The sequence below is a fragment of the Prionailurus viverrinus genome, chromosome B1, assembly GCF_022837055.1.
Source record: "Prionailurus viverrinus isolate Anna chromosome B1, UM_Priviv_1.0, whole genome shotgun sequence".
NCBI classification, from domain to species: Eukaryota; Metazoa; Chordata; class Mammalia; order Carnivora; family Felidae; genus Prionailurus; species Prionailurus viverrinus.
The window spans coordinates 144674449-144795972 of record NC_062564.1 but is presented as its reverse complement, the minus strand read 5'-3'; the positions used below and the strand labels follow the sequence as shown (position 1 = coordinate 144795972).

The window sequence follows — 121524 nt, the reverse complement described above, 5'->3', positions numbered from 1 at the left end:
GAGCCTGGAGCCCACCTCAGATTCTGTGTCTGCACCTCCCCTGCTCATGCTCTGTCTCTCTCTGTCTCAAAAATAAACAAAAAAACATTTAAAATTTTTTTTTCAAAGAAAAAATTATCCGATAAGAATTATTCTATTTGTTACAATCTAGGGTATCTCACTCTGGAGGCCACAGCTCAAGTATTAGAAATCAATGACATCAGGATTATTTCAATAGTCTAAAGAGTACTGTAGGAATTAAAAGTGTAAATAACCAACCTTAGAATCTTTCCAGATTTGGTAGGAATAATTTGAGAACAGGAGATTGTAAATTCCTAGGGCAGGAAGAAAAAAAAAAAAGGACAGGGAACAGGTGGCAAATTCCTATGGCTTCCCAATTTTGCCTGAAATTGTTTTTTCATAAAAATCCTAAACCGTTCAGAAATGATTTAGGAGTTGCACCATTTGATTTTTCTTCTTCTTTTTTTTAACGTTTATTTATTTTTGAGACAGAGACAGAGCATGAACGGGAGAGGGTCAGAGAGAGAGGGAGACACAGAATCTGAAACAGGCTCCAGGCTCTGAACCATCAGCACAGAGCCCAACGCGGGGCTGGAACTCACGGACTGTGAGATCATGACCTGAGCCGAAGTCGGACGCCCAACCGACTGAGCCACCCAGGTGCCCCACCATTTGATTTTTCGGTAAGAGTGAGGAATTGCCTCAGAGTCACAGAGCACGTAACAAAATCACTTTCTCGGGGGCCGTGAAGCTTCCTTCTTGAGGAATTTCACGTCTAGAGGAGTTGGTGATTGAGGTGAATCCCGTAATAGAGCCGGGTTCCCAGGATACATCACAGTGGTGATTGCCTGGGCCCCCAGAGCGTGAACACTTCTCCCGAACGTTGCTCTCCGCACCCAGACAGCAACACAGACAGACGTGGGTCCCCTGCCAAGAGAAGGGGGCACTGCCACATCGGCTTACATATCTCCTCGGGGCTCCTTAGTTGTGGGAGAGGTGGGGACACTGGTGCCGTGAAGGGTTCCGTTTGTGGGGAGACCCGCAGTCGTCAGAACTCGGGGTGTCGGAGGAAACCTGGCTGACACAGCGAAGTGGGTCCCCCGGTTTCTAGGTACAGAGGCCAGTCCCTTTGTCTGTGGTCTCCTGGCCTGGGTGAAAGGTGTGGGGACAGGGCCTCTCAGAGCTGTGCTCCCCAACCAGCGAGGAGCTACCGTGGACGGATTTTGTCTAGGGGTGACGGGCACTGGCCGAAGCCGGACACTTGCCATGGGGCTGACGGCGGGTCTAATTACATCTCTTGCTCCCAAAACACTGGAAGGCCACAGAGCTGGCGGGTCAGCTGCCTTCCTGTCAAAGGCATTCTCTGGTCTCCCCTTCAAGTTTTGAATTGGCTGTAAATAGAAGCACAGAGAGGCCAAGTTAGAGAAGGCACTTCCTGACTGGAATACACAGGTGGCTCCATGTGAATGGACAGCTTTGGCCTGAAAGCTCTGAGGGTGGGGATAGGGGCAGTGCACATGTGACCCCTGCAGCAGGCAAAATAAAGGGGGAAGCTGAGGCTGGGGTGACATATGACAGGTAGCTGTGGTTGAAGCTTAGTTAAACCGGGCAACTGGTTGGGCTTTGGTCTGATTTGCCTCCATTTTGAATGTCCTCTCAGATACAAGCTTAGAGCATGGGGAGACAAGTCATGGGGGTGGGTCCGTATCAGTGTAGCCAGGCCCTAACGTATCCTGAGAGCCCTGCTCTGTCCTAGTCACTACCACCTACCACCTGAGTAGTTCCCATGCTGGTGCTTGGACTGAACCGTTAAGACGGGCTAGATATCTTCTGTCCTGTCCTTTCATTTATTGTTTTCCTTTATTGTCAGTGTGACACAATACTAGGACATTTGCAATCAAGATATGTTTTTGGCACAACTGTGCTGTATTACACATACCCCAGGGCCCATCAATGTCCTTTCATTTGTCCTAGTGTTTTTTTTTAATGTTTATTTATTTTTGAGGGAGAGAGAGAGAGAGAGGCAGACACAGAATCCGAAGCAGGCTCCAGGCTCTGAGCTGTCCTCACAGAGCCCAACGCAGGGCTCAAACTCACGAACCGAGAGATCATGATCTGAGCTGAAGTCAGACGCTTAACTGACTGAGGCACACAGGAGCCCCTGGCCTAGCGTTTTTGTATGTTCTTCTTGTCTCTGTTGACCTATTTCTTGTCATAGGTCACATACCTGGTAGTATAGGTTAAGTGCCACACACAAATATAAGTAAAAATTTTTCTTGAGCCCATGTTCCTTTTGGTGTTGTTTCAAATTTTTATTTAAATTTTAGTTAATTAACATATAGTGTGATATTGGTTTCACGAGTAGAAGTTAGTGAATTTAGCTCTTCACAAGTGCCTCCTTAATGCCCGTCACCCAATTAGCCCATCCTCTTCCCCTCCCCTCCAGCAACCCTCAGTTTGTTCTCTGTATTTAAGATTCTCTTATGGTTTGCTTTTCTCTCTCTTTTTTTTCCTTCCCATATGTTCATCTGGTTTGTTTCTTAAATTCCACATATGAATGAAATCATATGGTGTTTGTCTTTCTCTGATTGACTTTGAGCCCAAGTTCTGTTGGCTGTGCTAAGGAAGTCAGTGAGCTTTTTAGGCAGGAATTAGATCCTACAAACATCCTAGTCATTATGCCCTAAGTGACTAATCTTTTTGTTGGTGGTGGATGTTATTTTAGTCTTAGGATTTCCTTCAGGAGGATATTGGATAAAGTTTCAACTTTATATCTTTACACTTGGCCTAATTCTGAATTTTCCTACTATGACAGAGGTATTTTACATGAAAAAAAAAATCTGTTCTCACTGAATCCAAAACATTTCTATTTGGGTTCAATATACAAGAGGTTCGAAGAATCCAGACACAGTCAAATTTTGCCAGCCCTTCAAAATATTACCACTGAATTAAGTTTCTGAAATTCAAATATGGACTTCTCTTATAAATTATCTGAAGCAAGTGTTTTAAACCAGGAGCAATTTTGCCCTGCAGGGCACATTTGGCAACATCTGGAGACATTGTTGGTTGTCACATGTGGGGAGGCCAGGGATGCTGCTAGACATCCTCTAGGGTACAGGACAATGGTGAAGCATCTGGCCCCAAAGTCAATAGTGTCGCTGTTGCCAAATCCCAATTCAAAGTAACTTAATTCGCTTTTTTAAGGAAAGGGAATATGCTATTGACTTACCAGCATCTGAAATATATAGTAGCTTTTCTTGTATCCACGACTGCTGTCACTGCTCTCCTCCGACAAACCAAGCACCCCTTTCTAGAAACAGAAGAATGCAGTCGTCTTAGAACCTCTTCTTCCTTTCTGTCTGTTGCTTCCTTTCCAAATGGGTGCATATTGCTCAAAACTTGGAGAAGAGCTACTCAAAGTAACGACACTAAGCTAGTGGCTCTGCCAAGGTGTTCAATGTCTTGGATAAAATGGCAACACCCCCAAATAGACTTGGGGCAAGTCAAAGGTCAGAGGCTGTCTCTGTCAGCACCCCTCCTTTCACTATGGCCACGGGCACCTCAGTCTTCTCATCCCAGCTCCCTTCTCTTTGGGGACCTCAGAGATAGTCCCAGGTGGTCTATAAACCTATGTGCAAAATAACCCTAGATGCTCCCCAACACACACATACATGTGCACACACACACACACACACACACCCTGAGGAGCAGCCATGTTTTGATTTGGATTTTTATCTTCTCCCCCCTCAACACAAGCATCTTTTCACCTGTGTATGCATATTGCCAAAGATTTCTTTTTTTGAACTTAACGGATTTCCAATTAAATCTTCAAATTGGAGCCCTTTGTGACATCTTGTAACATTCTACATGTTTTCAGTCCTTTAGATGAATTTAAGTGGATAATGATGCCAAAAGTAGCTCATGAAAACAAACCAATTTATTTATAAATAAAAAGCATTGCTCTGAGTGCACCATTATCGAAGTCAGTGATTAAAACAATATGCTCTCATTTCTGATAGCAACCCTAAAAAGTTGTATAGCACAGTTGTAAGCACAGTTGTCCTTTGTTACTCAAGCCATAACTGAGCTGCTGTGAACTGAGTATTTGCATCCCTCTAAAATTTATATGTTGAAACCCTAATCCCTAGTGTGATAGTATTTGGAAGTGGCACCTTCAGTAGGTAATTAGGTCATGAAGGTGGCGCCCTCATGAATACAACTGATGCCCTCATAGGAAGAGACACACGGGCGCTTGCTTTCTCTCTCTCTCTCTCTCTCTCTCTCTCTCTCTCTCTTTCTGTCTCTTGTCTGCCATGTGAGGATACAGCAAGAAGATTGTCTACAAATCAGGAAGACATTGGCAGGCACCTTGATCTTGGACTTCCCAGGCTCCAGAACTGTTATGAGAAATAAATTCTTGTTTATTAAGCCACCCAGTCTATGGTATTTTGTTATAGCGGCCAGTGCAGACTAATACATGGGCTCAGCAGGAAGAAGCCCCAAGATCACCTAGCAATGTCTATCCTGATCACATAAATGGGCAATAATGGAATATATGTTCATATTTGCCATTAATCCTAGATATATAGTAGACATGTGCCTATACCTCTACCTATCATCTGTTTGGGAAGAGCAAGAATGTTTGTGGGTCGTTTTGGGGTTCTTTGGATCATTATTATGTCCCCATACCATTGATTACCAAATATACATTGAGTAAATCACTTGTACAAATTCTAAATGTCACACACGCCCCTGTATTTTACCACATCTGCCCCAGAACGGGGGAGAACCAGAGAACAATGGTGCTGGGCCCAGATGACTAAGCTGGGTGGTCATCCAGACTGACTAGGTCAGTAATTTGTTTCCACAAAGCAGACTACAGCAACACATGACTGAAATTTCTACCTTGACAAAATAATAAATTCTATATTATAGACCTCTAGGTTGCCTGTAAGTAATAGGCAAATCATGGAAACTGTGATGGTAAGTCCCAAACTTGCGCTCTGAAGCTCCTCATCAGCAAAAGAGTGAATGCTATCCTTCTAGAGGCCTAGCAAGAAACACATTGCCTAGCTCAAAAATATGCTGGAGTCTCACCTTTCATCTTAAAAATTCATGTGAATTTTGTATTTGTGCCACAATATATTTGTTGTAATGTTAACACGTTCCAAATTACCAGTTAAATGTTTCCTCAAAAAGACATCTAGAAAACTGATTGTCTTAGAAGATGTACCATGTTTCTCTTGTGGCTTGGCCCACCTCTGAGCCACCACCCGGTCCTCTGCACACATTATGATACATGAGAAGGGTGAGTCGGTTGAACTGGGGTCCCTAAAAAGATATGTACAAGTTCTTACCCTCGGTATATGTGAATGTAACCTTATTTGGAAATAGGGCCTTTGCAGATATAACTGAGCTGAGGATCCTGAATTGAGTTCATCATATATTTAATCCAATGAGAAGGTTTTCAGACACAGAGAAACATGGAGAAGGCCATGTGAAGATAGAGGCAGAGACGGGGACATGTTGGCACAAGCCAGCCAAGGGACTGTGGGAGCCACCAGTAGCTGGAAAGGAGCAAGGAAGGATTTTCCCTGAAGCCTTAGCAGAGAGCATAGCCCTGCTGATGCCTTGATTTCTCACTCCTGGCCTCTGAGAGAATAAATCTTTATTGTTTTAAGTCACCATCTTTGTAATTAGTTACAGCAGCCCTAGCAAAGTGATACACTCAGGACCTACAAAAATCACAATTCCACAGATACTACCACCAATATTTGAACCTGCTTTGGCCACAGGGTCAGAAGTTAACTTTAACTACTGTTCTCGCACAAAGAGGCAAAGCTGCAATGAATCCTAAATCCAATGTCTGAACAGTTCTGCTAACTACCCTCCCACATACTTTGCAAAGTAGACCTTAATCTTGAGAACATCAGAGATGTTTTTGACCACAGGCAGGCCATACAAGAGTGTACAAATTTGAATGGATACAAGAGTGTACAAATTTGAATATTTGAAAAATATTCTTGCCTATGAAAATTGGATAATTTGTGCTTCAGAGAACTTGGGTGTGATTTCATAACTGGCCTCAGCTGAATATTCAGCCTTGATGCTCTCCTACTGTCTATTGCCACTTTATAAAAGCATCTAGTAGTTTGTTTTAACAGTCGTGGAGATTGCCAGATGATGTATTTTCATATATCTTAAAGTAGTTTAAAATAACTTAAAGGCATAACTCATCTGGTATTGGCAAATGTGACTTGGAAAATCAGTTCAGCATATTTTTAGACCATACTAGTAGACAATTAGGTCACATCCATATGTGTAATTAGAAAAGCAGGAAAATGGGACATTTGCTAGCAGTATATGTTAAAAACTTTGAAAAGTGTTCCACAAAATGCTAGAAAAGGAAAGAACATTTTATATACGGCTGGTGAGAGAGAAGTGATTGGAAAACAAAACCAAAATAAGCAAGTTTACGGTGCTGAAGGTGATATTACCGTTCTGACTTTATGAACATTGAAAACATAATGTTGGGCGCCTGGGTGGCTCAGTCACTTAAGCATCTAACTCTTGATTTTGACTCAGGTCATGATTTCATGGTTCATGAGATCAAGCCCTGCGTTGAGTTCTGTTGTGGAGCCTGCCTGGGATTCTCTCTCTCTCCCTGTCTCTCCTGCGCCACCTCCCGCCCCCCAAAATAAATAAGTAAACTTCAAAAAAGAAAGAAAACATAACGACAATGTCACGGAATGGATTCAGAGGCCAGTTTCCTAGTGAATTTCAGTTAGGTAATCTTTCAAGTTTGGTCAGTGTGTGTGTGAGAGTAAGTAAATCTTCCTTTGAACGGGAGAAGAATGCCATGTGCCTGAAACTATCCCTCTTTCTAAAACTGCAATTAAATCCTTTTTTTTTTTTTAACTTCACTGTCTTTCAGGTATCCTCTGCTATAGTTCCTGTAAAGGTGTTAAGTAGAAAGAAGGAATGAGAATTAAAAGTGGCTCCACCAAGCTGACACTTCTCAAATCACAATGTCTCCTACTTCAGAACATTATTTCAAAGTGGGGAAGAACTTTCACTCTGGTTATTTCTGCACTCTTGGTACACTGTTCTTCAAGCAAAAACTGTGAATTGGTGGCGACAGCCCTTGAATCATTTCATTAGCCCGATGATTTAAATGTACTGAGTGAATAAAATAGAATTTAAGTGATTTGTTCTTGTGATATCCCACGCAACTTCCTAAAGTGCTAGCCCTCGGAGCAGCGCTCGGTGGCTATAGTTTCAGATTAAAATTATATTGCTACAGCCGGGCACCGCTACAAGACTTGCAGAGCAGGGGAGCAGATTCAGTTTATTTAATGATAAAGCTAGAAGCAGCTAAGAATGTGTTCTTCACTGCAGAAGACATTCATTAGGAAAGTTGATGCCATCACCCCCTTTGTTTTCACCAGGCTGTTCTTGAGTGACAAGCGTCTACTAAAATAACTTTAGTGGTGATTTTGGCCTCTAATCATTAAATACAATTACAGTAGTCCCCCGTATCCACATCTTTGCCTGCCACAGTTTTCATTACCTGCGGTCAGCCGTGGTCAGGAAGCAGATGATCCTTCTGAGGAACGGTCAGGGGTCAACAGCCCAACCCTACATGACTCACCTCACTTCGTCTCATCACGTAGACATTTTATCATCTCATCACGTAGACGTGTCATCACAAGAAGAATGGTGAGTGATGTACAGTAAGATATTTTGAGAGACAGAGGAGGCCACATTCACATAACTTTTATTACATATATTGTTATAATTGTCCTCTTTTATTAGGACCCTATATATAGGATTCAGTACCGTTCACAGTGTCAGGCATCCATTGGGGGGGGTCTTGGAAAGAACACCCCACAGACAAGATGGGGGGAGACTACCTCAGTGTTAAAAAATAGGTTATTTAGGGGCACCTGGGTGGCTCAGTTGGTTAAACGTCCGTCTTTGGCTCAGGCCATGATCTCATAATTCATGAGTTTGAGCCCCAAGTAGGGCTCTGTGCTGACAGCTCGGAGCCTGGAGCCTGCTTTGGATTCTGTGTCTTCCTCTCTCTCTGTCCCTCCCCTGCTCACACTCTGTCTCTTTCTGTCTCTCAAAAAATAAATAAAAATGTGTAAAAAAAATTAAAAAATAAGTTAGTTGTTAATAATTAAACTATTAAAAAGTTATGAAGTAAAATCACCCAACTACACTTCTGGCATGCTTGCAGACATAGGATACTGTGGAAGGATCTCTGAGAGAGAGATTTTAAGGATACATGTCAGAATTTAATTTAAATCACAATATTATTTTCTGTTTTCTGAAGAAACACACCACTAAGAGGTAACAAAAATGCATAGATAAAGGTCTGGATGGAAGTGTCCCAACGTATGGTGATATGGATAGTTTTTATCTTCTTTAGACTTTTTTATTTCTGATTTTTCTTTTCTTTAATGTTTATTTTTGAGAGAGAGAATGAGAAAGACAGTGTGAAGGGGGAGGGGCAGAGAGAGAGGGAGACAGAGGGTCTGAAGAGGGAGCAGAGGATCTGGGCTCGAACTCACAAACCGAACCGTGAGATCATGACCTGAGTTGAAGTTGGACGCTTAACAGACTGAGCCACCCAGGCGTCCCTATTTCTGATTTTTCTGCCATAAGTATGTAGAACCTTTATAATCAGGAAAAGTTTTTTATTTTATTTTATTATTTTTAGAAAAAATTACTTCTTAAAAGAGTTTAACTTTAAACACTTTCCTTCTTCCTCTCATTCAATAGGTCAGAGAACAGGTCACATGCACAGATATATATCATGGATATGTATATGTACATATTTATACATATAATTAAATTGTTTAGTAAAGCATCACTACAGTGTGGAATAAAATTAATAATTAGTTCCTCTATAAACCAATTTTAAGGGAAAAAATGAATTAAAATAATGATAGGCGGGGAAGGGGAAGGATTTATAGAGAAAGTAAGTCTCCTTCTCACCCCTTCCCCCAGAACTCTAGTTTTCCAGCAAATCTGTTTTTATTTCTGCTTTGTATACATATATACGTATACATATGTACATATACATATATACATAATATATATGTACATAATAGATGTACATAATAGATGTACATAATATATGTACGTATATACGTATACATATATATGTACATATATTTATATAAATTTCAAACCATTCTTTGTCCTTACTCCTACAGTCTAACATATAATCTTTATTAACATTTTGCTACATATCATTTCAATCTGTTTCTGCATCCATACTATAGATCACAGCATTTTTGGTTTTTTTTAACGCAAATGAGGTTATACTGTAGATATTATTCTGCCACTTACCTTTTCTCGTTTGGCGATGTATCACAGACAGTTTTCCCTGGCGGTATCTACTGTGTGACATTCCACTGTATGCTTGAATCAAAATGTATTGAGATTTCCCTGTTGGTGGATATTTAGACTGTTTTTTGCCATAATAAGTAATTCTCTAGTGAATATCATAATCATTATTTTAAAAATAGAAAAACAAACATAAGAAGTTTGGGGCCGCCTGGGTGGCTCAGTCAGTTGAGCATCTGATTTCGGCTCAGCTCATGACCTAACGGTTCACGAGTTCCAGCCCCACATTGGGCTTGCTGCTGTCCCCCTCCTTTCTGCCCCCCCCCCCGCCCCGCTCACACTCTTTCTCTCAAAAATAAACATTTTTTTAAAAAAGCACCTATCTCTGCACTCAGGAAATGAAGCAATCATAAATGACTTATCTAGATTACAGATTCTTTTTCTAAAAATTTATTTATTTAGGTAATCTCTACACCCAATGTGGGGCTCAAACTCAACCACGAGATCAAGAGTCGCAGGCTCTTCTGACTGAGCCAGCTGAGTGCCCCCAGTTTGTAGGCTCTTATAAGCACCAATATTTAGATTTTTTAATGTGTTTGGAATTGTCTGTAAGGAAGGCACACTTCCAGGCTATCTTAACTAGAGCATATTAAGCACAATTTGCATTTTATTGATAACTCAGGGCCTCTGTAAATACCATCCATACACTGCAATCCTGTGATGGCCCCACGAGGGGGTTCAGGGTTGGGTCCACATTCCCCTGCCCTCGGTGACGTAAAGATGAAGTTCAAAGTCAAACAACGTGTTGGTTTGTGATAGTAGAGGAAGGTGGGGAGAGGGGTTGTCACTGTGCGTCACATTCTGTGTTTTGCGTCTCTTTGGTCTCCTGAGAGTCAGCAGCTCTGGTGAAGGATTGACCCAGAAATTTATGGGACATAATTGATGAACTCCCTAAGGCAAGTCCCAGTGTCCAAACGGAACACGTCCACGAAGGGGATACTTGATTAAGAAGAGTGAAGAAAATGAATATTGGATTTGACAGGCTGTTGGCAGACAGGATTCTTAAAACATCAAAGCTCTGGGAGACAGACAGTTGGTTATAGCTAAAAGGCCAGAAAATCAGTTGCTGGTAGCAGAAAGATGGGAAATATAATTTCCAAGCTCCTTTTGGACTCTAATATTCTATGAGGCTATGATTGCATTTTCACTGAGGGGTCCCAGTTGTGAGCACAGGCAATCAAGACCCCAAAACTGTTTCTTCTAGGAACATAGTGGTGGCTAGAAGCAATTTAAAAGCAGCAAAGAAGGTGCCTGTGTATTGAGGGGAGAAGAAAATGAAGCAAAAGTACAAACCAGGAGAAACCACGTAATTACAATAGCTCTTTTTCTCAGAGGAAATCATGCAACTCGATACTACAAACGCTTCATATTTGGTGCCATAGATTAAAGCAGAATAGGATGCCATTCCAAATAGTTATGAGTTTTAAAAAGGAAAGGAAACAGTACAAGGACATATACAATACATACCAATAATTTATCTTTTACTTCATAAATATAAAGGGCCCATTAGATATAAATGGCAAAAGAATATAGATATTGCAGGCAGCCTGTGTGAAGAACAAGAAAGTGGGAAGACATTTCAACGGAGAACGACATCATTGAAATCTGCTCTTTTCTGAGTTCGCTGACGTTCTAGGAGGGCGAAGGCCACAATATTTAACATATTGTCATTACCCTGATGTCTAGCGTCCCAGGAAAGCCATCAGCAGTGGAGGCTCCATCCCCCTCCCCCCACTGCTGCTTCTCGTTTCTCTCTCCCTCAATTCCTTTCTTTCTCCCTTGCTTCCTTTCTCCCTCTTCCTCACAAGTCAGAATGAGAGAAATCTCATGCAGAAACTCCATCTGCCAGGCTGCTCTAAGATACTCCACTTTTGACATTTAAAGAGAGTGAGGAAGCCAATTTTGCGATGCTACCCAGAATGTTAGCTGGAGGCCAGGAAACCAGCACTTGATCTGTCGTCAGCTGAGACAGTGAGAGGGGTATTGAGATGAACATTTCTGTATGTTTCACGTGTAGGGAAGTGGACAGCAGCCTGGCTTTGCATAGGGCAGCAGTCCTGAATCCCAGAGGTCCGTGGATTTCTAGGGGGTCTGCTTGAGGTTTTATGCAAAATGTACACGTGAAGGGTTTTACAGATTCCCAAAGGGGTACAATGACCAAAAGAGGTAAAGACTGTGGCATGGAGTGTGTCAGATAGCCCTGGTGCCTCACCGCATCCTTAGACCCTATGTGGTGTCCCCAAAGCACTTCCTGTTGACTCTTCTGGTATGACTAGAATGAAGTGCCAGGTTCAGCCTTGACAATAACAAGGGTTTAGCGAGTGAATCCATGAAACAGGAAATACTGAGCTATCCGTTCCAACTTTCCCGCTATTTAACTCTTGTATCTTCATGGATCAGAAACAGGAGAGGGATCTGTGTTTTATTATACTATGTACCATATATATTTTTTTAAAGTTTATTTATTTATTCTGAAAGAGAGAGAATCCATGCGAGCGAGTGGGGGAAGGGCAGAAAGAGAGGGAGAGAGAGAATCCCAAGCAGACCCCATGCTCTCAGTGCAAAGCCTGACTCCGGGGCTCAATCCCATGAACCGGAAATCATGACCTGAGCTGAAATCAAGGGTCAGATTTTTACATGACTGAGCCACTCAGGCACCCCTGTCATATTTCTAAAAAAGAGAATATAATCATGTGTTTTTTTGTACAAACATGGAAGGAACAAGTGTAAAGAATTATATTTAACTCATTAATTAATATGGGAACTGGAAAGATATTACAACAGTTTAAGAAGTCAACACAAAGGACCCAACATCTATACTCAGAAACAGAATGTGGAAATGAATTTACGAATAGTGCAAAGCTGGCAAAACTGGTCAATTTCCACCAGGTGATAACCAGTTGCATCTCACCAGACAAGTGGCACTTAAAAAAATTTTTTTTATGTTTATTTATTTTGAGAGAGAGAGAGAGAGAGAGCAAGCAGGGGGAGGCAGAGAAAGAGAGTTAGAGAAATCCCAAGCTCTGACAGTGTGGAGCCCAATGTGGAGCTCAAACCCACGAACTGCGAGATCATGACCTGAGCTGAAACCAAGAGTCAGACACTCAACCGACTGAGCCACCCAGGCACTCCTGCATTTCTATACATGGGATTTAATTACATTACTATCAGTTTTGTACAAGTTAGCTTCTGTTTTTCCAGAGTGCTCAAATAGTCAAAGACAAAGGTAGAGACAACCACGTCAATGCACTAAGTACCCAGAGAACTCCCAGACTGCAAAGTCTTTCACAATTTTTCTTTATGGTGCCTTTGTTCTTAGGATGTTTTCTTTGAGACGAGCTTTACGTGCTAATGGCTACCAATTCAGTGTGATCTGGGGGCACTGAGAAGACCTTTTTTTTTTTTTTTTAATTTTTTTTTCAACGTTTATTTACTTTTGGGACAGAGAGAGACAGAGCATGAACGGGGGAGGGGCAGAGAGAGAGGGAGACACAGAATCGGAAACAGGCTCCAGGCTCTGGGCCATCAGCCCAGAGCCCGACGCGGGGCTCGAACTCACGGACCGCGAGATCGTGACCTGGCTGAAGTCGGACGCTTAACTGACTGCGCCACCCAGGCGCCCCGAGAAGACCCTTTTTAATCACCCAATTCTTAGCCTACCTGCATGCAAGGTACCTGAAATTCCACCCTGGGAGTTTTGGTCTTTGAATGGGCCTTGATTTATGCTACTCAGAATCCCCACAGAGAGCAATATTTATCAGGGGCCCTGGATGCATTAGAGCACTTTCATGGGTCTTAACATGTTTGACTCTCATAACAACCATTTTATAAGTGATGAGACTTGGAGGCTTATTCAAGGTGACACAGACCTAGTGCGTGATGAGTGACACTTGGGGACTTGCACTCAGTTCTTCTGGTTTCAGAAAATGTCCAATCCTGCTGTGATAATAGGCCTTAAATGGCCAGTGCTTCTGGGAGTGGATCTATTGAGGGCAGACAGAGGCACTGGAAGAGGATTCATACTTGCTCACAAAGTCCTTGGACACAACCATTGAAAATGGAAAGTTCAGTCAGCGTTCATGCCTCCCATATTTGCTGAGCACCTACCTTGTGTCAGGCACTGGGGTCATAGCACTGAACAAGGCAAACAGAGTCCCTGTGCTTGGGAATTAAGCTCTAGTAGGGAAGACAAACATCAAACAGCCAAATGCACTAAGAATTATTCAGTCAGGGCTTCCACAAAGACCTGCAGGAAGTGGCCTGGGCATATCCAGATGCTGTGACTTTAAGTGAGCTTGGGGAAGGAAGGGCAGGGAAGGATTATTTAAATTCTGATGTCAGGAATGACCAGCAATTAAGGGGGGTGGTCCTCTATGGCGGAGAGGAAAAAAATATTTCAGGCAGAGGGAACAACATGTTGAAGACTCTAAATCGGAGTCTCCCTCTGTATGTATGGTCTTTCTCCTCTGCATCTTAACACAAAAATTTAAACTTAAATATCTTCCTAGGTAGAATGTACCGTGGAGACATTCTTGAACAGAAGGGCTTTTTTCCCTCATCCGATTTAGACTCCCTCTCTCCCCACCTTAAGAGGAAGTTAGTAACTTCAACATCATTTCTGAAAATATACTGATTCCTAAGTTATATTTAGTCACCCTCACTTTACCAAAAACAAATGTAGATCCTTTTTTGAAAGAGGGAATGGATGTTGTCAATGCAAAATGAACAAACCCTTTTAGAATCTCTAAAAAGTTAAGAAAGAGACTTTTTTTCAAGTGTGGGGAACACCCCCTTCACAAGGAAGAATGAACGTTTTTTACAGAGGTAACTTTTTTACATCTTGTCGAAGCTCAAAAGATTATAGATTAGCATGTAGGCAGGAATCACAAATTTTATCATAAAGGAATGCAGAGATAGGAGCACTGATCAATATCTCAAGGACGAAATGGTTTCCTTTAGGCTACTCATTCACAAAGCAGATGTATAATGTATAATGCATGTGTGGTGAGCCATCAGTCAGGCTTTTGTTTGAACAACTTGATATACAGTCATGTTGACTTAGAAAGAAATCTAAAATGGCTTCCTTGTATATCAGATCTTCAGAGAGTTTTTCTCTCATCAATATAAAAAGGCATAAGAATGGGGAAAACCATTGCCAAGGTTAATTTTATGTCCAGAGTATCACCCATCTGGATGCCACGTAGACCTAGCCATGCATGACTTTGGATTCCTGTTGGTAAATTTAGAAGCCCTGGAAAGGGAAGAAATGGGAAAACCACAGTGGCTACTCACTGTCTGAAATGCAAGCACTCCATGGAGAAAGACCAGAAGACTCACACACTGGGCCATGGTGAGGCGCTGAAACGCAAGAGGAACTTTTACTCATACAGATAAACACGGGTATGTGCCTACATCGATAATGTCTCACCAGTCTTTATTGAACATCAGCTGTGTACCATGGAAGCAGTAAAGCAAACAGGTCACAGAGCAGGCTGAGTTTCAAATCCGACTTTGACACTTGCTAGCTGTGTGATGTAGGCAAATTATTTGACCTCTTGGTACATTTCCCAGAAAATGGGGGTAACATTAAAAGCTATCTCAAGACTGGTTATGAGGGACACCTGGGTGGCTCAGTCAGTTGAGTGTCCGACTTCCGCTCAGGTCATGATCTCGCTGTCTGTGCGTTCAAGCCCCGAGTCGGGCTCTGTGCTGACAGCTCAGAGCCTGGAGCCTGCTTCGGATTCTGTGTCTCCCTCTCTGCCCCTCCCCCACTCAGGCTCTGTCTGTCTCGCTGTCAAAAATAAATAAGCATTTAAAAAAATTTTTAAAAAAGAGTGGTTATGAAAGGTGAATGAGTGTATATGAAGCACTTAAAATAGTTCATGGAATACTGGTGGCCCTCTATGTTTTTAGCTTTTACTGTTACCACCACGCTATGAGCTGGGCACCAAACAGATACAGAGATAGGTAAAATGAAGACCTGGTTGCCAAGGAATTCATAGTCTATTAAAGAGATTAAATAAAAAGAATAGATTTCTGCTTCCACTGCTTACTGCCTTATTCCTTACTCAGTGGTTACTCATTAAATATTTGCTGAGAGAGGGGTGCCTGAGTGATTAAGTGTCCATCTTTAGCTCAGGTCATGATCTCAGGGTTCATGAGTTTGAGCCCTGCATCGAGGTCTCTGCTGTGAGCACAGAGCCTGCTTCAGATATTCTGTCCCCCTCTCTCTCTGCCCATCCCCTGGCCCCGCCCATGTGTGCACACTCTTTTTCAAAAATAAATCCCTTAAAAATTATATATATATGCTGAGAGAATCCATAAACTGGATACAACTCAGAATGAACTTGATTTGAACAGTGCCTTGCACAATTGTTTAGGTCAGAAGATGGAACTTTCAAAAGCAAAAATATACCTAAAGCAGAAATACCTGTTTGTGTGGGTCTTAGAAAATCAGGTTCTGGTTAACTTGACACCACCAAGATCCTGGCTCCTTCTTGACCTGCACCACCCCAGCCCCACCACAGGCAGGAAGCACATTTCATCTGCCACCCACAGAAGCCCTTCAGGTATTTCCCAGGGATCCTGATTCAGCGGGGCGGTAGGTGACTTTACAGCCTCCCACAGGAACCGCTGGAGACCCACTGAGCCCTGTGAGTCAGCGAGCCTGGTTCCCAGAAGGGGAAGAAAAGGGAGGACAGCTCCCCAGCTGGATTTGTCCTTTTCCTGGGCTTATTTCCTGGTGTGGGGAAGACACTGCGCATCGCTCCTTCGGAAGCGAGAACCATCTGAAGAGCCTTCATGTGCATATTTGCTGACTATTGAAGGGTACCAAAATATGCCGCCCCAAAATATGCTTCTATGGCATCTGAATTATTTTGAGCTAAGGCCATTCATTGAGAACGAGCAGATGCAAGAAAAATTCTAAAACAAGGCGTAAGTTTTCCTTCCGTAAAGGAAATTTCCATTGGTGAAAGAGGCCTCCCTCTCCAGGAAAAGGAGAATTCTTAACAACTCTTACTGACTAGAAGGCACTGACTTGAATCTGCATAATAAATCTTACTAAACAACGCTTATTACCATACTTTCCCTGGTCACCTTCCCATAATTTGCCTCCCCTGGCGAAGCCTCAAAACCCTTTTCCTTTGTTTTAGCCTGAGATACTATATGAGCCCAAATTCTAACCACCTCTTAGTTTGACTCATTGCCGGGGACTCTCCTGTGTGCACGCACAATGCACGTTAATAAACTTGTGTTTGTTCTTCTCTCGCTAATCTCTCTTTGCCAGTCTAATTTATAGGACCTCACCCCTGCACTATCTCTTGCCTACCCATCTCTCCAAATCCTTTATTGAGAGGTCTCTATACTCCAGGCCCTGTGTAGAGTGCTCTCTACACATCATTCCATTTGATCCTCACGGTTACTGTACCGGGTGGGTATTTCATGCCTATTTTATAGATGAGGAAATCGAGGGTTAGAAAGGTTAACCACTTCCTCAGGGTCATACCAAGGTAGGTGGTAGAGCCAGGGTTTGAATGTCTGACTCCATTTGATTCTTTTACAGATATAATTATAATTTTATTTTGCTTATTGATTTTTCTTTTAGAGAGAGCGAGCGAGCACATGAGTGGGTAGGGGGGAAGGGAGAAAGAAAGTGAGAGAATCTTAAGGAGTCTCGGCACCCAGGGCAGAGCTTGATGCAGGGCTCGATCTTCAACCCTGAGATCATGACCTGAGCTGAAATCAAGAGTCAGACACTTAACCAGCTAAGCCACCCAGGCACCCCATCCACTTGATACTTTCTGAGTGACACAGGTCTCCCGGCCTCTGTTTCTAACTCAGTCCTTTGGAGTCAGAAAAGGTCATGGGTATGTGTAAATATTTTACCATTTACATGGTGCTTTCTTGAAATAGCCTGAGCAGTGGTTCTCAGGTACAGCCAGGCCAAATTCGACTTTGATTTATTTGGAACTTTCCCAGGAGTTGTCCACCATTTTGGACCATCATATCAACAATGGCCGCACTTCCCGTCATTTGCATTTGTGCCTGTTGTATTCATGATCTGCCTGGAAGCACAAGGAACTGACAAATACTGTGTCTTCTAACAGAGTCATGCCTGAGCGTCTACATATTGAGATGTCTATTATTCCATAATACCTCACCCTCTCTTTTGTTCTGCTTTATAGTATAGTCAGAGCATTAAATTAGTTTTTTGAAGGTAAGCATATGGACAGATGGTTTTTGTTTATGCATTTCATTACTGGAGACTCACCTGAGCATTATAAAATATTTGTGCTTAAAAGGAGCATAGGATTTGATAAGCCTGGAAGAAAAAGGGAAACCAAGCTAAAGAGAATCTGGGAGCTAAAAAGACTGCAGTGCTGTCTGGACTTTCTGCTCTGGAGGTGGGTCTTTCTTCTAAGCATCTCCTCCTCCAGGGGCATCTCTGCTGATTCCCACTTTAGAGACCGAAGCAGAGGAAGAACCAGGATGGGTATTAGCCCCGTGACAGCAGCGAGTCCTGGGCAAGTGTCCTGAGGAGGGAATATGGCTCTTTGGCCACCAAAGAACGAGAAGGGAGAAAATGAGGAGCAAAGAGACGTGCTGAGAAAAGGCAGCAGTTGAGAGAGGCAGGAAATACCTGGTAGGCCCGGGGGGGGGGGGGGGGGGCAGAGGAAGCCTAATGCTCTGTACAGGGGACTGGATATAATGGGGGCAGAAACACACATAGGCACCTAGGCTGGTTCCAGGTCATTTGCTGCCAAGTCTGAGGCCACTGGTGAATGTTGTCCTGGTTAAGGTCAGTGTGGATCCAAGTGCAGAGCTTGGCTTCCACGAAATAAAGTATCTGTTTGCTCCCACCTCCCTGGTAATAATAGCTAATAAGGGGCACCTGGGTGGCTTAGTCAGTTGAGCGTCAGACCTGGTTTCGGTTCAGGTCATGATCTCACAGTTGTGAGTCTGAGCCCCACATCAGGTTCTGCCCTGACAGTGCAGAGCCTGCTTGGGATTCTCTTTCTCCCTCTCTCTGCGCCTCCCCTGTCTGCTCTTATTCTGTCTCTCAAAATAAATAAACTTGAGATAAATAATAAAAGTAGCTAATACTAAAAATAACTTACACTGTATCTCACACTTGCCATGCTGCAGACACTGTTCCAAGTTCTTTAACTGTATTTGTTCCCTCTTCACAGCAGCGCCCGGAGGTAGGAACTATTTCCATTTCTATTTTACAGATGAGGAAACTGAGGCACAGCGAAGTTAAATAATTTGGCCAAAGTCCTAGCTATGAAATGAAGATCAGGATTCCCACCCAAGTTCTTAGGCTTCTATGGACTGTGTTGTGCTCCCCTAAAATTCATATGTTGAAGCCTTACCCCTCCATGTGATAATATTTACAGGTGGGTCTTTGGGAGATCATTTGATTTTGATGAGGTCTTAAGGGTGGGGTCCTCATGATAAGATTAATGCCTTATAAGAAGAGACTGGAGAGCTTGCTTGCTCTTGCTTTCTCTCTGCCATGTGAAGATACAAGGAAGAGGCACCCTGGTCTCAAATTTCCCAGCCTCCAGACCCGTGAGATAAAAGGCTGCTGTTTAATTTTTTTCAATGTTTATTTTATTTTTTTTTTTTTGAGAGAGGGCGGGGGAAGCGGCTGAGAGAGAGAGAGAGGGAGACACAGAATCTGAAGCAGGCTCAGGGCTCCGAGCTGTCAGCACAGAGCCGGATGCGGGGCTTGAACTCACAAATGGAGAGATGATGTCCTGAGCCGCAGTCAGGCGCTTAAGGGACTGAACCACCCAGGCGCCCCTAAATGGCTATTGTTTAACCCACCCAGCCAATGGTATTGTGCTATAGGAGCCCATGCTAAGACACAGGACCTCCATACTGCTCCCAAGGCTCCCTGAAGGCCCCTTGGTTCTGTGTGTGGCACACAGTTCCAGGTGTTGGGACACCTCCACACTTGGGAGCCAGTGTTCTGTCATGGACAATGACACTACTTTCACTTTCCTATGAGGTCAAGGTTCTTCCTCTTGCACACTCCTGACCAGCACTCCCCATATTGGGCCATTCCCCACCCACCATTCAGTCACCTGTATTGAGGAGGGATAGCTAGACTGACTCTTTATAAACAGATTAAACTACCACTCTGTAGTACTGTCTCAGAAATATTAACCTCCAAAGATTACCTCTCCATCTCTCCCTATTATATAGTGTCTGATATTCCACCTTTTCAGAGTCATTCCTTTGGCTTAAATTACTGCCTCTCCTAATCAATTCAATTCAATAACCATTCATTGAGCACTGTGCAAGATGGCTAGGACAAACAGATGAAAAATATTATCTTTTATAGTGAACGCTTATCAGGCCTGACGATTATACTGGTCCCTCTGAAGAAAAAGCAGCCTGGCTGGTATGGCCACATTATAAGGGACCAGCTCAGAATGCTCTGTATCAGGGGAGAATTAAGCACTCACGTTTGGTCAGGGGCAACAGGAAGTGAAACTAGGTCTGCCTGGAGAGATAACAGAGAGGATATATTCCCTGGGTCCCCAAATCTAGAGAACTACCAGAATTCTAGAGATTTCCCCCAGAAGTCTAGGGAACCACCTAGTTAGGCTAAGTGAGGAGGTATGTCATGATAATACGATTTTTAAAAAATAATAAAATAATAACAATGAAACAAATCCTTAACTCATTACAGACGAAGCAGTGCACGGTCTCATTTGATCCGTGCAACAGTGCTACAAAATAGGTTTTAAAAACCAGTAAATGTTTAAATAAGTAACTGGTAAATGTTTAAATTACCTGTCTTGATTTTTTTAAAAAAGCTTGGCTGGGATGACTTTAGCAACGCTACAGTAAACAATCTGAGTAAGATTTCCTTTCCATCCAATAGATCCTAATTTTTAAAACAGATCTTACAGGCATATGACTGTTTTTGTTTTCTTCAGCTCTCCCATTAAACTACACGTTCCTCTCGAGTCCAACAAAGGGGAAAACATACATTATGACTACAGTCTTATCATTTCAAGTTTGAGACAACAAAGAAACCTAAGGAAAAATCTTTCCTAGCTATAAACATTGCTGATTCTGTCTCTGCTTTTTCCCTTCAGCAAAACTGCTTAGGGGTAGACCATTAGGGAGAAAGCACTAGAAGCCTAGCAGGAATTCATTAACAGAGTTGTTTACCTCAGGTCTCTGGTGATTGTTTGTTTTCCCATACGTATAATGTATAAGAAAAAGTTTTGGGGCACCTGGGTGGCTCAGTCGGTTAAGCGTCCGACTTTGGCTCAGGTCATGATCTCGCGGTTTGTGAGTTCAAGCCCCGTGTCCGGCTCTGGGCTGACAGCTAGGAGCCTGGAGCCTGCTTCGGATTCTGTGTCTCCTTCTCTCTCTGCCCTTCCCCAACTTGTGCTCTGTCTCTCTTTGTCCCTCAAAAAATAAATAAGTGTAAAAAAATTTTTAAAAAGTTTTTAGCATGTCCCGTAGATGCGTATATAAATAACATTTATTTATCATTTAATTATTTATCATTTGTAAGCATGCTCTGCTGCGTTATACTATGGACATTCTAGAACTCACTAAAAACAAGTTTTAAAGTAGTATGGGATTTAAAACGTAAAACTCCTGAAATCTTGTTCTGTTCTAACGGGCTTGTTGTCCACTCCCAGGATGCTAACACCACTTTACCCTAGTGGCCATTTCATGCCACAACCACCAGCAATAGCTTCAGCTGCATCTAATGCCTGAGGGTTCATGATACCCAGCATGAATCAATAAATCAGAGGGTGGACGCTTCCCTGCAGACCCTTCAGGGCTTACCTGCTGCCACCGGAGTGTTCTAAGACAAGCAGAAGATTCGATCGGGGGCGATACCTACGAGGCATGCCCTTAACCCCACGGAATGCTCCTGGTAAGGAATTCTGTGGTTATGTGTGCTTTCTGTGCAGGAGGCCTTATAAAACATGTCAGAGAGGGCACAACAGTCTGTTTTCAGGATGTGTCTGTGAGAGAACCGCTTACCCCTGGCTTTGCAGCCAACCGCATTGCCCTTCGTGGCACATAATTACACAGAGGCTGGAGGGGAGTGTGTACTTCCGGAGCCGGGCGGGGCCAGGGCCTGTGGCATACATATCGGGGGGTGAATTCCTGACTACCAGAGAACCCCTGAAACAACCAGAACCAATCCTGTAGACGAGACAACATTTGAAATGCTGTGTGTGTCAGTTTTAGTTTTCTCAGTCGACTGATTGAAAACTTGTGATTGTTGTCACAGAAAAATATAAGGCAGATGTCTAGTTCTAATTAAGAACCCAAGTGATGCCACATCTTCTGTGCTGGCCTTTGTCTCAGACACTGTTTTGTTATTCCGAGATTTAAAATCTGGATGGTGTTAATTGTAACAATTCTCCCATTTCAGGAAGTAAACAACACTTGCTCCTCACTTCCTATGTTGCTGCCAACAAATGCCAGAAAACACAAAATGTTATGCTTGGTGGGCACCCAGAAATGCACCAGAAAGTGTACACATATCCCTCCTGCAAAGGAAGCTCATACGCCAGAGGCCAGAGCTTTCTAGAGAGCAAATTTGGATCCTGCACGACTATGCAGAAGTACTCTGATTGCTAGCAGAGGAAGCTGGGGAAACTTCTAGCCAGTCTTGCTTTAGCAGATTTTCCAGCACACTCACACACCGTCAAGCCACAACAGACTGTGCCAGTCAGGGGGTCCTGCAGTCACTGTCCCCACCTCCCCCTCCCACAGCTGGAGACCCCCTCCACCCAGCTGTGCTCTGCGGGGTCTGCCAGCTAAGCCAGTCTCTGCAGGAGCAGTGAGAAGAGGCACACAGCTATGCTCCTGAGAACCCACACAGAGCAGTGGTTCTCAAACCTTGCTGCACGTTAGAGCTATCCCAGGCATTTTTAAAATACTGATATCATGGTTCCTCCCACAACCAAAATGTCCAACTCAGTTGGTCTAGGACAAGATTTTCATATATGTTTCTAAAGGTCCCCAGATAATTTCGTGTATTTTTTTTAAAGGTCCCCAGATAATTCTAAGGTGGAGGTGAGGCTGGAAAGTTCTGGGTAGACATTTCCCTCCAGGAACCAGCTGTCGAGATAAATGTAACTGTATCCTTTTTTTATTTTCTTATCAGAGCACTTTTTATTCCAGCATATACTATTACCTTGCCCTTCTATTTTTCTATACTTCACATGAGGAATATTTTCAATTCCTTTAATCCGTGTTGCTTCATTATACGTCAGTATACGAGTCTAATAGTTTCTTTTTTTTTTTTTATTTAAATCCAAGTTATTTAACATACAGTGTAATGATTTCAGGAATAGAATTTAGTGACTCATCCCCTACATATAACACCCAGTGCTCATCCCAACAAGTGTCCTCCTTAATGCCCCTTGTCCATTTAGCCCATCCCCCCACCCCAAACCCCTCCAGCATCCCTCAGTTTGTTCTCTATATTTAAGAGTCTCCTATGGTTTATCTTCCTCTCTGTTTTTATGTTGTTTTTGCTTCCCTTCCCCTATGTTAATTTCTTTTGTATCGTAAATTCCACATATGAGTGAAATCATATGATATTTGTCTTTCTCTGAGTGACTTATCTCGCTTAGCGTAATACACTCTAGCTCCATCCATGTCGTTGCATATGACAAGATTTCATTCTTTTTGATTGCTGAGTAATAGTCCATTGTATATATTTTTATATACCACATCATCTTTCTCCATTCATCAAATGTAACTGTATCTTTAATTAGCCACCTAAATATTTGTTTTATTAAGTACTTTATTTGTTCTCAGTACTTTGGTCATGAAACTGTAATTCATAGCCTTTAAGGTACCTGCTGTACATCCAAATGTATTTTGTTGTTTCTAATAACACCCTCCTAGGTATAGCAAATACTGCTTCGTCAAAGCAGTGAGATCCCATGAGGACAGAGGCCCAAGCTTCTTCTGTTTCCCCAGGGCCTAGAACCCAAGGAGAAACTCAAAAATTATTTGTTGGAGGGGTAGATGAATGAACAGACAAAGCTGAGACCATATATTGGACTACTAAAGTCAAATATATTGAATGATAGAATCTGGTTGAAACCTATCTTTACGTATGAGATGAGATTCGATGTGAGTCTAATCAGATAAGTGATAACAAAGGTACATGTCAGGTCCCGTTCTTCAGCCCAAGGGCACAGGTACGGAAGACACCAAACATGTTTTCAGAAATGCATGAAAGGAACTTAGTGGTTACTCCAAAAGGTAGTTCCAGTCCCAGATCATATTAATAGATGTGGGGTCTAGAATGTTGGAGGCCATCATTCCATTTTTGTCATTTTCCAGATCACATCTGCGGTGTTATGTGCATTTCTGAAATCCAACATCGAGAGTGGGAACAATGTGAAAACTAGAGTATATTTGGAAAAGACTCCTGGGATATGGGGAGAAACTGAACCATGTCATAAGGAGAATGGCTGGAGAACTGGCGCATTTTTGCTTGGAGAAACTTGGGACTATGAGACTTACCTGTTTAAATGAAGAGTTATCATTGGGAAGACAGGCTAGATTTATTGAATGTGACCCCCAAAGAATTGGGCTAGGACCAAATTTTAGCCCCATACAAAGAATAACTTTTCCCAGATCAAAGCTACCCCAAAAAAGGATTATGGGGTGGGCTCTCTTCCTCTGTTGCTGGAAGTATTCTGGCACATGTTTCTATGTCAGTGGTGTTGTGGAGGGCTGCTGAGAGTCTTGTTTAAATGCCGATACTGGTTCAGTTCACCTGGAGTGGAGACTGCTCTCTTCTGCATTTCTAGCAAGCTCCCAGGTAGTGTTGACTCAATGGCTTTCAAGGTCATTTCTAAGCCTGAGACTCTTGTTTTTGTAAAATAGATACATGTTCTCTCCTACATGAACTCCATTTCCTTTGACTTCTAGGTGTGGTCCTGTTGCAACCACTTGTGAAGAGAGACCTTTGGGAAACCTCCCTAATGAAGCCAAAGTCCCCTGGGAATGCCATATAATGATTTTTTTCCACATGGAGGAACAGAAGGGAATAAAAGTCATTGTTCTTAATTAAGAGCTACAAAGGTTACTGTTCTCTTTCCTGAAAAACGAACTACATGTTTGCACAGATGGAGAATATGAGTAACATCTGTAAAATTTTTCGTGTTCCTTTTTGCCCTGTATATCTTTATAGACAGATCAGGGAGAAACTTGTAACTTTGCTTCCCTAATAAGGCAAAAAGAAATTTTATTTTTTTAACATTTATTTATTTTTGAGACAGAGAGAGAACATGAGCAGGGGAGGGTCAGAGAAAGAGGGAGACACAGAATCCGAAACAGGCTCCAGGCTCTGAGCTGTCAGCACAGAGCCCGACGCAGGGCTCGAACCCACAGACTGTGAGATCATGACCTGAGCCGAAGTTGGACACTTAACCGACTGAGCCACCCAGGCGCCCCAAGGCACAAGGAAATTTTAAATGCATTTCACCCTGGCTTCATCGATTTCTGTCCTAATTAAAAGGGTCAGAACACACTCTCTTTTTGCTGGAAACATACCAGTAGCCTCTTCAAGGGCTTGGGTAAAAGCTGAGGACAGAATCCTTCTGTCACCCGCCACCTCCCCACGTCTGGCAGACACAGCAGCCGGCATGCCCCTCCCCAATATTGTTTTTCCTTTTCCCCCTTGTTATAGAGCCTCTGATTCTTAGGTAGGCACGTGACTTCCCAGAGGAAAAAAGATCCTAGTGCCTAAATTCCTTTACTTTTTTTCCTGACCCCTTTTTCAAATGCCAATAATGATAGAAGATAATGTTCCACTTGAGAACTACAGAGTGATATAAACATCTTTAATGAAGCATTGTCATTTTATCCAGGATATTAAAAAGAGTACACTGTGGTACAAGGAACAGCGAGATAGTGCTCTTTGCTCTTCAGCTGTGGTATCAAAGGACTGGGGGAAGAAGAAGCTGTGTTTGCCCCTGGAGTTCCTGCAGAAGTTCATGATCATGAATCTCCCCGTCTATCAGGGGTATAAGGGTTGGGATTCAAAGGAGTGATTGGTGGAAACGGTATCATGGGGACTGGAGTAGTTTGTCTGCTCATTGGTAGCTTCCTCTGATAAAGCAAAAATCAAGACAAAAATGTATTTATAAGAACTCAGTATATTAACATAACATAGCTATTACCTATGTAACAAAAAATATCTTAAAATTTATATAGGTAAGGAGGGAAGCATTTTCAACTAATACCAATGGGTTTTTTCAGTTCCATTAACTTATTACCAACTTTCTTTACTTCTCTGTGTGTGCGGAATTTAAAATGTTTTTCAATCGGTGGAATTTAAAATGTTTTTATTTAACCTTTTTTTAAAAAAATATTTATTTTTGAGAGAATGCAAGCAGGAAAGGGGCAGAGAGAGGGGACAGAGGATCCACAGTGGGCTTTGCACTGACAGCGGAGAGCCTGATGCGGGGCTCGAACTCACAAACTGTGAGATCATGACCTGAGTTGAAGTTGGACACTCAAATGACTGAGCCATGCAGGCGCCCCTTTATTTGATCTTTAAAAAGAAAATCAAGTATTCTCTTTCCAACCGGGTTGTTCCAGCTAATCCCCCTAAGGAGAACAACTAGAAATTGTACTAAGCATTTCTGAAGCTTGCCGATTTCTAAGGAAGGGAGGTTTCATGGACTCAAGATTGGCAAGAATCTCAAGAAGGCATTTTCTCTACTCTTCTCAAGGCAATCAACAATGCCAAAAGTAGTGATAAAGGCTGAGAAGCTGAGAACTTTTGACAGGGATGAGTGATAAAGTTCAGGAGCTGCCAGAGAAAAGGCAACTTAGTAAGCAACCAAGTTTGTGGTTGGAACCCCAGGGACCTCACCCTGGGGGTAAAAGTGAACCAGGGGGACTTGATCTAGTTATCTTAGTCTCCCATTGGAATGAGCTGGTCTGTGAGGGTCATGCCCATAGCTACATGCCCAAGAGAAACAAAAGTAAATCCTCTCTGGAGAAAGACAACTTCAACCAGAACCTCAAGTTGTCTCTACAACTTTTACAAACAATGTTTACTGCTGAATCAAAAATAACCAGGCTTAAAAAAAAAAAAAAAAAGATCCAAAGTCAGTGTTGTGGGGGAACAAGACTCAACTGACAAGGAAAACAAAAAAGTAGATAATAGAAACACCCCCTCAGGAGATCCAAAAAAAGTGAAGTTACTGGACACTGAGCCTGGGTGGCTCAGTGCATTAAGCATCCAACCCTTGATTTTGGCTCAGGTCGTGATCTCATGGTTCATGGGTTTGAGTCCCAGGTCGGGCTCTGTGCTGGTAGCACAGAGCTTGCTTAGGATTCTCTCCCTCCCTCTGTCTCTGCCCCTCCCCCATTTGCAATCTCTTTCTGTCTGTCAAAATAAATAAGTATTTAAAAAAAATAACTATGACTAAAGTACTCAAGGAATTAAAAGTTAAGATGGTGACTTTGGCATCAAATGGACATTTTAGAACTGAAAAATATATAATAGCTGAAATTAAGAATTAAATTGAGGGGCTCCTGGATGGCTCAGTTGATTGAGCATTCCACTCTTGATTTCAGCTCAGGCCATGATGCCAGGGTTGTGGTATCGAGCCCTGCATCGGGCTTCATGCTGAACATGGAGCCTGCTTAAGATTGTCTCTTTCTCTCCCTCTGCTCCTCTCCCTCACTTGCACTTTCTCTAAAAAAAAAAAATAATAATAATAATAATAATAAAATTTTAAAAAAGAATTCAGTTAATATTTTAATATCCAATTAAATACAATTGAAGAACAGAATTAGCGAACAGAAGATAGATTAGAAGAAAATATTCACACTGAGCAAAAGAAAGGGATGGAAAATATAGAAAATAGCATAAGAGACATATGAGAGCCAAGGAAAGGTTGGATGTGTATATGGAGTTTGAGTACAAAGAGAATAGTACAGATGGAAACTTTGATCAGATAATGGCTAATAATTTTGAAAAAACGTTGAAAGATTCAATAAGCACCAAGGAAGATAAATACAAACAAGTACACATTACAGTAAGACTTCTGAAAACCAGAAATGAAAAAGAGAGTTTTAGAGATATTTTAAAAATCAAAGCTATGTGGATTTTAAATGAATGTTTTCTTTCTTAAAACAATTTCTCTCTCAAATATTTTTAGGAGGAAACATGCAATGGCAGGTTGAGAGAACTGTTAGCTTATTATGTTCAACATTTTCAAGAAATTATAACACATTTCAGATTCACAAGTTCTAGTTCTTTCATTAATTAGCAATTCTGTTAGTATTTCTGTAACATTCTTAGTTCCAAAATGATTTAAAGTTTTATTAAAAATAAGATATAAGTGGGAAATTAGCCAGTAGTGTGATGACAAAACTCTCAAATACATTCACATTTCCTAGTTTTTCCCCTTATTTTCCTGAACCTTCACCTTCAGTCTCCTTTCAAGTCTCGATAATGACACAAAAGTCACGAATGAAAACTTACACAGATGTTCAAGAGTTCGTATAAGCTCTGAAGGTACTGCAAGAGAAAACAAAGTTACATGGCATTTCACTGTTAGGCAATTTTGTTTTAGTTCAAATATATTTTTGAAAGTTCTGGGAAAAAATGAGACACTTCTAAGAAGAAATCACAAAATTGCTTGATGGTCTGTGAATAATAAAGGTCTGTGAATAATAAAGAAGCTTGTTGTAATGTAAACTGGACAATCACACAGAAGAGAAGGCAATTAGGAGTTAGCTGAGATGAATAACGGTACAGAAATGTTCCAGATTTTAACTCTGCTGAAAATACGACCAGAGGCCCTAGAGACACCGTGATTTATCTCTGCCTTTCTAGTCAGACTACAAAAGGAAAGGGAGGTTGAAAGCCAAAGTGGGGAGCAGAGAGCTGTGTGCTTTGGCAGTTCTCTCTGAGCAAACACCTGAGCTTTCAAAGATACTCCATGCATCTTTAGGAAGCAAGCGATATACCAAGAGGCCACAATCTATAGACCCAAACCTATGCTAAAGACAATTACTGAAAATAAGTATAAGTTTATCTCTGAACTTGCTTGGCCAAAGTAGAAATTTGTCAGTTGAGATAAAGTCCTCTAAAGGGAATTAATACATGTAACTTTTTATGAGGAATTTTGAATATTATAATGATGTATTTAAATTAGTTGACAGAAGGAAGCAGTAATAGTCTATATAGGATAATTCTCGATGGATCCTCTGAGAAGTAAAGACATGATGTTAAGTTGCAAAACAAGATATTCTGGCAATTTCTGGGTTCTAATTAATCCTATTTTAACCAGATTGTGCTAAATTTGAAAACGTTTCACGATTTATGTTATCCCCTAATTTGCAAAGGAATTTAAACAAGTCGTATATTGAGAAGGGTGTTGTTCACCTGGACAAGAGATGGCTCTTGGCTCATGCTGCTAACTTCCACAGACCTGGAGAAGGTCTATTTCTCCGGAGATGACTCTCCCAGCTGGTAGGGACTGCCTACAGACTGCCTACTCCCAGCTATGACAGTCAGGCTCTTTCCTAGGCTTTCCCTTAGGTTTTTAGTTTTTACCTTGGAGAAAAATCTTACAATCATACTTTAAGTTCCTGAAAACATTACTTCTTGAAAATATCAAATTTTTTCTCCCTATTCATATCTTTGTGGAGACATCAAACATTCCTAATTCATGTGGTTTTGTTTTGTTCTGTTTTGTTTTTTAAAGAGCAATTACCTTCCAGTTTAAGACATGATGATAGGGAATTCCAGAATGAAATTCTCGTACCTGTGAAAATGGAGAGGCAGAGTGTGGAGACTGAAGAAATAGTTACGAGAGCAACAGTAACAAATCAGGACGGTTAGACTCTGAGTTCCCTAAAGGCAGGGACTGTGTTCTGTCATTTATGGCATAGTTGCCCTGTCTTGTGGATATTCAGGAAAATTTTTATAGACTGAGTGAATCTTGCATATGTTAACATCAGTCACTGATCCTTTTCAATACCAGGAATATTATCTTAGATCATCCTCTCAGCCCGCTGACGTCTTTGTTTACAATAACAACATGAGCTGTAGTCTTGCTTAACTGCTTAACTGGCTCGGGGTGGTCTTAGTTTATCAAGGGCTTCCCCAGAGCAACCACAGGTGGATACTGCCCCCAGTGCACTCCGTTGAGCCTTGCTTCCCAAACTTGGCAGCCCCGTGAAATAATCACCTGGGGAGTTTATACTAAGCCTGATGCCTGGGTCATGCCCCAGGCCAATTAAGTCAGGTTTTGGGGGGTGGGACCCAGATATCAGGACTTTTTAAAGTTTCCCAAGCCATTCCAAAGTGCAGCCACCATTGAGAATGACTGCTCTCCTTTGGGGCCAGGAGAGCTTGCCCATTATGCTTGACTGAAGTCTCTTGCTTTTCTAACAGGGTCTCTTAAAATAGGTTGGGGGCGCCAGGGTGGCTCCGTCAGTTAAGCATCCAACTTCGGCTCAGGTCATGATCTCAAGGTTCGTGAGTTTGAGTCCCATGTCGGGCTCTGTGCTGACAGCTCAGAGCCTGCAGACTGGTTCGGATTCTGTGTCCCCCTCTCTCTGCTCCTCCCCTGTTTGCGCTCTCTCTCTCTCAAAAATAAATAAACATTGAAAAAAAAATGTTTTTAATAGGTTAAAAGACCTGCTTTCAGCTCCAAAAAAACTTGAAATGGTGATCGTAGCTTTGACTCCACTGATAGGTTTTTGTTTCGTTGTTTGTTTTTGTTTTAGGATTGAGTATAACCAAAAGTTCAGGATGCCTAAACCAAGGCTGATTTGCAGAATAGACATTAAAAAGTTACTTACTGGTCTACAGTGAGCTGTGGCCAAAAAGAAAGCGATCAGAAACACCACCTTCATCTTTCAGTTCTATCTACAAGTAAAACAAGAGAATTATTTATTTTCTTTTTTTTTTTAAGTTTATTTATTTATATTGAGAGAGAACATGCACAGAAGTGCAGGGGAAGGGCAGAGAGAGAGAGAGAGAGAGAGAGAGAATCCCAAGCAGGCTCCACACTGTCAGTATGGAGCCCGATGTGGGGCTCGAACTCACAGACTGTGAAATCATGACCTGAGCCAAAGTTGGATGCTAAACCAACTGAGCTACCCAGCGCCCTGAGAATTATTTCTTACCTAGAAAATAGGAAGCCCTTTCCTGCTCAGCTAGCATGACACTGGATCAGGAAAGGATACATAGATTAGAGACTCTGGAGAATATTCAACAATTGGAATACAGATTATGATTTAAGCATCTTAAGAATGGTGTGTGCCCCCATTCAGGATCTATATCAGACACAAACACATATCCACAGACACTCACGTATGCATGCAAGTACAGTATATGACATTTAATGCTTAGTAGGAATATTTTCCCATTAAGTTTAAAATAATATTTGTTTATTCTAACAACTGCTTATAAAAACAGGGTTGTGGTTTTTTTTTTTAATTTTAGGGGTTATTCTAGGTTTTTTTTTTTAAGGTTATTTATTTATTTTGAGAGAGAGAGAGAGAGAGAGAGAGCACGGGGGAGGGGCAGAGAGAGAGGAAGAGAGAGATCCCAAGCAGGCTTCTCACTGTCAGCACAGAGCCCCATGGGGGCTTGAACTCTAACAGTGAGATCATGACCTGAGTGGATTGCGTAACCAATTCAGCCACGCAGGCTCATTCTTACAATGACATTTCCTTCTTACAATGACTTTGATAAGTAGATATCATTAGTGTGATACCCATTTTGAAGTGGGTATTTGTCCTGTTCACACCCATATATCACGATGTAGATTGTTCACTTGATACGTTAGTAAATTCCCATAGTAAGTTCTGTTTTCTCCTGTATCATGGCAACTTTTATTTCAATCATTTTCATTTTTTATGAAAACAAGAAAAATTCCAAAGTGTTAGTAATACACCTTTTGGGGCACCTGGATGGCTCAGTCAGTGGAGCGTCCAGCTCTTGATTTCGGCTCAGGTCATGATTCCAGGGTTGTGGGATCAAGCTTCGTGTCAGACTCTATGCTGAGCTTGGAGCCTGCTTAAGATTCTCTCCCTCTGCTCCTCTCCCTTCCCCTCCCCACCCCTCCACTCATGCTCTCTCTCTCTCTCTCTAAAATGAAAAAAAAAAAAAAAAAACCAACCAATAATAGGACTTTCAAAAGCAATACAAAATACCTTCTTTTTATTGTTCTGAGGGAAGAGAAGAGAGATCAGGGATTCAGAAGAGAAATATAATCGCTATATCTCTCCATAAAGCAGAACACTATAATTTTCATCAAGAATATATTAAGTGACGGGGTGCCTGGGTGGTTCAGTCGGTTGAGCGTCCAACTTTGGCTCAGGTCATGATCTCACAGTTTATGAGTTCGAGCCCTGCGTTGGGCTCTGTGCTGACAGCTCAGAGCCTGGAGTCTGCTTCAGATTCTGTGTCTCCCTCTCTCTCTGCCCCTCCCCCGCTCATGCTCTGTCGCTCTCTCTCTCAAAAATAAATAAACATTAAAAAAAGTTAAAAAAAAAAAAAAAAGAAATGTCATTCTTGGTAAATGCTTATTATAAAAATTTTGTCATTTAAAATTCTTTTTACAAAGAAGGCTATAAATGTAATTTGAAAACAAATCAAGACAGAAAATAACCACACCTACCAATAATCTTAGATCAGCAAAATATCATAAGAGAATATACCTTGAACAAAACTGCCAACAGTTGACTAAAAATTCCATCTTCAAGCATTAAACAGTATTTGAAATGGGAACAGAGCCTTCAAGAGGATCATATGAGGACTAAGTTTACGTAAATACTATTGCTTACTAGGAAGACTTGCATCCTTCATGCTCCCCTCTTTTTTTTTTAAATTTTTTTTAACGTTTATTTATTTTTGAGACAGAGAGAGACAGAGCATGAACGGGGGAGGGGCAGAGAGAGAGGGAGACACAAAATCGGAAGCAGGCTCCAGGTTCTGAGCCATCAGCCCAACGCCAGATGCGGGGCTTGAACTTGCGGACCGCGAGATCGTGACCCGAGCTGAAGTCGGACGCTTAACCGACTGAGCCACCCAGGCGCCCCCACGCTCCCCTCTTAAAACTGTTCCCATTTTTCCTTATATACATTGCAAAAAATATTGCAAATGCACATTTGCAAAATGACTTTAAAAAGTTCACTTATGCAGAATTTGTGTCACCGTTCTTTTTCTGCAATGTGTTTTCAGTCACTATTTTAAAATCCTAATATAACCCAGAACAAACATCAGAGTAACATATTTCAAGTAAATATACCACGTGATTATATAAGATATTTACAGAATCAAATAAAAACATACACCATGACTATAAAAGGGAATTAAAATGTTACTGTCAATACATTAAACTGAATTCTTAATTCTCAAATTTTCCAGTCATCCGTAGCTTTTAGAATATAATATAGTTTATAATTAAAAGAGTATTATAGTTTATAATTAAAAGGGTATTACCTTGTACACCAGAAAAAACTGAAATGTCCGATATCACTAAGATGACCTTGAAGCCTCGCTTTCACATGATCTGGGTAACCAGAAGATATTTATATATGTAGATATTAATGACGTGTAATTAATGACGTGAGCACATTAAGAAAGTGAGTTCTGATGATCCTCATTTACATAGGGATAGGACAGGTATTTCCCTTGGAAACAATACCTCATTCTTTATGGGGCTAAGACCCTTGTTTCCGATCATAATATATCCTTGTGGTTATTCATGACACATGAAGAATTCTTTCAGGAGAATCTAGGGTTTTGTTAATGAGCAATGAAGATGAATAATCGCAATGACTAGTAAAGTACCATCATGTATTAGTAGTTTGGTTAGGAGATACACCTTGACGATATCTCCTTAAAAGATTTAAAACAAATCCACTGAAATCCGTATGCATCATGCGTTTGCAGAGGAAGTCTTGTTCCACCATCTCATTCACTGGGGAGACAGAGGCTTTTGACCTGGGTAACCCCTGGGTCGTTGATGTGTTTTCTGTCTGTGTTTTCTGAGTGGATCTAGACCGGTATTATAAACCACTGGATGCTTACTGGCTAAGGCTGGCACACAGGTAAGTTTTCCTGAGCTTAGGAGACATGACTAAGTCAAGAAGCTGTTTTGTAAAAAATGTTATTAAAAAAAAAAAGAAGCTGTTCTGCATTGCTAATCTATGTTTTCTTCAAAATAAAAAGATAAAGGTGTACTTAGTTTCTGAACAAAATTCATTTCATCTCATAAAACCAATGTAGGCCCCTCCGAAAATTTGGACTACATAGAAAAGAGCTCAAATTCAGCATTTTCACTCCTATGTATATTCAAGAGATTTAAAAATTACACATCTATATAAAAACTGGTAAGCAAAGGTTCACAGCAGCATTATTCATAATAACCAAAAAAGCGGAAACAACCCAAATGCCCATCAACTGATGAATAGGTAACAATTTGTGGTATAGCCCCAAAATGGAATATTATTTGGCAAGAAGAAGGAATGGCACAATATAGTCAAAAGGCTGAAAGAAAAACACTTCCAACTAAGAATACTCTACCTGGCAAAGTGATTCAGAATTGAAGGAGAGATAAAGAGGTTTTTAGAGAAGCAAAAGCTAAAAGAGTTTATCACCACAAAATGAGCCTTATGAGAAATGTTTATCCCAAGGTGAAGAGAATTTGCTGAGTAATATTCAGGAGACCACTTTAGAGTAAAGATCATTCTGATGCTGATATTCCAAGGATGACTTTGGATCATGAAATATCCTCCTTCTCTCCACTTCCCAGGTGAATGATGCCAAATTACTACATTTTCTGCTCTTCAATTCCAGATCTCTCATTGCTTTATTATTTATTTATTATTATTATTTATATTATTATTATTTTAATATAAATAATATATTAATATATAATGTAACATATAATATATAAATATTATTACATTTATATTTCTATTATATTATTATTATATACTATATATTTATTACTTATTATTTATCTTTATAAGAAATCCCCACCCCCAACAGCTTACTTGAGTTAATGAGATAGTCCCTTTCAACCAAAAGACCCCAGGCAAAAAGGCTATTTTAAAAATTTGGTAATTCAATTTATTTAAGTTCTTTTTAAAAAAATGCTTATTTATTTGTTTATTTACTTATTTTGTTAGTTACAGGTTTAGAGCGTGAGCAGGGGAGGGGCAGAGAGAGAGGGAGAGAGAGAATCCCAAGCAGTTTCTGCACTGTCAGTGGCCCAACACAGGGCTCAAACCCACAAACCATGAGATCATGACCTGAGCCAAAATCAAGAGTTGGATGCTTCACCGAGTCACCCAGGCGCCCAGCTTATTTAAATTCTTAAACATCCAGACCACTGATATGTTTTCCGACAGAGACTATAGGGAATAAATATACTATTGTATTAACTAATCCCCAGATGGATTATATCTAAAGAGATATTTATTGATTAGAAAGGGCTCATAACTAAATTATTCTCCAGGTAAAATTGGGAAAGTGAAACATAGAGACAATGCACATTTCTGAGAGAATAAACTCAGATCACCTGGAGGTCTTGGTCTCCACTGAGGTGGAGGGTGGAGGTAGGGATAACAATGCACATAGGGGAAAACCATGAGGATTTCAGTAGGACATTGAGGCTGAGACCGAGAAGTGGGATATGGAGAGAGTCTTTGACAACCAACAGTTGTTACCAAGTGATAGTCCAAGGACAAGCTGCCTCAGATTTATCTGGGAAGCTTTCACTAGCTGTCGAGGGGGGCAGAATTATGTTCTCCCCAAAGATCTCCAGACCCTAATCCCTTGAACATGGGAATATGTTTCCTTATGTGGCAAAAGGGAGTTTGCAGCTGTGATTTAGTTGAGGACTTGAGATGTTGAGGTTATCCTGCAGTATCCAGATGGGCTAAATGTCATCATAAAGTGGAGGAGGGAGGCAGAAGAGGAGGTCAGAGTGAAGTGGTGTCAGGAGGGCTCCTCCTGCCATTGCTGCCTCTGCAGCTGAGGAAGGGGCTGTGAGCCAAGGAATGTGAACAGCAAAAGGCATGGAAACCAATTCTCCCCTAGAGCCTCTAGAAAGGAAGGAAGCCCAGCGGAGACTTTGATTTTAGCCCCAGGGATACTTAGGTTGGATTTCTGACCTACAGAACGGGAAGGTAATAAATTCATGTTGTGTTAAGCCACTGAGTGTGGTAGTTTGTTACGGCCGCAATAGGAAATGAACACACCATCTACATCCCATCCTCGGTGATTCTGATTCAGCATTTCTTACAAGACTGATACGTGTCCAGGTTTGGAGGATCTTGCCTCTAAGCTTTAAATATGTCTTTAAATCCACTTAGGAGAATGGATTTAGGGAATGCAACTGGTGTGCTTTGACCTCTTATCTTTTGAGATCTCATTTTTCTAAAGCATGTCCAAACAGTCTTCCTGATGGAGGAGAGTTTGAGCGTGACAAAGAGACCCAGAAATCCAGAAATCAAGTTCTGTGTATTCTCATTTTAAGTGAATTTGGCAAATGCGTTATTGCTTCACGGAGTTCTGTCGTGTTTGCTTTCTACTTCATGCTATGGTTAATTACAAACTTACCTCTCGTCAAGGGTGAAGAGATTAAGTTTTGAAGTTCTCTTTTCCAGTTAAGACCCTTTTTATTTCACCAGTGTCTGGGTGGCCCAGTCGGTTAAGCGTCCAACTTCAGTTCAGGCCATGATCTCGTGGTTCGTGGGTTCAAGTCCCGCATCGGGCTCTCTGCTGTCAGTGGAGAGCCCGCTTCCAAACTTCTCTCTCTCTGCTCTTCCCCTGTTCGTTCATGTGTGTGCTCTCTCTCTCAAAAATAAAAATAAACATTAAAAGAACAAAAAACCCTTTTTATTTCAAAATTCGATGTGTGCCGCCAGTATTTGGTAAGCATTTCCTGTGAGCGAGGCCTACCAAACCCTCCTTCCCTCCAGGTCCTTCCCCTCAGGGACAGGTCAGCAATCCAGGGGTTCCCAAGGTGGCAGTTGGCCCTTGATTCTGTGCTCTTACCTCAGAGCAAATCATCCTCACTATGGGGGTAAACACACTTACAACGTAATTAGTGGTTAAACCTGCTGCTTAGCTCAGACACAAGTGCTCATGTTTTATCGTTACAAAATCTTGGAGTCTTATGTTTTGATGATTATAGTTCCAGCCTCTTTGTCTTCAACTACAATCTTTGCTCTGATTAAAGTAAAAATAAAACAGAAACCCTCTAAGGTAGAGGTTGTCAGCGTGACCACACATTAGACTTACTTTCTTTTTTAATATTAAAAAAATATTTATTTATGAGAGAGAAAGAGTGCAAACAGAGGAGGTGCAGAGAGAGAGGGAGACTCAGAATCCAAAGAAGGCTCCAGGCTCTGAGCTGTCAGCACAAAGTCTGACGTGGGGTTCGAACCGACGAACCGTGAGATCATGACCTGAGCCAAAGTCAGATGCTCAACCGACTGAGCCACCCAGGCACCCCTAGACTTACTTTTTAAATTAATTATTGATGCCCAGGTTCCACCCCCACACATTCTGATTCAGTTGATCTGGGATGGGGCCCAGGCATCAATATGTTGATTTTTCTTTTGCAAACTTCCCTTCACAGATGATTTTAATGTGGAGAACCTCTGTTTTCTAAGGGACTTGAACCCTGGGGTGCTTGTCCTGCCTCCTTTCTTTTGAGATTTGAACACCCCTGAGAATTCCTGCTGCTGGTGGTTGTAAAGGCATCTTATTATTGGAGAAGCCAGCAGCAGGCCCCTTGGGCTCAGCAACATGGTTCCTTCTAGGATTGAGAAAGCTGATGGGCAGCTTCCTCTTTTAAATGGAGTTGAGGATTACTCAGTGATCATGCACTTGTTCCCAGCGGCTCAGGAAATGGTTACGTTACTGCAGGTTCCTCCAACGAAAGATGTACAATAATGGCAGCCCAAAGTTTCAATTTGCATGAACTTCGGACACAGGAAAGAGCTGTTAGCTCATGCACTCATTAGGGCTGTGTTTGTAGCTCTCCCGAGAAGAAGAATCTCCAGCTAGCTTAAGTCGGACACACTTGGAGGCCTGATGTTTTGGGGGTGACACTGATGGTTCAGCTCGCACAGCGTAGCCGGGAGATCCCAGCTCCGGCTTCACTTGCAGATAGGCAGCAGCGACGACTAGACAGAGACAAGAATTCCAGCAAATGCTGTCATGTTCCACACCGACAGATACGACGAAGCTGTTTCCCATGTGTCCTATCGGTAAAATGGTAAATACAGAGAAAATGTTTGAAATGCTTCCTACCAGACTGGGAGAAAGGCAGACACCCAGTGGGTGAAGCCGATGTTCCCTATGTGGGCTGCAGGGCCCATCGTTAGTCTGAAGCACAAACAGAAATGGGGAAGACAAGGCCTAAGTTGATGTGGGAAGCGTTTGCTTGGGAGACTTGGCCTAAAAAAGGCGGCAAAGCAGGAAAAAGTGAAGAGGCCCTCTGGTCAGATCCTGTCTGCCTGTATAGGGAGAAGCCCTGATTTGCTATAGAATTACTACCAAGATCAAGGTGCTGTCTGCAGATGAGGAAAAATTGCATTTGTTCTGCCTATGGTACCATGTGCTGTTACTGTGGGAATCACAGAGGCAAGCGATATAAAAATGCCTTATGTAAACTGTAAAGTGCAGTATGAATCTGATGGCAGTGGTTTATTGCCTAGAGGACGTTTGCTACTCAAAGTGTGGACTTCAAACCAGATCAGCAGCCTGGGAGCTCGCTAGAAATGCCACTGAATGTGTGTGTGTGTGTGTGTGTGTGTGTGTGTTTCTTTAAGTTCTTAAATATTGTCAATGCCAGTAACAATATTCGCCATGCCATCCCATGTTTAAACGCACAGTTCAGTGGCATTAGAGACATTCACATGGTTGTGCAACCTTACCACTCCATTCCAGAACTTTTCCAGCTTCCCAAACTGAAACTTTATATCCTGAATATGCTTTTAAACAAGGTCTCCAGGTGATTCATATGCACATAGAAATATAAGAAGCAGTGGTCTAGTGGACTTCTGGCAGTAGATCCTGTGATAAGCTTAATTATAGTTTACTATTCAGTGGACACTATGCTAAGCCTCCTTTATCTCATTTACGTTGCATCTCTAATCTTCCAGCAACCTTATGAAGTAGGTAGTATCATAAACCCCACTTTACAGATAGGAAAACATTTAAGCATCTTACTCAAGTTTGCACAGCAGGTAAGGGTTGGAGTTGGGATATCACTTAGCATCTGTGATTCCAGAGTGTATATATTTTTTCCCTCTGGGCTTCCTCTGTGCACAGAAAGATCCCTTCTGGGTGCTTGCATTCGAGAATGTGTGTTGAGGAAGAAAGGTGCCTGGACAAGTAGAGAAAAGAAATAAAATAAGATGCCATGCAAGTAAATCTTTATTTCCACGGTTTCACACAATTCCTACATCTACTACAGAGATTTGGAGGATCTGGGACTCTGCTTTTGCAACATTATTTTATCTTATCTCTCCAGAAAGTTTACTTTCTTAACCAAGATTTTCTTCCCTTTCTGAGGCATTTCAACTGATTCTGTTTGTCTCTTCTCAGAAACTTCTGGACGAAACAGGAAGTTGCTGCTGGGATATTCTGTACTGGGTAGAATGGCGTGGCCAGACTCACTGCTCTCCTACCTTAAGCCCCACAGTTTCAGGGCTCAGCATGACTCAGGGGTGTAAACTCTGGAAGGTCTGACCTGGCATGTGACTCAGGAATTCTGATCGCTCTCCCTTGCTCATATCTGAAACTGAGAAGCTTACAAAACCCAAAAGCTTTTATAATCAGAAAAGATAAATTCCCTATAAGGAAGAAAAAGACCATGGAAAATTCCACGGGAAATATCTGAAATTGTCTTATTCTTTGTCAGCAGTAAGGAGGTCAGATGTGGCCAGATAGACCCCATGGCTGTGTAGCTGGACAAAGCCTGTCCCTCCAGGAAGTGAACACTCAGAGGATGCCTCTGGTAATTAAAAGTTGTTCGAGAACCACATAAACTAAGACCCAGCCTTCTTCTTCTTCTTTTTTTTTTTTTTAGTGTTTATTTATTTCTGAGACAGAGAGAGACAGAGCATGAGTGGGGGAGGGGCAGAGAGAGAGGGAGACACAAAATCCGAAGCAGGCTCCAGGTTCTGAGCTGTCAGCACAGAGCCTGATGTGGGGCTTGAACTCACAAACCGTGAGATCATGACCTGAGCCAAAGTCGGTCGCTCAACTGAGCCACCCAGGTGCCCCAAGACCCAGTTTTCTTAATGATTGTTCATCACTATTCTAATTGATCACAGATCAATTAGACAAGTGGTTCTCAACCCTGGATGCACGGTAGAATCAATCACTTGTGAAGTTCAAAAAAATTAAAAATCCCTACACCAGGACCCACACCTAGAGATTCTGACTCAATTGGCCTGGGATAATGTGTATCTAGGCTTAAGAAACATTGAATTAGACGAAGCAGAGCTAATGTTCTATCATCTTTTTTTTAAGTTTATTTATTTTGAGAGAGAGTGAGTGGGGGAGAGGCAGAAAGAGAGAGAAGGAGAGAGAGAATCCCAAGAAGGCTTTGTGCTGTCAGTGCAGAGCCCAACTCTGGGCTCGATCCCACGACCCAGGGATCATGACCTGAGCCAAAACCAAGAGTCGGATTCTTAACCGACTGAGCCACTCAGGTGTCCCAGTGCTATCATCTTTGTATCTGTAGTGCCTAACACAGCATCTGGTACCCCATAAATGTTTACAGAACATGTGCATGAATAAAGGAACTAGTGTTATCACATAAATGACTATTAGTACTTGGTTTAGTATTTTATGGGTTTCAAAACACTCTTTTATATGTGTCTCTTATTTAAGTCTCATGACTCCCTGGAAAATATTGTAGAATGCCCCTTTTATAGATGAGGAAAGTGAGGCTTAATGAGATGAGGTGACTCCCCTTCCCCCAATTCCACAAAACTAATAAATTATGTTTATTTAACTCTTGTCCACTCAGAAGTTTAATGACTATGATGGTTCTTCTCTAGCTCCAATTGTGCCCTAGAAATTCTGCCTGATTGTTTGCTTTGGCAAGTATGTAATCTGTTCCTTCTACCTTAACACTGATGTCTAATTTTAAACAATGCTTCTTAGAGAAAAATTCAAACAAAGTTAAGTAAAGAGAACAGTATAATTAACTCTCATGTAATCATCAACCAGCCTCAATAATGATCAACTCAGGACCGGTGTGATTTCATCCATACTCTCACCTACTGCTTCCTATTTTGAGACATATCCCCGTAAATACTTCAGAATGTTTCCCTAAGGATTTGAAAACAAAATAATCTCAAAATCATCATCAATCCTAAAAAATTAATAGTAATCCCTTAATATCATCACATATCTGGTCAGTATTCACACATCTCAGAGTGTCTCTTTTTATTTATTTTTTTTAGTTTCTTTGATTAGAGATCCAAATAAATTCTATTCATTGCAATTGCTTGATATGGCTCTTAATCCTCTTTTAATCTGAGGGTTTCCCTTTCATCTCTTTTTGTTTTGTCTCCTTGTGATTTATTTGTTGAAGAAACCATGTCATTTGTCCTACAGGGTCCCCATCCTGGATTTTGCTTGACTACAAACTCCTGCTGTCATTTAACACATTCCTCTGGGCCATGTAGTTCCTGTAATTAAAAAAAAAAATTTTAATGTTTATTTTTATTTTTGAGAGAGAGAGACAGACAGACAGACAGATTGTGAGTGGGGGAGGGGCAGAGCGAGAGGGAGACACAGAATCTGAAGCAGGTTCCAGACTCTGAGCTGTCAGCACAGAGCCCAATGTGGGGCTTCATCCTATGACCCATGGATCATAATCTGAGCTGAAATCAAGAGTCCAGGGCTCCACCAACTGAGCCACCCAAGTGCCCCTAGGGCTTGGAGCTCCTGTAATTTAGTAGGTACCAGAAGTTTGATCAAATTCAGGTTGGATTTTTTGTTTTCTCAAAACTCCTTTCTAGGTTCTGGAAGGGTTTTGCCTGAAAGTAAAACCAACTGTCAAGGCTGGGCAGCCAACACACATAAATTCATGGCTCCGAATTATCTGCAGGATGGCGGCCATGGTGGTGTGGGTCCAGGTTTAGCCCAGTCTCCCCCCACCCCATGTCCTGACTTCACCTATCTGCATTCCTGTCTTTCCCTTCCACTTGGCGCCAGGGGTTCTATGGGAGGCTTCCCTTCCTGGAAGTCAGCTTCTTCCTGAGACCAGATTACAGTGCTATTTCTAGCTGGTTGGTGATGAGGGATCAACATTTTCTAGCAGCGACTCAGAACACTTGCTCAGAGTGACATCTAGTGGCTTTAAAAGTATAATTTATTGAGGTGTAGAGGCTCTTTTTTGAAGGGACATTAAACTGTAGGTTAGTTTTTAAATACGTATTTTTATTGTAGTTTTTCCCATTCCAAAAGTATCTTATGAGGATAAGAAAACCTCAAAGGATACCGTAATAATAGCCTTGGGATAAGATTTGTTTCCAAAATTTTACTCACAACTTTCCTGGTGCACTATGTGAACAGAAAGTGAAAGTCCCACATGAACACACACCCCAGGAGTGCCACAGCTAATGGTAAATGGTATTCTCTTTAATGGTTGCATCGTATTTAGTAGAACTGGGTGAGGAGGTGCATAATTTATTTATCCCATCCGTCATTAATAGACTTTGGGGTAGATTTAAAGTTTGGGGTTTTTTTTTATTCTTTTTTTTTTATGTTCATTTATTTATTTTTGAGAGAGAGAGTGTGAATGGTGAAAGAGGGCAGAGAGAGGGAGAGAATCCTAAGCAGGCTCCGCACTGTCAGTGTAGAGCCTGACGTGGGTTTGATCCCACATATCATGAGATCGTGACCTAAGCCGAAATCAAGAGTCTGACGGAAGTGACTGAGCCACCCAGGCACCCCTTTTTTTTCTATTATAAGCAATGTTGCCACCAACATTTCTTCTACTCTTAAGGGTGTTTCTGAAGATAGTCATCCAGAAGTGGAATTATTAGGTCAAAGAGAATGAGCGTTTTTTTCACCAACTTATACCTTTACCAACAGTGTCTGAAGGTGCCTGTTTTCCTACGTGCTCACAACACCGCCATGGTATCATTTAAGTAAAATTCTATGTGTAGCTTGTTTCTTAACTCTTTTCGCTTAAAAAAAAAACTTTTTGTTGCCATGACTAGGTTGGGTTCAGTGTGACCCAGGTTTCTCTGATCTTCCTAGGGACATTTCATGCTGAATTTGTAACCTGATGTGGATTCCAACTTCAAAACAAGGATAGTTTTGGCCCTTATTAATATTCACTAACTCAAATGGTATTTATGGAGTGTCTAGTGTGTGCCTGGCTGTTTGCCAGAGACACAATGGGGACTAGGACATGAAATCTGTTTTGTATTATTGAGGAGCCAATGAAGGCTGGCATGTAAGCCAATCACTGCTGTGAGTGCGTGATTCAGACTCTTCTGTAAGGAACCCAGATTTGAGACTTCAGAGGTGGGCACAGGCTAGATCATAGAGTTTGGACTGATGTTTCTCAAGGCTGATGTTTCTCAAACTCTGGACACTTTAATTTTTTTAAAAGAAATCATTATCAGGGCACCTGGGTGGCTCAGTCAGTTAAGCATCCGACTTCGACTCAGGTCGTGATCTCACGGTTTGTGAGTTTGAGCCCCACGTCGGGTTCTGTGCTGACAGCTCGGAGCCTGGAGCCTGCTTCAGACCCTGTGTCTCCCTCTCTCTCTGCCCCTTCTCTGCTTATGCTCTGTCTCTCTTTCAAAAGTAAGTAAACATTAAAAAAAAATAAAAAAAATAAAATAAATCATTACCTCAATACTCTACTGTAATTGAAAAACCAATATCATTTGCCATGAATATAAGATATCAGAGAGACAAATTTAGTAAAAAGGAAAAAAACCCAAATGAGTATGTTTGAACTGTTTAAAATTTTTTTTAAAAATAGGGGCGCCTGGGTGGCGCAGTCGGTTAAGCGTCCGACTTCGGCCAGGTCACGATCTCGCGGTCCGTGAGTTCGAGCCCCGCGTCAGGCTCTGGGCTGATGGCTCAGAGCCTGGAGCCTGTTTCCGATTCTGTGTCTCCCTCTCTCTCTGCCCCTCCCCCGTTCATGCTCTGTCTCTCTCTGTCCCAAAAATAAATAAACGTTGAAAAAAAATAAAATAAATAAAATAAAATACAATAATCTAATCTGTTTGCAAAAAAAAATGCATGCCTAAGATTATCTGCTTTGGGGAAAAAAATAAAATGGTTTATAATCAGTAGGTAATAAAAAGATTCAGCTCTGTATCCTTTATTTTAAGACTAAGATGATAGTTATGTGAAGATAATTCTGCTCCTGTTTTTGTGCTAATTCACCACCAAAATCTCAGCACACTCTGTAGGTATTTAGGGCTACTCCCTGTCTCCTAAAGAGCAGGATCATGAGGAGCTCAGATGACCTCCCAGGCCCACAGCCAAGAGCTGAAATCCAAATCTTCTGACTCCAGATTCTCAGACTAGGCTGATGTTTGACGCAAGGGAAAACTTCCTAGCACATACATCTCTCCAAAAACAGAAGCAGACAAGCCTCTAGGAGTGAGGACTACCTCCCCAGAACATTCCAGCGGACACCGGCCATGAAGTGTTTTTGAGGTTGTACTCAGCATCTGAAGTCCCTTATAATTCACAAGAGTCTCTGAGTCTATAACTGGGAAACAGTTCAAAACAATAACCCAGAGATTGAGGACTTTAGCCTTTATTTTGATCATTAAAATACAGATAAAAGAAGGTTTTGAGTCCTGTGGAAATAAACACTCAAATTTAAAGCAATGATTGTTAAAGGTTTATGGGACGTTAATTACACCTGCATGTGTGTTCTATGTCCAGCAGCAGTAGTAGTTAAAAAACAACAAACCCCCAAAAGACTTATGAACTGAAGACACATCGAAAATCTCAAAATAGAAAAAGACTTTCCTATTAGTATATTCTTAGAAAACAATGTTTGGGGGGAAGTGTGAGCATTTTCTAAAATTATCCTTCCATATTTTGATTAACATGATGAAATTTTAATTCTTTGGATAGTCAATGTGTTGGGTCATTTGTTGGGTTATTTATTGCAATTATCCCAAAAGTTAGTGGTTTTAAAATACAATAACTATTTATTGTATTTCACAATTCTGGGGGTTAACAGTGCTCAGCAGGGTGATTCTTCTGCTCCATCTGTTATCAGCTGGGGCTGCCATTGGCTGGGCTGGAATATCCAGCAAACCTAACTTTGTTGAGTTATGGGTGTGTCCCTAGTGGTCTTTGGCTATGGTATTGACAGCACAAAACGTTTTTGGATTTGGTTTAAATTACTCATTTCTGCTAACGTTTAAGAACTACAATTTGTCAAGGTGTCTGAGTGGCTCAGTCAGTTAAGAGTCTGGCTTCAGTTCAGCTCGTGATCTCACAGTTTGTGAGTTCAAGCCTCGCATTGGACTCTGTGCTGACAGCTCAGAGCCTGGAGCCTGTTTTGGATTCTGTGTCTCCCTCTCTTTCTGCTCCCCTCCTCCTCATGTTCTCACTCTCAAAAATAAATAAACATTAAAAAAAAATTTTTTTAAAGAACTATCATTTGTCGAATTTTGGTGCAGTATCAAAGAAGATTGTTCGATTACACACAATTATCTGAAAGGGCTATTAAAATACTCCATCCTTTTTCAGTTACATATCTATAGGAGGCTAGATTTTTCTTGCATACTTCAACCAACAAAACACATCACAGCAGATTGCAGAAGCAGGTATGATAATCCAACTGTCTTCTAGTAAGCATACATTGAAAAGATTCTCAAATATGTAAAACAATGCCACTCTTCTCACTATTTTTTTGTTTTGTGATAGTTAATCTTCTTTAAAATGTTATTTCTTATCAATTTATTGGTTTTGATAATTCAGTATAGTTAAGTAAGATTAGAAAGCTGGATGATAGGAACATAGGATCTCCCTGCATTATTTAACTTCTTGTAGTTTATAATTAGTTCAAAATAAAAAGTTTAAAAATATGTTACTTAACATTTAATAGATATATTGTTATTTTTAATAAGTATCTTATTTTTCAGTTTCAGTTTTTAATACAGTAAATGTCAACAGATATAACCCACATAAGGAAAAGCTCTTTGGGATCTTCAATAATTTTTAACAGTGTAAAAGGACCCTGGGATCAAAAACTTTGATAATCACTGCAATATAGGTAACGGAGAAGGTGAGGAGACTGGCAAGAAATAATATCGCTTAGACTAGGGAGATAGCCATGGAGGAGTAAGAGAAGGTTCAATTCTGGATGTGTTTTGAAGGCGGAGTCAACAAGATTTGCTGATGGACTGGATGTGGGAAATAAGAAAAAGAAATCAAGTTTTTGTTTTTGTTGCTTTTTACATAAGGAAATTGGTAGGATGAAACTGACACGTAATCAGATCGCAAAGATCATATAAGAGGAACAGATTTTGGGGGGAATATAAAGAGCTTGTTTTGTAAATGTTAAGTGTTGAATGCCCATTAAACCTCCAAGTGAATTATCTGTTTGGTCTGTCTCCATCAGTCTGTGAATACTACGTGGGGATATTTACAATTTCCTCATCTTAGATCTAAATTGTTAGGTTTCTGAATTGGCCTCTCATACTTACAGTTAATGTAAAAAGCAGGTAAAGTCTTACCAAGTAATCACCCTTCACTATTGCAGGATAAACCAGTTAGTTCAGCAGGACTCAAGCCTGGCTGCAGGTAGAATCACCTGGGGGAACATTTATAACATACCCATAGCATGGCCTCTTAACCCAGAGATTTTGATTTAATCCATCTGGAGCAGGGCCACAGGAATCCTATGTTTTAAAAGCTCCCTAAATGATTTTAATTAGCAGTTAAGGCCACATCACTGGATAAGAGGCATGATTTTGCTATTTCTTCCTAGCACAATTTAAAAATTCCTTTTAAATTGAAACTCCCTTGAAACCAACTCCCTATTAATCCACTATGCTAATCAAGAAAGGAAATTTTTAGCAGCACTATCAACAATAGCCAAAGTATGGAAAGAGCCCAAATGTCCATTGATGGATGAATGGGTAAAGAAGATGTGGTATATATATACAATGGAGTATTACTCAGCAATCAAAAAGAATGAAATCTTGCCATTTGCAACTAGGTGGATGGAATTGGAGGGTATTATGCTAAGTGAAATTAGTCAGAGAAAGACAAAAATCATATGACTTCACTCATATGAGGACTTTAAGAGACAAAACAGATGAACATAAGGGAAAGGAAACAAAAATAATATAAAAACAGGGAGGGGGAGAAAACATAAGAGACTCTTAAATATGGAGAACAAACAGAGGGTTGCTGAAGAGGTTGGGGGAGGGGGAGGATGGGCTAAATGGGTAAGGGGCATTAAGGAATCTACTCCTGAGATCGTTGTTGCACTATATGCTAACTTGGATGTAAATTAAAAAAAACCAAAAAACAGTCGCATCTTAAACTCACTAAGTTGTGCACATTAAATATGTACAGCTTTTTGGGGGCACCTGGGTGGTGCAGTCGGTTAAGCGTCCGACTTCAGCCAGGTCACGATCTCGAAGTCCGTGAGTTCGAGCCCCGCGTCAGGCTCTGGGCTGATGGCTTGGAGCCTGGAGCCTGTTTCCGATTCTGTGTCTCCCTCTCTCTCTGTCCCTCCCCCGTTCATGCTCTGTCTCTCTCTGTCCCAAAAATAAATAAATGTTGAAAAAAAAATTAAAAAAAAATATGTACAGCTTTTTGTATGTCAATCATTCGTCAATAAAGTGGTTTAAAAAAAAAAGAAAGGAAATTTTTTTCTGAGCCTTGAGTGTGCACATAAGACTTGCCAACTGCGGGACAACGCACCAGGAGGGTGTAAGGCAGCAAATAGTGAGCACCCCTGAAGAAGAAGCCAGGGCAACTGCTTCCCAGAAAACTGGTTAGAATGAGCAGAATAGCCTGATAGGACTCTGTGACTGTTATCTATACTCAAGAAAGGACTTTCGGGTTTAGCAATCAACCCATTTTGGATCAACAAGCCAAGGACTTGTCTAAACTGACCCATCACTTGTGAAACTTTTTGGCTTTTGCCTTCATAAGCCCCTTTGTTTGGAGAGTGATCATCTCCATGGGCCATTCTCTGGCATATATCCCTATATACAAGCAAATCCCCAAAGCTCTATTTCATTGTTGCTGAGTTAGTCTTTGCTTCTTTTCTGAGTTATTCTCTTGAAGCCTCAGAATATTTGAAGTGGGGGATGTCATGAAATGACACGAAGATAGCAAACCCTTGATTTGTTGATTCGAACTGTTTGCACAAACGTGTCAGACAGATATAAACATGAATTCACTAGTATGCTGGATCTCTTAGTTACTAATTCACACAAGACAAATGAATGGGTCATATGTATTCACTAAACTATGTTAACTTATCTCTGGATTGGACTCACTAATGGAAATGCAGACTTTTCTAGAGTAGTGGAATAAGAAAATACAAAGTTTTCCAAGAAGCAAGTTATGTTAATTTTCTATGGTGTGCAGCAAATGACCATAAACTTAATGGCTTAAAACAACACACACGTATTATATAATGGTTTTCGTGAGCCAGGAGTCTGGGCGTGGCCTCACTGCATCCTTAGCTCAAGGTCTCACATGCGTGCCGCCAAGGTGTTGGCCAGCTGCATTTCCATCTGGAGGGTCAATTACATTTAGAAGAATCTCCTCCCAAGCTAAAATTTGTTTCCTTAGAGCTCCGTGTTTGAATACCCTGGTTTTTTGTAGTCACTGGTTGGAAGCCACCTGTAGGTCCTATAAGACACACGTAGTTCCTCACCATGCGGGTTCCTTCAATAGAGCCAGTTACTTCATCAGGCCAGCAAGGAGAATCTTTTGTTCCAGTCTACTAACAAAAAGTTTTATAGAATGTACTGTAATCACAGAATCAACCCCCATCATATTTGCCATATTCTCTTGGTTAGAAGCAAGTCACAGGTCCTGCCTGCATTCACTGGGAAGCATTACACAAAGGCATGAACACTAGGAGGCAGGAAATCATTGAGGGCAGGGATCACTGTAGACAGTTTGCTACACACAAAAAAGGACAGGAGAACCAGGACTTGCTTACAGTCAAACCAAACAGACAATATGGTCCTGGGAAAACTGGAAAGAACGCTGGATGGAGCAGGGATCATGGGTTCTAGTCCTGGCTGTGTCATTAACTAGATCATTTATCCAGCTAATCTTTTGGACTCAGTTTCCTTACTTTAAAAATAAAATGAGGTGGGGGAGATACTATATAAGAAATGTAGATTAAAATAGCATTGAAATACCATCATTCGCCTTTAGCAAAAATTACAAATGATCACACTCAAAGCTCGTGAGTTTATGGGTATGCTCAGTCCTAAAAAGCAAGATGCCATTAAAATGTTCACATCTGGGGACACCTGGGTGGCTCAACCAGTTAAGCATCTGACTCTTGATTTTGGCTCAGGTCAAGGATCTCACAGTTCGTGATCCAAGCTGAGCCTGCTCAGGATTCTCGCTCTCCCTCTCTCTCTGCCCCTTCCCTGCTCTCACTTGCTCTCAAAATAAATAAATAAAACTTTAAAAAAAAATGTTCAAACCTGTGTCAGCATGGGGCAACCAGCTATTTGTTTAAACGTTATTTCTCAGTATACCTGATAAGGTTAACATCTGAATTGGTAGACTGAGTAAAGCAGATTGCCCCCCCTAATGTGGGTGGACCTCATCTTACTCATTGTAGGCTTGGATAGAATAAAAGGCTGAATAAAAGAGAATTCTCTCTCTCTGCCTGACTTTTTTTTAAGCTGAGACATCTTTCCTCTCCTGCCTTTGGATTCAGACTCAGACTGTTACTTAAATCATTGGCCCTCCTGGTACTGAGGCCGTTGGACTTGGGCTGGAACCACACCATCAGCTCTCCCGCATCTCCAGCTTGCCGACTGCAGGTCTTGGGATTTGTCAGCCTCCATAATCATGTGAGCCAACTCCTTAGGGTAAATCTAAGACTAATACAATGCCCTTTGACAAAGTAATCCATTCCTGGGATTTTATCTTAAGAAAATGTAGAATTCAAAAGACTTTTGTAAAACAAGCTATACGCGGAAAGTTATTAACCATGGTGTTATTTATAATAATGGAAAACTAAAAACAATGCACATGATTAACAATTGGAAAATGGCTATAGTTCACCCATCTGGAAGAAAATTATGCAGCCATTAAACTAATAATCATGAGTACTATGTAGCAACACAGGTAAGTATTTACAATTAGGTATGAATTTATTTTTAAAAAAAGCAAAACATTAAATTATATAAAAACTATGGTTACAACAAGAAAAAGTAATAATGAAAACAATCCATATGTTTCAGTCATGGGATTGCATAAACAATTTTTCATAATTTTCCTTTATCGATGAGACATTTTTCGGTGGCCTGAGTGGCTCAATCAGTTAAGCATCCAACTCTTGGCTCAGGCAGTGATCATGGTCCCCAGGTTCAGGCCCCACATAGGGTTTCGTGCTGACAGTGCAGAGTCTGCTTAGGATTCTCTCTCCCTTTCTCTCTGCCCCTCTCCCACTCATACTCACTCTCTTTCTCAAAATAAATAAATAAGCATTTAATTAAAAAAAAAATAAGGGGTACCTGGGTGGCTCAGTCAGTTAAACATCTGACTTCAGCTCAGGTCATGATTTCCTGGTTCACGAGTTCAGCCCTGCATCAGGCTCTCTGCTGTCAGCATGGAGCCTGCTTGGGGTCCTCTGTCCCCATCACTCCCTGCTTCTCCCCCACTCTCCCTCTCTCAAAAATAAATAAACATTAAAAAAAATAAGACTTCCTCTTCTTCTTCTTCTTCTTCTTCTTCTTCTTCTTCTTCTTCTTCCTCCTCCTCCTCCTCTTCTTCTTCTTCTTCTCCTCCTCCTCCTCCTCCTCCTCCTCCTCCTTTTCCTTCTTCTTTAAAGTAGGCTTCATGCCCAGCGCATTGCCCAATATGGGACTTGAACTCATGACCCTGAGTTGCTTAACTAACTGAGCCACCCGGGTGTCCCTCAATACAACATTTTAAAAACAATAAGTTAAAGGTATAAAATGAAAACAATCAGGGGGTTGAATTATCAGTGGTTCTTAACTGGGGTAGACTTCAGAATTTAAAAATATTTATACTTGGGTCTTACCTTGTGAAACTTCTGAGACAAGGATGGGTTACCTATATATTTAAACACACACACACACACCCCACACACACCCAAATAGGTGATTCTGATGCACACTGGTAGGCAAATTCTCAGCATAAAATTCCACATATCTATGGAGAATAAAGGAGCTGTTCCAGCGACAAGTGCAGTATTGGTTATGAGGCACCGTGGGCGATGAACACCAGGCTGCTCTTAGTGTGTGCCTGGTTTGCTGCAGCCATTGTCATTAGTGTTTGTGGTTTGTGGGCAATCTGAGGCATTGCCTTCTGAGCAGGATTGCTCCACAAGGCGGAAGGCCTCCAGGAATTCATTGATGTCGATGTGGCCATCCTTGTTGAAGTCAATGCTCCGTGCAAGGTCACAGATGCAGTCATCTGTGATGTTGATGTTCATATGAGAGCTGAACAGCTTCCAAGTATGCCTGAATTCGTCCAGTGAGATGAACCCTTACCAAAGAGAGGAAGTCACTTCAGTGAGTCAGTCTAGTTTTCTTCTTTTTTGCCTATTTTTTTTAAAGTTTACTTATTTTGGGGAGACAGAGACAGAGCGTGGGTGGGGGAGCGGCAGAGAGAGAGGGAGACACAGAATCCAAAGCAGGCTCCAGGCTCTGAGCTGTTAGTGCAGAGCACGATGCGGGGCTCGAACTCACAAATCTTGAGATCATGACCTGAGCTGAAGTCAGAAGTTTAATTGACTGAGCCACTCAGGTGCCTTGCATGAGTCAATTTAGTTTTCAATGTTCATTTCCTCTGACATTCTTACAAGGAAACCTGCTCCTTACTGTTAAACAGGCAAAGATACCCAAGGCCTTGTATCTAGTTTAAATTGCAAGGGAGTGGCATAAAAACCAGTTGATCACCCCTGGGAGCAATTTTGTTTTCCTTCCTCTGGAAACATTTTTGATTGTCATGACTGGGGTGGGGGTGAGTGTTACTGGTATCTAGTAGGTAAATGCCAGGGATGCTGGTAAATATCCTACAGTAGTCAGGATGGACCCCAAAACAAAGAATTACTCAGGTTAACATGTCAGTAGTGCCATTGCTGAGAAACCATGCATTAAATCATCCCAAACAATTTATTTTGCTTATAAAAAGCTTTTGGACCCATACACCTATGGTCAATTGACTTTTTTTTTACAAGGGTTCCAAGATCATTCAGTGGAGAAAGAATTGTTTTTTCAATATCCTCATGTAAAGGAATGAAGCTAGACCCCCTATCTCACACTGCCAGCAAGAATTAACTCAAAAAAGGGGCGGCTGGGTGGCTCAGTTGGTTAAACATCCTACTTTGGCTCAGGTCATGATCTCATGGTTCGTGAGTTCGAGCCCCATGTTGGGCTCTGTGCTGACAGCTCAGAGCCTGGAGCCTGCTTCGGATTCTGTGTCTCCCTCTCTCTGCCCCCGCCCCCCCACTCACACTCTGTCTCTCTCTTAAAAATAAATGAACAATAAAAAAATTTTTCTTTAAATTAACTCAAAATGGATAAAAGACTTAACTGGAAGAGCTAAAACTTTAAAACTCTTAGAAAAAACCATAGGTGTAAATCTTTGTGACTTTGGATTACATAATGGTTTCTTAGATATGACACCGAAAGCACAAACAACAACAACAAATAAATTTGACTTTTTTTTAATCAAAAAAATTTTGTGCATCAAAGGGAACTACCAAAAAAGTGAAAGGACAACCTATAAAGTTGGAGAAAATATTTGCAAACCATAGATATGATAATGGCATATATATATACACACACATATATATATATATATATATATATATATATATCTCAACAACAAAAAGATGAATAATTAAAAAAAATAGGCAAAGGATTTGAGCAGACATTTCTCCAGAGAATATATACAATTTTCCAATAAGCACATGAAAAGATGCTCAATGTCATGGGTAATTGAGGAAATGCAGATCAAAACCATGAGATATTGCACACTCAGTAGTATGGCTATAAAAAAGGGTGGGAAGTAACAAGTCCTGGTGAGGATGTGGAGAAACTGGAACCCTCAAACATTAGCAGGAATGTAAAATGCTTTAGTCACTGTAGAAAACATTTTGGCAGTTCCCCAAAAAGTAAAACATAGTTTTATGATATGATTCAGCAATTTTACTCTTAGGAACATATTCAAGGGAGTATAAAACCATATGTTCACATAAAAAGTTGTACATAAATGTTCACAGTACCATCATGCATAACAGCCCCAAAGTGGAAACAATCTAAATGTCTATCAACTGTTAAATGGATAAACAAAATGTGGCATATCCATACAATGGAATATGGTCCAGCTATAAAGAAGAACGAAGATCTTGTATATGCTACAACATGGATGAACCTTGAAAATATTATGCAAAGTGAAAGAAGCCAGACACCAAAGGCCACATATACTGTGCCATTCCATTTATACAAAATGTCCAGACGAGGCAAATCCTTAGAGACAAAAAGTGGATTAATGGTTGCCAGGGGCTGGTGTCGAAGGGACAGGGATGGAGAGTGACTGCTAATGGGTATGGGTTTCTTTTTAGGGTGATGAAAGGCTTTATAGTTAGATAGTGATGATGGTTACACAACCTTATAAACATACCAAGAATCAGTGGACTGAATATTTTAAATGGGCACATTATATGGTTTGTGAATTACATCAAAAAACAGGTGGAGAAAGAGTAATGACAATGAAAAAAGCCTTTGGACCACTGGGGGGGAAAGGTGAGGGTATATAAGACCTTTCTATACATTTTTTCATAATTTCTTGTGAATCTGTAATTACCAAAATCAGAAATTTAAAAAGAATACGTTGGGAGTGAGATTGTAAAAAGCCTTTCTGCTCTAGACACTTTTCATTACTTCATGACTATCTTTGATGTGACTATAGGGATATTACACTTCTAACCACTCTTTTTCCTGAGAAGTTCTCATTCAGTTTGTCTTCATTCTTTTCTGCCCTACCCCTCTTCTATATGGATTGCTCGTATTGTTCAAACATTTTTCTAGTTTCTGCCATTTATAAGCATAATAATTATTTACTTTGTTCCCAAAGTGCTTGAGGAGAGAGCTAAATAGCCAGAAAGGAGACTGAGGCTGGGAGGTAAAGATCTGCTATGGGTCAGAAGTGATAGGATAATACATGCCTTTACCTGAATGATCACTGTCTATGATCCTAAAAATGGTCTCCAGGTTGGATCGGTTTCGATACAGTGTTTCCAGCAAACTTGACTGTATGTTCTACAAAAGAAAAGACATTTTTCTTTCTATATCTTATTGTTTAGGCTTGTCCTAATATATAAGGAACACACAATCAACCCTGACAATAAGATACGGTTGAAAAAACTGAAGATATTTTATCCCCAACCCTTTCAGACTACCAAATAGCCCAAGGGTTTAAGAAGTACCTAGGCCATGATGAAACTGTTCTAATATTGACCATGGGGATGGTTGCACATACCAGTGAATATACAAAAAACAAACAAGCAATGAATTATACACTTTGAATGGATGAATTATATGGTATGTGACTTATACTGAAATAAAGCCATTTAAAAAAGTACTTAGCTCAAGGCCTCACGTACATTAAACATTCAATATGTATTTATTGAATAAATCCTTCTCTTTATTTTAGTGGGAGAAGCAGCATAATGCCAAGGAAGTCAGCAGACTTGGGTTTGAGTCCCAGTTCTACAATTTAGAAGCTTCATGAGAGGTGTTTTCATAGGTATAATGGTACTGATAATACTAGCCTCACGGGGTAGGTATTTTGAGGATAAACTGAGGCAGCATATGTAAGTTGCTTAACACAAAACCTGACATATAGAAACCCAACAAATAGTTCCTTTTTCTCATCCATCTTCTTTTTTGGGCTCTCAATATTTGACTATTTCTGATTCAAAGCTCTCCATAAGGAGATTCTTGGCCCACAGTGTGCCTTCATCCACCATTTTCAGACCATTACCTCACGGTTCAGTTGTTGTTTGGCCAAATCCTCCAGCCAGGACTTGTACTCCAAAGTGTTATCCGTTGAGCTGTTCACCAGCTGTGGCCTCAGCATCCGCCATGGCAGTCCTAGATGCAACACAGACTCCACGGCTTCTGCCCAGTCACTAAGGGTGATTAAACCTACAGGAAAGAGCTAATTTGTTGACTTGTCACTTATAAGTCTAGTGTCCTGCCCAGAGTGCATGCCTTTCTATCCTGACATACTTCTTGCTGTCTGTAGGTAATAGAAATAATGGGCACTTTCACTATTTTTGTTGGTCAAGGTCGAGTACACTGGAAACTAGGGTTGCAAGATAAAATACAGAATGCTCAATTAAATACGAATTTCAGACAGACCACAAAGTATACGGCCCAAATATTGCACGGGACATTATTAGACCTTAAAATTGTTTGTTGCCTATCTATAATTTAAATTTAATTAGTTACTCTGTTTTTATTTGCTAACCCTGGGAAAACAATTGAAAAGTCACACAACACTCCCATAAATAATATCCTAAACTTTACACACACGCACACACAGCATTGGTTTTTGTTATGTATATGAATAGATATTATACATATATACGTATATATGCATATACATATACAGATATTATACATGATTATATATATGAACAGATATATACATTATATATACACATTATATATATATACAGCATTCATTGTTGATATGTATATGAACACATATTGCTATGTATTTATGACTGTTACTAATTTTCTAATAAGGCTATGTGTGGTCAATGTATATTAGACATTCCATTAAGTTAGGCAAAGACAAAATTTCTAGCTTTAATAACAGAGCACAGAACAGATACGTACACGCTAAATAACAAGAAGCCAAATCACTAACCTTTGGCAAATCTTGGATATGTTCTTCTAACCTTCCAAACCTATTGCTTTTTGCTTAGTTCTGGCCTTGTCACCCTCCCCTTGACTCCATTTATTTTTACCATCTCCATCTATATTTAGCTACATTCACATTCTGTTAAAAGCTTGGAATTATAAAATTTAGAAAAGATAACTGGAACATTAAGTTGAATAAAACGAAGAAAGTAGTCAAAGAATGTCCTTTGGTTATCTTAGTTCATTATTATTTAATATTTTAAATGTTTATTTGTTTCTTAGAGAGAGAAGGACAGAGTATGAGTGGAGGAAGGGCAGAGACAGAGAGGGAAACACAGAATCCAAAGCAGGCTCCGGCTGTGAGCTCTCAGCACAGAGCCTGATGAGGGGCTCGAACTCACAAATCAAGAGATCATGACCTAAGCCAAAATCAGGGCTTAACCAACTAAGGCACCCAGGTGCCCCAATTAGTTACCACTAATTCAACAAATATTGATTTGATAACTTCTGCAAGACAGATTTGTTGTTGTTGTTGTTGTTGTTCAGCTTCCTTCTTCTATGAATATTTTCTTTTCTGAGTCTTACCAGTTTTATCTGCATCATGCTTCTTAAATTCACCAAGAAGATCTGAGGAATGAGCAAATAACTTTTCCCGCAAAGCCCTCAGAGCTGACTCCTCTACTCTGCTAATCCTGGGACAGGAGATGAAAAGAAACATTTTAAAAAGTTAACATAGAGGAAGTAGTGAGGGGTTTTGTTTTGTTTTTACCACATTCCTCCTCTCTCTTTCTTAATGTCTCAACCTCCCTAGAACTCAGTTTTGGGGAGAAGAGCTCAGTTTTTGAACAAAGAGTTTCATCTCTTATTTCTCCCCACTGCCCTCCCACTCCTCCCTGCCATGGACAAATAGGACCTGCTGTGTCCTACCCAGTGCAGAAGAGTGGTTACAGCAAAAGTTCTGGAAAAAGACCACCTTTGTGGTAAAGTTAGCTACCCGCACTGCACCTCAGTTTCCTCAAGGGAAAAATAGGGATAAAAATGGTACCTACCTCGGGCCACCTGGGTGGCTCAGTTGGTTAAGTGTCCAACTCTTGATTTCTGCTCAGGTCATGATCTCACTGTGTGTGAGTTTGAGCCCCGCATCGGGCTCTGTGCTGACAGCATGGAGCCTGCTTGGGATTCTCTCTCTCCTTCTCACTCTGCCCCTCCCCTGCTCTCTCTTTCTCTCTCTCAAAATAAATAAATAAACAAACATTTCTTAAAAATGTACCTACCTCACAGGATTATTGTGAAGATTAAAAAAGTAAATTCATATAAAGCACTTAGAAGAAAGCCCAGCACATTGAAAGCACTCAGTAAATGGTATCTTCTAATATAATCATATGCTTTCCTTATAATTTATTATTATGTTAAATAGGCACAAGGCCAGATTTTGAATAACAAAATAACATTAATTCAGTTTTCTCATTCTTATTGGATCAAAAGGGTAATTCTGGGCATAGCACTTTGCCCAAGTAAGTGTTCAATAAATATCTGTAGTTGAATCAATAAAAAGATACAAAGAGATAAAGGTAAATATATACTTTGTCATGCCTCATTTATAGCCATTCTATAAATGATGACCGGATATCCTGTCTTTTCAACAGCTAAAAGTTACACACACACATGTGAGCACATACACGTGCACACACGCAGAGTTTTAATCATGCTTGATGAAAATTTTCCTTGCAGTTTAAGGTGGTTAGTATAATAGACCTTAAGTGGACTCCACCAGACCCCTAGTAGAGTGTGAAGTGCCCAAAACTCATCCCAAATCGTATGGGTATGTGAATTTATTTGTTTTTTTCTGGAGGGAGTTCACTGTTTCATCAAAGGTTAAAAGAAGTATGGGACTCCTTTCTCTCCAAAAGTTAACAAACCACTGGTCTGGCAAAGCATTTGCACTATCTTCTACTAACTTGCAGTCATCAATCATTATCATGCAGGGATGTAGTATAGTGATGCTCTCGGGAGCTGTCTAGATGTATAAGGCTCTCGGTTTCTACATCAAGCCAGAAACATTGAGCACTAACTCAGTGCAGAGCTCTGCATGGTTATCTTAATCCTCCAACACCCACTGAGGTATGTCTGATTATTATCCCATTACAAAGTCAGTAATCCAAGGTCACATAGCTGATACAGGGTAGGACCAGGAATCAATCTTGACCTATTATTGTGAGACATGGGTGTAAACCCAAAGTGAATGGATTCTGAATGAGGGATCTTCTAAGAAAAAGACATGATCTTGAGTTTATGGACATTGAGACATCAATCATAGATGGTCAGAGACATGTAACGTGTCCACTGCACTCCAGGGAGTTGAAGTTGTCGGACAAGTGACTTCTGGGTAAATTTCATGATGTTTACTTGCTTTAATATAATCAATGAATATTTCAAAGAGCTTTTTTTAAATTTTTTAAAATGTTTAAACACTTAAAACATTTAAACATTTTAATGTTTAAACATTTTAAACATTTAAACATCTGTCTCTGAGAGAGACAGAGAGACAGAGCACAAGCAGGTGAGAGGCAGAGAGACAGGGAGACACAGAATCCAAAGCAGGCTCCAGGCTCTGAGCTGTCAGCAGAGCCCAACACGTCTTGAACCCACAACCATGAGATCATGACTTGAGTTGAAGCTGGATGCTTAAATGACAGACACTCAGGTGCCCCTCAAAGAGCTCTTTGATTATATTACTAAAACATACTCTCTATAGGATTCCCTACAGTGACTTCATTTGTAGTGATTCCATATGTACCTAAACCATATGGAATTGTGGTGTTCCAGTTGCCTGGGGCCCACCCCTGGAGATTCCAATTTGGTGGGGCTGCAGAGGCTAGGGCGGCTGATTTTTTTGTAAAGCTCCACAGATGATTCTGCTGCACAGGGGGTTTGACTATCACTTAATGAGTTTAAATTTTCATATAAAACTTCTTGAGTGAGGCTGGCCTTGATTTTTTTTAATAACTTAAGTGTTTAATAACTCTTCATATTCAGTAACTCAAGAGTGATTTAAAATAATGCACTTTTATAGCACTCACACAAGGCAGATGGTAAATATTAGTATGTTCTCTTTCCAGGGTTTATGTCAACTTTGCTTTGATTTCTAATTAGTTCCTCTGATAATTAGAGAAGCTTGCTCAGTAGCACTAAAACTGTATCTGTTGGCAGCTTATATACTCTGGGTCCATCTTCCCGGTAGGAGGCAATCCTGTGTGTCTGTTAAGTATGTGATTTCTGAAATAAGACTGCTTGTATCAAGGCTTGCCTTCACTGTGTTATTAGCTGTGTGACCATGGGCTAGCTGATTTCATCTGTGTTCTTTAATGATCTCTTCTATAAAACTGAAATTAGTATGAATTTCTTAAGTCCATTGTTAGATACTACATATAACTTCTTTATAATAGCACTTAGTGTGTGGTAAGCTCACAACTAAGGTTAGAATTCAGAAGCATCTCAACAGAAGCCATTTAAGTAATATTATATGCTTCCTTCCCAGGGAGAAAAGGGCATTGCTAACAAATGTGTGGACTGAAACCCATCTGTCAAACCCCTTGAAAGCAAAGAACCTTTGGCTCTGGCTTAGGGAGTAACACAAACCCTTTAAAGATGAGAGAAAACAGAAGAGTGGCCCTGGAAAGACTTAGTGGCCTGGTACATGGACTTTACCCAAGATGTGCCCATTGAGAATAACTCCTGCAGGAAACAAATTTGTTACTCCCATTCATGATGGGTCAGTACAGATCTTCAAGTGTATGGAGGAGAAGGAAGAGGCCCCTGCTAGAATGTCTATTGTAGACCTTACTGCTAACAGAGCTACATTTTGAATTTTCACTTAGAATGTGGATAAATGTAATGATGTTTGACATTTCAAAGGCTCCACAAACACCGTCATTCTGGTTTTCGGAAAATCATTCATTAAAAAGTCTTGCCTTTGCCTCATGGTCAGCATGTGGGTCACCTTGTTAGCTTGATACTGCACGATGTATGGGGTCAGGGCTGGCCCCAGTTTGACATAGGCCCCTCTGTTACTGCCAACTTCATAGTAGTTGGAGGCAGAAAAGATGGTTAACACCTAAATCAAAACAGAGAGAGAAAAGGCGTTCAGGTTCGCTGAAGAACTCTTGACTCTCAATCTGATAGGGCCCAACCCAATTTCAGGAGCTGCTCTTCTTTCTTGACCTCGCCTACAGATCTTTTAAATTTTTTTTAAAGTCATCAATGCTGGTAGGGCAGGAGTGGTGGCTCCAGTAATAACAACTTGGATTCTGATAGGACATCTGCAACATGTTTTCTTCACATTTTTATCCCAAGTTCAATAGCAGGGGTAACAGAAAACACTTCATTTGGTTCAACTTAGAGGCAAGCTGGAACTGATAAATTAGGAAGGGTCGTTACAATTGGCAAGCCAGTTATCAAAGCTGGTGTGAGGCCTCAAAGTAGAGTTTCCTACAGAGTACTGTGCCTCCTGAGATGCTCTGTGGAAAAAGTTGCCATTGTCAATACATTGGGAAATGGTAGACAGTGTATCTCTTCTTGGAGATTTACAAGGAATATAGGAAACTAATGGTTCTCAGAAGTCCTGCAGTAGAGAAACTTGTATAACTGTTTAACCAAACATTTCTCAGATTAGTTGATCTTTTTTTTTCCCCACATGGAAAGCTGTTATTCTCCTGGAGAGTTAGTTTCTGTGGGAATACTCTCATCCTAGTGGCATTGGGCTAGGCTAACATTGTAGGATTAAGATGTCCAAAGATCAGACAGGACATTAAGTACACTCCTGAGAAGACAAACAATCCTGAATCCCTGCCTGGGGCACAGTGCAGAAATCCTGTTACCCTGTACTGTTGTTTGAAATATGTGCCAGTGAGCAACGTGACTTATAGAATAGAGATGTGCCTGGGAAAGCACCAGGCCATATTTCTAGCCACAAGATGGGACAATATCTGCCCCTTTTTCTCCTCTCAGGGTATTGGTGAGTAGTGGTAGCAATCGAATTTTGAGGTTTAAAGAGGTGATGAGAGCCAAGGATAAATAACAGTAAAGGACCTAGTCGCTTTGAGCAAGTGGCTAACAAATACAAGACACAGTGGATTGTGGGAAAGCAGGAGCCTGAGCTCATCCAGGCCTGGGAGGAGCAATATGGACCACTCGTGGGCTTCTGCAGATGGCCCACCCACCTTGCGGCTGTGGCAGAACTCATAGCCTTCAGGTTTGCACTCGTGTGAGCGGATCAGGAATTGCAGGTTGTATTTCTGTAGCAACCGTTCTGTCACATTGGGTCCAAAATAACAGCCTCCTCCTCGAACAGTGTTGGCCTTACAGCCCTCCTGAGCCATGGGATCACTCCACAGTATATCTACCACCTGGAGAGACCAAGAGATGGTTTCTTTCCTAAAATCTAGACAGAGATTCAGAGTCATTCCTATGAGAAGAGGAGGAGGAAGAGGAAGAGAAGGAAAAGGAGTAACAGGAGGAGGAGGAAAGGAAGGGGATACAGATATTGGAATAAAAATAAGGGAATAATTTTTTGCATAATCAATGTTTGACATATGCTTATATTTTGAATCCCTGAGGTTTCAGAATCTTTTTATTATTCATGGAATGAGCGTGGGTATGTGCATATTGTTTGACAAGCTTGTACCCACTTTCTTGGAAGTAAGTCTCACGTGAAAGCTCAACATGTAAAACAGATTAAAAGGGAACTGCTCTGGTAGATGCTTTGATCAGAGCCAGTTGTCTTCAGTGAGCCCCAGTGCTCCAGGCTCTGGACATTTGCCCCAAAGAGAAGGCAGACATCTGGGCCTGGCAATACAATCTCTCCTCCAGCATTCACAGGTATCAGGTATGGCCCTGAGAATGTGCAATCAAATGCTTCATTTCGTAAAGTAAAGTCAGCATTAAAAAAACATTTTGTTTGATGTTTATTTATTTTTGAGAGAAGAGAGCACAAGTGGGGGAGAGGCAGACAGAGAGGGAGACACAGAATCCGAAGCAGGCTCCAGCCTCTGAGCTGTCAGCACAGGGCCCGACGCGGGGCTCGAACCCATGGACCGCGAGATCATGACCTGAGCCGAAGTCGGACGCTCAACCAACTGAACCACCCAGGCGCCCCTCAGCATTTGCAAATAAAAAATTAAAAAAAAAATATATATATATATATATATATATTTATTTTTAAATTTCCATTCTAAGTTGATGTTGAAGCCCAGATCGATAGTGCAGGGAGAACATAGCCTAAACTCACCATCTCTCTCTCTGAGGTTTCCAGCCTCAGAGTCAGCTATGACTCCTCTTTCTCGCCACCCTCCATCTGGTCAATCAGCCCGTTCTGCTCATTTTAGCTCTAAAATAATTCTGAATTCCTTTTCTTTACTGGATGAACCATTAAAAAAAAAAAACCTGCCATTTTTATAGGTCAAAAATGGTCGAACATCAGCAAGTTCACATTGTTCTGCTAACACTACTGCACAAACTCACCACATGGATTACAAGCTTCCCTGCCACAGTCTTGCCCCAGTGAAATGTGCCCTGCATTTGCTGCCAGAGTCATAGTCAGGCAAACACCATGAGTGCCTACTCTGTATTTGTTTTCCTTCTTCTTCCTTGCTAACAGAACTCTGATGAGGTGTTTGAGGTGGCACTGTGCCTAGCAAAATATGTGCTTTCCCAGCATCCCTTGCAGTGAGGGGTGGCCATAGGACACATCTCTGGAGATCTTGGAAAAGCCTTTATTTGCCTGATAACAGAGAAGGACAGAAGTTGCTGACCTAACCCTTTTGGCCTTGAGCTGCAATGGCCATCTTTCTGACACACGCAACACAAAACATCATATAATAGCACCCAGTAAATCATGGCTTACCTTCCTACCCCAACGATGCTAGGTCACTAAACCAAATTTGCTCAGGCAATAGAGCCCATCGGCCACATCACCCTGTGCTCTTTCAAACTCTAAAACATATGAGCCATGAAGCAAATACTAAAGTTCTTCTGGGGGTGTTCTAACCCCGGGGGGAGAGTGAAGGGGGTGGGAAAAAATACCCCGAATTTACATGGAGGGAAGAGGCTTGTTCTGTTTTTTAAAAGCCCCTCCGGAAGACGGCCACATTCCAGGGGGCAGCACCCGGTCACAACCCACCTGCCTCCACTCCTCCTGCGTGGGCTCCAGCGGCTCCTCTGCTCCTGAATCCGCTTCTGGTGTGCACGGCGAGGCCTCCTCCTCCCCCCGGCTCACAGGAAAGCCTGCTTGCTGCCGGCACCTGTCCAGCTCCAGGTCCACGGAGCGCCGCACCTGCCGGGCTAGCTCCTTCGCGTCCCGGGGGGCGCCGCAGGGAATGCTGGACGAGCGGCCGGCTCTGTGAGCCTGGAGGGAGCCCAGGCGAAGGGGCGAAGCGGGGAGAGAGCGGCTCTGGGGGAGAAACCACGGGGTGGGTCTCCCTGCGGAGCTCTTCTGGTTGGCTTCCTCCTTCTTCACCTGTTTCCCGTTCTCCTTTCTCGTTTTGTGCCTCATGGTGGAAACAATCTAAAAATGTCCAGAGAAGACAAAGATGTTGAGTTGTTCTTGGGGCAAGAACAGGGAAGGACACTCAGAGAGGGTCAGCAGGACCTGAATGATATTTCGAGAGGCATCCAGATTGAGTAGAACGGAACAGAGGTGTTCTCTAACTTTGGACAAGCACTGGATGACTTCCCAGGCAGCCCCAGCCCCTGGCCATAGAGAGTGAAAGGCCACCAAATGTAAACAGAGTCATAACCCCCTCTCCTTCTCATCGTGTTGCAAATCATAGTGAGGGCCAGACCGTCAGTCCCCTTTTGACCCCCAGATAACTTTATTTCAAGGAAGTTATTAATCTATCCCCCAGAGGCATCCCTAACTTTGATTATTACGGACAATAATCGTGTTACTATGTATCGGGCCCTTGGTAAATAGGTGCTGTCCTGGGTACTTATCATGAATTCACTGATTAGCTCTCAGGTCGCCACCATGAGATTGCATCCTCATTTTTAGTTTTACGTGAATTAACCAATTAGCCCTCACACTCCTGTGAGATAGCATCCTCATTTATAGTACAGATAAGAAAACTGAGGTGCAGAGATACTAAAACATTACCAGGACTGAACCCAGAAATCTGACTCCAGAGCTCCTACTTTGTGTTTTCCTCCCAAGTGGTTCCTGGACTTGGTACAAATGGCTACGTCACCCCTCCCCAGAGCTTTGCAAACTACTGGGAAGTCAGCTTTTTGCTAAGCTCCAGAAGGCAAACTGTTCTTTAGCATTCTTTCCCCAAAGTTCCTGCTTCTCCTGTTTACATCATTAAATGTGATTCTTCCCATGAGATCATCTGCTTTATCGTGACTTGCTGTCTCTACCTCCATACATAGACATAGATGCAGCAGAACAGAATATTTGAATTAAAAAAAAAAAAATAAGGTGCCAGACATCACGCAGACTAAGAGCTGGTTTTAGGTCCCTTGGGCACCTTCTCTTCCACAAAGAACACGAAAGGGTTGAGATTACGGAGAAACAGAAAGGGGATTTATAATGAAGGTTTTGGAGGAAGCTGTTGAAAATGTTGCAGGCGTCCCCTCCCCCACCTCTTCCAAGGAGTTATCCTTTCCCCCTTCCAACACTGAGTTTTTGGGAGCAGGGACACAGAAATCATCTTTTAGTCACCAGACCCCAAAGGGCCATAGGCAGACCTTGACAAATAGGACTTGAATCCAGAAACCTTGGGCTTTGAACTGGATGCAATCATTGGATGAGACCTGAGTGTAGACTCCACTGGGGAGGGGATGAGCGGGGTGTGCATGAAAATGTGGGGAGCAACAGGGGCAGACTAAGGTAGTGTGTGGCTACCCTACCATCTGTCTACTCTTCTTCCTTAGCAATAGAAACCCAGATTCTTACAGATACCACCTAGAATGAGGACTACACTTGCCAACCTGCCTTTCAACTAGATGTTAACATATGACAAAATTCTGAACAGAAATATGAACAAAAATTCTGTATACAACTGAATGTCCTTAGAGGGAAGAAACATGCCTTTCTTCTACTTTCTAAGTTATGCTGCTAGAATATGGTTGTGATGGCTGGAGCTCAAGTAGCCACGTTGGGCCATGATGTAGCATGGTAGAGCAACAAGAGAGCAGAACACTGGGCCTCTAGTGACTTTGTGGTCTTACTACCAACCCTGGACTGCTTGCTTCCAGTGTTTATTTACAGAAGGAAGAAATAATCACAAGGCATTGTTGTTTGAAGTTTTCTGTCACTTCAGCCAAATGTAGTTAATACTATTTCCACTTATTGAGTACAAATTTTGTAAGGCACATGCACATATATTTTCATTTAATCCTCACAACATCTATGATACAATCATTCACTCTCCTATTGTATAGATTCAGAAACTGAGGTTACATTAAGTTAAATAACTTTTTCAAGGTATTATAACTATAAGTAGCAGGAAAAGAATTTTTATCCATTTCTAGCCTATCCAACCACTCACCATACCTACTCAAGGGAAAAAGAACACAGTTCCATACTTCAGTATCTGTGTGTCAGAGACTACCATTCTCCCCCATCTCTTTTCCCCTTCTTTGTCATAGGAATGGAAACCCTAACTTTTGTGCTAGGCATGTGGCCAGCCAGACAGAATACTGCATTTCCAGCCTCCCTTCCAGCAAGGAGTAATCATGTAACTACTTTCTGAACAATGGGATGAGAGCAGAAGAGATGTATACAACTTCTTTCCTGTGTCTTTAAAGGGCAGGGATATTCTTCCCCTCTTCCTCCCTCTATCCTATTGCTTGGAATACAGATGTGGTGGCAGGCTATCTTGGCCTATAAGATGAGGGCTCAGGAAAGACATGCTAAGGACAGCAGAATAACAAGACATAAGAAGGCTTGGTTCTTGGATAACCTGGTAAAACACAGCTGCCATATCAGCCAAGTGCTGCATGTTCCCAGATTCAAATCCAGTCTGTCTGATTCCAAAGCCACGCTCTTTCATTTATGTTCTCATATCACAAAGACTTGTATATTAATTAGAGTTGCCCAGAGCACACTAGCTTGTGTAGTAATTGCTTAGGCAAATGTTGTCAAAGATGTCGTAGTAGGGATTCCTGTGTTTTGGAAAGGGCAGCTGGGAGTTCAGAAGCCATAAGACACCATTCAAGTGTTAAAAGTCTATGATTAAAAGAAAATAGAATTCTTGTTTTCTAAATTTTTACTTCCAAAGTGAAACAGGAAATAGAGACGTATTAATATGGGAGTATAATGCATTCTGTCTCTCACTCCCTCCTCCTGCTGGTTATTGTAAATTTCTTCAACGTTTATTTATTTTTGGGACAGAGAGAGACAGAGCATGAACGGGGGAGGGGCAGAGAGAGAGGGAGACACAGAATCGGAAACAGGCTCCAGGCTCTGAGCCATCAGCCCAGAGCCTGACGTGGGGCTCGAACTCACGGACCGTGAGATCGTGACCTGGCTGAAGTCGGACGCTTAACCGACTGCGCCACTCAGGCGCCCCTGGTTATTGTAAATTTCTTTAGGGCAGGCACCATCTCTGGTTATCTTTGTATCACCCCTACCACTTCCTTTGCACATAGTAAGCACTTTAACCATAGTTGTTGAGTTTAATTCGAAATTGATCATCATTTTTCTGTCTGCCAATAGCATCCTCCCTGAATGAAGTACGCACTTAAAACATTTGTTGAGTTTAACTGAGTTCTTTGAGACGTAGAGGCTCTTCAGGTACACTGAATGGGGGTGTTTATTAGAATTGTCTAGGTCAGGGATACCAAACAGATGGCTCTAGCTGCCACTCCCCACTATCATGTCCATAGAAACATCACTAATGGATCATAGCACACTTGCTCCTTGAGCCCAGATGTATATTCCTTGTTTGTTTGTTTGTTTAATCTTTTAATGTTTATTGATTTTTTAGAGAGAGAGAGAGAGAGAGACAGAGCGCAAGTGGGAGAGGGGCAGAGAGAGAGGGAGAACAGAATTTGAAGCTGGCTTCAGGCTCTGAGCTGTCAGCACAGAGCTCGAACCCACGAACCTTGAGATCATGACCAGAGCTGAAGTCAGACACTTAACCAACTGAGCCACTGAGGCGTCCCTCATGGCTTCCTTAACAGCCCTTATTAAGTCACCTGGAGTCAGCATGCAAAATGACATTGACTTTATGTAGGCAGTGACTGGGTTAAATTATTATGAACTGGGTTGTTATTATTATGAACTGGGTTAAATTATGGTGAAATATGCACTATTTCATTACTTGGCCGTACCTTGTGCCTGTCTAGTTTAGCCAAGATTTCCAGGTCGGTCATGTCTGACACTCCGCCATGAAGAATCAGGACCTTCTCATCAACCAGAGTGGCCAGAGGAAGCCAACAGAAAACATCTTTCAGTATTTTTAGTATTTTCTTGCCATGTGTCTGAAAAATGATATTAAGAAGATAATAATTTTCAAGTGATACACTTAACTTATCTGAACTAAGAAAAACTTTTGCTTTTAAAGGCAGCATACCTTATATTTATGCATCACTTCCTTGGTAAAGCCGTATCTAGATTTAGAAGCAAAACTAGATATTAAATTTAATGACAACACTTATGGTATAACTGAATTTTTATAAGAATTCATATACTATATACATATACTCAAATATATAGAAAAGAGACTCAAATATATAGAAAAGAGGAATAATTGCTAAATGTTTACAATTATAGCATTAACTCTGGGTCAAGAAATTAGGGGATATTTTAACGTTCTTCCTTTTGTTTATCTGTACTTCTTAGTTTTTCTACAGCGAGTTTTATTGTTCATATGATAAAGAGTATGGATATGTGGAAAAACGTTTAATGGTTTTATTAAAAGTAGGATAATATGTAGGTTTGTAAGAAATATTTTAATGTTACATATTGTGTATTCCTTTAAAAAATTGGAAAACTACTTGAAACGGTATCTAACAAATAAGAAGTTCTGACAAAGTCACTTTTCAATCACGAGTAAACATCAAATACCCAAGTGTGTTTGAGTTTATTACCGTAAGTTCACCAAATGGTCCTCATGGTTTCCTCGATTAAGATGGAACTCTTTTGGGTAAACCAACATGAAGGCAAAAAGAACCATCAGGATCTCTACTGAATCCTTGCCTCGATCAACGAAGTCACCATTGAAGACGTAGGCCCTCTCTGGTGACGGGAGGCCATTCTTCCCAAAAAGAAGACAAGTCCAAGAAGTGGCAACAAAGGAAGGGAATAGGAAATCAGGTCAAGCCAATGGGCATTTGACAGTTACGTCAGATCGAACACCAATTCTGTGCTTTCTGGCTCTTCTCCAAATGTGAATTGTCAATAAAAGATGGAAGTATTTTTTTATTGGTCTTATATTTTCTTTCTAGCGTGCTCATCAAAATAAGTACTTTATACAAAGCCAGAGTGTTGCCATATGGTATGTGCAAAGGACACCAAGCTTGTGATCCAAAAGCCAGTTTAAAAAAATTTTTTTTTTCAACGTTTATTTATTTTTGGGACAGAGAGAGACAGAGCATGAATGGGGGATGGGCAGAGAGAGAGGGAGACACAGAATCGGAAACAGGCTCCAGGCTCTGAGCCATCAGCCCAGAGCCTGACGCGGGGCTCGAACTCACAGACCGCGAGATCGTGACCTGGCTGAAGTCGGACGCTTAACCGACTGCGCCACCCAGGCGCCCCTCCAAAAGCCAGTTTTAAATTCTGGCCACAATATCTTTAGTAATAATAACAATAGCTGTCAGTTTCCTCAGGATTAAAGGAAACAATTAGTGGGAAAATGCTTTGGGAAGCACAGTATATATGTAAAGTAATATTACATTAACAGGACATTCATGTATGCTGTTACACGTTCTACATTTTATAACTAAAAATGGATAGGAAAATAGCTTTCAGTTGCTTTGATAATCAACAATTTTCTTTATTTGGAAAAAAAAATCAATCACTAAGTAAGGATTCTTTCTCTTTGTTAACCTCAGACTTTTAAAACAGTTTACAAAAATATACTAAAATATAATATAGTACTGACTTTTATATTATATATTTGCTACTATGTATTATTTTTTAATGACTTAAAGTAATATTTTTGAGCGCCTGGGTGGCTCAGTCGGTTAAGCATCCAACTTTGGCTCAGGTCATGATCTCATGGTTCGTGGGTTTGAGCCCCACATCGGGCTCTGTGCTGACAGCTCAGAGCCTGGAGCCTACTTCAGATTCTGCATCTCCCTCTCTCTCTGCCTCTCCTCTACTCACACTCTGTCTCTCTCTCTCTCAAAAATAAATAAAAATAAAAGAAAATTTTTTAAAAATAAAAAGATAAAGTAATATTTAAAAAATCCAAGCAATACTTAAGCATTTTGTTAATAGATACTTCCAAAATAAGCCTCAGAGCAAGACAGGATCTTAAACATTCATACCTTATGAAATATAAATATTAAGTCATCCAACTGGCCATGTAAATCTCCTAACAAAGACAGAAAAAGAATATCAGTTTTTACTGGTCCTTACCACTGTGTCTCATTTTTACTATAAAAAGGAAAATACCCAGAAAAATCTGACAAAGTTATGGTTACTTTTTTCCATATGTAAGACAGGGATAAATATTAACTTCCCTTGTTGCAGGGATAGCTAATATTGAAAGAAGAAAACACAGTATATTTTCTCTACATGATTATCATAAATAAACAGTAAATGAAGCAAAAATAGGACAGAACAGTGCAGGGATGCAAACTCAAGTGAGAACTGGAGAGATTTTGTCCCATCTGAAGTAGGAAGCCGCTATTTATGGGCCAGTGTTAGGAGATTTTTCAAGAGGTGTTGGAAATCTCAATTTTAATATGAATTCTCCAATTTTCAAATGTTGGAAATTTATTAAAAAAATATTTTTCGGGGGCACCTGGGTGGCTCAGTCGTTTAAGCATCCAACTTCAGCTCAGGTCATGATCTCATGGTTCATGGGTTCGAGCCCCACATCAGGCTCTGTGCTAACAGCTCAGAGCCTAGAGCCTGCTTCAGATTCTGTGTCTCCCTCTGTCTCTATCACTCCCCTGCTTGCGCACACATGTGCTCTCTCTCTCTCTCTCTCTCTGTCTCTCAAAAATAAAATAAAAACATTAAAAAATTTTTTTTTAATTTTTTTCTGTCAGAATGGCTAGAATTAACAACTCAAGAAAACAACAGATGTTGGTGAGGATGCGGAAAAAGAGGAACCCTCTTTTGCACTGCTGGTGGGAATGCAAACTGGTGCAACCACTCTGGAAGACAGTATGGAAGTTCCTCAAAAAATTAAAAATAGAACTACCCTACGAGCCAGCAATTGCACTACTAGGCATCTATCCAAAGAATACAAAAATACTGTTTTGAAGGGGCACATGCACCCCAATGTTTATAGCAGCACTATCAACAATATCCAAATTATGGAAAGAGCCCAAATGTCTACTGACTGATGAACGGATAAAGAAGAGGTGGTACACACACACACACACACACACACACACATGCACACACACATGCACACACACGCATACAATGAAATACTACCTGGTGATGAAAAAGAATGAAATCTTGCCATTTGCAACAATGTGGATAGAACTAGAGTGTATAATGCTAAGCAAAATAAGTCAGTTAGAGTAAGACAGATAGCATATGATTTAAATCGTATGTGTAATGTGAGAAACACAACAGATGAACATAGGAGAACAGAAGCAAAAATAAGATAAAAACAGGGAGGGAGGCAAATCATAAGAGACTCTTAAATACAAAGAACAAACTGAGGGTTGCTGGAGGGGGGTGGGGCGATGGGCTGAATGGGTGATGGGCATTAAGGAGGGCACTTTTTGGGATGACCACTGGGTGTCATAGGTAAGAGATAAATCACTGGGTTCTACTCCTGAAGCCAAGACTACACTGTATGTTAACTGACTTGAATTTTTAAAAAAAGATTTTAATTAAAAAATAATAATAATTTAAAAAATTTAAGGGGCACCTTGGTGGCTCAGTTGGTTAAGCATCTGACTCTTAATTTTGGCTCAGGTCGTGATCTCATGGTTTGTGAGATTGAGTCCCATGTCGGGGTCTGCGCTGATGGCTTGGAGCCTGCTTGGAATTCTCTCTCTCTCTCTCTCTCTCTCTCTCTCTCTCTCTCTCAAAATAAGTAAATAAACTTTCAAAAATAATTAAAAAATAAAATAAACAAAAATTTAAGAATATTTCAGGGCAAACAAGACCTAGCTGCAGGTTGCACGTGGCCCTCGAGGTGCCAGTTTACAATCCCGGCTGTGCGACAGTCTGCACCCCCTAAGTGAAGATATGGGACCTCAGTCTGTAACAGATGTCTATTTTTTTAAATTAAATTTAATTAATTTATTTTGAAAGAGAGGGAGAGAGCAGGGGAGGGGCAGAGAGAGAGAGGGAGAGAGACAGAGAGAGAAAGAGAGAGACAATCCCAAACAGGCTCCACGCTGTCAGCACAGAGCCTGATGCAAGGCTCGAATTCACAAACCATGAGATCATGACGTGAGCTGAAATCAAGAGTCAGACGCTTAACTGACTGAGCCACCCAGGTATCCCTGTAACAGGTGTTTAAACTTTACCGAAAACATAAGGATATGGAAAGAATCATCATGGACAGTATTTCTCTCTGGAAGAAGAATACATGTGGACGGAAGGAATAATTTGCTAGGCATTAGGGCCTGCTGCTCAAGGCACAAGAAATAAACTGTCTTTTGACAAGGGAGGATCTGGCTATTTGCAGGGATTGTGTTCTGAGTGAAAGCATGAGTTTGGAGTCAAATCTGAATTGTTTGGGGAAATAAAGCAGAGTCTGGGCCCTCTTGCCCCATAATCCTTCACTGCACTGCCTCTACTCCAGTAAGCATGGAGCGAATAAGCAAGCTCTGGGTGAGAATCACATCTCCCGCCAGCCCCGCCCTTCCTCTTCCCCATCACAAGCGTTTTCTTGTTTGTGTCTAGCGTGGGAAGCCATTTCTGACTGACTCTCACCGCACACTGTGATCTCCTCGCTGTAACAGGTGGAGACCCGGTTGATGTTTGGCAGTTGTATCAGGTGTTTCCTGGTTTCATGCAAAAGATTCAAGACATAGCGAGCATGGAGCTGCTACTAGGAGGAAGAGGGGAGAGGGAACAAAACAACACTGATATTCATGCAGCAAAATGGGCCTCGCCTTTACTGCCTAATGATCCCAATCACCCAAGACCCCAAGACCCTGGTAAAGTGCCCCTGCGACCCTATGCATGGATCCTTTCTTTTTCACCCATCTTCCGCCCTTGTTTCTGCTTTTCAACATCCCCCAATATTGAACTAATTTCCTCTTTCCTTCCTTGCCTTCCGCTTGGGAGAAATGCATGCTTGTCTCAGAGAGGTGTGAAGTGCACGCATGTCAATGGTACTAAGTGATCCTGACATCCTGGGGGAAACCACCCCAACGTCTCCTGCGGTGAATTATCTTCTTATGAAAGAGACGAAGAACTGGAAACTGGCAGAGAACCAGAATGTGACCACTTCTTACCACCTCTGCCTCTACCACCAGGGTTTCGAGCCACTCTCATGTTTTGCCTGGACTGTTGCAGGACCTTAACTGATCATCCTGCTTCAGCCCTTGCTCCCTATGTTCCATTCAGAAAACGGAATGATTATTTTAAAAAGCAAGCCTATGCCCAATGTCGCCCCATCTCTTTGAGAAGAATAAAAGTCCACCCACCCTCCTCTCTGCCTCCATCCCCTAACACTCTTCCCTGACCTCCTCCTCACCAGCCACAATGGCCTTCCTGAGGTCCCTGAGCCATCTAGGCAAGGTCCTGCCTCCTGGCCTTTCCATTTGTTCCCTCTGCCTGGAACATTTCTCTGGCGGCATCCACATGGTGCGTTTCTTCACCATCTTCAACCTTTGCTCAGAAATCACCTTATCCATGGTGCTTTCCAAGACTACTCCATAAATTGCCATCTCTCCTACCCAGAACTTAGTTTATTCTCTTACATAGCTCTTATCTCCTTCTAATATACTGCAGAATCTGCTTATTTGTTGTTATTTATTATCTACTGTCTGTCTCTCCTTTAGAATGTTAGCCCTGTGAGAGCAGGAATTGGTGTCTGTCTTGCTCATTGCTATATCCCCAGTGCCCGGAGCAGTGTCTGTACATAGCAGTGTTCAGTAATTATCAGTGGGATGAATGAACAAAGAAATATTACATGATGAGGAGGAGAAGTTTTCAGTGCATAAAAACTGGCTTATTGACTACAAGGTCCTGGCTAAGCAAAGGGGGCATGGAATCTCTCTGGTGGATCCATGACACTAACACCCTAAATCCAGGGCTATTCCTTCTGTGTTGGGTCTGGTCTCCCTCTCCATATTCCACAAAGTTGGTCGTGACCCAGGTTTCCCAGGGTGAGCTTACCTGTTTCAGTCTGAAAGCTTCCACCAGGGCAGTTGCGTGGTCAGGAAGGAGTGGGAAGGACAGGCGTGGTCCCGTGTAATTGTCAGGGACTTCTATAGATTCATAGTCACCGAATTTCTCCATCTCAGAGTCCTGGGGGAATCTGTCCTCGGTGAACATGCGGTCCAGGAAGTCCCCTGGTTAGGACAGAAAGGGTAGGACAGCTTATGTTCAGATGTGCAGTCCATGGGCAATACAAAACAGCCTTTCCCTGGACCATACTTTTTTGAGAGAGAGAGAGAGAGAGAGAGAGAGAGAGAGAGAGAGAGAGAGAGAGAGAATTCTAAGCAGGCTCCACCCTGTCAGCACAGAGCCTGATTCAGGGCTTGAACTCATGAATTGTGAGATCAAGACCTGAGCTGAGATCAAGAGTCAGATGCTTAACTGACTGAGCCACCCAGGTGCCCCAATTTTACTTTTATTTTAAAAGACCGAGATTTGGGGTGCCTGGGTGGCTCAGTCTGTTAAGCGACTGACTTCGGCTCAGGTCATGATTTCACAGTCCGTGAGTTCGAGCCCCGCATCAGGCTCTGTGCTGACAGCTCAGAGCCTGGAGCCTGCTTCGGATTCTGCGTCTCCCTCTCTCTCTGCCCCTCCCCTGCTCGTGCTCTCTCCCTCTGTCTCTCAAAAAATAAATAAATGTTAAAAAAATTTTAAAAGGCTGAGATTTGTCAGACTTAGAACAGAAATTTAGCAGCTGAGGCTTGTAAGCAGAAGGAAAGGGAAAAACCTTGGTGAAACAAAAAAGCTCACAGGCATTTCTGGTGCTGTCAGTCAGTGTGCCAGAAGCCATCAGACCTTTCAAGGTCCTTCAGGCAAGGGCCAACCATCAGCCTCTGCATCTCTGGCCTGGGAGCTTTCTTCCTGGGTCCACAGAGGGCTCTGCTTGGCAGGCCAGAAATGCTGTGGAATTAACGACGCTTCCTATCCATCCCTCCCAGCAGCCTTCAACTAATGAGTCTCAGGAGTTGACACAGGAAGACTCTAGTTCTCTCTGCCTTCAGGTGGGATCATTCCAAGGCAAGTGTTCTGCACTATTTCCCAGGCACCTTTTGTTGCTGGCTTAGTAGCCCCCACCCCTGCCTCTGCCTCTTTATAAGCTGCCTTCCCTTCCCTGAATTCCTTCCCCAGTCCCTCCCCACCGCCCGACTGTTTTCCTGTATTTAACAAACAAACTCTTTGCACTCAAATTCTTGTCTCCAGGTGTGATTCTGGGTGAACCCAGAAGCTGCCATTTATCTGTCAGCCTCCTCACTCATTCCCTGGCCGTCACGGGATCTATGCCCCCTGTGTCTCCCCCCCTCAGTCTGATATCTACAACCCTGAGGCCCTCCTGTATGGCCGCTCATACTCACTCTCATGGTTGCTGCTGGAGGTGAAGTGATCCACAAGGTAGCTGAAGAAATCATGGAGCTGCAGAAGAGTCGAAGACTTGGCTTTAGAGATGGGCACAAAGAGAACCAGGAGGGGTCTGGGTCAGCTGCACCCTCTGGGCACCTGGCCCTTGCTGCCCATGTGCTGGAAGGCAGAGCACGAGTGACTGGGGCCCACATCCCACCGCACCTTGACCTGGTCTTGCTGTCCCGCGTACTCTATAGACTGGAAGATGCGCCAGGTGCAGTGCCGCCTCATCTCCAGGCGCGCCATGTAGCGTCGGTACCATCTCTGGATCAGGGCTGCCGCCTTGAAGGCTGTGACACAGATGGAGAAGACAGCCTGTGAGCTGGGACTCCCTGGGCCAGGGCGGAGGTGAAGGGCACCGCTCCTGTTGTAATCTGGGGACAGGATGGTGGGGAAAGCACTACCCATTGCCCCTGGGAGGAAGGATTTGCCTCACCGCTGGCTGGGGTGCTCTCTTCCCCACTCCCTCCCCCCACCCCACCTTCATTCTCACCTAGTGGTTATACTAATATCACTGTAGGTTTATTGGAACTCCTACTGTCTGCTGAAAACTCTTATGTGTGAGAGGTGGAAAGGTTGGATTGCCAGGATCATCGAGAGATCTAAACTGGACAGGTTGCAAGCATGAGGCATACTTGAAGGGTGGGATAATACAGGGGTAGAGAGTGGGGAGGACATTTTGACATTCTAACAACAGACTGGATATCAAAAGATGTGGGTTCTAGGCCTGGAAATGCCCTGACCAGCTATGTGGCCTCAGGAGAATTACCTTCCTGGGACTCAATGTCCTCATCTGAAAAGGGAATGGGCTCTCTATGACTGGGGAAAACAAACAATGGGCAAACACACAAATTACTACATACAATGTCAGGTGGCAGTAAGTGCTTGCTGGGTTCTATGCTTGCGATCTCCATACTTGTGATAGCCCTGTGGGCCTTAAGTGTCCCCCTCACCCACTATCAAATCTGAAGGCCGCCTTTGGGCTTCTCTTTTTGCCAGGGCCCGTGCGAGGTGACCGTGTTCCACACGGTGGCATGAGTAGGTTTACTTCCTCCTAAGAGCTTTAGGACCCACGGTCAAGTCCTACTGCCAGAGAACAGCTGTTCACATAAATAACTAGATTCTTCTTAAGCTCCTGGGCCTGAATGTGCCACTGGTGATGAATGGAGTATTCATGGATAAAGCAGGATTAAAAAGGAAACCCTGCAGGTTAATTTAGGTCAACCTCGTGAACAGTAGACAGATTGATTTAATATATTTAGCTTGCATTAGAGAGCTAATAGAATTCTGGCCGATTTCCTTACAAGGAAGGTTGATGGTAGAGTGAGAAAAGAGAACCAGGGGGAAACTTAAGCAAAGCTGAATTTGATTTCCTCTGATAAAAAATGTCAAACTGTAGCTACTTCTCAAAGGCCCTTACCAAATGCAAAGGCTGAAGATCTACCGATTGAATTCTGTAAATCCATGCTCAGAACCGTGAATGAAATGTCTGGAGTAAGAGCTACAGACCCTCCAGGAACTAATGGGAAGCACAGATACATGGGCCTCGCTCACCCTAAACCTACAGCATTAGAATTTCTACAGGGATCTTCAGGTTTAACCAGCCCCACATGTGGTTCTTATATGCAGTGAAGTGTAAGCAATACTGAGGGGTATCGTGGCCACCAAGGTTCTGTGAAAATGTTGTTTGCTAACACGTTGCTTCAACATTTAAAGGCAAAGGCTGCCAACTAGACATACTTCTATCCTCAGTCTTGCTTGACTCCTTAGGGCAGGGAGGACACCCAATGGCTCTTTCTCACTCTTCTTTTCTCCCTCTCAGTCCTGGCAGGGATCTGGGTTAACTGAGATAGGGGCTGAGAGGTGCAGGATAGTCTAAGTCCCTCTGCCCTCTCCTTTCCAACAGCACAATACAACATGCTTGGGCTCCTCTTACTCCAGCTTTGTGTAGACTAGATCTGAGGGTACAAGACACCTACCTGTTAAAACCCCCTATTAACAACAAGGCAACTACATGAAGAGAGACAGAGGTCAAAGGTCACCAAGGCACCAGCGAGTGAATCAAAAGCTGACTTAGAAGTAGAACCTCCTTGGGGCACCTGGGTGACTTAGTCAGTTAAGCATCTGGATCTTGATCTCAGCTCAGGTCACCATCTCGTGGTTTGTGAGCTAGAGCCCTGCATCAGTCCCTGTGCTGAACGTGTGGAGCCTGCTTGGGATCCTCTCTCTCCCTCTTTCTATGCCCCTCCACTGCTCTCTCTCTCTCTCTCTCTCTCTCTTCCCAAATAAATATGTTGAGAAAGAAAGAAAGAAAGAAAGAAAGAAAGAAAGAAAGAAAGAAAGAAAGAAAGAAAGGAAGAAAGAAAGAAAGGGAAAGATAGAACCATTGGGTGTCTGGCTGGCTCAGTCAGTACAGCATGCACACTACAGCATGCAACTTTTGATCTTGGGGTTGTGAGTTCAAGCCCTACATTGGGTGTAGTGACTACTTTAAAAATAAAATTTTGAAAAAAATTCAAAAAGAAGTAGAGCCTCCAGCTCCAGCTGCCCACAGAATCATGGGCAAACCACCCAACTGGGCCCTCTGCAAATTCCTGACCCACAAAATTATGAGCAGATAAAATGATTGTCTCCAGCCACCAAGTTGTCCGATAGTTTGTTATGCTGCAACAGATAATTGGGACAGGAATCGTATAAATGCTTTACAAAGTTATAAAACAAATTTAAAACAAAATGAAAACAAAATGAAAAAAAATGAAAAAAAATGAAAAAAAAGAAAAAAATGAAAAAGATAAATACATAAAATCAAACAAAATGAACAACAAATCAATCTCCAAAGATTAAAAGCAAAAGTTAAACAAGTGAATCTAACCTTATATAAGTTAGAAATACAGAAAGGAGTTACTTCAAATGACTTAAGAATTCAGTAATTTGTATGTCCCTAGTGGATATATATCCAAAGGACAAAATGAACTACAAAGAAATCTTAAGAAATTTTCAGGGGCACCTGGGTGGATCAGTCATTTGAGCATCTGACTTCGGCTCAGCTCATGACCTCACGGTTCATGAGTTCCAGCCCAACACTGGGCCTGCTGCTGTCAGCACAAAGTGGAAGATCCTCTGTCTCCCTCCTCTCTGACCCACCCCTGCTCACACTCTCTCCCAAAAATAGATAAATATTAAAACAAAGAATTGTTAGTAATCACATTGTTTATAGTAGTATTGTTATTATTTGGAAACTATTATTTATACATGGTAGGATAAAGTAAATAATACTATTTTAATGCTGTTAGGGAAAAAAGATTAAAAAAAATTTTTTTAAATGTGTATTTTGAGAGAGAGAGGCGGGGGGTGGGGTGAGGAGGGGTGGGGTGAGGAGGGGCAGAGAAAGAGGGAGACACAGAACCTGAAGCAGGCTCCAGGCTCTGGACTCTCAGCACAGAGCACAATGCGGGGATCAAACTCAGAAACCATGAGATCATGACCTGAGCCGAAGTCGGACTTAGTCAGTCTTAACTGACTGAGCTACCCGGACACCCCATGGACAAAAGATTTTTAATAAAGAGCTATATATAAATATAACATCAAGGTTGTTAAGTAAAAATACTGTGTTCCTAAATATAAATTAGTCATGTTGGGGTTTTTTCTAAATAATACATATTTCTGTATCTGTTCATTGAAAAATTATAGAAAGATATAGGCCAACTGGAAGCAAGGGGACACCCCACACCCTAAAGAAGAAGTTACTCCAGGGCCAAAAATGTGCAAGATGAGCCTGGGACATATTGCCAAACTAGAAAGTAAGGAAGCCATGAGCTTACAGACATGCATCAGCCCATATAAACAAAGTGTTGTCATGATTTCCTTTGCTTTCCTCCTACGTCTTTGGCTGCCTGTCTTCAGTCTCCTTTGTTGACTTATCCTCTTCCACCTAGTGCTTAAGCCCTGGAGTCCTTCATGGCTCTGTCCTAAGCCCAGGTCTCTGATCCATCTTTACTCTCCCTCTAGGCTACTTCAGACACCCCCACGGCCTCAACCACCATGTAACACTCTGAATGTTTTCCAACGTTTATCTCTCCAGCCCAACCTCACCTCCAAAATCCAGATGTGAATACGCAACTGCCTACTCAGTCCTTCCACCTGCATATCTCACAGCCACCTCAACCCCAGCATAAACTCACCATCTTCTCTCTAGTCAAAGTTGCTTCTCCTCCACTATCTTTACGCCAGTAATTGGCATTATTGACTGCCCAGTTTTGCTGGCCGGAAAACTGGAAGTCATTTTTGATCCACCCTTCTCCCTCACTCCATACATCTACTCAGTTGGGTCCTGTCAGTTCCACCTCCTAACTATTGTTAGAATTCACCTTCTCTCCATCTCTGCTGCCAATAGCTCGGGACTAAGGCAGCAGCATCTCTTGCTTAGATGACTTTAGCAGCTTTCAGACTGTTCCTTCTTCTACTTTTACTCTCTCCCTTCTTTCTTCACAGAAGCCAGAGGTCTTTTAATACATAAATCTTAATATGAACTCCCTATTTTGAATTCATCAATGGTTCTTCATGCCCTTAAGATAAGATTTAAAATCCTATAGACCCTGAGTGATCTGGGCTTTGCCTACCTCGCCAGCCTCATGTTATGCTGTTCTCCATCTTGTTCACTTCAGACAATTCAGTTCCTCAAACATGCCTCACTTCTTTCTAGCTCATGATCTTTGTACATACTGAACCCTCTACCTGAAATGCTCTTTCATCTACTTTTTGCCCAACTTTACTTCAATCACTTGTACATGTATAATTTGGGATAAACCCTTGTGGACAACACTGATTCCTTCAGGTCAAATATAGTTCACCAACTCCTAAGATATTCAGCTGACATTCTGGTGATCTTGTCACAAGGAGGAGAAGCTGATTTTCAAGGGTTGCCTGAGGAGAAATAAAATGGTTTCCTTATTCTATTCTGAGAAACCCCTCCCCATGCAATGTAGATTTGGGGATACTCACAGCTAGTTTGGAAGATGGGAAACACATACCTTTCTCTGCATTCTGGAAAGCAAAATGATGTTGGGTTGAGGTACCACTTCCCATAGTGTATGTACAAGGTTTCTGCAGGACACAGACAGCAGGTCTGAGGGAGAGTCAATTGTTTGCTGACAAAAGGAAGAGGGAATCTGAAATAAGGGAATTCAGGCAGAGTATTAGTTCAGATAGACCAAGTCATCTATGGACCTCATCTCCCACATCATAAAAAATGTGGGACTATCATATGACAGCACCCTCCCCACCTCTGTGATGTCAGTGCATGAGATGTTCCCCCCTGCAAATTTCCTCCATGTGTCATCTCACATCTCTCCCATGTTCCCAGCCTTTCTACTAGCTTTTTCCTTTTCAATTTAGAAGCGTACTGAAGTCTCTTTTCTTATAGTCTCAAAGCACTTCACCACCACAACCACCACCACCGTCATTATCATCATCATCATTATCCTTTGACTCCTATATCCCTCTAGCTATAAGCCAGCCTCCCTTTTCTTCTCATTCAGATTTCTCTTAAGTAAACTACATATTTTCTGCCTAATCCCTCTTAAAACCACTTTTTACATCTTCTCTATTGATCAAAACCTTTCATGCTGGTGCCTCTAATTCCTTTGTCTTTTTAGTCCTTACCTTGCCCAAATAGCAAAGCCATGTGTCTCTACAAGTCCCACCTTGATCAAAATTCTACTCCTTGAGTTTCTACGATGCCAGATTCCCTCGCATTTGCTCCTTCCTCTCTGACTACTCTTCCTCCTTCTTGAGCTGACTTTCCACTGTCGATCCTTTAAATGTCAATTTTTATTTGTATTCTAGTCTCAAACGTCAGGTCTCCTCACTTGGAACATACTTCCTGGATGATTGAATGAATATTCACACATTCAACTATTACTTCCTACTGCTCAAATCTATATCTCCATCATGGATCATCCATATACATCAGCCCCATATACTCAGCTTCCTGCTAACCTTTCACTGGGGTGCCTCAGACTCCATGTACCACAAACAGAACTCATCTTCCCAAAAGCCTACTCCTCAAGCCTCATCTCTCTTCTCTACTTTCCTCAAACTGCTCTTTGACCACCATGACCTATGTGTTTTTGTTCTGACCTGGAATGTTCTTCCTCTCCCATCCCTCTTGGCTAACTTGGCTAACTTTACTCATTCCTTAAGGCTCACTTTGGGCATCACTTTAGGGAAGCCAGTTTGACAGTCCCCTCCTGTGAGTTCTTGAATAACCTAGTCACATGTCCATTACTGCAGTAAGATATTATACTTCCCTATTTTGTGTCTCTCTACCATTAAACTACCAGTTGCTTGAGAGCAAAGGCTGTGTGTGAGCAAATTCATCATTATATATCTAGAAATTAGCGTGGGCTTGGCATGTGGCAGAGATTCAATAAATATTAATTGAATAAATGTATTCATTTATTTTTACCATTTATTTATTTATTGACACATTCATTTTTACACAATAAAGATCAATCTTTTCCTAGCTCTTCTTCAGGAAGCAATCTGAGATGTACTGACTTAATGTTGAGAGTGGATTCCATTTTTTTTTTTTTTTACTGTTTATTTATTTCTGAGAGAGATAGAATGAGTGCGGGAGAGGCAGAGAGAGAGGGACATAGAGAATCCCACACAGGCTCTACACTACCAGCTCAGAGCCTGACACAGGGCTCAAACTCACAAACCATGAGATGATGGCCTGAGCCTAAGTCAGACACTTAACTGACTGAGCCACCCAAATGCCTATGGATTCCATTTCTATATTTTTCCCCCTAACCTCACATCTACCCTACTCTACTTCCTCTATTTTTAAAGGTTATCATCTTGGGGATTGTCAAAAAGTTGTTATCTTTTCCCTTGCAAATCAAAGAAAAGTCTCACCTTGCTTGTGTTGGTTAGCTTACTTTGACTAAATGATCAAAGACAAAAAGACTATGATCTCTTTTGTGTGTGTGTGCAAAATGATTCCCAGATGTAAGAGATAAAACCAGAACCTGAGTATGGGTCAAAGCGAATAGCCATCATGACCAAATCAACCCAACTTTCTCCAGATAACTTGCACAGTTTTAGAGCTAAAAGGGGTATCAGTAATGACTGAGTCCACCAGTGACTCACTTACAACTTGTTTTGATCATTGGTAACTTGCCTGTAGAGCCATGTTGTGTCCTAAAGTGTTTTGGTTTTGGAAGCATACAGGTGCAGGTGAGAATTTCAGATCAGCTTCTCACTAGACCTTGGTCACTTAACCTCTCATAGACTCAGTTTTCTCCTCTGTATATATGAGAGTAATAAATAATGTATTTAAAGTGTTCTCAGTATATGGTAGAATCTCAATACATGTTGACAGATTGGATCTATTTATTTTACAATATCAATAACCAAAAACATGTACCTGGCTCAGATTTAGGAAGCAGAAAAAGACATACTATCTCAATACAGCATTGTTATAAACTGCATGTGTCCCCCATAAATTCACAAATTGACTGTCTAACTCCCAGTGTGATGTTATTTGGAGGTGGAGCTTTTGGGAGGTTATTAGGTTTAGGTGAGGTCATGAGGGTGGTAACCACATGATGGGATTAGTGTCCTTATAAAAAAAAAAGAAAAAGAAAGATTAGATCTCTCTCTCTCTCTCTCTCTCTCTCTCTCTCTCTGTGTGTGTGTGTGTGTGTGTGTGTGTGTGTCATGTGAGCAAGGTGGTGGCCATCTGCAAGCCGAGAAGAGAGCACACAACACGAATCAAATCTGCTGGCATCTTGATCCTGGACCACTCAGCCTCCAGAACTGTGATAAATAAATGTATGTTGTTTAAGCCACTCACCTGTGGTATTTTGTTCCAGCACCCCTAGCTGACCAAGACAAGCAGAAACCAATAGGATGGATACTGATTATTTCTGGGTCAAAGATGGTTATTATTAAATTATTCCTCTTTTGCCCTTCAGGCACCTTGTTTCTTATGAGTTTATAAATCCAAAAATGGTGGCAGAATAAGACAACTTTGTCTATCACCTACTCTATAAAAAAAAGCCATTGAGAAAGAAGTATGATGTTGCCATGGTGTGAGAGAGGAATAACTATCAGGGACCAATAAACTATTTGAAATAACCTGCAGGGGTGAAAGAAATGAAGGCTCTCCTCAGGCAGCACATCCAGTTATAATTAATTCTGGTCATCAAGGACAAAAAGGATGTGCCTTCATATATCGTGGAAGGGGACAGGGAGCACCCAGATATCAGGACGGGACTCCGTGATCTCATCTGTTTCTTGTCTGTGAATTGATGGTAGTAACTCCATTACACGGTTATGACAAGGGGAAGATGAGGTTATATGTGAAGAGAACTTTGCAAATGTTTGTCATTGCCATTAAAAACCATAGATGAGGAACCTTTTTAAATGACACTCTCAGAATCTCTTAAAATATCTCTCTCCCCAAAATAATAAGCACCTTAAATATTTTATCAGCCCAGAATTAACAAAATACATCATGGGGCATTAAAAGGGGAATGGAATAGCATTCAGCCATGACAAAGAACACAGCAGATCAGTATGTAATGGCATGAAAATATCCCCAAGATACATCAATGCATGAAGAAAAGCAAATTGCAGAATAGTATGCCTAATATGATCTCATCTATATAAAAAAAGTATCAGTAAGGATACAATCAAATAGCATACACCAAATTGTTAATAGTGATTATCTCTGCAGAATGGGCTTGTGTGACAAACTTTCATTTTTAACTTTATTATAACTTTGATAATTAAAAATCAAGAAATCACATTTTTCAAAAAAATTTCCATATAAGAAAGAAATTAAAAAGTGGTTCTGACTAAATAGGTATTACCTATGGCTGTCTTAAGAGAGGAAACTGATATTATTTACAGACCTGTAAAGAGCATTCTAAAAGTAAGGAGTAGAAAGGAGAACTAAAATAATTCTCAAGGGAAAAAAGGAAAGCTTCGTAAAACCAAACATGAAAAATGAGCTTGATGTAGACTCAGACTGTTGAACTGACACATTTTGGTAATGACTAATTACTTTTCCTGCTGGTGATCCACCCCCCCTCCAGTGAGTCATCTTCTCAGGTAAATAGCACATGTACATCATATGGGTGAGACCCCTGTCCTTCTAGGATTTGCCTTAGTACCATCCATATTTGACACTATCATTTAAAAAAAAATGTTGTTAATTGTTTATCTTCCCCCAAATGAACCTCAAAATACACATAGCAAAGACCCTCCCTGGGTGAGTTGATAATAGGGGCTTTCTCTTACCTCCATCCTCAAACCAAACCTGTACTATTTCCTGTGTAAAAACGTACATTTGTTGCCCTCCCTTCTGTGCTTTAGGTGAGAAAGAAAGCTCTTACCTTCTTTGGTATTCTTTACTACAACACACAAGGAGGCAGAAACCTCTTTAACACACAGGTGTGACCCCCCCATCCTGTCTTCTGAGTTGGCTGAGGGATCCCTGGCTGATGTAGTTTCTTCCAGGCCTGTAAGTGTGATAAGTAAGGCCCACGCCCAGCCTGGCATACCTTGTCCCAGAAAGGCAGCGGTGACATCCACAGCCGTGGCCAAGCCTTCAGGGCTCCCCACCTCACATCAGTAGGCACCTCTTGACCTCCATCAGATCAGGCCTGTGAGGAGTATGTGAAGGGAGAGATGGCATAGTCAGGGTGACTCCCTCACACGTAGGCCCCACACCTGAAGACAGTCTTTCCTCTGCTCTCTCCCGCCCTGGCCCCACGTCTAAGCCTTCTTACTCCCCTGGATTAGGAGGCTGTGTTTCTCAAGCCGCATCTGCGTAGCCTGAGCTCCTTAACCCAGAAACAGAGTTCTGACAGCACAGGGCCTGGGGCTCAGAGCAGGTCTGGCACACGGGGGTCTCTGCTGTCCCACGGGAGTCCCACAGGAGACTAGGCACTCTTTCTCATGGCTGGCTTTCCTCTGTTCACAAAACATGATGGAAACACCTTGCCTTTTCCTGTTTACTTCTCCTACTCTTGCTGACTTTCCTTAGGATATAACATAAACTATTAATATACTGAAATATTAACCACTATTCCCAGGCAACTTACATTTTCAATTAATCTAAGATGCTTATGTGTATGCTGGTAGGTACTAACTATGCCATTGGAATCTGCAAAGAAATTTACATTTTGTTTATCTGCATCCAGTTCGTAGGTCAAGCTTGTTGTTATGCTATTCAAATCCTCTTTATCCTTACGGATTCTTCCCGATCTGCTCATCTTTGAAAAAAATGTTTCGAAGATTTCTGTGATAAGTACAGAGTTAGCATTTATCCTTGTATTTCTGAATCTTTGCATTATAGTTTTTGTAGCTCTGTAGTAAAATATATATTGAATCATATAAAATTGCCATTATATATTTATATAATTATAATACATGAAGGCGTATGGATGTTTTATTTTCTTGCTAGAGGGTGGTTTATCAAAATAAAATATCACTCTGCCAAAATCCATTTTGGCTTGAATTCTCTTTTGTCTGATACTGGTATTTTCACATTGACTCACTTTTGTTAGGGATTGACTGCTAACATTTTTTTCCCCCAAATTCGCTAAAAGTCAAAAGACTGATAAAATCCTAGGGGTGCCTGAGTGGCTTATTCAGTTAAGTGTCTGGCTCTTGATTTTGGCTCTGATCACGATCCCACAGTTCATAGGATGGAGCCCTGCACTGGGCTCTGTGCTGACAGCACGGAGCCTGCTTGGGATTCTCTCTCTCCCTCTCTGCCCCTCCCCCACTATCTCTTTCTCTCTCAAGATAAATAATTAAAAAAATAAAGGTAAAATTAAAAAACTTAAAAAAAGATTGATAAAATCCTGTATTATTGACAGTATGAGAAAAGGAGCCTCTCCATAGACTACTGATGGGAATGTAAATTCACTTTGTTGTAGTTAAGCTAGATTAAATTTTGTGATTTATTAAAGTATGCATTTAAATAATTTATTTTTAGCTGAAAATAGTACATTCTTTTAAAAATATTTTTTATCTGAATACCGTTGACGAACAATGTTAAATTAGTTTTAGGTGTACAACATGTGATTCAACTTCTCTATACATTATGTTGTGCTCACCACAAGTGCTGCTACCATCTGTCCCCATACAACACTATTACAATACCGTTGACTATATTCCCTATATTGTGCCTCCTCCTTTCATGACTCATTCATTCCATAACTAGAAACCTGCATCTCTTACTCCCTTTTACCCATTTTGCCCATCTTCCACACCTTTCCTCTCTGGCAACCCTCAGTTTGTTCTTAATATTTATAGTCTGATTCTGCTTTTTGTTTATTTGTTTTGTTTTTTATATATGATGGAAATCATATGGTATTTGTCTTTCTCAATATGACTTATTCCACTTAGTCCAATACCTTTGGTTCATCTATGTTGTTTCAAATGGCACAATCTCATTCTTTTTTTATGGCTCTGTAATATTCTGTCATATACACACACACACACACACACACACACACACACACACACTTATCTTCCTTGCCCATTCATCTATCCATAGACACTTAGGTTGCTCCCACATCTTGGTTATTGTCAATAATATTGCAGTAAATACAGGGGTAAATATATCTTTACAAATTAGTGTTTTCATTTTCTTTTGGGTAAATAGCCAACAGTGGAATTATTGGATTATATGGTATTTCTATTTTTTATTTTTTTAGGGACCTCCACAATGTTTTCCACCATGGCTGTACCAATTTACATTCCCAACAACAGGGTACAAGGGCTCCTTTTTCTCTACATTCTCACCAATGCTTGTTATTTCTTCTTTTTGATTTTAGACATTCTGATAGATGTGAGGTCATATCTCATTATGGTTTTGATTTGCAGGTCTCTGATTATTAGTGATGCTGAGAATCATTTCATGTGTCTGTTGCCCATCTGGATGTCCTTTTTGGAAAAATGTCTATTCAGGTCTTCTGCCCATTTTTTTTTAATGGGGGGGGGTGGGAAGGAGAGTAAATGCAAGTGGGGGATGGGGCAGAGGTAGAGAGAGAATCTCAAGTAGGGTCCACACCCATCATGGAGCTGGCCACAGGGCTCAATCCCACAATGGTGAGATCATGACCTGAGCCGAAATCAAGAGTCAGACGCTTAACTGAGCTACCTAGGTCCCCCAGGTCTTCTGCCCATTTTTTAATTGGATTGTTTTTTTGGTGTTGAGTTGTACAAGTTATTTTTATATTTTGGATGTTAACCCCTTATCAGATATATCATTTGAAAATATCTTCTCCTATTCAGTGAGTTGTTTTTTGTTTTGTTGATCGTTTCCTTTGCTGTGCAGATTTTTATTTTGATGTAGTCCCGATAATTTATTTTTGTTTTTGTTTCCCTTGCTTTGAGAGATAGATCTAGAGAAAAAAAGTTGCTATGGCCAATGTCAAAGCAGTTACTGCCAACGTTGTCTTCCAGGATCTTTATAGTTTCAGGTCTCACATTAAGGTCTTTAAATCCATTTCGAATTTATTTTTGTGTATGGTGTAAAAAAAGTGGGCCAGTTTCATTCTTTTGCATGTAGCTGTCCAGTTTTCCCAGCACCATTTATGGAAGAGAATGTCTTTTCCCTGCAAGTATATTCTTTTTTTTTTTTAAGTTTTACTTATTTATTTTGAGAGAGAAAGAGACAGTGTGAGCGAGGGAGGGGTAGAGAGAGAGGGAGAGAGAGAGAATTCCAAGCAGACTCTGCACTGTCAGCACAAAGCCTGACACGGCCCTTAAACCCATGAAACCGTGAGATCATGACCTGAGCCGAAACTGAGTCGGACACTTCTGAGTCACCCAGGCGCCCCACCCATTAGTATATTAGTATATTCTTACCTCCTTTGTCATAGATTAATTGGCCAAATAAGTGTGTATTTATTTCTGGGCTCTCTATTCTGTGCCATTGACCTATGTGTCTATTTTTGTGCCAGCACCATACTGTTTTGTTAACTGCAGGTTTGTAGTACATCTTGAAATCTGCAATTGTGATACCTCCAGCTTTGTTCTTTCTCAAGATCACTGTGGCTGTTTGGGGTCTTCTGTGATTCTATAAAAATTCTAGTATTATTTGTTCTAGTTCTGTGAAAAATGCTGTTTTCAATTCATTGACAAATGAATATGTAATGAAATGCTGTTTTCAATTCATTACAAATGTAATATGTAAACCCTTTGATCCAGAAATTCCACTTTTAAGTATTCTATAGAAATATACACCCACACACCTGTTGGGATGAGCACTGGGTGTTGTATGGAAACCAATTTGACAATAAATTTCATATTAAAACAAATACACCCACATAAAAAAGTATATAAGGACTTTCATTACCATATTGTTTATGATCATGAGAAACTGGAAACTTAAAAATCCATAAATTGAAGAATGGGTAAACAAGTTTTTGTATATTCTTACAGGGGAATCCTATGTAGTCATTTAAAAAAATATAGCTCACTATCCTCTGTCATGAAAAGATGTTCATATGTTTTGTTATGTGAACATGGCAAGTTGCTGAAATATATCATCTAACCTCATTTTGAAAAAAAAAATTTGTTTTGTGAATCATGTTTTCTAGTTTCTGGATTGACTTTGACATCTTGGGACCTTGCTGTCCCAAGCAAGGCAATGCCCTTCCCAGGGTCAGCTGATTCCGGCCTATGGCAAAGGACTGTGAACTAGCTTTTCATATGCAGTCCACCCATAACAGAGTCCACATCCCCCAACTATGGCCTTCAAGAGATTTTACACCCAGGAACACTATTCCCCTGCTCTCAATACCCAGAGCCACTACCCAGACAACTTAGGGTAGTTCCTATACCCTACAGCTGATGAAATTATTCAAAATGGCCAATCCTAGACCTGTCTAACCTGCTCACCCTGTGTCAACACACATTCCTTCCCTCAAAACCCACAAAAAGGCTCTTACTTACACAGTTTCTCCATTCTCTCTGCCTGTGACCAATCTTGGTATTCTTTCCTGTGGCCCTGTAGGCACCTGCTGTGTCCTCTTCTTCTTGGGAACTGTAAGTAACATACTATCTAGTAGCAAATCATCCCCTGATCTGTTAGCCTCACCAGACATGAATAAAATCTACATTTAAAAATATATATGCATTGGGGCGCCTGGGTGGCTCAATCAGTTAAGCGACCGAGTCTTGATTTCAGCCCAGGTCATGATCTCACAGTTCATGAGTTCGAGCCCTGCATCAGGCTCTGCACTCACAGTGCAGAGCCTAATTGGGGTTCTTTCTGTCCCTCTCTCTCTCTGCCTCTCCCCCGCTCATGCTCTCTCAAAAACAAATAAACATTAAAAAAATTAAAATTAAAACTATATATACATTGAGATTGCGATCAAGATGGCGGAGCAACATGGAAATCTTCAGCTTGTCTCGTCCCTAAAACGCAGCTAGATTAGCACCAAACCATTTTGCACACCTCAGAAATTGACCTGAGGATTAACACAACAATCTGCATAACTTGAGCCACAGAACTCAGAAGGTACATGATGTGGAGAGGTGGACAGGGAAAGAGAAAAACCGTGGAGGGTAGGGCGCTATTTCCGCAGAAAAAGGACAGAGAAAGGGGGAGAGTGCGCTCATCAAGAGAGTGCAGGGAAACACTCCCCCAAAAGTTTCTGGAGAGAAAGAGAAAGAGTGAAAACACTTTCAGGGAACTGAACAAGAAATCTGTTCCCCCAAAACACTAATGGGAAGAAAGGAGAGGGTTTCAATACCACCAGGATTCTATAAACAGTGGAGCACAGAGTCTGAAGTTCTGGAGCCCAGTGCCTGGCAGTGCTCTGATGAGAAAGGAGGGTGAATCCCCGGGAGCAGGCAGCAGGTTCTGATGGGTCCATGTGCCACACAGGGAGATACAGTTCCCCTGCTTGGAGTGCATTTGGTACAGGTCATATGGCCTCCCCACGGGCAAAAGTCCGAGTGGACCCCAGAGTGCAGCCACATTTGCTGGTATTAGGACAAAGACACCAGAGGGTGGTGAAACTTAGTGCTGGCTGTGTGTTGTGATTTGCCATAATCTCTGAATCTCTGCTGCTGTGCTATCACATGAACATTTTCTGGGGCAAGCCAGCACCAGGCCATTGCTCAGTGAGATCCTCCCCCAGAGTTGGTGTGGGTCCAAGCCACATTGGTCTCTGAAGTATGGGGATTTGAAACATAACCCCATCTGAGATGCAACTATGGAGGGAGGTGTTGCCTGGCAGGTGACAGCTTGCACCTGGACAAGACAGAGGCGGGGACTGGATGGAAGCCTGAGACAAATGAGGAGTGCTTGACTGCAGGTTGGTGACAGCACAAAGTTCCTGTGCCAGAGACTAGGGAGCTGGGTGAGGCCATTTCCACCTCTCATGTTCATGTGCGCTACACTGATCCACCCCAGTAAGCTAAGCAGAGCCCCCTAGTGGAGAATGGAGCCATTACACCAAGCCCCGCCCAACTGCGCCCTCCAAGCACATCCCCTATAAGACCAGCACAAGTCCCTCCACCTGCTTAGTGTACAGACTCGCGAGTGCTTCATAGTTTCAATTATGGGGGAAACTGGATATAACTTCATTTGGGTTTTATTGTTTGCTGGTTCATTTATTAGTTCATTTTTTTTTTGCTTCTCTTTTTGTTTAAATTGAAAAGATAAAGTTATTAATAGTAGAAAAAAATAAGGTCATATTTGTTCTATCTAAACTAACACTGAAATAATTCTGTTGCACTTTCACCATGTAACAGGATGCTAAATGAGATTTTTCCCATCTCACTTTTGGTTAGGTTCCTTAGACAACAGGTACCAACTACTCCTAAGGTCCAAGGTGGTGGTATGGTGAAAATATACATATTTGATTTTGTCCCAGGTTCCTGACACAGAGCTTCAAAAACCCTTGGATTTCCTAAGTCTCTGTTTGTCATGCAAGTCCCTTTGGACCATAGCAGAGTTTATACTAGCAAATTTACTCATGGGGGTGGGAGGGGGGCTGGGCAGTGCAGCTAGATAGCTTCACGACAGAAAGTCTGGCTGCCAGAGAAACCAAGCCCATGACTGGAAGTTAGAATTTTCAGTCCCACTCTCCACAACCTGTAGGGAGGAGAAGGGGACTAGAGATTAAGTTCAATGATGTGGCCAATGAGCTACTCCAGCATGCCTATGGAAAAAAAACAAAAAACAAAAACCTTAGATAATAACTCTCAACAGTGAGGCTTGGAGATCTTACCAGTTAATGAACATACTGATATGCTGGGTAAGTGACATGCCTGGAGAGGGCATGGAAGCTCTGGGCTCAGGACTCCTCCAGACTCTGCCATCCTAAGTATCAGTCCATTTGACTGTTCATTTGTATCCTAATAAAACTGTCACTGTAAATAAAATAAAATAAAGTAAAAAGTAAATTAAAATAAAAAAGTAATAAAAAATAAATACAAAAACAAATAAAATAAATTTAAAAATTATACATATATATGTATATATATACATATATATGTATGTAATTATACATCTATGTATAATTTTTAATTTATTTTTGTTTTATTATATATTTTATTATATTTTGTATAATATATTCATATATTATATATTAATGTTTATATTTATTATATATTTATAAATTTTATAAATATTTATATATTATATATTTATAAATAGTATAGATTTATATTTATATTATAATATTTATATATTATATTTTATATATTATATATAATTTTTATTATATATATAGAGAGAGAGTGAGGGAGAGAGAGAACAGAGAGGGAGATAGGGAGAGTTATCTCTAGGGAATGATACTGAGGAGAGTGCAATCTATAACTGGGGAAGACAGGTACAGGATTATACTATGTACTGTTTGATTAATTTTTATAGGAGGTATATGTTACTCGTATACTTAAAATATTTTCAAAATCAACTCTCTCCACCTCCTATGCAACCACTGCAGGCCAAGCCATGTCAATTTTCTAAAAACACTTTTTATTAAAATGTTTTTCAGCATTTTAAAAAATTTATTGTGATAAGAACATTTAATATGAGCTCAACCATCTTAACAAATTTTTAGGTGTAAAATACAGTATCATTAAGTTACCATAATATAGTATATAGGCACAATGGTGTACATTGGGTCTCTAGAACTTACTCAAATTGCAGAACTTCCCCCTAGCCTTGGCTTCTTTGAGTCTATTTTTTAAATCTATCTATCTATCTATCTATCTATCATCTAACATCTTTATTTTTTTAATTTAAATCTAAGCTAGTTAACATATAGTATAATAATGATTTCAGAAATAGAACTTAGTGATTCGTCACTTACGCATAACACCAAGTGCTCATCCCAACAAGTGTCTTCCTTAATGCCCATCACCCATTTAGCACATCACCCATCCAACACCCCGCCAGCAACCCTGTTTGTTCTCTGTATTTAAGTGTCTCTTATGGTTTGTCTCCCTCTCTATTTTTATATTATTTTTGCTTCCCTTCCCCTATGTTCATCTATTTTGTTTCTTAAATTCCACATGTGAGTGAAATCATGATATTTCTCTTTCTCTGAGTGACTTATTTAGCTTAGCATAATACTCTATTCCATCCATGTTGTTGCAAATGGCAAGATTTCATTCTTTTTGATTGCCAAGTAATATTCCATTGTATATATATACATCTTCTTTATCCATTCATCTGTCGATGGACATTTGGGCTCTTTCCATACCTTAGCTACTGTTAATAGTGCTGCTATAAACATTGGAGTTCATGTGCCCCTTTGAATCAGCATTTTTATATCCTTTGGATAAATACCCATTAGTGCAATTGCTGGGTTATAGGGTAGTTCTATTTTTAATTGTTTGAGGAACCTCCATATTGTTTACCAGATGGCTGCACCAGTTTGCATTCCCACAAGCAGTGCAAAAGTGTTCCTCTTTCTCTGCATCCACGCCAACATCTGTCATTGCCTGAGTTGTTAATGTTAGCCATTCTGATAGGTGTGAGGTGGTATCTCACTGTGGTTTTCATTTGTATTTCCCTGATGATGAGTGATGTTGAGCATCTTTTTATGTGTCTGTTAGCCATCTGGATGTCTTCTTTGGAAAAGTGTCTATTCATGTCTTTTGCCCATTTCTTCACTGGATTATTTGGGGATTTTTGGTGTTGAGTTTGCTAAGTTCTTTATAGATTTTGGATACTATCCCTTTATCTGATATATCATTTGTAAAATATCTTCTCCCGTTCTGTCATTGCCTTTCAGTTTTGTTGTTTCCTTTGAGGTGCAAAAGCTTTTTATCTTGATGAGGTTCCAATAGTTCATCTTTGCTTTTGTTTCCCTTGCCTCTGGAGACATGTCAAGTAAGAAGTTGCTGTGACTGAGGTCAAAGAGGTTGTTGCCTGTTTTCTACTCTAGGAGATTGTTAATTCTTTCAAGGAACCAGCTCCTGGTTTCATTGATCTGTTCTGTTTTGTTTGTTTGTTTGTTTGTTGTTTTAAATATCATTGATTTCTGCTCTAATCTTTATTATTTCCCTTCTGCTGGTTTTGGGCTTTATTTGATGTTATTTTTCCAGCTCTTTTAGGTGTAAGGTTAGGTTGTGTATTTAAGGCCTCTCTTCCTTCTTTAGGAAAGCTGGATTGCTATATACTTCCCTCTTATGAGTGCCTTGCTGCATCCCAGAGGTTTTGGGATGTCGTGTTTTCATTTTCATTGCCTTCCATGTAGTTTTTAATTTCCTCATTAATTTCTTGGTTAACCCAATCATTCTTTAGTAAGGTGTTCTTATCTCCAAGTATTCATGGTCTTTCCAAACTTTTTCTTGTGGTTGATTTTGAGTTTCATAGCATTGTGGTCTGAAAATATGCAAGGTATGATCTCAACCTTTTTGAACTTGTTGAGGGCTGATTTGTGACCCAGTATATGATCTATTCTGGAAAATGTTCCATGTGCACTCAAGAAGAATGTGTATTCTGCTGCTTTAGTATGAAATGTTCTGAATGTATCTGTTAAGTCCATCTGGTCCAGTGTGTCATTCAAAGCCACTGTTTCCTTGCTGATTTTATGCTTAGATATTCTGTCCATTGCTATTAGTGGGGTGTTGAAATCCCCCACTATTGTGGTATTATTATCAATGACTTTATGTTTGTGATTAGTTGATTTATATATTTGGGCATTTCCACGTTGGGGGCATAAATACTTACAATTGTTAGATCTTCTTGGAGGATAGACCCCCTTAATTATGATATAATGCCCTTCTTCATCATTTGTTACAGTCTTTATTTTAAAATCTAGTTTGTCTGATATAAATATGTCTGCTCCAGCTTTCTTTTGACAACCATTAACATGATAGATGGTTCTCTATTACCTTACTTTCAACCTGCAGGAGTGTTTAGGTCTAAAATGGGTCTCTTGTAAACAGTATATCCATTCTTATACACTATGTCTTTTGATTGGAGCATTTAGTCCATTGACATTTAGAGTGAGTAATGAAAGATATGAATTTATTGCCATTGTGTTGCCTATAGAGTTGGTGTTGTTCTCTGGCCCTTTCTAGTATTTCTTGCTTTTGGTCTTTTATTTTGTTTCATTTTCTCTCCACTCAAAGAGTCCCCCTTAAAATTTATTGCAGGGCTGGTTTAATGGTCACAAACTCCTTTAGTTTTTGTTTGTCTGGGAAACTCTTGATCTCTCCTTCTATTTTGCATGACAGCCTTGCCGGATAAAGAATTCTTGGCTGCATATTTTTCTCATTCAGCACATTGAATATATCCTGCCACTCCTTTCTGGCCTGCCAAGTTTCTGTGGATAGGCCTGCTGTGAACCTGATCTATCTTCCCTTACAGGTTAAGGACTTTTTTTTTTCCCTTGATGCTTTCATAATTCTTACCTTGTCTGTGTATTTTGTGAATTTGACTATGATATGCCTTGTTGATGGTCGGTTTTTGTTGAATCTAATGGGAGTTCTCTGTGCTTCTTGGAGTTTGATGTCTGTGTCCTTTCCCAGATTAGGGAAGTTTTCTACTGTAATTTGCTCACATAAACCTTCTGCCTCTTTTTCTCTATAAGTATATTTTAGATCTCTTATAGAGGGGTGCATGGGTGGTTCAGTCAGTTGAGCATCCAACTCTTGGTTTTGGCTCAGGTCATGATCTCATGGTTCAAGAGTTCGAGCCCTGCATCGGGCTCTGTGCAGACAGTGTGGAGCCTGCTTGGGACTCTCTCTCTTTCCTTCTCTCTCTCAAAATAAATAAATGAACTTAAGAAAGAAGGGTACCTTTGGGCACCTGAGTGGCTCAGTTGGTTAAGTGTCCAACTCCTGATTTCAGCTCAGGTCATGATCTCCCAGTTCATGAGTTTGAGCCCTGCTCCAGGCTCTGCACTGACAGGGGAAAGCCTGCTTGGGATTCTCTGTCTCCCTCTCTCTGCCCCTCCCCTGCTTATGTTGTCTCCTTCTCTGAAAAATAAATAAACTTAAATATATATATATATCTTATAGAGGAGGAAAAACGTTCTTTTCCTACCCTCTTAGGATCCCTGGGTCTGACAATTAAACTGAGAAAGACAAATTAACAGGAGATAACCATATAAATTTGTTCAATATAATTTCACATGACATGGGAGCTTTCATAAGGAAATGAAGACCCAAAGAGATGGATCTGTGCATTTTTATGGGAGGTTTGGTGAAGAGTAGGCAGACGTGGAAGAATATGATAATTCCTTCAAATTAAAATATCCACTATGCCAACATGCCATATTTTGGGGTAGTGTGTCCTGAAACTGTTCGACCTCAGATAAGTGGGATATACAATATTTGTCCTTCTGTGACTAGCTTATTTCACTTAGTGTAATGTCCTTAAGGTTGATCCATCTGTCACAGATGGCAGGATTTCCCTCTTTTTTGAAGGCTGAATAATATTCCATTGTATGTACATATCACATTTTCTTTATCCATTCATCTGTCCATGAACATTAAGGTTGTTTCCACATCTTGCAATCCATCTTAATTTCTTAACTGTTCTAATAAAATGTCAAGCTGATTTTCACCTTTCCATTATCAGCCTCCATCAATGCACTTTCCATAACTACACAGAATGAACTTAAAAAAAAAAAACCGCTCATCAACTCTTTGATTTCTAGATTCTTTGGAGGGATAAATATCCTGAAAAAACATTCCCACTACAAAACTAAAAATGATAAACAAGCATCTTTCTTAAATGCTGAATACTTAGGTGAGCTAGCAAGTAAGGAGGTAAAATCAGAGGGGATAAAGGGCATATCTAGAGAATGGGAAATAATGAGGAAAATTGCAGGGGGAAAGCAGGCACATTAGTCATGGTGGCCCTAAGGACAGTTTCTGGTCCCAGGAACTTAGAACCTCAGGTTCTTTGACAATTGCCTTGGAAGGTGGGGGATAAAGAACACGGACTTGGATACACACAAGGTACAGTTAGAGTATCAACCTGCACAGGGGCCAGGCTCTCCTGTGTGAATGTGTAACCACAGGCCTGTCTTCATACAATATAAATTGAGCCTTCAATTTATACTGAGTGTTCTAAGAAACCACATGTTGAGAAATTAGCACATCCTCTGTGGGTGGTGCACCATCAACCCTGGCCTTCAGTATTTCCAGAGGAACACAATCCAAAACTAGAGAACACCACAGAAACTTCCATGAGAGAGAGTCAGTGAAAACAAACAGGACTTGATGATGGAATTGAGAAGCAGAATATAAAATAAGTATGGATTAAGAAGTTTAAAAAAAAAAAGACCAAAGCAAAGAACAGATACTACCAGCCAACAAAGATCCTAGCAGGTGTAAAAAAGTAGCAAATAGCCCATCCAAAATACAAGTATTATCCTTAAGGGGCACCTGGCTAGCTCAGTCAGTAAAGCATGAGACTCTTGATCTCGGGGTTGTGAGTTTGAGCCCCACTCTGGGCCTAGAGATTACTAAAAAATAAAATATTTTTAAAGTAAATATATTATCCTTGATATTAAAAGCAACAGATCCACTAAAAAATATTTCTGATTTTACAGAAAAAAATAAAGACATTACCTGGACTATGTCATCAAGAGAGAAATCTGCCACCTCACTCTTCTTCCTTCCCCCACCCGCCCCAAAGACCAGAGGGGTGAGACAGAGGGTAGAATCCATGATAATACACACACTTGGGACTTAAGGAGAGGAGAGAAGATGCTAAACAATGTAGGAGAGCAACAGAGAGCTGGTAACTGAGCACTTTCCAAAACTGAATAAATTTGAAATTTGAAGAGCATAACAAATCCCAAGTAGGCAAAATAAGAAGAAATCTATATCTAGACACGTTGTAGTGAAACCACACGGCACAAGGAACACAGGTCTCAACACGAACCAGACATTTGGATTACTTAAAACACTTTCCTGCTGAAAAGTCCTCTCTGCCTCCATGTTGCCTGGTTAACATTAGGGTATTCGTCAAATTTCCATCCAAAGATCAGAGTCTACAGTTGAGAAAACAAGAACAGAAGTGACTGAGTAGAAATTTGCAGTCTCAATCACAACTTGACATGTCTGGCAAGAAAACTACCCTTGATGTTTGGTTTTAAAAAGGGCACTGGGTGATGGAAATTTAACAACGGTGATGCAACTCTGGCCACGAGGATACATAAATATTGTGTGCTGCTAATGAGGTGGGCAGTATGGTGACGCAGCGGTGACCCAAGCCTGGCTAACACTTCCCTGCGGCCATTCCATTTTCCTTCGTTCCTGCTGGAACACTAAACAGGAACATCCAATTGATTCATTTTTCATGCATTTTAACCTTTTCTGACTTCATCCTCAGAGAAGTTTCTTTCTTATACATATGAAAAAAAAAAAGTCAAATTCTACAACACAGCTACGCACCCCTCTCAGTCCTCGCGCTTAAATAACATCTCCCAGAGCTGCTTCCTCAGGACAGCTGTCCAGAACCACACAACGTCAGGGGTAAGAATGTAGAGAGAACACAATATTCAGTATCTTGGAAGACAATTTTATTCTTCTTGCTGACATCCCTTGCAACATTTTATTAACTAGTGAAAAGTGACAATCAGACATAATTTTGTTTTCAAACTGCTTTCAAAAAGCAGTAAGAAAGTAGCTATTTAGAAAAAGGAGGCCCATCGGTCTGCTTAAAGAAACATTAGACAAATTATGAAAAGTGAGAATCCCATCATATTGGAAATACATGATCAAAGCTCAGGCTAACGAACATTCAAACAGGCTCTCTTCAAACCACATTTCTCCATTTCTTTTCGAATAATCTTTTTTTCTCAGACTCTTCCAGAAGCACTTCATAATAAGCAAAAATGTCTTGCCAGCTCATTTCTTCATAAGCTGAGGTATGACAACATTGCCACATATTGTGCTAAGAAGCTGGAACTAAAGCCCAAGGATAGGGCTTGACCTCTGAGACCAACTATCTTTGAGACAAAGCTTAAGCTTAGAGAGGGTCAAGGCAAATGATGAAGGGAAGTGAATGCAAGCCTATTACCCACTTTACCAAAACCAGCTCCAGAGGGGCCTTCCTGCCCCCCACTTCACAAGATTGAAAACTTTAATGAGGAAAGAACCCGTATTGTTCCTAAAATAATACAATCCTTTTACTTTGTTTTTTAACGTACGGCTCTTCGAGAGTTTCGTTTTTAAAAAATCATCTGTAAGGGAAGAAGAATACATGTACTTAATTCAAACACTGGTTTTTAACACCCCCATGATAAGCAAATGACTAAAACATCAGGCCAGGTTTACAAGCTCCAGACAACCCTTGCATTAGGGAAAACTGGGTTTGGTTTCAGGGACAGCAGAAAGGACTCCTGCTTTCTCATGTCCCTCCCCTCACCTATGGGCTCACCATTGCCTGAAATAAACTCTGCAGGTGTCCTTTGCCTTCATTATCTGTCTTCTCAGGTTGAAAATGTGCTGGGCCTGCCTCACTATCACTCTTCCCAGATACTGTGTAAGTGAAGAGGTAACACTTTGCCCTGAGAATAGGTTTTAATAAGGGACAAAGGACACCGGGCAAGAGTAGATTAGCTCTCATACAAACAATTCAAAATAAATACCTAAGAGTGACGCGAGTCTGACACAAATGACAATCATTTGCCGGATGTCTGTCAGAACATATTCCGTACGTACAAATGTTAAAGATGTCACCATGTTCTGTGAGAAATACCAGCACACACCCACAGACGTCGCCAACAATAAACTAGCAAAACTTTCACAGCATTGTGGAATCCACTCTTCTGCTTACTTACTTTTAACCCAGGTTTCTGATCCTCGTCGTGTACTTCTCTGGGTTAGCAGCACTCATTACTGTAGTATAAATTGTATAACTGAAAATGATGAGAGGAATTTTTATATACATATCATTTCCTCTAATATTCCAAAGAGGAAAAAAAAAAAAAACACCAAGCCCTTCCCTAATTGTCCCCATTGTCCTCAGGACCCAAGACAATAATACAAATAGAAGCCCATATATGTCAGAATATTTAAAATTTATAACGCAAGTGATCACAGTGTCCTTCCTATTTTGACAATGCTATGGAAGGCCAAGTTCAAATTTAAAATGTTCAGACTCCTCAGAGTTCCACACTGTGGCAGTGAGGGATGCCAGCTCTTGTGGCCCTCACCCCTTGCTCTGCCCGATCCCACAAGGCACGTATGTGGACACCTCAGCCTTTGCATTCAGGCTTCAAGCATGACCCCAGGGAAAAGCCATCCCTTGGCCACCCACCAAGCACAGATATCCACAGTGGCTGCACACTGCCATCAGGAGAATACCACCCAGGACAGTGGACCACACAGGCCTGGAGCTCTTTGGGCTGAGAATTCCAGGGTACTAGGTAGTTGGGCCAGACTAGCTGGGCAAATGCTCCTGGCCCAGTGGACTCCTTACATCAAGCGACGGTCAGAGGAAGGCCAGAGTGGAGCCTCTAAATCTCAGGGATCACATCTTACCCAGATCTAAGGATGCAAAGTGCAATATCACTTACTCAACATACTGCACAGCAAGAGACCTGAGCAACATGAGCACACATGCATGCATGCACACACACAATAGGACCCCTTTCCCTGACTCCCTTCATCATCTACCTCTTGTCCCAATCACCAGCTGAGATGCATGCTCAAAGCATTTGGAGCTGGGTTGTTGCAGAACTAGTGGCCCTGGGGCCCACAGATAAATTGTACACCTGGCTGAAGACAGCACTATGAGTGCATGCAGAGCTAGTCCAAGGGAATTCAGCAGCTTATTTGCTTTGGCCATAATTCTCTTCTCCATCGCTACTTTATTTATTTATTTATTTATTTATTTATTTATTTATAAGTTTATTTATTTGTTTTGAGAGAGACAGAGACAACACAAGTGGGAGAGGGGCAGAGAGGGAGACACAGAATCCCAAGCAGGCTCTGCACTGTCAGCACAGAGCCCGACGTGGGGCTCGAACTCATGGAACCGTGAGATCATGACATGAGCTGAAACCAAGAGTCAGATGCTTAACCGGCTGAGCCACCCAGGAGCCCCTCCTTCACTACTTTAATATTTTCTCTGCTTACAGCCACCTCAGAGGATGGAGATCTATTGCAAGTGAGTGTGATTTTGTAGCACAGCACAAGGTGGCAGCATAGAGCTAACGGCTTCTGTTCAGACTTCTTTCTGCTAACTTTACACAGGGAAGAGCTTCCATTGCCAGGAATCATTCTAAGCAAAGGGCCTGAGAGTCAGTGATCTGTGTTAATTCTGGCTCAATGGTGGTTATTCTTTAAATGCAGGTCCTCTCAGGTTTTCAGTTATACAACAGAGAAAAATATTCCTTGGTTAACTGTTTACAATTTCTAATTCTATTTCGACAAAATATTTCCTAAGCCATTTAAACATTGATAGCCTTTAACTCAGTAACTCTACTCTGAATTCTGGGAATTCAGCCAGGGAAAAGAATCCAAAGGTGGGGCGGTGGGGAAGGGGGATGTACAAATACATGTATTTCAGAATTTTAATAGGGGAAAAACTAACAACTAGAGAATGCTTAACTCAACTACACTATATTCAGTTGGCTATGGGGCACATGTTTAAAATGACCAGGGCTGTTCATGGCATGAGCAATGCTTTTTTAAAAATAAATATAATTTTATTTTTATTTTATTTTATTATAATAGTAATTTTTATTATATTTTATTATCATAATAGTATTTTATTATAATAGTAATGTTTTAAAGATATAGTTATCATTTATATAATTATTTTTAAAACGATAAGAACACCCAAAAAAGAATACCCTATTTTACAAAAAAATATTAGAAGGGCAAAATTGTGCCCTACTGGAAGGGATACAGTCAGCTGTATGTTGGAGCTGGCTCCTACAGGCTGGTGAGAGCCAATTGTTAAACATGTAGGAAGTTCAGGAGCCAATCATAAGCTTGAAATACGCTATGTGGGAGTACTGACACCAGGAAGTCAATTAATGCTACAATTCATGGGGGTCTTTGGTTTGTTTTTTGGCCCCCCAAACCCGCTCCCACCCAAAAGCTAGTTTACTAGCATAACCCTGGGTATCACCTATTACCCAAATGGTTCATTTACTGGAGTGGTAAATTACTGGCTAATTTGTTTTTCTGTATTGGCTGTTAGAATATTGCTCACAGAATAAATTTTTTAGTGTTAATCTTTTTATCAGGCCCTACTTACAGAAAAAACTTCCAAGGGACAATTTGAAGATACATTCCTATTATGATACAAAATGAACCACCAGTTTTAAAAATATCGGGGCACCTGGGTGGCGCAGTCGGTTAAGCGTCCGACTTCAGCCAGGTCACGATCTCGCAGCCCGTGAGTTCGAGCCCCGCGTCAGGCTCTGGGCTGATGGCTCAGAGCCTGGAGCCTGTTTCCGATTCTGTGTCTCCCTCTCTCTCTGCCCCTCCCCCGATCATGCTCTGTCTCTCTCTGTCCCAAAAATAAATAAATGTTGAAAAAAAAAATTTTTTTTTAAATATCATCACAGCTAAGGAATCTTAAAAGTACCTGTATACAAAAGTTATTCTAGAGGCCATCAGGAAAACTATTTTGTATTCGTGTAAAGGAGGATCATTTCAAAGAAAAAAAAATCAATTGGGTATTTGAAACTAAAAATCACTTTATAGGTTTTGCCCGTATTAGGCTATTTCCTGAAGAGGACCATTTTGATATTCTTGCCTTGGAGAAAGCAAATAAAATAATGATGGGAGGGTAGGAAATGCTGGGTTTGGGAATTTATTGAAGTAAAAGGAGATAAAACTGTTTTGACTTGCAGATGCTTCCTCCTTCATTTCATTAAATTAAGCCCCACCTCACTAAGCAAAAAAAAAGTGTCTGCATCCCCATGAGCTAGTCCTGGGTGAGGGTAAGACAATAAAGCATCACCTTGAATGGTGATAAAAAGTAGGCTGTTGGTCTAGCCAGCTTTGCTGTGATGGAGACAGTGGACCTTCGGAGTTTCCTGTATAAGTCTTGTGGCTGCCTCTCAGATTTAATGAAGAGCTTCCTGTGACAGTGGCAGCTCCGGCCCAGGGTTTCACTTCAGAAGACTATGTGGGTAAAACCCTGGGTTGTTAGACCCAAGAAGCCAGTGCTCACAGGATGCTACTATCAAGGGCACAGGCTAACAAAGAAACAATAGCATAGATGCTAATTTATCTGTGGACTGAGCATGGTGGTAGCAGAAAGTTTTAGGAAGTTAAAGGGAAGCCAACAGCGTCTACAGTTTAGTTTAGTTTTGTTTTGTTTTTTAACTTTTAGTTTATTTATTTTGAGAGAGAGAGAATCCCAAGCAGGCTCCGTGCTGTCAGCGCAGAGCCCAAAGCAGGGTTCAATCCCATGAACCATGAGATCGTGATCTGAGCAGAGATCAAGAGTCAGATGCTTAACTGACTGACACACCCAGGTGCCCCTAAAGTTTAGTTTTAACAGAGTGAAATTACGGCGCTCATAACCAGTGAAGGCAGTCCCAACTACCAGACTGACTTAGGATGAACACATCTCTGCCCTCTTCCTTCCGGATCCCTCTATCCTCTTTACCTTTGTTTTTCTTTATGGACTTCTCACCTGACTTATGATATATTTGTTTATCTCCCCCTCCCCACCTCCTCCCTACTTCCCCCCCAGTAAAATGCTAGTTCCATGAGAGCAGACAACTTGTTTGATTCACTGCTGTGTCCACAGCACCTAGAAAGCCTGACTTGTAGAGGCCCCCAGAACCCCCATTCTGGGGTGACGTATGAACAGATGTGTTTAAGTGTCACTTACTTGTTACAAACCGGAAACACTGACAAAACCTGCATAGGAAACAATCATATTACAAAGACTATTAAAAAGGTAGAAGAAATACATGTAGAATATCCCTAGGAAGAATAAAAGCACTTAGCACTCTAGCATGTCTTGGGGTCTACAGAGTTAGACTTTTGAATCCTTTCTCCCTTTAAACAGTGAACATATATACAACTGTGTCTTTTTTAAATTATTATTATTTTTTTTATTAATTAAAAAAAATTTTTTTTAACGTATATTTATTATTGAGAGACAGAGAGAGACAGAGCGTGAGCAGGGGAAGGGCAGAGGGAGAGGGAGACACAGAATCTGAGGCAGGTTCCAGGCTCTGAGCTGTCAGCACAGAGCCCAGTGTGGGGCTTGAACTCACAAGCTGTGAGATCATGACCTGAGCTGAAGTCGGAGGCTCAACCGACTGAGCCACCCAGGCACCCCCAACTGTGTATTTTTTTAACATGCAGAAACACTTGGGTGAAGATGAATACTTTTTAGTCTATACTGACACAAGTTCACAAAATGTCATCTTTTTTTTTTTTTTTTAATTCATCTGGCTTTTAAAAAATGTTTTCAACCAGGTGAAACTGACTCCAACGCTTTAATCACTATTAACAAAGACAACAAACATCCAGGGTAAAAGCTGGACATCACGCCCCATGGAAGTTACCTGGAAGAGCGTCTCCAGGCTGAGGTTTTCCTGGCCTGTGGCATTAAGTGCTTTCATGGCAGGCGTCCTGTAAGGAGAATGGTCAGAGGTTACTGGGCACCTCAGGTAACCCTGAATCCCATCAGCTCTCATACCAGGAGGCTCAAGATAAGGCCTGACTGCATGATCTCCTTTCACCAAAAAAAGGTTCCAGCCCTCAAACATGCTTCCTGCCTAATCTCAGACCACCATGGCAAAATTAATTCAACAGCCAGGCCTACTGGCACCATCTGCTCAAGGAAGCTGGGATGGTGAAAATGTGTTGCATAAATAGTTGTCCCAAACACGTGGGGCAGTAAAGCCAGGGGGAAATACATAACTACCTGCTCTTTGGGGATGCAATGACTTACAAAACTTTCGAAATGAGAAGGGCCAAAGAAAGCCCCTAACTGGTTTATTTATTTCATTAAGGGATATGTTTTCCTTCCAAAAAAGGCTTACACAGAAAACCACAAACCTTGTTCTGTCCTTTCCTTTTACACATGAGTAGAGAGAGTCTCAAGAGGCAACCCAGTGAGTCATTAACAGAGCTGGTGATGGAACACAGGCCTCCTGACCCTGAGGCCACGGCAAGTCTTACCCTCCAACACCCAACCAACCGCTAAGACCCTCCACTACACATTACACTCTCCCATCCTGGCCAAGACACTGGTGAGGGGGCCCAGGTACATGTTCTGGGAGGGGACAGCACCTGCAGTCCTCTCCAGTTCTTGTCACAAAAATGGCACATCTGGGGTACATGGGTGGCTCAGTCGGTTAAACATCCCACTTCGGCTCAGGTCATGATCTCATGGTTTGTGAGTTCAAACCCCACATTGGGATCTCTGCTGTCAGCAGGGAGCCTGCTGTCCCCCCCACCCCCCACCTCTACCCCTTTCCTGCTCTCTCTCTCAAAAATAATAAACTTTTTTTTTTTAAAGGACACATTCCGTTAAAAAAAATTAAAAAAAAAAGAGAGGGGCGCCTGGGTGGCTCAGTCGGTTAAGCGTCCAACTTCCTCTCAGGTCATGATCTCGCAGTCTGTGTGTTCGAGCCCCGCGTCGGGCTCTGTGCTGACAGCTCAGAGCCTGAAGCCTATTTCAGATTCTGTGTCTCCCTTTCTCTCTGACCCTCCCCTATTCATGCTCTGTCTCTCTCTGTCTCAAAAATAAATAAACGTTAAAAAAAAAAAAAAAGGACACATTCTCCTGACCCCAAGAAAGCACTGTAAAGCACAAAGTGTATAGATGTCTACCTTCGGTCATCTTTCTCAGGTGCTGGCTTCCAGTGGTCATAATTTGTCTCCACTCGGAACCACCTACAACAAAGCACATCATCTTGTCTTACCCAAGGTCATCTGGCACATAGCTGAAGAAGAAATATATGAAAACAAAAAGAATACCTCTAGTTTCATCAATTAAAAAAATTCTTGATACAAAATGAGTTCTCATTCTACTCACGCTCCATTTAAAGGATCTAGAGGCCAAATGTCTGCGGGGCCATTTCTGTTCCTCGTGATGACCACTCCTTCCCGAGGGGACGCACCACCAACAATATAATAAACACCAGCAATAAGGGGTGTGTTGGCCAATTTATAAACAGCTGCGTCAAAGTTTTCTGACTCACTCAGGGTCTGAACAAAGAGACAAACCCACATTAGCATCACCACACATGGCAGTTATCTGCCACACCAACTGATGGACAAATGGGCCAAAGCACATTCTCCTGATATATTAAGCCATGGCTACCATCTTAACCCGCTCTGACCTCCTCCTCCTCCTGTCATCAGGGCTCCTGCGATGTCATCAGTGGGCAGCCAACAGCAGCAGGATTTTTTCTCACAACTGGAAAGACCTGCTGACAAGTTCTAGGCCTGGCTCACCAAACATGGGCTGTGTGCTTTCTAGGCAGGTCACCTTCACAAAGGACTCCCCATGTTTCCTCATCCACTTGTTCTTTCAACAGGTACTTCTGAATACCTACTATGTGCTAGGCACAGTGCTGGTGTGGGGAACAGAGCAGTGACTATGACTGACCAAACCTTGTTCACTCCAAACTTCCAAGGATGACAGGAAAGTCAATGGGCAGTGCTGACACAAGGTAAGGAGTGTCAACATAGAAGAAGGAGTTGCTACAAAAGCCATAGCAGGGGACCCAGCCTCACCCAGGGCATCAAGGAAGTATTCCAGGGAGGTATTGCACAATCTGAGGCCAAAGGGACAAATGGAAGTCAGGCTGGCGGAAAGTCATAGTTGTGGGGTTGGGCAGCTCTAACTTGATGGAAGAGTTGGCAAAGTCTTGGAGATGAAAGACAGCATGCTGCATCAGAGCAGGGTGTGCTGATACTCCTACCCCCGGGGGTTCGTGAAGACTTCCAAAGGTCTGTGGCATGGACCATTAAGGGGATCACTTTCCATATCTTCAGCTTCCATAGGTGCTCCTTGCTTAAGCCGATCTGCTCAAGAACGGTCCTGTGGTATGGGGCCTGCCCTTCCCACCTGCATCTTCAAAATCACTCTGTACCACTTTTGGAAAGTACGTTTTCTGCTCACCCATCCCGAATATGGCCAAGGCACCGTGTCAGGGGTGGGGGTGGGGGTAAAGTCAAACAAAAGAACTATTCAAAATATTAGTGTCTGCAAAGGTGCCATCATTCAGCACCATAAACCATCAAGTCACGGCAGGGCTTTGTGGACTTTCCCCTGCTGTACATGCATTCCTGCTAGGGTGAGGTATTTAGGCTTGAACTGGTTTGTTCTGAACTCAGCAAAATTCTAGCGAGGCAGTGATGGAACATTGTTTTATGTTGCCTATACCATCCCACGATTACTATCAAGTAATTCGTTGCCTCTAACAGAGTCCTACGAGAAAAAAAGCAAAGAACGTCAGTAAGAAACGCCGGTGGCAGTGGTGACTTACTTCATTCAGGTGGCAAAAGTCAGGATGAAACATGTACCTCATCTGTTTGGTTCAGGAAATGAAGGAAATGGTCACTGACTGCTAAAGGGTAATGAAAATGTTCTAAAATTGATTGTAGAGATGGTTGCACAACTCTGAATGTACTAAAAACCAGGAAGTTGTATACTTTAAATAGATGAATCGTATGGCATTGCACCTCAATTAAATACATCTACCTTATGACCCAGCAATTCTACTCTTAAGTACTTACTCAACTGAAATGGACATACGTGTTTACAAAAAGACTTGTACAAGATTTTCTACAGCAGGCTTACTCATAATAGCCCAATACTGGAAACAGCCCAATGCCCATCAACTGGAAAATGAATAAATTGTGTCATATTCACACAACTGAATAATCTTCAGCAATAGAGAGAAATGAGCTAGTGATACAAACAACATGGATGAATTTGAAAAACATTAGGCTGAGTGAAAGAAAGAGTCCCTACTCCAGGATTTCATTTCTATGCGTTCTAGAACAGGCAAACTTGTCTGTGGTGATAGAGGTCAGTGTGGTTTCATTGAGGGAGGGTGTCAGAGGAGGTTAGGAATTGGCTAGAATGGAGCAGGAGGGAAGTTTCCAGGGACTGGGGGATGTTCTGTACCTTGTTTTGTTGGTACTTACATGGATGGATAAATGAGTATGTACAGCTGTCAAAACACATTGAACCAAACCCTTAAGATTTGTGCATTTCACCGTATGTAAATTACATCTAAAACATTTAAAAATCATTTTGGTGTTTGGATTTCACCAGGTGGATGTAAATTCCAGTTTTATTTTTAAATGGCAACATTTACAATACACTGGATTTTTTGTAGCTTTTTAATCTTATGATGAAAAGTTTTAGAGGCCATCTTAAAAATGTGTGAAGGATGCATAGTTTGTCACCATTTTCAGGAAGTATCCAGGTAAGAAGTTGAGGAGCACTGCAAGTCCAGAGGGGCTAAGGTTATTTAAAGCAAGGGGAAGAAGGGGGGGGGGGGTGCCTGGGTGGCTCAGTCGGTTAGGCGTCCAACTTCGGCTCAGGTCACGATCTCACGGTCCGTGAGTTTGAGCCCCGCGTCGGGCTCTGGGCTGATGACTCAGAGCCTGGAGCCTGCTTCCGATTCTGTGTCTCCCTCTCTCTCTGCCCCTCCCCCCCTTCATGCTCTGTCTCTCTCTGTCTCAAAAATAAATAAACGTTAAAAAATATATATATATTAAAGCAAGGGGAAGAAGGGCCAAAAAAGCTAAAGCTGGGCAGGACCAGATCTGTGCACCAGAGATGAGCTCCTGAAAATGTGTTTACTGTAGTGAAATCACAATTTATACGTGGCCTGGAACTTTGCTGCTTAATAGGTCTTGTAAAGCAGACTTCCTTTCTGTTGTATGTAGAACTACTTTCTTAATGCCTTTTTTTGCTTTGCTAATTCTGATATTTGCCCTCTAAAAGGAGGGGACATTGTTATCAGCAGAAAAGCATAATGTCATCTCTTATCTCAATCAGCTATTTAGATAAAACTACAGGCTAAAACTGTGGCCTACAACAAAGATTCTCTCCTTGACCAAACTAGCTAGGATCCTCTGAGCCCCCTTCTTGATAAGGCCTTAACCTTGGCCTATAAGGACTGAACAAACACTAACATAGTTTCTTTTATTTTTTTTCATGGTATTATTCTTGGCTTTATTTTATATTTTTATTATTATGTTTTAAAAATATAATTTATTGTCATATATATATACATATATATATATATATATATATATATATATATATATATATATATACAATTTATTGTCAAGTCAGCTAACATACAGTGTATACAGGGTGCTCTTGGTTTTGGGGGTAGATTCCTGTGATTCATCACTTACATACAACACCCAGTGCTCATCCCAACAAGTGCCCTCCTCAATGCCCATCACCCATTTTCCCCTCTCCCCTGCCCCCCCATCAACCCTCAGTTTGTTCTCTGTATTTAAGAGTCTCCTATAGCTTGTATCTCTGTGTGTTTATAACTGTTTTTTTTTTCCCCTTCCCTTCCCCCATAGTCTTCTGTTCAGTTTCTCAAATTCTACATATGAGTGAAGACATGTGATAACTGTCTTTCTCTGACTGACTGACTTATTTCACTTAGCATAATACCCTCCAGTTCCATCCACATTGTTGCAAATGGCAAGATTTCATTACTTTTCATTGCTGAGTTGTATATATCCCGTTGTATATATACACTACATCTTATTTATCCACTCATCAGAAAATTAACATAGTTTCTAACAGCTCAAGGCTACATCCCTAAGGTGACCCTAGCCCCTCTTATAGCGCTGCCTGAGAAAATAAGGCTGCCCAAAGAATTTACTATTTGTTCCAGACAACACTTAAAACTGGGGCCCCTGTTTTCCAGTCTCTGCAGGAGGGTAGGAAGCTAACTTTGAAAAGCACCAGTTAGGAATCTCAGATAGGCTTTTCATGGACAACCCCTCTCTTCCACTTTTTGTGTAAAGTTTCACTTCTCTGACTCTACTGAGCCCCTGTTGACACCCCTCTCAATTCCCTCATTTTCCCTTTAAAACACCCAGTCACCTCTGTATAAGTCAAAGTTGAGTTCAGTTCACATTGGACACTTTTCCCTACTGCAACGGTATAGTATACTACTGATTAAAATCTATCTTGATCACTTATTTATGTCTTTAACTGACATATAACATTAAATTTTTTTAATGTTTATTCATTTTTTGAGAGAGAGAGACACACACACAGAGCGCAAGTGGGAGATGTGCAGAGGGAGAGGGAGACACAGAACCCAAAGAAGGCTCCAGGCTGGGAGCTGTCGGCACAGACATATAACATTGTATTTGGTTTCAGGCATACAATGTAATGATTCAATATTTGCATATATTGCAAAATGATCACCACAATAACTAACATCTGTCACTATACATAGTTACCAAATTTTTTTTCCCTTGTATGAGGACTTTTAAGATCTACCCTTAACAACTTTCAACTATTCAATACAGTATTATTAACTATAGTGGCCATGCTGCAGGTTGCATGCCCATGACTTATTTTATAATCGGAAATTTATAATTCATAACTACTCCTTTAATTAGTGTCCAGCCCTGTTTATCTTTGATACTTATTATCACAAAGTTTGATGTGATTTTGTAATCCTTTTTTGTTTGCAAACCTTGATTATTAGGAGCTTTCTACATGAAAAATAATATTGTGAAATGACACAGAGCATTACAACACGCACACAGAGGATGAAGTTAGGGTGTGGTGGGCTCAACAGGGGAAGTACTCACAGTGCGGATAAGCCAGCTGATCAGGGAGTGTCTCTGAAAAAGGGCAGCGATCACATTCTCCCACCACCAGCCTTCATCTGCCGAGTTGAAGAAGGAACAATAAGTATATATATGAATTGTTGCCCACGTGCCACATTTTAAAATTCCTTAAATCTTATTTCTTCCCCATAGTACAAGCTGATGAGAGAGAAAAGTTAGTGGATGAGAGTAATTTTATTGGTATGCAGCTTTCAAAGATAAAGCCCAAATTTCATGACACACATAAAAATATGTAATACATATATTACATATTACACATATTACAAATTTCCAGGGATTTGGAAATGTTCTGTGTGTATATACATGCATACATGAACATTCTGTATATATATACTTTATATATATATATATATATGTATATATATATATATATATAATCTTTCATGCCTAGAAACAATGATAATTGTGTTAAAGGAAATAATTCTACTAATTATCCCAAGCAAAACAGAATTACATAGCTATCAAGAGAGGTGGCTCAATAAGGGATTAGAATACATATCTTTCAGAACTTTAAGTTTGATTTGGGCTCACATTTTAAAAAGTATACAAATTTACAATCATTCTCCAAGATTATTTTTTTAACATCTTAAAAAATCATTGAGGATTTATTTCCTAAGAGAACTCTTCATTTAAGACGTAAGCACTGATCATTTGCTATGTGCCATATTGTGATCTAGTCCAGACCCCTGGAATTTAACAGTGAAATTAGTGTGCTGTTAAGCAAACAAGATTTTGATAACTATTATGAAAGAAATAAAACAGAATAATATAATCATGAGTGATGAGTGAGGATTCTTTGAGGAATGTTAAAGATAGCCTCTCTGTGTTGTAGACATTTGCTCTAAGACGGACAGAACATTTCAGATAGAAGGCTTGGTTGGCTGTCAGGGCCCTAAGGCGAGGGAGGACAAGCTTGGGAGATATCAGAAAAAGAAAAATGCTGGTGCCGTGAGGGAGAAGGAGACAGGCACAAAATAAGGTGTAGCAGGTGGCCACATAGAGTTTTGAGGGTAAGAGTCGGGACTCTGGATTTGTTATAAGTGAAATGGAAATTCATTACGGGTTTTGAACAGGGGAACAACCTGATCATGCCCTCTGTTGGGAAGAGAAAGAATTATAGGACAGTGAGAAGCAGTGAGACCACACGAACCTCGACTACAGCAGTTCAGGTGTGAACCTGAACGGCTAGCCGAGCAGTGGAGGTGGAGAAAATGGCCAGGGACAATCTAGTTTTGTTGGTAGAGCTGACAAGACCCAGAGAGTGAGGGATCAAAAAATCCTCCCGGTACAATCAGTGCAGTACAATTGCCATATCCTGAAGCATGGAAAACCAGGGGAGGAACAGATCTGGGTAGAGCCAGAGTGAGAGCAAGAAAAGGGGAAAAGAAAAAACAAGAGATTGGCTTAGCAAGTCAAGTGTGAGACACCTCGCACCTCGCCGAGAAGGCATCTCCAGTCTGGGGCTCAGAGGTCAGACCCAGAGATGTGACAATGACAACAAATGCATCCATGGCCCTTACTTTGTGCCAAGCATCGCTCTGGGTGCTTCACGTACATGAATCATTTCATCCTCACAGCAGCCACCATCATCCCTGACTTTCCAGGGGAGGAAACTAAAGCACAGACAGGTTAAGCACCTTGGTTGTGGTCACCAAGCTAGCAAGGGACCGCACCAAGACAAACTGGGCAGGCTGGCTCTGGAGTCAGATCTTAACTGCCAGGTGGTTTGTTAAGCCTCCCTAAACTCTATGCCATTTGTTAGCCCCCCTCCTATCCATACCTTTTCCCATTATGGCACTCTCCATAATGTCCAGAAACCTGAGTATCTCACTTCTATTAACCAAGCGATGTTATCTTATTGTTCAGGAATTTTAACTCAATCTTAGCAGATTAAAAGATAACTACTTTTCATTAAAATGATAAAATAAGTTTTGAAAAAGCAGTTTGACAGTATTTAGTTAAACGTACATGTCACAAGAATAACTCAGTTATTTTTAAACTACTTGTACATTAGGTTCTACCAATCAGTTTGTTAAACAATTTGAGTCACAAGATGATGGAAACAAAGCCCAGCTTTTAAATAAATATACACTTGTTTACAGCCAGTTTTACTAAGGTTTTACTAAGGTAGAACCTTAGTAAGTGTCATGCTGTGGTTTGAGTACCACTGATTGAGAACCTGTCTCACTCATAAAAGACTTTTGGGAAAATGCTGAAGAAACCCATTAGGATAAAGAACTAACTACTGAGCATTGATAGACTCAACCAGCATCTTCCTGTTAGAGACTTATGTAAAAAGGTAAGAACAGACCTAACTAAAGGAAACAACAACGTGAAGTCAGTCAGGGTTTCATCAGATGACCAACACTAAACTTTCTTTCTTCTTAGCTCAGCTGCAAGTTCTTGAGGACGGAGACATGAGTTTGTTGAACTGTGGGTTTCCCAGAGAACTGAATGAGATCCCCTGAGCCTTGGGGAATGGCAGTACAGTCATATAACAAACAGCAACTGGGCAGGACCCAGGCGATCAGTTTGAGAAGCACCTCTCCTGCTTACCAGCTGTCACTTCACGTCACAGCCTGTTTCTTCCTCCGCATAATGAATGGGGCTAATAATATCAGCCCTGCCTATCTAACAGGACGGTTGTGAGGTCTACTGAGAAAACGTACAAGAAAATGCACAGTGAACTACAGAGTGCTTTATAGATGTTGCCTATACAACACCAACACATACCCTCTGGATTACCATGACAGCTTCCTAACAGTCTTCTGCTTCCACGTTAACCCAACACAATCCAGCTTCTAGCTATCTAGCAGCCAAAGTGATAGTTAGAAATATAAATCAGGGGGCGCCTGGGTGGCGCAGTCGGTTAAGCGTCCGACTTCAGCCAGGTCACGATCTCGCAGCCCGTGAGTTCGAGTCCCGCGTCAGGCTCTGGGCTGATGGTTCAGAGCCTGGAGCCTGTTTCCGATTCTGTGTCTCCCTCTCTCTCTGCCCCTCCCCCGTTCATGCTCTGTCTCTCTCTGTCCCAAAAATAAATAAACGTTGAAAAAAAAAATTAAAAAAAAAAAAGAAATATAAATCAGATCTGTTCACGTCCTGGCCTAAAATTCTCCTCGGGCTTCCATTACACTTAAAATCCAAGCTCTTTGTTGTGACCCTCACCGTGGCCTCAGCCTTCATCTCCACCTCCAATGTCAGTCCCCCATGCTGTAACTACACTACCCTCTCTTGTTTCTAGAATCCGCCAGGGATGTTTTGTTTCTAGAATTTCCCCAGCTTCTGCAGACCTGGCTCCTGGATCCCATTACCCGTAATAACGGCCCAACCCCCTCCTTTGTTATCTATTACATCTTCTAGTTTTCCTTGCTTTGTAGCACTTAACACTACCTGAAATCATCTTCATTGCTTTTATGCACACTGTCTCTTTCCCCAACTAGAACGGAAGTACCGGTTAGGTAGTGTAGTAGGTGTTTGTCCATACTTTCAGGTGGGGGAGCAAATGAAGCATACTTGGATAGAATTGACCAGGACTATGGCTGAAAACGCTCAGGAATTTGTTTTGATTACCTCGTTCATCGCCAGAAATTGTAAACTTGTGTGGACTCTGACCGGTCCATAATCCTACATAGCCAATAAACGTGGTTCCCGTGAATGCAACCTGAAATCAAGAGGTAAGGTATCACTTTGCCAATCCAGCCAAATACACACTGAAATCATCTGTTTTGTCTCACGCATGGATTTTTTTTCTTATAAGTTCCAACATAATAAAATCTCTCAAAGAGCCTTTCGGAAGGTATAACCTTGGGATTCCATGAATACAAGTCAATGGATCTGTGATCTTGAATATGGGAAAAAAAGGTGCAGCTTTATTTTCACCCATTCCTGAGATTTCCCTCCCTCAGTAAGGGATGCATGCCAACAAATCATGAGGTCATAGCAGTGCCTAGGATTCTGCCACCTGTAGACACTGCAGATATTTTCACATATATAATGGTGTCATACCTATCTTGATATAATTACATATCCTGAAATACCACTCATACCTCTCACTACCCTGAAATTATGGTAGTTATTAGATACACTGCTAACGTTTACTAATGTGTTGAGAAACATTTTTAAATGGCTTAAACATTTTGTTTTAATGTTAAAATGGCTACATTTTAATGTAACTGGTTTTCTTTGTAATCCATGCATTTTATTTTATGTACTGTAAGACATTCTGAGAAGGGATCACAGGCTTCACCAAAGGGGATCATACCCCAAAAAGACTGAGAAACTCCAACCCTGAAATGGCAAATGGGCTCTGATTAAAAACTTGTGTTGATTTGATTATAAGAGATAAATATCATGCATCTTGTAAGCTCTGTGAGGTAAGGGGAAGTGAAACTGTTTGTAATAATCATATTTACATTTTAAATATTAAAAAATTTATTTTATATGTATCTCTCATTTAATCCTCATGATTATCCCATGAGTTACAGGGATCACTCCCACTTTAAATTTAGGTAATGAGTTCCAATGATTGCAAGATACCACTCTATTACTATAAGGAGAAAAATCAAACTCTAGCAGTTACTACACATACCAGATTTCATTTTTTAAGTTTATTTATTTATTTTCAGAGAGAGAGAGAGAGAGAGAGAGAGACAGAAACCATGCAAGAGAGTGGAGGAGGGGCAGAGAGAGAGGGAGAGAGAGAGAATCCCAAGCAGGCTCCATGTTGTCACCATGGAGCCTGATGTGAGGCTGGCCTCCATGAACTGTGAGATCATAAGCTAAGACAAAATCAAGAGTCAGACATCCAACCAACTGAGCCCCCCATCTGTCCTTAACTTCATTTTTAAAAGAGATAGAATAATACCCATTCAATAAAGGTTAACTAATATTTTTATATTTTGAGAAACAAACAGGCCTACGTTAATATTTTTCCTTAGAAAGCTAAATCTCAAGGGGTGCCCAGTGGATCATTTGACTCTGGATCTCAGGATTGTGAGGTCAATCCCCACAATGGGCATGGAGCCTAGTTTAAAAAAAAAAAAAAAGAAAAGAAAGCAAGCTGAATTTTAAGTCTGTAATTTTTTAAATTTCTTATTTCTATCTCATCTGGTTGGGGTTTTTTGGTTTTGTTTTTATTTTTTAATTATTTTTTAATATTTTATTTTATTTTTGAAACAGAGAGAGACAGAGCATGAACGGGGGAGGGGCAGAGAGAGAGGGAGACACAGAATCTGAAGCAGGCTCCAGGTTTTGAGCTGTCAGCACAGAGCCCGAGGCGGGGCTCGAACTCAAGGACTGTGAGATCATGACCTGAGCCGAAGTAGGAAGTTCAACCGACTGAGTCACCCAGGCACCCCTATTTTTAAATTTTTTTTAACATTTATTCATTTTTGAGAGACAGAGCGTGAGCGGGGGAGGGGCAGAGAGCAAGGGAGAGACAGAATCCAAGGCAGCTCTAGGCTCTGAGCTGTCAGCACGGGGCCCTGGGGGGAGGGGGGAGGGGGAGGGGGCTCGAACTCACTGACTGACCTGACCTGAGCCGAAGTCTGACGGTTAACCAACTGAGCCATCCAGGTGCCCCATCTACCGTCATCTGGTTGTAAAATTAATTTATGATAGCTAAATTGCAAGGGAGAAATGCACTGGCCTTATAAATGACCTTTTCCAGACTCATTGAGGGTTTTCCATGAATTCTCCCCATTTCCATTCATGGCAGTAAAAGGGGAATAATCCTACCTCGCCTCTAAAAGCCTTTACAAAACATAATTATATGAAGAAAAAAAGTAATTATATTGTCACTTCATTCACATGATACACTGACTCTCACATTAGTGTCACTCTTGAAGGGCTAAGCAAATTAAAGTTTGAAAATTAAAATCACATTGTTAGTTTCCAAGGTATTTTATAATACATGATACACTCATGTAATTAAATGTAATACATTTTCCACTCATCTGGAAAATGAGGATGAAAATGTTGACTGTGGCTGCTCACAGGGCTGTGGTGAGGATCTAATGAGAAACGGTATGTGAAAATGATTTAAAAATTATGGCTTGGTTGATTAAGTGTCCCATTTCCACTCAGGTCACGATCTCACAGTTCATGAGTTCGAGCCCTGTATCAGGCTCTCCACTCTCAGCACAGAGCCTGCTTCAGATCCTCTGTCCTCCCACCTCTCTCTCTGCCCTTCTCCCACTCTCTCTCTCTCAAAAATAAATAAACATTTTTTAAAATTATGAACAGACAAGAAGAAGAGATTAATTATTTTGTGGATAACCTGTTGTTAATTTAGCAAAACAATTTCTTGGCCATGAGCCCCTAGCAGAAAGACGATGCTCAAGGGTAAACTGTTTGACTTGGTAATCACAACTTGAGCACTAAGAGTAGAGCCACACCTGCAGGCTAGTTCTCATGGGAGCTCCAGGATACATAGGAACAAACAAAGCAGTAACAGGGTGAATTCTAGAGGGAGCAGTTGGAATAATCTATTTTTGCTGCATTTATTCCTTTGTCTAACTAGAATTTTTGCTCACTGTAAATAATGGAGAGAAGCACAAAGTAGTCAATGAAAATAATTACGGTCCCATCATCCAGTATTAACTGCTAACATTTTAGGGGCACTTGTTGGATCAATCGGTTAAGCATCCAACTCTTGATTTTGGCTCAGGTCATGATCTCAAGGTTCATGAATTCAAGCCCCACATCAGGCTCTGCGCTGACAGCGCTGAGCCTGCTTGGGATTCTCTCTCTCCCTCTCTCTCTCTGCCCCTCTCCTGCTCTCTCTCTCTCTCAAAATAAATAAATAAACCTTAGAAAACATCTTAGTAGATTTGGAATTCAGTATGCATGTATATTGTCATTGTTACAACTTAAAAATATTTTTGAAGTAATTCTTCAGCTATAAATCAAATTGTTAACAGTGGTGAAGGGATGAAATGAAAAAATGAGAAACTTTCGCTTGAAGTATTTCTGCATTTTTGTTGCCTTTTTTTCAGTTTATTCATTTATTTTGAGAGAGAGCACGTGTGCGTGCGTGTGCATGCGTGTGCATGCAAGCAGGGAAGGGGCAGAGAGAGAGAGGGAGACACAGAATCCGAAGCAGGCTCCAGGCTCTGAGCTGTCAGCACAGAGCCTGATGTGGGGCTTGAACTCACAGACAGTGAGATCATGACCTGAGCCGAAGTCAGTCGGTTAACAGACTGAGCCACCCAGGCGCCCTGATCCAAGTATAACTTTTAAAGATCATACTTAACAGAGTGCTGTGGAAGTACTTGTAGAGTGAAGGGCCATTTATTATTTGGCCACTATTTATCAATCATTTTCACATGCTTTGCAGACATTACTTCATGTAACCTTTATAACTACCTCCACAAAGTAATCATTAACCTCTCTGAGCTGTGTCTGCAAAATGGGTCTAAATAATTTCCTATGTTCTCAAAGGAAGAAGCAGAATTCAAACCAGATTCAAATTCAGACTTCAAAGTTGGCTGTTTCTAGCCATTACATCACAGAGCCCCTCCCTATTCCAGAAGCAGTCTGAACAAAGAAAGAGCTGACTCAGCAGGGTAAGTGGACGAGGGATCAAACCCCAAGAGAGATTTCCCTAAGGAAAACTGGTTGACCTCTTTAAGTAGAAGCTCAATAATCATAAATGACCCTTCTTCCTAGGAGCATAATTGACACAAACCTCTTGCGGTTTTGTTTTTCCAGGAGTTTGATGTCTTTTGTATCTTTGTCTTTTCTTCTTCTTCTTTTTTTTAACATTTATTCATGTTTTTGAGAGCAAGAGAGAGACAGGGCGCAAGTGGGGGGGTGCAGAGAGAGAGACACACAGAATCTGAAGCAGGCTCCAGGCTCTGAGCTGTCAGCACATAGCCTGATGCGGAGGCTCTCATGAGGCTCTCATGAACTCCTGAGCAGCGAGATCATGACCCAAGGTGAAGTCGGACAGTTAACAGCCAGCCACCCAGATGCCCCTGATGTCTTTTGTGTCTTACACGTTAACCAGCAGGCCATCCTAATGATTGCTGACTTTGGTTAGCAAGTCTCTCTGACTTCTGAATCTGAATCTTATACTGTACGAACTATACCTGCCCATTCTTTAAGAACTGCACATCCACGGTCAACTTGCGTAAGAAATCTCCAAAAGGATAATCTAGATTCCGGCCATGGTAAATGTGGCCTTTGGAGTCTTGAGCCACAATACTGGTGCAGAATCTGGAAAAATAGAAAAGTACAGTATGAATGAATGAGAAAAATAAGACAAAGGAAAATGAATTTTTCATTAAAAAGATAGATCCTTAAAGTAAAACAACTTTTCTCCTTGTAATAGATACACATGGTATATGATCCTTATATAAGAATATGGATCCAGAATTCAAGATGAAAAGCACAACTGGCACAATTCATCAGTGTTCGTTTGGTGTTACTAGACCTTTGCCTTCAACACAAATGGCATTGAAAACATACTGAAGGAGAATTTCATCCTAAATCTAAATTTGAAACTGACCCATTCTGGCCTCAGCTGGACCCCTGAACTTCGCTTATTCCTCTGCTTGGCAGTGTGTGGTCTATTTAACATACCATTCAAAGCTAGTTCAAACTTACTTCTCTTCTATGAATTTCTCAGAGCAAGTACAATGGTCCTTAAACCATTCTGTGCTTGGTCTTTTTCCTGTCCCCTCGGGGCTCCCAGCACAGAGCTAATAAGAGAAAAGGATCCTTTAAGAACCACCAGCCAGAGAGAAGTATTCTGAGGAAAAGAGGAAGAGCTTTGTTAAGATATCTACATGTCCAATTCCTCTGAGAATATGTAATGTACCTTAAATTACATACAGTGGAAAATACTCACACACAGCATGCCCAATTCTGGGAAAAGATATGTATATCCACACAAACAAAACTGAGAGGAAGTACTCTGAAGGGCTTTTGGTCATTTCTAAGTAACAGGATTGTAGTTAATTTTCTTTATACTTTTCTGTATGTACTAATTTTCTATATTGATTACATATTACTTTTATAATAGGAGAAAATAAATGTTACTTAATTTTTTTGTTTGTTTAAAAAAGGAAGTGTGGGGGGGGGGGCGCCTAGATGGCTCAGTCAGTTAAGTGTCCAATTTTGGCTCAGGTCGTGATCCCGCGGTTCATGGGTTCAAGACCCATGTCCGGCTCTGTGCTGACAGCTCAGAGCCTGGAGCCTGCTTTGGATTCTGTGTCTCCCTCTCTCTTTGCTTCTCCCCGCTCAGCCTCTGTCTCTCTCTCTCTCTCTCAAAAATAAACATTAAAGAAAATTATGGGGTGCCTGAGGGCTTAGTTGGTTGAGCGTCAGACTCGGGCCCAGGTCATGATCTCATGGTTCACAAGTTCAAGCCCCAAATTGCACTCTGTACTGACAGTTCAGAGCCTGGAACCTGCTTCAGATTCTGTCTCCCTCTCTCTCTCTGTACCTCCTCAGCTCACACTCTGTCTCTCACTCTCTCTCAAATATTAAAAAAAAAAAAAAAAAGCAAAAAAGTGTGTGTCTCATCTGTGTGTTTCCTTAAAGAGGGAGGCACTCAGTGCTTCTTAACCTAACCTGCCTAGGTGTGCAGGGAAGATGCCAGAGGGCGGTAAAGCTTGCTTATCCCAAGAATACACTCCTCCCCACCCCCGCCCCATCATCTTTTGGCAGTAGAAGCCATTAAGTATGTTGCTAGATACGGCTGGTCTGGTGGCAAAACAGTAAATCCTGAAGACAGAAACCAGGTCAATTCCAGGACCTCCTACTAATCCAGGAAAGACTTAAGACTCTCCCTGAACTTGGTCTGGGATCAACCACACACTCTTAAGTGCTTTCACTTCTGTGTGCCATTTTATCATGCCCACCCTGTGAACCAAATACTGGATCTCACTATTAGCCAGAACAGTGTTCCCTATGACCCTGACCCTGGAGGGTCCAGCCTCTGATAGAGGAGTCAGGATCTCTAACCATGACCAACACGGAGGGATAAATGCAGAGGGACAAATAAGGACTGGGATGACCCCCTGCATTATAAGGCTGCAGGGTCGCTTGGTTAGACAGTCTGGATGAGAGTGGGGTTAGTTGTAAAAACTTCCTGTTATAGTACCTGTTGAGCAGAGTTTGTAAAGTGGAATAATACCGGTTTGGTGGGGGTAGGAAACAGGGGCTTCAGTTCGAGGAAAAGTTCAATGCTGATTCAGAGAAGCGGCCTTCCTTCTCGAAGCCCATGATCTGCTGCTCAGATTTATCCAGAGAGGCAAAGAGGAAGCACTGGAGGTTTCAGGACAGCCCAGTCAGCACCCTGTTTTTATCGCACTGGAAGTATGTCTCCTCCCACCCAGATGTGACAGGAGTCCCCGGTGAATCCCAGTTAACCCACGCTAGCGCGGGACACTCACGCGGTGGTCTCGTAAACCAGGTTGAGAAGCAGGCAGTCGGCCAGGTCGCAGTTCAGGACTTCGCACATGCCCCGGATCTCATCTGTGAAGGGCTGGGGCAGGAAGGCAGCCAGCTCCCCGACCACCTTTCCAATCAACGCGTGGACCCACTTGGGGACCCTATTCCTAAAAACGAAGAGCCGCGAGGATGTTTGACCTGCTCAGAGGCCGAAGGGGTGTCAGTGTGTGTGTATCGGTGGTGGGGTGCTTCCTAAAGCTCTTATCGTTAGGGGTGAATGCTAGGTTCCTCCCTTTCCCAGAGGGGCCGACGGCCCAGGGTGCACATCACCCAACCCGCAGCATCCCAGAGGGAAAAAGAAAACTCGGAAGGGGAGGTAGGGCGAGAGAGCGTGGTCCCCAAAGGGGCGGACTTGGGGGGCTCGCGAGGCTTGCAAGGAGGGTGTGGGCTGAGCTCTCTACTCTGAGTTGAGCAAACGGGTGACAACCTGAGCACCACCCTGATCCAGAATGGCTGGAGGAAGCGCGTATCACTGGTGACACCAAACTTGAAAGTCAAACCAGCCGCCCCGATCGTCCTCAAGCCTCCTCGAGCCGGACGCCTCCCAGAACAGCAGCAAATGCCAGTTCTCGTCGCCGCTGCCCTTGCACCCTGCTGAGGCCAGTGAGGAGGTTGGGGTAGAGGGCAAGACCGTCACGGAGGGGAGGGGTAAAGCGGCTCGGTTTACAGCCTGGTGGGCAGAGCGCGTGTGGGCTTGCGCACGCGGACCGGTGTCCCGAGGGTCCCCCCAGCGCCCGCGCGCCCGCGCTCACCCAAGAATGTGTGCCATCGCGGCGCGCACGAAGTCCAGGTCAAAGTGCCGCAGCACCGGCAGCCAGCGCAGCTCGGGCGCCGCGTCCAGGCTCACGTTGAAGAGCGGCGGGGCTGGGGGCGAAGCAGCCGTCAACATCCCGACCCCGGCCAAAAGTAGAGGCAGCGCCAGCCCCGGGAGCGCACCCAGGCCCGCGACTCGCATGGTTCAGGATCCGGCGGCCGCCACTAGGACAGCTGCGGCCGGCGTGCCAGGCGCGCCCGGGGTAGAGCTGACGGAGGAGGGGCCGGGGCGGTGCCGAGAGCGCTGGAGGCGGAGTCCGCGCGCGGCCGGGCGGGCCCGGTCCCTCCCGACCGCGAACCGCAAAAGAGCTGTGGGCGCCCCCTAGCATCCGCGCTTCCGGCCCCCCATTCCTCCAGCCGCGGCCCCGAGTCCCGCCGGGCCGGGCGTCAAACGCTGCAGGCTGCCGGCTTCTCACCCCTCTCCCCGCCGCATCCCACCTACGTGGGCC

General features: G+C 41.6%; 2 protein-coding genes across 2 annotated transcripts; both read right to left on the bottom strand.

Annotated features, from left to right (window-relative positions):
* Positions 1 to 50603: 50603 nt before the first annotated feature.
* Positions 50604 to 84314, bottom strand: PPEF2 (protein phosphatase with EF-hand domain 2). The gene is made up of 17 exons (XM_047857327.1): positions 84073 to 84314; positions 79531 to 79668; positions 74663 to 74790; positions 74455 to 74512; positions 73061 to 73236; positions 71648 to 71762; positions 69064 to 69110; positions 67660 to 67826; positions 67143 to 67179; positions 66901 to 67050; positions 62750 to 63133; positions 60792 to 60977; positions 59544 to 59686; positions 56158 to 56264; positions 54686 to 54849; positions 53874 to 53961; positions 50604 to 51181 (listed from the first exon to the last, which is right to left on the bottom strand). Exons 2-17 carry the CDS (start codon positions 79583 to 79585, stop codon positions 50928 to 50930), a joined length of 2259 nt encoding a protein of 752 aa, XP_047713283.1. The 5' UTR covers positions 79586 to 79668; positions 84073 to 84314; the 3' UTR covers positions 50604 to 50927.
* Positions 84315 to 96934: 12620 nt separating this feature from the next.
* Positions 96935 to 121282, bottom strand: NAAA (N-acylethanolamine acid amidase). The gene is made up of 12 exons (XM_047857326.1): positions 121015 to 121282; positions 120205 to 120369; positions 117895 to 118021; positions 113375 to 113465; positions 109766 to 109842; positions 104985 to 105157; positions 104780 to 104842; positions 103507 to 103573; positions 102822 to 102850; positions 98800 to 98877; positions 97409 to 98199; positions 96935 to 97005 (listed from the first exon to the last, which is right to left on the bottom strand). The coding sequence occupies exons 1-10, from the start codon at positions 121215 to 121217 to the stop codon at positions 98802 to 98804; spliced, it is 1071 nt and encodes a 356-aa protein (XP_047713282.1). The 5' UTR covers positions 121218 to 121282; the 3' UTR covers positions 96935 to 97005; positions 97409 to 98199; positions 98800 to 98801.
* Positions 121283 to 121524: the final 242 nt, after the last annotated feature.

Excerpts from the sequence above, each read along its gene's own strand:
- NAAA (XM_047857326.1), bottom strand. The coding sequence starts at position 121,217 with ATGCGAGTCGCGGGCCTGGGTGCGCTCCCGGGGCTGGCGCTGCCTCTA. Across the intron at positions 120,370-121,014 it reads GCGATGGCACACATTCTTGG|GAATAGGGTCCCCAAGTGGG; the intron begins GTGAGCGCGGGC and ends CTTCGTTTTTAG. Across the intron at positions 113,466-117,894 it reads AGTTCTTAAAGAATGGGCAG|GTTGCATTCACGGGAACCAC; the intron begins GTATAGTTCGTA and ends TCTTGATTTCAG.
- PPEF2 (XM_047857327.1), bottom strand. The coding sequence starts at position 79,585 with ATGGGAAGTGGTACCTCAACCCAACATCATTTTGCTTTCCAGAATGCA. Across the intron at positions 67,827-69,063 it reads TAATATTTATATTTCATAAG|AATGGCCTCCCGTCACCAGA; the intron begins GTATGAATGTTT and ends CTTTTTGGGAAG. Across the intron at positions 59,687-60,791 it reads AGTTCTGCCACAGCCGCAAG|GTGTTAACCATCTTTTCTGC; the intron begins GTGGGTGGGCCA and ends GTTTTGATTTAG.